This window comes from Gasterosteus aculeatus, chromosome 2 (genome assembly GCF_964276395.1).
Source record: "Gasterosteus aculeatus chromosome 2, fGasAcu3.hap1.1, whole genome shotgun sequence".
Classification (NCBI taxonomy): domain Eukaryota; kingdom Metazoa; phylum Chordata; class Actinopteri; order Perciformes; family Gasterosteidae; genus Gasterosteus; species Gasterosteus aculeatus.
This window is the reverse complement of record NC_135689.1, coordinates 20286106-20392382: the sequence shown is the minus strand read 5'-3', so window position 1 is coordinate 20392382 and position 106277 is coordinate 20286106. Positions and strand designations below refer to the sequence as shown.

Genomic DNA, 106277 nt, shown 5'->3' with positions numbered 1-106277 from the left:
CTGCAGAAGAACTGCACCAGCATCAACCTCCAACTTGAAAGGCAACATGAAATCCGGGGCCTTCAGCACAGGAGTGCAACACATTATACCTTTTAGGCTCTCAAAAGATTGTTTGCACTCATTAGACCATACAAAGGGTTTTGCTGGACTGGTTAACGAGGTCAACGGAGCTGCTACAGAGGAGAAGTTTTTGCAAAACCGTCGATAATATCCCGACATTCCAAGGAATCGACGCAGCTCTCGCCGGGTTCTTGGCTCGGGGAACGCTCTAATCGCAGCGATCTTTGCATCCGCGGGACAAACCTGTCCTCGACCAACCTGCTGACCAAGATAGAGGACAGTTCCTTTTCCAAACTCACATTTGGCAAGATTGAGCGTAAGGGATGCGTTTAGGAGACGGCCGAACACTTCTCTCAAGGTAGTCATGTGCTCACCCCACTCACTGGAATAGATGACAATATCGTCGAGATACGCTCTACAGTGTAGAACATCCCCAAGGACTGAATTTATCAGCCTTTGAAAAGTAGCAGGAGCGTTACACATACCAAATGGCATGACGGTGTACTGGAGGAAGCAGTCAGGTGTTACAAAAGCTGAAACTGCTGAAGCATGTGGGGTTAAAGGAACTTGCCAGTATCCCTTCAACATGTCAAGTTTAGTTACATATGTTGCAGGACCAATTTCATCAATGCAGTCGTCGATCAGTGGTAATGGATGTGCATCCGGGACAGTTACGGCATTTACCTTGCGAAAGTCAGTGCAGAACCGATAACTCCCATCAGACTTTGTATCCAAGAGACAAGGGGAACTCCATGGACTGGAACTTGGCACTGCAAATCCATTCTGCACAAGATAGTCAACCTCCTCTCTCATGGCCGCTCTCTTAACTGGATTTACCCGATAAGCGCGTTGTTTGATCGGCGTAGGGCTGGTTAAGACAATGTCATGCGTTATGACAGACGTTTGGGTGGGAGTGTCACGGAACAGGCACGGAAAATCACCAATAAGTGTCATAATGTCATTCCTCTGGTCAACAGGGAGATGAGACAAGTTGTGGGGCAGTTGCGACAATACCTCAGTATTAGTTAGTCTGGCCCCTATTGATGCAGCATTGCGCATCACCAACCCGTCTTCATTACCATCGACAGGAGAGCCCACCATGGAAACAGCTGCAACAGGTGACACAGTCGTTGACTCCTGGGCCTCTGATGACCCTGGGTGAACTTCTCGGAGGTGGTAGCGTTTCATCATGTTCACATGGCACACCCTATTTCTTCGCCTGCGGTCCGGGGTTTGAACCACATAATTTGTGTCACTGAGCTTCTTCTCCACTACATAAGGACCGGAGAACTTAGTGGAGAGAGCAGAACCAGATATAGGTAAAAGAATCAAAACTTTATCACCTGGCTTAAACAAATGTGTGACTGCGCGCTGGTCATATCTTCTCTTCATCCTTGCCTGGGAAGAGATCAGGGCCTCCCTAGCTAAAGAACAAGTTAGCTGGAGGCGCTCCTTGAGCTTGTGGACGTAGTCCGGAATACTTCGGACCTTCTGCTCGGGTACGACTAGTTGTTCTTTAAGAACTGTCAAAGGGCCCCTAACCTCATGTCCAAAAATTAATTCAGCAGGACTGAAACCTAGGGACTCCTGTACAGCTTCGCGGGCAGCAAACATAACTAGTGGTACACTGTCATCCCAATCCCTCTCTGATTCATGACAGTGTTTTCGCAACATGGACTTCATAGTCTGGTGAAATCTTTCCAGTGCCCCTTGGCTTTCTGGATGGTAGGGACTAGACGTCACATGTTTAATGTTTAACGTTCTGAGTGCTTGGGCAAAGGCTTTTGACATGAAGTTGGTGCCTTGATCGGTTTGAACTACTTTTGGCAGACCAAACAATGAAAAGAATTTTACCAGAGCCTTTGTGATTATTGGGGTAGTTATCCTTCGTAGTGGGATGGCCTCGGGGAACCTAGTGGAAGCACACATTACGGTTAGTAAAAACTGATTTCCAGTCTTAGTTTTTGGCAATGGCCCGACACAATCGACAATAATTCTCTCAAACGGCTCACCCATTACTGGAATAGGGCAGAGGGGAGCGGGAGGAATCACTTGGTTCGGTTTTCCAACGACTTGACACACATGACAAGTACGACAATAGTTAACGACATCAGTTTTGAGTCCTGGCCAAAAGAAATGTCTGAGGACTCTATCGTAGGTTTTGGTGATCCCCAGGTGACCTGACCATGGGTGATCATGGGCCAAGGACAGTACCTGAAAACGATGGGATGTAGGTACCACGACCTGGTAAGTCTCACTCCAATCCATCTCTTCTGAACCTCCCCTAGTCCAGCGACGCATCAACAGGCCATTATCGAGAAAGTAGGCCATTTGCTTTCTCTTAGCTTCTTCTTGGCTAAGAACAGCTGAATAACATTTCACCAGGGTGACATCTGCTCTTTGGGCTGCAATGTAATCGTCCCTGGTGGCTGGCAGTTCAACCCCCTCGCGACTTGTGAGGGTAGACCCAGTATCATCAGCAGGCTGAAACTCGCTCACAACAGCGTCAGGAACCGGTTCTGTGACCAGAAAAGTGTCAGACAAATCAATGCCATATCTCTTTGTGTGGGCTCTGGTAGTCACGCAAGCTGGAAGTGTGCCAGGATGTATCTCTGCCATGTTGTCAGACCCCAAATGCAAATCGGGGCTGTCTACCAATTCAGGGACTGGTACAACCCTGCCACCAGCTAGGTCGTTTCCCAGGATGAAGTCTACCCCTTTAATGGGCAATGCTGGCAATACAGCCACTCTAAAGAACCCATTTACCAGGTGGGACAGAAGATTAATTCTATGGAGAGGGGCTGGTATGTAGCTCATTCCAACACCTTGAATCACTACACTTGAGCGACATGAGGATATTGACGACCATGGTAAGATGCCCTCGCGAATAATAGACTGGGATGCTCCTGTGTCCCTTAGCATCCGTACTGGCCGCTGTTCTTCAGGGTTCCCAGTAAAGGAGACCAAGCCTTCAGACATAAAGGGTTTGAAACAGTCATCAGGTCCATCCTCTTCAGGTTGTGACATTCCAGCTTCTAGTGGTGACACCCCTTTAATCAGACCCATGCCTTTTGGCTTTTGTGGGCCAGGCGAGACCTGTTGTCTACGCTTCAGAGAAAAACAATCCGAAATGACATGTCCTTTCTTATGACAATAAAAGCATTCCCGATCACTACGAGGTGGAGACGGCGGTCCCTTAAACTTGTCAAATGGTGGACGGCCAATACTCTGCCCCATAGGACGTAGCGGTGCCTCTCTGTTCGAGCGGAAGGAAGACACAAACACATGCTTATGCGTGAGGACAAACTCATCGGCTAGGACTGCCGCTTTTGACACGGACGTCACCTTCTGTTCATTTAAGAATACTACCACCTTCTCTGGTAAAGTGCCCTTGAAGTCTTCTACCAGTATTAATTGTCGAAGGGACTCAAAATTATCCTTTACTTCACTGGCAGCACACCATTTATCAAACAGTACCCCTTTCTCTCTAGCAAACTCCACAAAAGTTTGTTCACTAGTCTTTTTATGGTTTCTGAACTTTTGTCGGTATGCCTCAGGCACGAGCTCATAGGCACGCAAAATTGCCTCCTTGAGCATTTCATACTTCAAACTCTCTTCTAATGAAAGAGATGACACAACCTCCTGGGCTTTACCCACCAGTTTACATTGAAGCAATATCGGCCACATGTCCTTGGGCCAGACCAGGGCAGTAGCTATTCTCTCAAAAGCGTTGAAGTAGGAGTCAACCTCAGACTCCCGAAATGTTGGCACAAGTGCGATGTTCTTGCTGACATCAAAACCTGGTTGGTTATGGCTGGTATGGGAAGATTTTGAGGTGTGTGTCGACTGTGGTCCCGCAGCAATTCTCATGGCCTCTATGTCCAGCTGACGCAGCTTGACTTCTTTTTCAGCCGCTATCTCCAGCCTGCGTACCTGTAATTGAAGATCATAGTCTGCTTTACGCACCATTTCCTTTTCCTGGGCTTCGAGCTGAAGGCGGGCTAGGCGGACCTTCAGCCTGGCATCCCCACTGGATACATGGAGCTCTGGGGAAAAAGGTTCAAAACGGGGCAAGGTTGCAGGAGGTACCTCAGGTTCAAATTTTTCACCCGAAGGAGTAGCCGGTGTACCCTTGCTTCCAACAGGGGAAGCTCCAGCACCCGCACCTGGAAAATCCTCCCCAACAGGAACGGCTAGGACCTTTAACTCTACCAATTGTTCTAATACTTTGTCTTTTATGTCCCGTTTAAGACTATACTTTCGAACGCTTATATCAAAATGGGATGCGATGGACAATAAATCATCTTTTCGGCACAAGTCAACTTTTTCAAAACTTGGATTTACAATAAAATCCTGCAAGTCAAAATTCATGGTTACCGTTGACCAAACTACAAATTAATTCTTCCCCTTTTACCGACTTTTTCTTCTTTTCTTCAAGGGAAAGATCCCGGACGAGCCCCCACTTGTGTTACGGCCCTATTGTAGACTCCAGGACAGTAAAACAACAATCAAAGACAGGCGACAGAGTCAGGGTAACAGGTGTCTTTCTAGTTTTTATTCTTACACGAAAAGATGGCTCCCAACAAGAGGGAGGGAGATGGTGGAAGATGGGACCTACAGGTTGTGCCAAACAAATGAAATGAATATAACAAAACGAGGCCTAGCTCACCACTGGCTCTTCATCCAAAACAAGTCAAACAAAATACCTTACCTGCTTCTCTAAAAAGGACTAAAGGAAAACGTTACACAGGAGGCAACAACCACTACACCTAGTGTGTCTATACAAAGGTATACCTACGTGCAAGAATGTACAGGGTACCCCAACTTACTAAGGTCCTCAACCTCCACCTTACCAAACTCCAGTTTTGCTAGCAGCCAGCTAAAGCTCACGTACAGGAAGACTGGCCACCAGCCCGCAGCACAGACCACACCCACTTCACTTCTCAGGAGTCTTCCTTTATGGACTGCCACCGGAACTGCTGATTGCTTTCCACCTGTGTTTGGAGTTGGCCAATCAGCATAATCACTGGGGGAGAGAAACCAATGAGCAGGAGGGAGATCGACAAGAACACATGCAGACCGTCCCCGTCTGGCATGTAACACTACGGTTCTATGAATCCTGGATCACCGCCAGAGGCAGTGTTTCACACTGAATATCTCCCATCTGGCGCAAGTGTGTGACAAATATTTTAGAACCCGGAACTCTGCGGAAGACGCGCCACGTGGGACGCGAAACAGAGAAGCGAATGAATCGCTTTTATCTCAACGCTGTCTTGCAAAGCTAATCGGCGTTGAGATGCTCTGCTCGTCATCACCTCCGTCCTGCTGCCAAAGCGTGAATACACTTAATGAAACTGCCAGAGACACACACACAGCTGAGACTGAACGCCTGTAAGTTAGTTGTGTATAACAGAGATACGCCTGCACTGAGCCGACACAAGAGGTTTGCGGTTCCGACAGCTCACACCGAGGAGCTTGGCTGGAGAACCACACTTACTGGTTGAGGGGTCGCCACGTCACTTCACACTAGACAGCAAAACGGCACTTGCCCTATATGCATAGGCAATGGCCTCCACATTCCAGTTGGAAAGACGCTGCTTTGGAAGAGTACAGCCCTTCTTAGGCCCACCGACAAAGAGTTGTTCCAACCGCCTTATGGGGTCTGTGATTTCCACATAAGGCCTTAGACCCCGTATTGGGCACTTTAGTCTTGCCCTCCCCTCTCCTGATGGAGGGGCTTACTTTGCCAGCTGCATAGGTTGTTGGTCTGCAAGCGTGCCAGCACCTTTGGTGCGCAATGCAGTGTCAGTCCACAAGATGACACCAAAACCATTTGAGTTCCAAGTCAAACATGTTTTACTCTCCAAGAGGGCATGCAGCTCGCTCACCTGTTTTGCTGAAGTGATGGCATGGTCTCCATAAAACCACAGGTTCTTTTCTATCAGGGGGAGGGCAGCATGGTTGGTCCATGGACCAGGACGTAAACTGGTAAAATGCTTTTATTTTAAATCTAAAACCCATAAAATAACCGCAGTTAAATTAGTTAAAAGTCTACTTCAAAATTAGAATGAGCTTGACATCAGGTAGAAAGCCGGCCACTGGGAGGGTCGTCAGGGTCCAGTTGGTTTCTCTGGTTTAGCCACTCATCTTTTCTGGGCTCTAACAACTTTCATGGACTGATCTGTGGTCATCTCTCCCGGTGCTCTCCACCGATGTTTCCTGCTTTTGCTCTGCTCCTGCCATGCTGCCTGCTCTTGCTCTGCCCCTTTCCTTTGCTTATCTTATTTAGTGTCTGTGATAATTTGTGTCCAGCTGGGAAGGAGAGGGAATCCTGCCACCTGCAATGCTGTTGGCCAAGTCCGTACTGCCCACAGTCCCAATTGGTCCTTGTAGGTTAAATGAGCTTGTGCAGGCAAAAAGAGTGACATGGCTGCTGGTCAGTGTAATAAACTGGTTGCGGGAGCCGAAGTAGGGCCCCTAAATCTGCGGGGTGTGGGTGTGCCAGTCCAGAGATCTGCTGCCTGGTCTCGTCTCTGTCACAAACCCCTCCTCGTGAGTCCTCTTTATCCAGTCATTAATTTGTGATGAGACGCAGGTGTGTAAGCCCCGGCACTGAAGCTCCTCCCACAAGCCGTCTGTCTACTGTTATCAGGTAACCACTCTGAAGACTTGTGTTTTTTGCTCATCAGTTCGCCTCACATCCCCCTGATCCTGGGCCACACCTGGCTGGTAAAGAACAACCCCACCATCGACTGGGTAACAGATAGGATCACTAATTGGAGTGCAGCATGCCATGCCAATTGTCTTATGTCTGCCTGTCCTCAGTCTGTGTGCGGCCAAGAGACCGTCGATCAACCTCCCAATCTTACACCAGTTCCTGCTATCTATCATGACCTTGGTGAGGTGTTTAATAAACAACGTGCACTCTCACTACCCCCTCATCGTCCTTATGATTGTGCCATCAAATTGATACCGGACAGCACTTATCCAAAGGGACGTCTCTACAGCATCTCTAGACTCGAGCGGGACGCTATGGAGAAATATATCAAGGATTCCCTTGATGCGGGCCTCATACGTCCCTCGTCGTCCCCCCTGGGCTCAGGCTTCTACTTTGTGGAAAAGAAGGACGGCACTCTGAGGCCCTGTATTGATTTCCACTAATGCTTCCGCAGTTTTTCAATGCCTGGTCAATGACGTACTTAGGGACATGATTGGACGTTTTGTGTTTGTTTACTTAGATGACGTTATAATATTTTCCAAAGACCCCTCTGAGCACATACAGCATGTCCGCCAAGTGCTCCAGCGGTTACTGGAGAACCGGTTATACGTGGAGGCTGAGAAGTGCGAATTTCCCTCATCCACTGTGACCTTCCTGGGGTACATCATTGCCGAGTTGCAGGTAAGGATGGACTCAACCAAGGTGGGTGCAGTCCTAGAGTGGCCGAGACCAGGCACTAGGAAGGACCTGCAGAGGTTTTTGGGCTTCGACAATTTTTACAGGAGATTTATTCGCAACTACAGCCGTGTGGCTGCTCCACTGACCACTCTTACATCCAGCGTTCGACCTTTCATCTGGACCCCCGAAGCAGAGGGAGTTTTTCAGGACCTGAAGGCCCGGTTCATGTCATCACCCATCCTCTCCCAGCCGGACCCGCCAAGACAGTTCGTGGTGGAGGTCGATGCTTCAGACGTAGGGTAGGGGGCGGTGCTGTCCCAACGTACCCCTGTGCATTTCTGTCTCGCCGTTTGTCTCCAGCGTAAGCAAACTATGATGTGGGTAATCATGAGCTTCTGGCCGTCAAGATCGCCTTGGAGGAGTGGCAACATTGGCTGGAGGACCATTTGTGGTCTGGACAGACCACAAGAACTTGGAGTATGTAAGATCGGCCAAGCGTCTCAACGCCCGCCAAGCCAGGTGGGCCCTGTTTTTTGGTAGATTCCGGTTTTCCGTTACCTACAGGCCTGGCTCCCAGAACCGTAAACCAGATGCCCTGTCTCGAATATTCACCAAGGAGGAGGGGGCCTGTGCCCAGCCAGACATGATTGTGCCCAGGACTTGTGTGGTGGGAGCTGTCTTGTGGAGAGTTGAAGAGGAGGTAAAGGCTGCTCTCCTAAACAACCCTGACCCAGGTAGCGCCCGCCGGGTCGTCTTTTCGTTTCCGACCCAGTCAGATTGACAGTACTGAAGTGGGCACATGCTTCTAAGCTGACGTGCCAAATAGACAGTGCTTTTAAGTGGTCCGTTTGCCACTCACCCACCTTCTGTTCTGACACGTGGAGCAATTCCTCTGCACAGTTCTCTCCTGTATGTCGCACCTGTTTTTTTTTAACTTCCTTTCTTCATCTTGATGTAATGGACAGCTAGCAGTCGTTTCGTTTTCGCGGTCAACTTCCAGTTTACTTCCGGTCTCAACGATTTTGTTGCATTAATCTCGGCCACATTAATTGCATAGATTAATGCGTTTATGTTGACAACGTTTAATCACGATTAATGAATTTAAAAATGTGTGATAATTAGTTTTTAATCTGTTGAAAGCCCTAATATATGAATATATATATATATATATTTATACATTTATTTATATAAAATGCATGTTAACATAACATAAAATGTGCGATCAATTAGTTTTCAATTCTAATTAAAGCCGATTAAAACAACTAATCGCACATTTTGAAATTCATTAAACGATTAAACGTTTTATTCTAAAGACAAAATCTTACAAGGAATTAGTGATCACTTCAGAAATATATTTTAGACACTGTTGGTAGCCGTCTCAGTCTCTTCCATCTAACACAAAGAGGTATCATTTCCGGGGTCACACGGTTTTATCGCATTAAACTCTTACACAATAATTGCTAGTGCCCCATTATTTTTTAATTTTTTTAATTTGAGTGCATATGACATGTGACGCATATGACGATGAGACGCTCAGCAGGATGTGTCACTGTCAGGGCTCATGTAATTTTGACAAGATGCACCACTCTTACAAGAACCAACCATAACTTCTACAATCTCTTTTCAGTGCAAACAACAATATACATATTATATGTACATATTTACATTCCTGCCAATAAAGCATATTGAATTGAACCAAACTGAAAATGTAAAAAGAACCAGGTTGTTTAATGAGCGATTGACTGAAAGAACTGAAAGATTACAGAAGCAGCATGATGTTTGAGGTGATTATTATTGGTTTGAACAAATATTACCTCTCTTGAGAGCAGAAAGTACCATGATCATGCAGTGACATGTCAGTAGTGCCCTGGGGTGTTGTGCACTCAGCTGCAGCTATGTCAAACACACTGTCACAATGAAAGCATTTACAAAGCCTAACATCCTCCCTAAATCCCATAATTATTCCAGGATACATTATGTACATGTATGGCCCTGTATGTCTGTTCACCACAGTGAAGGGATTGCACCTTCTACAATCAGCTTACAGGAGACAGATTGGTGTGATTGGCAAATAATATCAGCTTGTAAGTAGTGTGCTTAAGCTGATTCACAGACAAAAGAATAAATGTGAAATAAATTCCTGGATCACTCCTTCTCTTCGCCTTCGGCTGCTGTAATTCATAACGTTCAATCTTTTATTTACCTTCAAGGTTTAATTTTACCAAACAAGAAAGGAAAGTGAGATGTAATACATTTTTATTGTATTTTTTTATAACCAGGTCCTTTTCCTCAAGTCAGGCGTCTTTTATTCCTTATCACAGTAGTCCACTGAGTATACTGACTACTAATTACTGAGCTCTGAAGCAACCTCTGTTGTTCGGCGACCCGCTCTCACACTCTGCCCCCTCACTCTCAGCACCCCACTCTTTTTAATCTCCCCACTCCAGTATCTTTTTGAAATTAAGCTGTGAGGAAGCAGGGTGTATTACTAACCCCTCTGCTGTGACATCAGGGCCTCGATCAGCCTCTTTGTGAAAAAAAAAACCTTCAAGTCTTATGAGTCAACATGTCTGAGCTGACACGCACTCTAAAAAAACCTTTTGGCTTTAAAAAGCAATGTGACGCTGATGAACGTCTGGTTCCACAAAGCAAAAACATTAAGATAAATTACTGATAGATATTTGTTATTGCCAGATTTGATGCAAAACGGCTGGGTGAAGGCGACTATTGATCAGCAAGTGTTCATCGAGGAATATGTTGCAGAATTATTTAAAATTCGAAGAAGTAGGGTAGTCGTGGCGCAGGGGTAGAGAGGGTGCGCTGGGAACCACAAAGGTTGGTGGTTCGATTACTGGTTCCCCCATGTCCCATGTTGAAGTGTCCCTGAACAAGATCCCTAATAGATTTTTAATCTCATAGGGTCTCTCCTGGTTAAATAAATAATGTTAAGTTCACTACTACTAATAATGGGCGGCTGTGGGTGAGTGGGGAGCACGGTCGGCCTCCAATCAGAGGGGTTGTGGGTTCGATCCCAGTCCTGGCTAACCCGCATGTCGATGTGTCCTTGGGCAAGACACTTAACCCAACATTGCTCCTGTAGCTGCGACTACAGCGTATGAATGTTAGTTACTGATGGACAGGTGTCACTGTATATGGTTCTCTGTCATCAGTGTGTGAATGGGTGAATGATGTCATGTAGTGTTAAAGCGCTTTGAGTGGTCGGAAGACTAGAAAAGCGCTATACAAGTACAGTCCATTTACAGTCCAATAAACTAGATTATAACTCATTTGAAAGCCTGGTTGTGACAGAGACTTTTCTGCATCCTCCGTTCTGTGTGTAACAGAGTTAGAAATACACTTTTTCAATGTGTTGTATCTTATTTTTGGTTATTATTCAACAATCCTGTTGAGTGTGTGTGTGTGTGTGTGAATTTTATTTTGATGAGTTGAATTTGCGGAAATTGCGATTCATCTCTTCTGCGCCTTCTAGGCTTCCATAGTCCCGTTTTTCCTTCACATGTTCTCAGCGGCCATTACCGTGCGTAACATAATCCCGGTATTCAGCTGTGCTGCGTCATTATTTTAGATGTTAAAAGTATACGTTTGGTCATTGTTTAATTTGCCGCCATTTGTGTTAGCTACATCCGGTCGCCCTGACGTATACTTTCCCCTTTATAGATCATGTTTCTAGAGAGCTGATGTGCAGAGAGACCTGGGCCCTGTTCCTCATACGTGGTTCAACTAAGTCGATCAAATGACCGATTATCCAGCTCAAATTACCGAGATGATTGACATCAGGCTATCTTGGTTCCTCGAAGGCGGATTGGTGCTCAAACACTCTCGTTAGTTTGAACCAGATGTCAATCATCAAGATAATCGCGCGTACTAATCCAGCAGCTCAAATGAACCTGCGCCAGAGGAACAGGGCCCAGAAGGCAATATCTGTGTTTAAGGGTCTTCTGCAGGACCAAATAAATGCTGGAAAGACCAGTGTCGGAGTCGACTTCTTCGATGCCCTAAACACATCTGTTACATGTACTTCACAGAGACGTGGCTTTGTGGATCGATACCGGACTCCGCGCTCCAGCTGGCGGGCTTCCAGCAGCTCAGACCACGACATTTTTTGAACACGCTGGATCACTGTTACACCTAGGGTTAGAACATTCCGGGTATATTCAAAGTTGGAAACTTTGGCACTGGAATTAACAGGAATAAAAAGGACATTTTGGGGTAATGTATCTGTATTTACCGTGTCATAAGCAGACATGCATGCAAACATTTCTAATACAACTTTTAAAATAGACATATTTTACTTTATTGACATTTTGTGAAAAAAACAGGACAGCAAGGTGGCGGTAAAATAACTGTAACCAACAACATACACACACTCACTGTCTTTCGTTTAGCTTTACGCTTTCCTGTATCCATGGCGATTATGTCAATAGCTACACCTGAGCGAAGCCCCCCACCCCCACCCCCATCCTTGGCATAGCATAGCATTGGCCATTGAAATTAACGGGAGTTGTCATTCTCTCCGGTGTGTTCGAAAACTGCTGTCTTACTGTTCGAAATGTTATTCTGTCTCTTCTGCTTTTATAAGATACCATGAAATCATCTGCTTGACGGTCATTTTTGTATTAAATGTACATCTTTCAGCGTTTTCTCACATACGGTTATATCCGATTACGCCATTTTGTAAACAGCAATAATGGTTGCTGTGATTTGCGAGGCGTCAGTCAGCCAACTTTCTAACATTAGCAAAATATCTCGAGTCAGACACCTGTATTGACGAGACATCAAGGTAGTAAGACAGCTATCTTACTGTTAAGAGTTTTCAAACACAGCCAATACCTCCACTGTACAGGAGCCATGCCCATCTCCCACTCAGCTCAAAAATGATACATTGAGCTTTTCTCCAACGATGAGCTGCCTGTTTGTTAATGACTAGCAGCTTGTTTGTCTCATCAATAATATATTTACCCCAGTAATATCATCCAAACTTGTGCTTAAATGCAGTAGTGTGGCCTCAATAGCCCTGCTGTAGTGTGATAAGTTGCCCAACTCACACTTTTTGATGGTCACCGAACGCCGCGAATAATCAAGGTGATGGTGAACTTTTGTGTGGACATACATACATCCTACTCTCACTGCTGTAAAGTTAGCCTACTCTATACAAATAAACTAAAATAAAAGTATTAAAATGAACATGGCTTCAGTATCCCAAGTAATCAATATGCTAGGTAATGACAAAGACGAGATGTTTCTGGCAGACAATGTTCCCAACCAGCTGCATCCAGGGTCCATCTGAGCTAGGCATGCATAGTCTTGTTTTCAACTGCATTTAAGCTCCCCGTTATATGCTTTTGCAACAACTTTTTTTCTCAAAATTCCCGAGCCCAAATTCCTGTGGAAACTTTCTGGAAATTTACTGGAAACATTTCGCCCCTTTACAACCCTAGTTACACCACAGTAAGCAGGGCTTATCACACTGTCCCTCTCTGACCACGTCATGGTCCATCTTATTCCTGCATACAGTCAGAAACTAAAGCTCTGTGAACCTGTGGTGAGGAAATTCAAGAAGTGGACCAGTGAGGCGCTAAAGGATCTTCGGGTGTGCTTGGAGTGCACAGACTGGGATGTTTTCAGGACTGCTCCCACAGCCTGGATGAGTCACAGAGGCTGTGGCTTCTTACATTGGCTTCTGTGAGGACAGCTGTACCATCATGCACCAGGGAGTTATAACAACAACCCTGGTTTACAGCGGAACTCAGAAAACTACGACTGCAGAAGGATCAGGCATTTAGGACTGGGGACAAAGACTTATACAGAGTCAAAATATAGGTTTAGCAAGACAGTGAGAGATGCTAAACGACTGTACTCTGTGAAACTTCAACAACAGTTCTCAGCAGGCATCTGCCGTCTCTCCAGGACGTGTTTCACGGTTTGGGTTCATGTTTGGGTTTATTTCGTAGTTTCTTTCCTCTGTCCTCCCTGGGTCATGTCACTTCCTGCCTTGTTCTGTCATCCCCTGTGATTGTCTGTCGTGTCATGATTGTTTCCAGCTGTTTCCAATCACCTGCACCTCCCTTGTGTATCTAAGCCATGTGTGTATCTTGTCCCTTGTTGCGTCATTGCTAAATGTTGGTGGTCCGAAGCGCATGCCCATGTTCTTGATCTTGTCAAAGTTTTCTGACCACGTTTTTGCCGTTTGCAGTTTTAAGTTTTTAGAAGTTTTGACTATTAAAGTCCTTTTTTGTTTCCTGAAAGAACTCTGCGTCTGAGTCCTACCTTCCCTCTCCCCCTCCACGGATATCGCCCGACACCTTTCAAGGACTCAGCAGTTATTTTCCCCGACCCAGTGTCGTTTTTGCCATCCTCCGATCTCCTGGTCTTCAGGCGGGGAATCGTACTAGGAGCGGTTGATGGACCTCGAGGTCCCACACCAGGCTTCCTACGGCCTCCACGCTGGGCCGCAGCGACCCCTTGACCCAACCCCGGTTCCGGCCCCAGGATTCCAGGGCTGTCACGATTTGGGCGGGGGATAGTACTGGGAGCGGAGCCCGGTTTTTAAACTAACCCATAGCCTTATACTACTAACCCATAGCATTATATTTTATTTTATTCCTCGTGCACTGTTTTGTTGTCCATTGTCACACTGTCTGCTGTTACGCACCAACCGCCAAGTCCAATTCCTTTTATGTCTAACATATTATGGCAATAAATGTTTCCTGATTCTATATGGCAGGAGGATGAGGTCCATCGGGACTAAGACCTCCCGCCACACAAAAATGTTCTTCCCGTAAGCAGTCGTGCTCATCAACAGAGCCCGGGTCCCACACTGACTGACTCTGACATCCTTTTCCCCCGGTCACTCCCTTCACACTCCACATACACATGTTACTTCAGGAATCAGGAAACATTTATTGCCAAAATATGTCAAACATACAAGGAATTTGTCACACTTTTGCACACAGTGTGAGTGGAGCGCATGTGTTAGACCAGGTCAATCACCAGCGCAGTGGTGGTAGATCACCTGCCATTGAATATATTGATTTGTTTTGCGCTCTCAGTGTGCAGCGCTGTTGTTCTATTTGGTTACCGCTAACACTCGTAATTATTATTATTCAGGTGAACTGCCCGAGCGGGTTTGAAAAGTTGAGTGAAAAGTAGCTTGCGATGCGAAAAAGTGTGACTACGGCATTAATCCAGGGAGCTTGAAAATGACTGTGTCCCCCCTGTTGACCGTCCACGCCAACCCCCCTCCCACATATGTTTTTCAATGAGATCAAAGTGGGCAGTATCTGGCACAAACCTAGCCATGATCTAGCCCATAGCCTTCCATTTTATTTTATACCGCAAATCTCAAAATTTAACACCCCAAAAACACGACACCGCTTGGTGGTCCGAAGTGCGAACTTCCACAACAGAGTCGCTATGTCTTCCACGGCTGATGCAGAGGAAAAACAATGGCGGAAAGTGGATCTGTTTCAGGGTGATAAGCCATGCCCCCTCCCATGAATACACAATTCACAATTCCCTGAGAGTCCTGCGGCGCATTTAGGGCGTTTGATGTATTACTATTTTAGGATATCAATTTGGGTCCCGGCATTGTCATTGAGTTTTGATGGTGGGTCCTACTGCCAGACCAGTTGAGAACCACAGTGTTAAAGGACGCAATGTGGATATGCATGTCATGTGGATGCAAATGTTGTGTTGACCGATCAAATGGTCTTGAAGTTATGCATATTGATGTAGAAAGCCACATCCATGTGAAGTTCATTGGTATATGGTGAATGCCATGTGATATCAAAAATATTTTGACAACTTTAGGTGACATTGATCCAATAATGGCCAATCCAATAAGATAACATATGTGAGCCTAAAATACTTGGTTATATTCCCTTCAAGTTGTCCAATAGTTATCTGGGCAACACCGATATAGGATTTATAATAGACTCCATGTATTTTCTTTTTTGGGAAGCTAAATGATTTTTTCATACTGGCCGCTACAGAAGACCAAGTACATGTTGTGGAGAGGTCTTTTGGGGAGTTTTGATAAACACATCCCAAACCTCTCCCGTGTGACTTGTAAGCTGTGCAAAGTCACAGTCTATCTTTTCTAATTAAATGTCTTTTCATTGTTACTTTTCTGCTAATCATCATGTCTCTAGAGTATGGATATTTCATTGTTTTGTTCTTGTACAGGAAGTGATTTAGCACTGGGGTAGGTTTTCTTTGTGTTCCTTGCGTTGGCCTTATTCCCCTTTGCATTCTGATAGTAAAGTAGTGTAATTTGAGACTGCAGTTGATTTCCTGGCAAGATCAGTGGAGACCTGACCGTCTGACATACATGCATAAGCAAGCGCAGGGAATGTTAGCTATTAGCGGTGGAATAGTGTGTTATCTGTTGCAATTAAACCACTACAATAGAGGGGCAATAATAGGATTTTTGGTTTCCAACTGTGCAAGATGTCTTCAACACATGAAGGAAATTTAAAGCAACAGAAGCTTCTGCAAGGTTTATTATGGTTTATTGCACAAACACGGGTCAACGCATGGACTGGGACGATACACTGGGATGGCCCAGCCAGTGAGCAGTGCCATACATGGCTAGGTACAAGCAAACGAAGGGAACCAAGAGGCATGGTGTTGGATGGGTGGTACTAACCCAGAGGATTCACATAGGTTGTATTCACAGCAACTCCTGGTTTTGACTGCTCTTTTCCAGTTTGAATACCCACTGTTCACCCTCGTAAGGCCAGGAGCCCACAATACATTTAATATAATCAAACTGAATTATGAATCTGATAAAAATGTGTTATCTTAAGTAACAGTACACCTAACAATTAGGACTGAGACTAACACATGATTAAGGCGTTGTAAGGAGCTGAGGGGCAGAGTGGTGGAGGGGAGATATATCCGGAAGGCGGGCCACCTAAACAAGCGTCAGAAGCTCATCAAGATCAGGTGTGCCAGGAGACCCACCTGGACCTCATATCGTCAAGGGGCTACTTAAGGAAGATGAAGGGAGTAGCGAGGGGGAAGACAGTGTGTTGTGTCTAGGTTTTTGCTGACTGCTGGAACGACCAGAGTGATTTATTTTGTTTCTTTGATGGACTGATTAAAATGTCTCCAAAGACACCCTCTGCCTCTGCCTTTTGACTGCTGCGCTGCCATTTATTCACCATCCTCCATGCCATCCTGTCACAGCGTGTTGTTGAGGGTCTTAGAAGAGCAGGAGAAAAGAGACCCCTATACTCATTCATCCACACCCGTTTCATCGTTCGGTGAACTTCCACTGCTGTACCATTGAATGCATCCTTACCAACTGCATCGATTTGGTTTGGCAATTGCTCTTCCCCAGACCGAAAAACATTGCGGAGGATGGAGTCATGTTAACACTCATATTCACCGAGGCACAGGCCGAGGGGGGGGGAGTGGCAGCTATTTATGACTCCTGCCTTTTAATAAACTTTAAACCTAAGGTGGATTATAATTCATTTGAAAGCCTGGTTTTCAGTCTTTCGCAACCGACCTGGAAAATAATCTAGCCGGTTCTCTCTCTCTAGTGTACAGGGCCCCAAGTCCTTATTCAGAATTTTCTTTCGGAATTTTTAAACAAGTTTGGTCCTTAAAACGGACAAGGTAATTATTGTGGGTGATTTTAACATTCATGTGGATGTCGACAGCCTTGGTACTGCATTTCTTTCATTTTTAGATTTAATTGGTTTCTGCCAGAGTGTAAATAAACTCACTGTTTTAACCACACTCTGGACTTGGTTCTTGGGTATGGGATTGGGAGCATTTAACAATTTTTCCACAGAACCCTCACCTGTCTGATAACCTTTGAATTTCTACTATCTGAACCACCTCCTCCTGCCAAGGGTTTCTACAGTCGACGCTTATCGGATACCGCTGTAGCCTCATTTAAAGAAGCCATTCCTTCTGCTCTAAGTTCAGTGCCCTGTCTCAAGATACAAGAAGACTCCTGTGAGAACTTCGGTCCGTCCCAGATCGATAATTTTGTCGATACTGCTACAGGCTCTTTGAGAGTGGCGCTGGACACTATTGCTCCTCTGGAAAGAAGAATAGCAACAAGAAGGAAGTCTGCTCCGTGGTATAACCCTCAAACACGGAACCTAAAGCAAACTGTGCGGAAACTTGAACGATTATGGTGTTCCACCAAATCAGAAGGATCTAGGCTAGTTTGGCAAGACAGCCTTAAAACATATAAGAAGGCTCTCCGTAACGCAAGAGCATCTTATTACTCATCATTAATAGAGAAAAATAAAAACAACTCCAGGTTTCTCTTCAGCACTGTCGAGCCGTGTATTCCTTTGGATCTCACTAGTAATGACTTCATGAATTTCTTCAATGGCAAGATTCTGACTATCAAAGAGAAAACTGATGGTAATAATAATAAAACATTAGTTTTTCCTTTAGTTAGCACATCCTTATTAGATATTATGAATCTGTCTTTGTTGACAGGACATGTACCACAGTCCTTCAAGGTAGCTGTAATTAAACCTCTTAAGAAACCTACTCTTGCTCCAGAGGTGTTGGCTAACTACAGACCTACAGACCTATCTCTAATCTTTCCTTCCTCTCTAAGATCCTGAGAAATCCGTCGCAAATCAATTATGTGACTTTCTACAAAACAATGCTTTATTCGAGGATTTCAAGTCAGGATTTTGAGTACATCATAGCACAGAAACAGCACTGGTAAATTACGAATGATCTTCTCGGCAAAAGGATCTCTTTTCCTGTCTTGCTCGACCTCAGTGCCGCATTTGATACCATAGACCATTGTATCCTGTTGCAGAGATTGGTTTTAAAGGAACTGCACTCAGCTGTTCAATCCTACTTATTGGATCGATCCCAGTTTGTGCTTGTAAACGATGAATCCTCAAAGACCACCAATGTTGGCCACGGAGTCCCACAAGGTTCTATACTTGGACAGATTTTATTTACCCTTTATGGATGGAATTGCTCTGGTACCCAGCAGCACCGTCAGGAATCTGGGAGTTCTGTTCGACCAGGATATGACCTTCAACTCGCATATAAAGAAGACTTCAAGGACTGCCTTTTTTCATCTACGTAACATATCAAAAATCAGGAACTTCCAGTCTCAAAGTGATGCATGCGTTTGTCACTTCCAGACTGGACTACTGTAATTCTTTATCAGGCTGCTCTTGTAAATCTCTTAAGCCTCTCCAGTTGATTCAGAATGCTGCAGCATGTGTATTAACAAGAACTAAGAAAAGGGATCATATTACTCCTGTATTAACTTCTCTGCACTGGCTCCCTGTTAAATCAAGAATCGATTTTTCTCCTCACCTACAAGGCACTTGCTGGTGAGGCACCGTTGTATCTTAAAGAGCTTGTAACACCGTATTGCTCTACAAGGCTGCTGCGCTCCATTGATGCTGGGTTCCTTGTTGTTCCTATGGTTTTAAAAAGTAGGATGGGGGCCAGAGCCTTCAGTTATCAAGCTCCTCTTTTGTGGAACCAGCCAGACCAGCCATCTCCACAACCGATCATCTTATGTGGATTGGAAGGAGCACTGTGATGACTGTGTTGCAGAATTCCTGAACACAATTAAATACAGTGCTGAAGCCTACTCCAAAAAGATGGCTAATTGTCCTGTATTCAACACCTGTGGCCAGTTTCCAGATGGCAATAGCCACACGCTTTCGGATTGGGACACACAAACGGTAGTTTGTGTTTATTCTCCCCATGGCATGCTTGACCTGACAGCAGATGTACTCAAATGATCCTGGGGATACGCGGAAATTCTGCGTGAATTGTAACTGGGTGAAATCCGGAACAATTGTGTCCCACCAGTGGTTAGATCGTGGGTATGCCCACATTACCGGTGACCTCCGCCTTGACTTGAGCTGCAAGATTGCCTGTAAAGATAAAAAAAAATACATACGTTTCATCCATGGGCAATAGGGTATAGGTATATTTTCTATCAAGTGTACAGTGCTGTATAAATACTATAGAAATAGTTGAGCTGTAGCTGTGAAGCGTTTATTAATTCAAAGTACCACTTAAAAGACAGGGCTACTTTATGTTTTATGTCTTTATGTCTAACTTTAAGTTTTTTTTTTCAGTCTTTTTAGGTTCATGCATTGTGTTTTTCAGACAATTTACTGGTCACGTGTTTGCAGATTTTCTAGTTTTAATACTGTGAGTGGTTTTTGCCTATGACTCAGACATGCATACAAGTGTTTGTAGCCGCTTGACTGGTCGCAGGTGGTTTCAATCGCTTCACTCTCTCTGGACCAATCAGGAAGTAACTGCATGTTATATAGGCGGGGGGTTTGACATCTTATCCCCGTCACTCTTCGTTGCTGGAGGTACATTTCCGCTCTAGGTCCTCTCGCGTTCGCGGCGCAATCACGGTTGTGCAACAGTGTCTCCGTTACAAACCCAATCTTTCCTTTAACGGAATCGGGTTGAGTGCTGCTGGCTCTGTGTAGCTGTACTATCTGCACTGCAGGTGTATAGGTGCGAAGCTCCCTGACGGGGTTGTAAAATTGCTTCGCGTGCGCAGGTATCTGCACCCTGCCACGCTGCTGTTTTGTCCCGCTGACTTTGGGTTTCAACTACGTTCAACGGGTTGTAGCTACACAATCTTACTCCAGGCGTTGAACGTCTCTACGCGCCTCACAGCGCCCGGATCTGTTGCTTAAAGTGTCTGACAGGGCTGTCTGATTGCAACCCGGATGATAGTTTGCCTTTTTTTGGTTTGCCCGTGCTTGCTACTATGTGTATGGAGATTGGGGTTTATGTTTATGGGTTTATTTAATTATGATTTTGGTTTATTTATTTTTAATTAACTAATTTTTGTTGCAATTCTATTATCTGTTCATTTTGGTTATTTTGTTGGTAGGCTCTAGGCAGCCATTTAAGACACCTTTGCTGCCTAGATTTTCCTGAGATCATTTATTTTTGGTTTTCTCCCCTAGCAGGTCTCCGTAGATTGTAGTTCCTTCTGGACCCTGGTCCTGACACCTGCCGTGGCCCTGCGGACACCTGCTGCTGTCGCCATCATTATTTTATTAATCATAAACCAACATTACCCTCTCCTAAAGGCTTCTGTGGATGGTGGTTCTATCTGATGGTGGTTGCCACTGCAGTGGTCCTGCTGTGCGCCTGGCTTACTACTCACAATTACTTGAATAATTTCTCTCATAGGAATTGCATGTATTATACATTGTTCATTCTGTACACATGGCATCCATTGTAGTCTGTCCATCCCGGGAGTGGGATCCCTCCTGACGTTTTCCCTTTTTTTCCCCTCTTGGCGTTTTTCCTGTGCCGATGGTGGGTTTTGGGACAGAGGATGTCGTATGTGACTGTAAAGCCCAGTCAGGCAAATTTGTCATTTGCGATTTTGGGCTATATAAAATTAATTAAATGAATTAAACTGCTCAATGAATCACCAGTACTTCACTTCTTGCAAAGTCCGTTCACCTCAGCAGAGTTAAGGGCACCTCAGACCCCAGTCAGACAATCTGTTCGCTCTCCTTCCCTATGGGCGGCTCTACAGGAACCTCCGTTGCATGACCAACAGTCTCAGGAAGAGCTTTTCCCCCTCTGCTGTCTATTAAATACTGCACCACGCACACACTGACACATTCCTCCAGTGACTATACATATTCATAATGTTATTTTTCTAAGCACAGCGCACTTAGACTGCTTCTTTTGCACTTCTGATTAGATATAACAGCATTTCATTGTCCTAGCACTTGTACTACTACTGTGCAATGACGAATAATCTGAAGGTTAGTTTCTCTAAAAAAAAATACCAACCTTCATGAAAACCAAAATAAAGAATTTTAAAAACTAGATTTCACCAAAATAATTAAGATTAGTCTAAACTAGAAAATGCATTTCCTGCTGAAAATGCGTTGGAATGCAAAAAGCTGAAAGCTGAAATGAACTTTTTAAAATAGCTGAAAATACAGAAAGTTGAAGGGAATTTGAATACATTTGCTGAAATTACAGATATTAGAAAAGCTGAAATGAATTTGAAATTGCTGAAAATACAGAAATGGGAGAAGCTGAAAGGAATTTCAATAGATTTGCTGAAAAAGCAGAAATGAAAACAGCTGAAATAAATGTGAAATATTGCAAAACAGAAGTTGCAGGAGCTTAAATGAATTTTAAAAAGTACAGAAATAACAAAAGCTGAGATGAATAAAAAGTGGTCTAAAATTGTTTGTAGTAATATTAGTAGTAGTATTAGTTTTAGTTGTAATTGTGGTATTAGTAGTACTAGCAGTAGAAGTCGGTTTAGTATCGATAGCAGTAGAAACAGCTGTAATACTAACACTATTAGCCATAGTAGTATTTGTAATAACATTAGTAGTAGTTGTAGTATTAATAGCAGTAGAAATACTAGTAGTATGGTAGTAGAAGTATCAGTTGTAGTACTAGAAGTACGAGTAATATTCGTAGTGGGAGACAGAATGTTAGTTATTCAAACTAAAACGTTTTTAATTAATAGGCCTCATCACAAACATTACAGCATTACATTACATTTCCCTCCATGGGGCTTTTATTTTGAAATTATTGGATTGGGTGGGGTGGGGGGGTGTAGATAGAGGGAGGGAGGGTGAGAGGGTGAGGAAGGGAGGGGTGGTGAGGAAGAGATAGAGAGGGAGAGAGAGAGAGAGAGAGAGAGAGGAGGAGAAATAGACAGACAGACAGACTGGCTGATTAACAGTGAGAAGAGGTCAGGGTGGAGGGGGGAGGGAGGGCAAGTGTCTTTATCATATTAGTCTGTTGACAGAAAGCATAGCTGCGTCATGTGACTCCACTAATCAGGTCATAGGAGCAGCTGTGAGTCACAGACAGAGATCCTGCAGCGTGTGTACGAGTAACCATGGCAACGGCGCACCTATTGGATTGGGTGGGGTGGGGGGTGTAGATAGAGGGAGGGAGGGTGAGAGGGTGAGGAAGGGAATGGTGGTGAGGAAGAGATAGAGAGGGAGAGGGGAGGAGAATTAGACAGACTGACTGACAGAGTGATTAACAGTGAGTAGAGGTCAGGGTGGAGGGGGGAGGGGGGGGCGAGTGTCTTTATCATATTGGTCTGTTGACAGAAAGCATAGCTGCGTCATGTGACTCCACTAATCAGGTCACAAGGAGCAGCTGTGAGCCACAGACAGATCCTGCAGCGTGTGAGCGAGTAACCACGACAACGACGCACCTGTGCTCATTAACGAGCGGCTGCAAAAGGCAGAGACATGGCAGCAAGTTACACAGAATCCACACCTCACACAAATGACATTCAGCGCAAAACTATAACAGCTATCTAAAAAATACGGCGTTTTTATGAGACCCAAGACTCTACCGAACGCGTGGATGTGTTTTTATGTCTGTCCGGTAATGAATACGGCTCCTATGGCCGTTGACAAAACGTGTACCTTGTGGATTTTTGTGAGAAATATGTCGGCAGATTTGTATTGGAGCCTATGGGGCTTTTGGCAGAGGTTGTGTCACTCAAACACTCCTTGCGCCAAAACTAAAGAACTCTGGGATTCCATGAACGCATTAATCCAATCAGCACAACCATACCCTCATTAATCTGAAGAAATGAAGCCTCTAGAGTGTATACTTTGGCTGCAAGGACAGAAGTTCCATATTTTTTTAACCAGATTCCTGCGATGCCCCACACTCTAGCCCTCGAGGTCTCCACTCTAGCAGACGCAATACACACTCATGTAAAAGTCAGAAACGGAGCGAAGAACTAGTGAAACATAATCAGTGATTATGAAAAAAGTACAATAGATATCAAGAAGCAGTTTTTTTCATAAAATAGTTGAGACTTGTGTCAACATTTGAACGTTTAAATGGTGTCTGTAGCTGAAAGATCTGCGAAGCTGAAACATCTGAAAGTTGAAGAAGTTTAGGAGGATTTGAAAACAAACTCCATTTGAAAACCTTGTTAAAATATTAATGATTATTGATTTATATAAATTCAAGCATAAGAGGTAGAAAGCTGAAAAGTCATAGCCCTCAAGCCAGAAAGGAGCTGAACATTTTAATATTTGAACGGTTTTAATAGCTGAAAGTGTGAAGGAGTTGAAAGGTGGCGCGGAAGAAATAGAAGAAGTTGAAATAAAGATTCGAAGAACAATACTTGGAATGCATCTCAATGCATTCCAACAAATAAGTCATCCAACAATATCCAAGATGCATAACTACAATACTTCAGAAATTATCCATCGGGTAAAAGATGTCACCAATTTGTATTGGATTTAGGCGGTAACATAATTCTATTATGACTCGGTCAATAAAGCAATAGGTCTTGCATCTATCGGAAATAAGCTTATCTATATACAGAGAGGGCGCGTCCCAAGGACTTTCTCCTCCTGTCAGCCAGTTCTCCCCCAAAGTTGTAAACTTATACCATTTTGTACTGCCGTTTTCGCACCGGTATTGGAAAAAACCCAAACGACAGTCACTTCCAGCTAATTTTCTCCATTTCTTTCGCTCATATTTCATTGTTAAGCTAAACTTTTTCACACATCTGGGCTCAACTTGTATTTTTTTTTATTTTAAACTTTCTGAAGCAACTGCACAGGAATTATTCAGTATGTGCTGGTGTCTGCAATGGAACTAAATCCCCTTCATAGTCCTTGTGAGCGTGTGAAGAATGGTGTCATAGCACCCACATTCTTTGGAAGGAAGGCAATTACAGTGGGATTTTATGTACACCACATTGAGGATTACAAAAGCCTTGTATTGGGATGGTGAAACCGCGCCCTCAATTGTGACTCTCCAGCTAGGACGAGAACTCTCAACCTAGAAGATATTTAATTTTTGAAGATCACAGGCCTTTGTGATAATCATTTTCATTCCAGCAGTGGACTGTGAAAGATATCAATAGACAAGATTACAAGGGTTTGATTACTCAATTGAAAAAAAGGAAGATTAAATTTAGCGGTTACATTACATGAGATATCGAAGATAACAATGTCTATGCAAATTTTTCCTCAACCTTATCTGTAGAAATGACCCTTTCCTCATACGTTTCTTAACTTTACCACATAAAATGCTATCCTTTTACAGTAAATGTGTCAACAATAGTGTTTCTTCACTGCAGACTAGAGCAAGATGCTTCAATGTGAAGGATACACACTAATATGGGAGCTCTGAATTAATCAACAAGCAAAGGAAACAGTGACAATGCATGCTAATGCCACTATGTTTGGGTCCACGTTAAGACAATTGCTTTTGTGAGCAGGATTGTAAAGGTGTCATTATTAAAATGAAACAAATACAAAAAAAACCTGTATATATTCCATTTATTTTATATAGCAAAAAATCAAAAATTTGACAAAGGTTTTTACAATCCGTATGCATCCAATATCCTCTTTCCCGGAACCATCATAATCGGCACAGGAAGAATCTTTGTTCCGGTTGCCGAGCAACGACGACAAGGTTTAGGAAAGGAGAATACGGTGGAAGGCAAAGATTGATAAAACCTTGGTTCATATTGAACCACACTCTAACCGGGAGGGCTCTGTGAAAACTCACATTGTCCCAAACAACAACATAGATGGGATGCTCATCCTGTTGCCCTAACAGAGCATCTCTCATGTGATTGAGGAAAATGACAAGCTGGTGAGGCCCCAGGCTGGCATGATGGTGGACAACCCCATGATTGCTGATGGCAGCACATAATGTGACATTGCCACCACGCTGCCCAGGAACACCAACAATGGCCAGATGGCCAATCACATTACGGCCTCTCTCCTTCTGGTGAGATTAAACCCAGATGTATTCATGGGGTCTTTCCATTGCATCCTGTTGAAAATCACTCTGTACAAATAGATATAGTTTTGTAAGTGATACGGAAAACGTGATTTAGGCCACTACAGTAAAATCACTACTTAGTTATCAACATCAGATATATGCCAACCTGTACATACTGGAATCTTTGCTCTTTGACTCTGTCGGAGTTGCGATCAAAGGATACTCTGTATAGCGGTTTCATGCGCAGTCTGTTGGGCTTGAGGACACGATCAACAGTAGAGAGGCTGACACTGTTGATACCCTCAAAATGTACATGTTCCTCAATGATCTTCTGAATTTCACTGTTTAATGGCATTGTTCTCACGAACCATATCAACAATTAGGGTCTCTTGGTGTGGGGAAAACATACCTGTCCTCCCACCCCCATGTGACAGTCTTTCAATTCTACAAAAAGAGAACTTGGAGTTACAAAAAATATACATAGAAAACTAGGCCTACAAACCGTTAGACCAACCCTCCATTACAATACTACAGTACATTAGTAAAGTGATTTACTGAGACATATTTACTTACAGTATATATAGTATGTCATACAGTAATTGCTGTCAACATTTACATACTGTACTACAATGTCAAAAAGGTAATTACCTGTTCCCTTCTCTAAATCTTCAGATTATGGTGGACATAATCTACTAATAAATCTACTAATGTTTGGTTGTACCCTTTGTCCAGCCTCCCTCATGCTCATACCATGGACAAGAACATGGTCAATCACAGTAGCTCTGATTTCATCAGATATTAATTCAATTCAATTTATTTTGTATAGCCCATAATCGCAAATTACAAATTTGCCTCAGAGGGCTATACAGTCTGTAAACATACAACATCCTCTGTCCCGAAACCACCATCGGCACAGGAAAAACTCCCCAAAAAATGAAAAAACCCTTCCAAGAGGGAAATATTACTGTTCTTTGTCTTCGCTGACCACCTCGAACTCCTCACACAAACTATTCCTCTCAGATTTCTATCCATTGTAGGGCCTCACAAACCAGTGCTCTTAACTGGCTTGCTGTATATGTTCCCTCACATCATTAGCCACAGGTGTGATCAATTTTGAGTTGTGTTCAAGTGGTGACACCTGTGCTTTAATTGTTTGACTTGTGTCACCTGTGCTCACTATTATGCAGCACGGGTGCATCACAATGAAAATGTTGTGTCGAAACAGGTGAAAAGTGCTTATGGTTTTGCCAAAAGAGTGATTGATTCAATCTGTGGGTTCAGGCAACTGAGCATTTGGTTCAGACAATCGGGTTTAGTGTTTTAGCAATTAAGAAAAACTAATATGCATATCACACAAAAATGGCCTACTTCCGTCTGTCCGTCCCAAGAGACTATTTTTCCAGTTTACTTGTGTTACATATTCTTACTGAGTTTCAAACGTAGTGCTGGGGCTGCTACAAATATATTTGTAGAAGGCGCCATTGAGCCGAATTACTATTTTTTGAATCATTACAATTGTAACTACATCTTTGACTCTAAATGTGTGTGCCACATTTAGTTACAATTTGAGCATGTTTATTACCTCAAAAGCACCTTTGTTGCTTACTGGATACTAAATTTGACTTTACCAGTAGGTGACGCTATGTCTTTGATTCCACTATACATTAAATGCCCTTGGTTCTCAGTCAGTGGGGGCAAAAATCGCCCCCTAAATAATATGTAAATTGTCACAAAATCATACCATACCCTCTTATTCGAAGAAAGCCCTTGATTCTCACATTTTGTTACGTGTCTTTGCAAGCAATCTTTTTCAAGGATGGTTGACCTAAAAACTAAGAAAAGGAACAGACTTTGTTGTGAAAATTATAAGTGGCACTTGCCATGGTAAAGCCGCGCATTTCTCAACTTGTAAATCACATTGATTTGCAGCAAACATTCATGAGTTATGTCTCTGAAATGTATCTTTTGTTCTTTGGCGATTTTGTGTGGTATTAAAATATACATGTTTTGAAGAAATCATATTTAACCTTTTAATTTTGAAGGGTTTGGTGAATGCACTGATTAAGCTTGCAGGGTTCAGGGCCTCTGTATGTGCCTGGGGCATGTTGTTGACTCCACAGGGAGGAGGCTGACGCATGGGCATGTGGCTTTGCAGGTGTGCGCTGTGGGTAATCACCTTCCAACCTCTTCTCCCAGCCCACACCCCCATCCCCTGGACGTATCCAGCGGCCTGTTCCGAGGGCTGACTAACCTGCCGATACGTTGCGCTCAATGTTTTTCAGTACTTGCCAAGAAAGGAAACCATAAAGAAAACCCATGAAGAAAGACATAAATATCAGTGGACAAATATATTATCTTTGTACCCCTTGTAGTGGGATGTTTGAACATACATCTGGCTGAATTCTGTGGAACCTCAAATAACTGGTACAGGGATGTGCCTATTCATCTCCAAAAACATTCAGAAATAGGGCTTCAGGGCTGATTGGAAACTACAAGTAGATTTCAGGCAGAGGGGAGGGGGTGGCTGAGAGAAGGGGCAAACCACTTTCCCAGGCTTTTGACAAACCCAACAGCTGATATACCCCCACCCCCCATTCACTTCTCACACCGATGTATGTATGTATGTATGTATGTATGTACTGTATGTGTGTGCGTGCATGTAGGTACTTGTGATGTAGTGCCAATGAGGGAGAGTTGTCAGTAATGAGAAAGAGGGAGAGAATTGAAAGACGATAATGGTTTTTTCCCCTCCCATCAGTAGCAGGATGATGAGAGTAGAACAGCAGCTGTTCGCTCGCTCTTCATATCGTTTTTCCAGTGTTGAAAGTGTCTTGATTTTAATCTGCTGCAGTTTCATTTTTCAAACTGTTGCTGAAGATTGGATAGATATCTAAAAAAATATAAGTTAAGAGTGGTGCCATGTCAGCAAAATCCACGAGAAGCCCAGAATCCATGGTGGTGTTAGTAGTTCCGTCCTGATTGAAATAGTATCAGCTGGGGAAACCATTTGGCCACTAATTAAGCTTGGTGCTATAGGACATCCTAACAGTACAGTACCATCTCTTGGTGACAGACATGTTTGATGCATTTTAGAAAAAACTTGGTCTATCGGTAGTCGGTAACCACTGATCCCCTTGCCATTTTTTTCCAGAATTAAATAGCTGAGGCATCACATAGCAAGCTATCCGACCTGGATTTAAATACCAGTATTAGAACCAGTATATTGTTCAATTTATATGTTCTATAGTGACACCTAGTGGTGAATGTTAATAGCTACAGTGACTAGCGAGCAACTATTCAGAATAACAGGAAGTGAGGTACAGGAAGTGTATTGTGCCCACGAACTCTTAGAGTTAGCTTCTTAACTTTTAATCTTCATAATCCTGTGCTTAATAGTGCACCCAGTTGGCTTTATCCGTAATTTTCTACTATTTACAGTTACATAAACATGTTTATTAGATAGTTAAGTTAAAGTACAATATAGTCATAATGTTGGTTCTCTCTCAACACCATGTGGATGTGTTATGTGGTGGTTACAGCTTGGCGCCAAAGTATTGTATTTCATCGGTCATCATGTGTACTGAAATACTGATCTGGTTTATGCAAATAGCCTTCACTCTAATCATTTGTACTTACAAGTTACTTTTTGTATTGTGCACTTTTTGTATTGTGCTCTTTCAGTTTTACAAAAACATTCTGCAGTAAATCCTGGCAAATACAACAATCTGTCTGTTCCAATCTGACTCTTGGAATGAGTCACCATGAAATGCTTCAGTTCATTCATTTAAGACAAAAGATTATGCTTTTTGCACAGGTTATAAAGCGTAGCGTAGGGCGGCGAAGGGCTAAGCCCGAATCCCAATGTATTTTAGGACGCTGAAATTATAATGTCACTCATTAACTTCTCCAGTGATTGGCTAACTGCTTCTTAGACCCGCCGCTTAGGGACCGTGCCCAGCTGAGACATGCAGACAAGCGCAGGAAAAGCATATATTTTCCGCAGATAATTTAATTTACAATACACTGTATACTGATGGGAGGGGGACTGGAATTGTACTGTCAATTTCTTTATAGACAGGACCGGGGAGGAGCCTCATCATCAGTCATCTGCCACTCTGTTCCAGGTGATTGCTGAGGCAGGCGTGGTGGATGCTTGGAGGGTCAAGCACCCTCGAGTCAGGCAGTACACGTGGGTGAAGATGTTGGAAGGGAACATTAGGGCAGCCAGGCTGGACAGGGTTTACTTGTCAAGTTATGGTAACCGCCTATTAGCCTGTCACATTCACCCGGTGGGATTCACCTGGTTACTTTGGAATTTCATATCTCACCGACCATGAAATATAGCTCTTACTGGCACTTTAATGTGAAGCTGCTGCAGGGCAGGGATTTCTGTGACAAGTTTTAAGACTTTTTGGGGGAGGAAGAAGAGTGACTAAGTCACTGAGTCTGTGGTGGGATGTGGGGAAGGCCCACATTAGTGTCAGAAAAATTCTCACTCGACACCACCGTAAAATCATCAAAACAGGTTATTTAATGTTCGCAAACAGGAGACAGAGTTGACACACATACAAGTCATGCGCCAAGCTTGCTCAAAGGTTTTCATCTTTGGAGAAGGAATATATACTGCAGGTATGGAATCAAAACACAGGGATGGTTACGCACGTACAGAGGATTGTTTACCGTCAGGAGACAGAATGTCCCTCCGGAGGCCAGCGCCCCTAATCTCGGCAGACTAGATACCCTGCCAGCTGAGGGTAGTAAAAAATTGACATCATGACAAATTATTTGCAGTTTTTCCCCAACTTTTCCCTCCTGTTTATACAAAGTATAACAAAAAAACAAAAAAAAGGAAAAACTATGGTAGTTAACTTAAACAAATCTTTCTTTGTGTTTAAACATTTGATAAACAGATCGATCAAAAGTTCATAAAGGATTAAATTGTGATTCTAATATTTTTTAATCATAGTCAATCAAAGGAAAAAAATATTAATTTGTTTTAGCACGGCAGCCATTAGCATGGCTACCCTTCCCCCCTTTGAGCGACAAGTCGCTCATGTGAGAAAAAGGGCGACAAAAGGCAAATCAATCATACAAATAAAACCCCAAAAAGAAGGGAAAAGGAGAGGGGTGAAAAAAATTAAAAATACTAGCACCTGTGGCAGGAGGCATGGCAGGATTTTCTTGTTGTATTTCTTTTCCTTTGGTCTATCGGGGGAGGAAAAGAGTTTTATGACACACCTGAAACCGGCTGGTTCAGCGAACAGAGAGAGACGGAATGGAACCGTCCCCAGTCCTGGCCTAGATGGAGCACAAGCCACACAGTTGGTTAAATTAATTTGGTCCGCCGAGTAAATCATCCACCCTAGCCTTACATTCCCATCGGTGTAACCAGTCTCTATTGTTAGAGTCATGCCTCTGTGATGCCTCACATAGAAAGACCCTGAGGGGAGGGGCCTCTGTCCCTCGTTTGTTCCTCATCAGGTATGTTGAATTCTAGGGTGCAGCCGTTTCCAGTCCTCTTCCCCTTCCTGTCCCTGAGCCTTCTCTAAGTTTCTCCCACCCATATATAGAGCCAACCACCATCACAGTGATAAAAGCAAGAATCATGGTCGGATCTCTGAGACAACACAGTCCTTGTTTGTCCATCATCTAATTGTTCAAAAGTTAGAGCCCTCTAATGCCACTTAGTTTGTGACTTAAGCATACTGGAGCTACATTGTATCCAATATTTTATTTTTGTTCCATCAGTCCTGCTGACTGCGGATAATAAATGCAATGATATTTCACATTCTTCCCAAAAGTAGGAATCAGATACGTTGTAACTTTGTTGGCACACTGTTCAAAACGAAACATTCCCTTCGGTATCTCAACCCTCGGCCTACTTTCTTCTGTTAAGGTTTTTTGCCTTTGTTAAAACATTGCTTTTGCGGAAAACATTTAAATTAATTTGGAAAAGGTATGTGATTGTCAGACAATATTTCTTTTCTTTACATTGATTTAGTTCAATGAAGTCCATACTAATGTTTTCTCGTAATTTGAAAACTAGGATTTGTTTTTCACAAATCAATGCATGCCAATTTTTTTTTAGTAATTTGTACAGCTGAACGCTGCACAGCCTTTCCATCCCTCCTGTTGAGCATTTGTTAATTTAACACAACTCAAATTGGCCTATATCTATATAAGGTATTTACCTTATTCCACATTATCTCAGTTGTGTTTTTGCCAAAATGTTTTCCCTTAGGAAAGTTGATCAGGTTTTTTGTGGTTTCCTGTTGAAACATTCACCACCAATTGTGTGCTGTGTATTTAAACACGTTTTTTTGTTTTGTTTTAGTATTTTATTCTATTTAAGGCTGGCGCATGCTTCTGCGTCGTTGCGTCGACGCACTCGTTTCAATTCATGCTTATAAGAGGCTTGCGTGTGTTGCAGAGCAATTCACCGCCAGAACAATAGGTGGAGTAACGTGTTTTTGTTGAAGACGACCTAGAGAGTCATGTCTATTTATTTATCATAGACTTTATTGCCCCGTGCATCGCCACTGCTGCTTTTCATCGCGGACACATTTGTCCCGTATTTTCCTCCACAACTTTGTGCACCTCTCGACCAGCGTTTGCGGCGATCTCCCTCCGTGAATCCAACCCGCCAATGACAGCAGTCAAGCAGTCATATTTACGCATTTCTTCTGACACAAGTTCTTAAATCTGATCCGTTCTCTCGTAAACATTCTTCGTTTTAATAATGACTGTATTGGGCTATGAAAGCGGGAATGTGAGACTCCGTAAATTATGTAGTTAGCAGACCAATCGCAGCCTGGTGCGCTGCGGGAGGCTTGCGTCGCTTAGGCAAGCCTAGAAAAATGGCTTGACACACGCAAGGAGGTGTGAAAAGGCACGCAAGGGACACGCAAGGGGGTCTTGCGTCTGCGTCGCTCTGAAAACGCAGAAGCATAAACTAGGCTTTAGTTGTTGTAATACCAATTATCAATTTTTTTATAGATCTGTTGGTTGATGTCATACAATTCTCTTCAATCCGCTTGTTTGTGTAAAGGTTTCGTTTTAAATCTTTACATCCCAGCAATTATGAGCTTATTCTTCTAAATTAAAAGCCAATCACAATGGACAATCCTTATGCCCTTGTATTGAAGTAAAGTAAATAATCCAATTATATTCCCGATAAATATTTGCCCTCCAGATTCATTTCACCTAACACTGTGTGTTCTTGAATTTGCTTGAGTTACTCCAAAAGAGGAGAAATTATCTTTTTGGGCGGCCTTGTTGGCCCCCACTGTCTTCCCCCGCAGTTATACAGCATCTCCCCCACATCTGCCCACCGTTCACTGACACGTTAGTTTCTCAAAACCCTGTTGTTTCAACAAAGATTTGTTTAGTCTTCTCTCGTCTTTGTTTTAAAGAATGCAAATGAAAACTGAGCTTTTTCAGTCTGTTCTGCGGGTGGATGAGGTGAAAGATCGGGCACATGGTTACTTCGTACAAAATGAGGTACTGGTTCGGAATTGGGTGCCACATTGTGAGAGCTTTGTTGGAGATCCTGTGTATCAGATTGTCGTTCCCTCCAAATTTCGTGATTTGGTTTTACGTGTTGCTCATGATGAGTCGGGTCACATGGAGGTTGGTAAAACGCATGATCGGGTACTTTTTTTTGGCCGCGGATTAAGAAAAGTGTTGCAAGCTACATCAAAACGTGCCACACTTGTCAATTAACTGGTAAGCCAAATCAGAAAGTGAAAGTTGCTCCCCTGTATCAGATTCCTGTTGTTGTAAACCAGCCACCTGATTATTGATTGTGTAGGCCCTCTTCCTCGTTCAAGGTCGAGTGCGATGTATTTGTTAACTGTTATGTGCAGTAGCACCAGATACCCAGCAGCATATCCGTTAGGCACGCTAACAGCAAAATCAGTGGTGCGTGCTCTGGGTCAGTTCATATCCATCTTCGGCATACCTAGAACCATTCAGAGGGATCAAGGGTCGAATTTCTCCTCTCACTTGTTCACACAGGTATTTAAACTGTTGCATGTGCAGCACAACTAGTCTTCTGAGTATCATGCGCAAAGCCAAGGAGCGCTGGAACGTTTCCACCAAACTTTAAAATCAATGTTGAAGGCATATCATACCCGGGTATCTCAGGAATTGAGTGAACGGGCAGATGATCCACCTTAAGTAGAACCTGGCCTTTCAACAATCCAAACCAATCCTGTAACGGACTTTGGGCGTACGGTTTCAGGTCCAAACTTGAGGAAAAAAAGAGTTGTTGAGATCCGGCTTGAAGGACCAAATTATGTCAGAAAAATTCTCACTCGATACCGGCGTAAAATCATCAAAACAGGTTATTTAATGTTCGCAAACAGGAGACAGAGTTACAGACAGACACACATACAAGTCATGCGCCAAGCCTAATCAAAGGTTTTTATCTTTGGAGCAGGAATATATACTGCAGGTATGGCATCAAAACACAGGATTGTTTACCGGTAGGAGACAGAATGAGAGCAGCTTATTGACATCATGACACACATTATTTGCAGTTTTTCCAACAACTAGAGACTCCAGAAACACGGCAATAGATAGATGTCTTTCATCGGTCAAGAGAGGATCAACAGTGCATAAAACTTCGTAGTGACAATAATTACCCCAGTGCCGATGACGGTCAAAAGATAGTTTGTTCCCCATGCTCCAAACAATCCGCCCCGCCCCACAGGTGAACAGACACGCTAATATACACACCACACCCCCTTATGGTGTCGTAGATGCAAATGACGTCACACCACACGTGCACATACACACAATGTGGAAGGAAAGAAGAAATAATACAAAAGAATAGGTGGCTCCTGAGTGCAATCTCCATCTGGCCACCACAAGAATCTCAACAAGTCAGAGTCTTCAACTGGCACCCTGACCTGATGAAACATGGACTCAATATCGGCCATCTTTCCAAATAGGAGTTCATCCCATCTGATTTTACAGAAACATTAGACACACAAGATCCTTCTGCAGCCTTCAACACGCTCACTTTAGCCATAGACGCTGCCAGCTCCATGTCCAGGTCCAGCTCCTCCTTCCTCTTCCTCAATAGTTCCTGCTGTTCTTCCAGGGCATGTTTCTGACTCAGCATTCTTTGACGAGCCATCAGAGCAGCTGTCTCAGCCTCAGCCCTTAATCTGGCTGATGGAAGTAGTGGACATAGATTTACTTATTACTGTACTGCGTCTCTTCGACTTCACTGATACATTAGAAACACTGTCAATCGGTCTAATGTCATCTACTGCAATTTCCACAATACATGCCTCATCATTGGGAACAGATCCTAAACATGGTGTGACTACACTCTTCTGGTGTGTCTGGCACCTCAAGCAGCCATTTATTTGTCTCCTCTACAAAAGCAATTGTATGCTCTTCAATACTGACAAACCAAGCATTTTGTTTTTCTTCTTCTTCAGGTGGGAGCATAGGAACCACAACACCATGAAAATGACTTGCTTCTTTAAAGAAACGCGATACATTTTCAAGACATGACCGTATTTTTTCGGCATTATCCGCACTTTGCATTAGGCCTTTAATTTCTCTTATTGCACTTTTAATCTTTCTTATTTTTACTTGACGTTCTTCTTGGAGCTTTTACAATTTATGCTCAAACGCTTTGGGTGTAAGTGTTATTTGTCTTTTCTCAACTTGGCTGGTATCATTCAACTCCATTTTTCATTTACAAAAGAAAATCCAATAAATCACAAAAACATTTGCAAATGACACCGCAACGCAGCGCTCTTCTGTAATTTTTTTTGTAATTTTACGACAAACATCTTTTTTTGCTTGAGCCCCAGACAGTGGATTTAACTGGCCTGACAGCGTTCTACCAGTCCGTCCTCCAGGCGTGGCAGGTTCTCACCCACAAGCGGAGTGCTGAGACAACACATTACATTTCATTACAGGTCATTTAGCTGACGCTTTTATCTAAAGCGACTTACATTACACCAGGGATGTGGCTCTTTTGAAGAGCCGCTGTTTGGGGGAAGCTTCATCACGTCTCAGGTCCTGACATCACTGTCAGCATGAGGTTCCGATTGAGAGAGGCCGGCTGGGTCACCTGGTGAAGATATCCATCCCCCGCCTGGCAGAGATGACCCACGTCCGGTCCAACAGGCTGCTGTTCCGGCTGGTGGAGGAGGTCTGTGCTTCCCTGCCAGAAGCCTTCAGGCTATTTGTAGAGGACCGATCACTTGCTGACCAATGGGAAAGTGAGTGTGAATATGTTCCCCCCTCGATGTCTTCGCCACTTTACCTTATTAGTTAAGAGCCAAGTAAGCCTCCACGTTGACTGATGTCCACATGTCAGCTGTTATACTCACGGCCGCAGCTTGCTGTACTTCCATTTTCACTCGTTCTTTCTGCTCCTATTTTTTTTTTTGGCCACTTCTTTTACAGTCTGAAAAATAAACCAAAAGCAAATCAAAATATTTCTATTAAATGAATTGGATATTCTAACCGGTTGGTCCTCTGGGGGGGTCTTGGAATGACGAGCATGAGGCAGTCGGGTCCAATATAAATGTTTTTATTTATTGTTTCACACCCAAAACACAGCCGGCTGTCGCCGGTTCTCTCCTACTTAACAGGCAGAATACAAACACTGATTAATATCAGCTGAGGCCAATCGCCCGCCACCACAGATATATCAACTACTTCACTAGATATTTTCTATACAAACCTTTCTGGTTACCTATATGATGGCTCAAGGACCTGAAGCAGTTCTCTGAACCCCTCACTCTCAAAAATGCTGAGGGGTTGGCAGTCCTTCAGAATGAAATTTTGAACTATAATCCATGTTTTATTAATGCACATGACTAATTCAGCTTTATTCCGGGAGTTTTTTTGTGCTTTCTCCCCTAGCAGGTCTCCATAGATCGTAGTTCCTTCTGGACCCTGGTCCTGACACCTGCCGTGGCCCTGCTGACATCTGCTGCTGCCATCATCATCATTATTTTAAATATTAATCATATTACTGTAATCACAAACCAACATTACCCTCTCCTAAAGTCTTTGTCCTTTCCCTTCCCACAGGCTTCTGTGGATGGTGGTTCTATCTGATGGTGGTTGTCCCTGCAGTGGTCCTGCTGTGCGCCTGACTTACTACTCACAATTACTTGAATCATTTCTGTCATAGGAATTTAGTGTATTATACATTGTTCATTCTGTACACATGGCATCCATTGTAGTCTGTCCATGGATAAATGTACGTCTTTGTCTGGAATTATTGATAAATCTGTTTTTATTGCATTTCAAAAATGGGGATATGGTCTTTTTGAACGTGCAGTTAAAGGGCTTTTACTACTAATCTGTACAGTAAAAATACTTGATATACATCATCGTAGTAGTCAGAGAGGTCCTTAACAGAGGTACATTGGTCTTGGTCTTCAGCAGAGACGAATGTTACAAAGGCAACAACAGAAATAGATTATGTTTTTTTAAGATAGCTGTAGATGATCACTGCACTGAGAGTGTGTTTTTGATTATGGAAAGTTAAATTACACTTATTAATTGAGCTTTTTTTTACTCAAGTATAATGGATCTAAAAAAATCAAAATGGCCAGAAATGACTTATATAATAAATAATACATAGATAAAATAGACCTGTTTCCTTTACTGTGCCTATACCAATTATGCTGTTTGTCACCTCCAAAACAGGCCAGCAAATACTCAGTAATTACTCACTGAATACCAGTAATACTCCTCCTACCATTGGTCTTCAAAGAAAAAGCATCACAGCTGTTTGCATAACGTTAGTCATTTGTGCTTGTGGGGAGCAACTTAATTTTTTTTTGTATTCAATATATTTTAAGTACATTAAAAAATGACATGTGTAATTTAACATTGTCAACAAAATAGCATTTAATGTGCAACAACGCATATCTGTTGTGAAGTGGAGCTTCTAGTAGTAACAATTTACAACAATATAAAAAAGGTTTGATCTGTAATATTTTTGGAAAAGGTTCTTTAAAAGAACCAGAAATGGTGCTTCAAAGAACATTCTCATTATTTTAAGGTTCTTTGAGGCCCATTTGTAGGTCTTTAATGAACCGCTTAAGGAAATGGTTCTTTAAAGATCCATGATTCGAAAGGTTCTTCAGAATAGTAGTTTTGAAACCAGTACTTTTATACTTTTACTGAAGTAAAAAGGTTGAGTTGATACTTCAACAGAAGTCTTTTTAAATCCTAGTATCTATACTTGAGGAATGAATGTGAATACTTTTGACACCTCTGGTCAGACAATCATCTTAGCGGTGCATGGTCTGTAAACGTTCTGACTGGACATTATACCATAACTTGGTTAATATCTATTTAGTTTACTGACATAATTTTCTTTCATGTTGTAATAACGTACAGCGTATATAGGTCCTGTTCCTCTCAGGAAAAATGTATTCATACTGTGTATATATCATGCAGTGGATACATAAAATGGAAGTACATGTGCTAAATAAGAGAGCTAAGCGAACAGCTTTCAGCATGCTTTCTGTAGTTACAGACCATCACAAGCTTTTAGGGCAGAAGCTACTTTTAGATTCAAGATAAATTATTTACTTGTTAAATTATTTCCTGGCCCCTGCAGTGTAGGCAGGGTTGCTGATAGGGCTCTTTGTCTGTCGTGTGACCATGTAGGAGGGAGTCGAAAACCATAGTAACTCCTCCACCAACTACTTTGATAGCAATCCAGAGGTGGCTCTGCTAGGCATTAGACCGGGTAAAACACATAATACCGTATCTATCACCAAGCTTTAAAATGAGCAGTGTAGTCCAGAATCCTTACATCGGCCGAACGCCCACAACGCGGGTGAGTAACTCTTATTATGAAGGATTGATTTTGGGATGGAAGGATTGGTTTTAGATGCATATATGGAACTGTGAAATAGGGGAAGATCGAGGTGGCCCAAAAGAGTAAGCTGTTTGGTTTATTGTGCTTCTCTTTCTTGAGATACAGCTGTTCTTCTGCTAAGTCTAAGGGAAAGTAGATCGGTGATTTGTACCATATTCGTCATCAGCATGTGAAAAGAGCGATTTGAATTATTGAGTGCTTGGGGATTTTCTCATATACGTGCACTTGCAGGTTAAGACAATGAAGAGAACAGACATTCTACTTGTAATGTGCAGGTTTAAAATTTCATAAGAAATTTATGCAGCGCTTACCAATAAATAACACCAATTTTTCTGACTTCTGAAATTATGTTTTTAGAGTACTGAAAAAGGATGATTAAACCCAACTATTTCTTTCAGTTTTTCAGGGAATAGTTAATATTGGAGAAATCTTTGATTTCTTTTATAAGAACTCAATATATTGCTCCAGGATTGAGTCGCTCAAACCCTATAATAAGGAAAGGCAATTTTATTTGTATTGCACATTTCAACAACAGGGGAATTTAAAGTGCTCCACATAAGACCATAAAAGCAAACATAAAGCAAGCAGATTCATACAATTAACAATTAACGACATTGATACATTTAAACATAAGAAATTATTATTATTAGTCATTAAATGGATAAAAAAGACATTAAAAGATTTGAAATAGAATGAAATTGTGTGTAATGTGATTGAAGAATGTCTTAGAATTCTGACTTGCAGAAACGGTCAATTAAAGGCAGCAGCAAACAGAAAAGTCTTTAATCTGGATTTAAAGGAGCTGTGGGACCGTTTTGGGATCTGGTTTAAAGACAGTTCAAAGATTGGGATATGACAATTTACAAATAGGCGATTAATCATCATTTATCATTTTGAAATGCGGTCCGCAGTGGAGAGGGGGTTCACGGGCGCGGAACGTCGCGCAACCCCCCCCCCCTTGACCGGAGCATCGCGAGGATTTGACCACGACTGTGAAGGGGGGGGGGGGGGGGGGGGCACGGGCGCTGATGGTCGCGGTCAACGGGGGGTGGGGCACGGGCGCGCGGTCAAATCCTCGGCGATGGTCCGGTCAGGGGGAGGTTGCGCAACGTTTGGCGATTAGCCAGCTTGTCTTGCCGCGGCGTGAATTACCGTAAATATAAAAAGTGATATGTAGAGGGAACATTTAGATCTACATTTAACCTTTACTGTTGGTTTACTGTAAATGTTAAATCTAAATGTTAAATGTAACATTTATATTTACATTTAACATTTAGATTATTTAACATTTTTGTGTTACTGCCAAACATTATCCTTGGAAAAGTTATTGCATGAATTTACATGAATTTCTCTAAATGTTTGAAAAAGTGACATATGGATATTGTCGTGCTTTTTTGTTCATATGACAATGCTAAATGTAGCAAAACTGCACAGGATTTTAGAACGTGCAACATTTTACAAACGGCGCCCCATAGTATTGTGCTCTGAAAACGGAAATGTGAGACTTTGTAAAGGATGTAGTTAGCAGACCAATCACAGCCTTTGTCAGGGTGTTTCGACTGCAGTACCCTGAAAGACCATGTGGGGTCCTCAGTTTTCCAGTTGTTCCTGTCACATGTGTGTTGTCTTGATTGTTTTCATTGTGTTCACCTGTGCCTTATTTGCTAGCCTTTAAAAGCCACCTGAGTTTCTTTGTGTTTGCAGAGTCTTGGAAGTCGACACCTTGAGCTTAGCCACGTGAGTTGCTAAGAGAACCGTGGCCGCGGAGAAGATGCTTTACCTCTGCTAATCCTTTTTTGGTTCTTGAGATCTTTTTTGGACACCCTTAGTTACTTTGTTAATTGCCCACATTTAGTTTTTAGTTGTCTGGTATTTTTGAGTTGCTGTCAAACCTTATGGAATCCTCTTCTTCATTCAAGTAAAAAAACCTTTTTTTGATTCCCTACAACTCGTCTCTCTCTGTCTTTGCATCTGAGTCATCACTCGTAGCGCAGTGGTAGGCAATCCGCCTGCTACACGGAGACCCAGGTTCGGATCCCGACTATCCTGATAGCCTGGTGCGGTGCTAGAAAAATGGGTCGACGCACACAAGGAGGTGTGCAAGGGACACGCAAGGGGCTCTGCGTGTCCTTGCGTCGCTCTGGAAACACAGAAGCATAAATTAGGCTTAAGCAGCACTTGTGTCGGGATATATATATATATATATATATGTATGTGCATTTATTTATTACCTACTGCACATTCACCGACCAGTATCCTGCCTCTCTACCTTGGGACTGGTTAAGAGGTAGGCCTTTCTGTGTGGAGTCTGCATGTTTTTCCTGTGTCTGCATGGGTTCTCTCTGGGTACTCCGGCTTCCTCCAAAGACATGCACTGGGAATTAGGTTGATTGGGAACTCTAAATTGCCCATAAGTGTGTGAGTGTAAATGGTTGTTTGTCTCTGTGTTAGCCCTGTGGTTGGCTGGTGACCTCGTCTCTTGCCTGAAGTTGCCTGGGATAGACTCCAGCCTCCCCTGCGACCCCGTGTGCAGGATAAGCGGTTTGAAGATGAATGGATGGATTCTGGTGCTAATCAGGTGGTCTCGGGTCTAATGTCTCGTGATTTCCTGTTTTATTTTGTAAATGAACCTTCCTCTTGTTTCAGGCTGTGTGCCGGTCCAATTGTCTACATTACAGGTCATTTAGTTGACGCTTTTATCCAAAGCGACTTACATTACATTTTTAACCCATGACTACATGGACTACACTGCCCCTGATTGTTTCCACCTGTGCCCTTAACCTTTCTGTATATATTGTCTGCGTCTCCCTTTGTCAGGGACCTGTGCCAGTTCGTATTGCTATCTTTTTTTTTTTCTTTTGCCAGTGCTTGTTAATGTTGTGCTTTGTTCTGTCTTATCCTTTTTTAATATTAGAATATTCGATTTTGAACCTCTCCTCAGGAGTCGTGCATTTGGGTTCAAGGCCATTGTCCGGTGGTGACAGAACGAACTGGCCAGCATTAACCCAGCCAACTCAGACCACTTGAAGGCAGCCATTTGCTCACAAAGCACCTGCCTAAATCAGCAAGAGGATCAGTTGTCTGTCCTCCAACGTGGTGTGAAAGAGCTGGCAAGCAGCCAGGAGGATATCAAGTCCATCATGACAAATCAGATCCATTAGATGCTTGCTTATCTGACTCAAGGGCCCTCAGCCACGCCCCTCCGGCGGCTGCCGAAGCACCACCGGTTCCAGCGCCACACGTCCGGGCTCTTCACCTTGCTCAACTCGGGAAATTGAGTATGGAGAATGCAAATCCTTCATAGTGAACTGTGAAATGCATTACGAACAATTGCCGTCAGCCTTTCCCACAGAAAAGTCCAAGGTGGCGTTAATGGTCTCCCATCTCACGGGGAGACAGAGGGGGTGGGCAACTACGGAATGGTCCCGTGTGTCATCACTCGATCAGTTCAGAGGCCTTGAGGAAGGTTTTTGACCCCACAACATCAGGCACAGAAACTGCACGGGAGCTGAACAACATCAGGCAAGATATGGACTCGTTCTCAGATTATGTCATCCGCTTTCGCACACGGAATGCCACGGTATTGTATGATGCATTCATCTCAGGACTCTCTGATCCCATACTAGACATGTTGGTTCTCAATTTGCCGGAGGATCTTGACGCAGTCATCGCATTAGCTGTTAGGACAGACCATTGCTTGAAAGCACGAAGACTGGACAATTTACACGCTACAGTTCCTTGTGATCCCGCCAGAGGTTGCCCTGACTGTAGGGATTTTCCTTGCCCGTAATCGCTAGGCCTGCGGAGAACCACCTTCTCTGCGACCCAAAGGAACCCATGCAGCTGGGATGGGCCAGGTTGTCCGCGGAAGAACAACTCAGTCGCCTGCAGGAGAGGAGGCGTTTCTACTGTGGGGAACAAGGGCATTTACTGGCAGGGTGCCCAGCGAAAATGAAGATCCATCAGGTGAAGAGGGGTCCCCTGGTGAGCCGGTTCACCATATCGGGCAGGCAGAAATTTTTGCAAATTTATTAAAAAAGAAAACCTGAAATATTACATGGTCATAAGTATTCAGTAGAAGCACCCTTGTAGAAGCCAAAACGTCTTTTTATTTTGTACACTGGGGGCGCTGTTCTTGGGTCCTATCTGCGCCTATATAGTTGATTAGGTAACAATTGGTATCAGGTGTTAGACCTGGAGAGGTAAAGGGTTTTGACCGCTATCGCAAAACGAGAGAGTGGGTTCTGCTGGGAACAAACATTATAAGGCAAAATAAACCACAAGATCAACCACTCAAAGAACGTGTCGGTGGATTATTCCTGCAAGCAGGGGAACGCAGGGGTGACCAAGGCTGGAAGAAGGTCCGCGTCAGACAGACCTATCCGGGGGCAATCCAGTAGCCCAGGTAAAAGGACCGGGCTCATTTAACAACCATTTTGAGGTAGTACAGCCATGAGTCTTCTTGGGAATGATGCAACAAGTTTTTCACACCTGGATTTGGGGATCCTCTGCCATTCTTCCTTGCAGATCCCCTCCAGTTCAGTCAGGTTGGATGGTGAACGTTGGTGGACAGCCATTTTGAAGTCTCTCGAGAGATGTTCAATTGGATTTAGGTCAGGACTCTGGCTGGGCCGGTTAGGAATGGTCAGAGTTGTTCCAAAGCCACTCCTTTTGTTATCTTAGCTGTGTGCTTAGGGTCATTGTCTTGTTGGAAGGTGAACCGTCGGCCCAGTCTAAGGTCCTGAGCACTCTGGATGAGGTTTTCATCCAGGATATCTCTGTACTTGGTCGCATTCATCTTTCCTTCAATTGCAACCAGTCGTTCTGTCCCTGTACATTGCCACAATTCTGTGTCTGAGCTCCTTGAGCAGTTCCTTCGACCTCATGATTCTCATTTGCTCTGACATGCACTGTGAGCTGTAAGGTCTTAAATCGACGTGGTGTGTGCCTTTCCTAATCAAGTGCAATAACTTTAATTAAACACAGCAGGACTCTAATGAAGGAGTAGAACCATCTCAGAGGATCAGAAGAAATGAACAGCATGTGAGTTAAATATGAGTGTCACAGCAAAGGGTCTGAATACTTATGTATTCATGCATTATACTTATGTGATATTTTTTCTTTTTTTATTAAATTTGCAAACATTTCTACATTTGTTTTTTTCTGTCAAGATGGGGTGCTGAGTGTACAATAATGAGAAATAAAATGAACTCTTGATTTTAGCAAATGGCTGCGATGAAACAGGAAAAAATGTAAAGGGGTCTGAATACTTTCCATACCCACTGTTACCATAGACAAACTGTGTAGGGGGCTCTCGACCTTACAGTAGCTTGTTACAAAAACAGCTGATTAAATCCATAATTTCTGTTAAAAATGTCAAAGGTAAGACACATGATTTTTTTGCTTCCATGGCTTTGTGGGTTTTGCACTGGAAGTTCGGCATGGATTGTCTGAGCGAAATGATACTTACACTCACCTAAAGGATTATTACGAACATCTGTTCCATTTCTCATTAATGCAATTATCTAATCAACCAATCACATGGCAGTTGCTTCAATGCATTTAGGGGTGTGGTCCTGGTCAAGACAATCTCCTGAACTCCAAAGTGAATGTCAGCGTGGCATGGTTGTTGGTGCCAGACGGGCCAGTCTGAGTATTTCACAATCTGCTCAGTTACTGGGATTTTCACGCACAACCATTTCTAGGGTTTGCAAAGAATGGTGTGAAAAGGGAAAAACATCCAGTATGCGGCAGTCCTGGGGGCGAAAATGCCTTGTTGATGCTAGAGGTCAGAGGAGAATTGCTTTTGGGATCTCTATGTGGGAGATGACCAGAAACAGAGCCAGCCAATCCATGATGGCCTGGCACGTATCTGCATAGCTATGCCTGGCTGCTGGGTGCAGCCGTCTGCGCCTCCCCTGTGACAAGAACGGACCACCTACTGAATGAGGGAAAAGTTGGTTAGAGTAGAAAACTGGACGCAGAGTGTTGAGTTATAACTCTTCACAATGGGAGGAATGTAAACAATCGCAAAGCTCCAGTATTGAATATTTTACATCATTCAATCATTTTTTAAAGCATATAGTCTTTTTTTGTCGAAATTAATTCTTTTGTGTACTAGTCTCAAGTGCCTTGTTGGGTTTGGACCCGAACAGCCTCAACTTTCTACTGGATACGTACAGACTTCTTCACAGTACATATTGACAGAAATGTGTATTTTATTGACTAAAACTAGTTGTTGGGCGACTGTGGGTGAGTGGGGAGCATGGTCGTCCTCCAATCAGAGGGTTGTTGCTATCCCAGGCTCGGCTAACCCGCATGTCGATGTGTCCTTGGACAAGACACTTAACCCAACATTGCTCCTGTAGCTGCGACTACAGTGTGTGAATGTTAGTTACTGTGGATGGTTCTCCTGTCATCAGTGTGTGAATGGGTGAATGATGTCATGTAGTGTTAAAGCGCTTTGAGTGGTCAGAAGACTAGAAAAGCGCTATACAAGTACAGTCCATTTACCATATGTAGAAGCCATTCCACTACATTTGTATCGTGCATAATGAAACTGCCTTTTCTGTTGATTTATTCGTGATGATGTAATGATGACGTCAGGGGGCGTCGGCTATTTAAATGTCACCTGAGTAAGGCCAGGTGTATTTTCTATTTCGAAAGCGGAAGGGGATACTATTTTTGACCGCATTACGCATTTAATTCTCCGTTTATTTTGAGTGTGAATGAATAAAGAATATTGAAGTGACAATACGAGCAAATGCGCGTTGATTTTACCGACCGCTCCTACATTAAGTCAAAAATAAGTCCGAACGCGAGGAAGGAACGCCAGGTGGAAGTGAGCGAAGCGGTCCCGAAGTCACGTCGTCTTGGATTGATCTGGACTGCGGCCAGAATCCGATCTCACCGGTACCGTGAGTAAACGAGCGTATGCGCTGTTTTCTGAACCTGGTTACGATCAAACACCAAAACCGACAGAAGGAACCAAAGGAAACATTCGATAACAACAAATAAATCCATAAAATGCCTATAAATTACGAGATCACTTAAAGACACCGCGGATTAAACAAAGCACGGCCGCGCACACGAAAAAGTAAAATTAAATAAAGACTTAACCGAAACACTAATGAATATTGACGGCTACGCTGAAAACTGAAATAATGGCAGAAGGAACTGAACGGGGAGTCACGGAAGCCGGTATGAGTGAGACAAAATAAAGCGTTTAAATCATTGAGCGCCACACGTAGAGGAAAACTCTCCCACTGCACTCGGAAAATGAATGAAATAAAATGAATGATGAAAGAAGGGGCCGATGTTTATAATGTTAATGAAAGTGCAAATGAATTTATGAGACCGCTGGAGGAATTTAAATTGTGTCATGAATCTGATTCTGCTGCCTGAGGAAGCGAGAAGGAATGAAAGTTTGGACTGGTATGAACCAAAAATTGTTTTTCTGACTGATGTGGATCAATGGAAAAGTGCTCAGGCCGACCCACATACTCTGGTGGATGTTGGGGACAGCGTCTCACAGACTGGCTCACGACGCTCCAGAGGTTCCAATTCTTCATCTATGGCAGGGGTCGGGAACCTGTGGCTCTTTTGATGATTGCATATGGCTCGCAGATAAAACAAAATATTCTCACTTGTTTTAATCCATCTGTGGTGGAGGGGCGTGGTTAGCTCAGCTGCAGGGGGGAGAGCGGGGGAGTGGTTCAGGGGACGGTGCTGGTAGGTGAAGAGTAAGCAGGTGTGTGGAATCTGCACTAATTGCCTTCTTCAAAAGCAGTGAGCAGGATCCAGGTCGGGGGAAGGAACATGAGCCGAGCAGAGCTGAGCGGAGCACGGGAGCAGCACGCGAGGGCTGAGCGAAGCTGGACAGAACGGGCTTATTCCTGCTCACTGCCATTCCCCCTTTTTGGACAATAAAAACTGGTTACTCCCATCCGTGTGTCCGTGCGTCTGTACAGAACCCGTCGGTGGTAGCGCTAGCGCGGCTACAGTGGCGCCTGGCCAGGGATGGACGCAAACGACCACGGAGAGGGCCTGATGGAGCCGGCGGTCGCGCTCGGACGGATGCTGGGGGAGATCGCCGCGATGCAGCGCGAGCAGGCCGAGGCCAACCGGCACGTCCTGGGGGCGCTGCAGGCTGCTGCAGACCGGCAGACCCAGGTACTGGAACAATTAGCAGCCCGACCAGTCGCTTCCCCGACGGTGCCGGGTCCCTCGGCGTATGCGGGCGTGGTGGTGCACAAAATGACCCCGGAGGACGACGTGCAGTCATATCTGGAGATGTTCGAGGCGATGGCGGGGGCGTGTGGCTGGCCGGCGGACGAGTGGGCGATCCGCCTCCTGCCGCTCCTAACCGGGGAGGCGCAGACAGCGGCCCTGGGCCTGCCTCCCGGTCCCAGGCACATCTACGCCAGCGTGAGGAAGGCCATCATGGACCGACTGGGGCTCTCCCCCGAGGACCATATGAGGCGGTTCCGAGAGGCGAGGCTGGGGCCGGGGGACCGCCCGTTTGCGTTTGCCCAGCGACTCGCAGACGCGGCCAACAGGTGGCTGCAGCCGGAGGGCGCGGGAGGGGCGCCGGCGGTGGTGGAGAAGGTGGTGACAGAACAGTTCCTGGAGGGTCTTCCGCCACGGACGGCTGCCTGGGTCCGCTACCACCGGCCGGCGACGCTGGAAGCCGCCGTGACCCTCGCCGAGGACCACCTGGCGGTGCACCCCGGGGGCCGTGGGGAGGGCGGTCGGCCGACCGCATCGACGCAGCCCGTTCCCGCGCCACGACGGAGTTCCCCGCTTCCTGTTGCGGCTCGGCCCCCTCCGTCCCAGCGCGCCCTAGCCCCTCAACGGGGTACTGATCCACCCGGCCTGGCCGGCACCCTCCCTGACCTACAGAGGGCTCCTCAACCGCCAGGGCAGGAGTGTTGGAGGTGCGGGCAGCCCGGACACTACCGGCGGGAGTGCCCGCTAATGGAGGTGGGCCAAACGGTACGGGTTGCCGGGCCTCCAGCACCCTCCCCCGGTCTGGGAGCGACGTACAGCGTTCCGGTAAGGATCCAGGGGGGTATACATCAGGCGATGGTGGACTCTGGCTGCACGCAGTCCATGATCCACCAGAGACTGGTTCGACCCGGGGCATTGGTGGAGGCATCCCGGGTGAGTATTAAGTGTGTGCATGGGGATATTCACGACTACCCAGTGGTGCCGATAGAGATTAGGTTTGGGGGTAAAAAGCATAGAGTAAGGGTCGCGGTTAGCTCCCGCCTGACGCACCCCCTGATTTTGGGGACAGACTGGTCGGGGTTTCATAGGTTAGCGGGGCAGTGCGCGGGGGTGCGTTCGCGACCGGTAGGGACATGCGGGGTGTGTGCGGCGCTCGGCGGTGACGCGAGGTTGTCCGACGCTGCAGACGGGGAGGGGGAATCGGCGGGGCCTCCTATGGGGACGCCGCCGATGCCAGAGCTACGCTCCATGGAAGATTTTCCACTGGAGCAGTCTCGTGATGATACTCTACGCTTTGCCTTCGACCAAGTGATGCAAATTGATGGTCAAGTGGTGCGCCCCGACGCCGTATTATCATACCCGCACTTTTCACTGATTAGGGACAGGCTATACAGAGTGAGTCGCGACACTCAGACAGGGCAGGAAATTACGCAGTTGTTGGTACCGAAAAGCCGCCGGGAAACGGTTTTCCAGGCGGCTCACTATAACCCGATGGCGGGCCACCTGGGTAGCGACAAAACTCTGGACCGGATAGTAGCCCGATTTTACTGGCCAGGCATCTGGGCGGATGTGCGCCGCTGGTGTGCATCCTGCCCGCAGTGCCAGCTGGTGAACCAGCCGGCCATCCCGAAAGCGCCGTTGCGTCCGCTGCCGTTAATGGAGCTGCCGTTCGAACGCTTAGGTATGGACCTCATCGGGCCATTTCACCGGAGTGCACGGGGGTATCGCTTTGTGTTGGTTCTGGTGGATTACGCAACCCGATATCCCGAGGCAGTGCCGTTGCGCAGCATCTCCGCCAAGAATGTTGCGCAGGCGCTGTTTCAGGTCATCTCCCGAGTCGGAATCCCGAAAGAGATTCTGACGGACCAGGGCACCTCGTTCATGTCACGCACACTACGAGAACTGTACGAATTGTTGGGGGTTAAGTCCGTTCGGACCAGTGTGTACCATCCCCAGACTGACGGCCTGGTGGAGCGGCTGAACAAGACACTGAAATCCATGATTCGTAAGTTTATTCACGACGATGAACGTAATTGGGATAAATGGCTTGACCCTCTGTTGTTTGCAGTACGGGAGGTCCCCCAGGCCTCCACGGGATTTTCTCCCTTCGAGCTGCTGTTCGGCAGGAGACCACGGGGGGTGCTCGACCTGCTTAAGGAACACTGGGAGGAGGGTCCGAGCCCCGGTAAGAACGAGATTCAGTACGTCCTGGACCTGCGAGCCAAACTCCACACACTGGGTGAGTTGTCACGTGAGAATTTGCTCCAGGCCCAGGAACGGCAACAGCGGCTGTACAACAGAGGGGCCAAGCTGAGACAATTCACACCGGGAGAGAAAGTGCTTGTATTACTTCCTTCTTCCAGCTCAAAACTACTCGCCAAGTGGCAAGGGCCCTTTGTGGTCACACGGCGGGTAGGGGACGTCGACTACGAGGTGGTGCGATCTGACAGGGGGGGAGCCACGCAGATCTACCACCTCAACCTCCTTAAAGCATGGAGAGAGACTGAGTCCGTGTCCCTGGTGTCTGCAGTAGCGGAGAGCGAGGAGCTGGGGCCAGAGGTCCCAAAGTCCACCGATCCCACCCGTCTCCCGTCCGACGCCCGTCTCTCTGCAGCCCAGCAAGCGGACATAGCCCGGTTGCAAGATCAATTTAATGATGTGTTCTCCTCCCGGCCAGGTCGCACGGACCTCATAGTGCATCACATTGAGACGTCCCCGGGCGTGACGGTGCGGACGCGGCCCTACAGGTTACCTGAACACAAGAAGAAAATGGTTCAGCGAGAATTGGCCGCTATGCTGGAGATGGGGGTAATAGAAGAGTCCAACAGCGCCTGGTGCAGCCCCATTGTTCTTGTCACCAAGAAGGATGGCTCAATAAGGTTCTGTGTGGATTATCGCAAGGTGAATGCGGTCTCACGGTTTGACGCTTACCCGATGCCCCGGGTCGACGAACTCCTGGACCGATTGGGCACCGCGCAGTTTTTTACGACACTGGATTTGACCAAGGGCTACTGGCAGATTCCCTTGTCACCAGAGTCCAGGCAAAAGTCGGCGTTCTCCACTCCGTTTGGATTGTACCAATTCACCACGCTTCCCTTCGGGCTGTTCGGCGCCCCGGCCACCTTCCAGCGCCTCATGGACCGAGTGCTGCGTCCGCACGCTGCGTATGCTGCCGCCTACCTGGATGACGTCATCATCCACAGCACCACGTGGGCGGAGCATGTGCGGCGGGTGGGCGCGGTGCTGGAGTCCCTGAGGCAGGCTGGGCTCACCGCCAACCCGGGGAAGTGTGCAGTTGGACGGAGGGAGGTACGGTATCTGGGGTACCACTTGGGCGGCGGGCGGGTGCGCCCGCAGGTGGACAAGACCGCAGCCATTGCAGCCTGCCCACGGCCCAAGACGAAAAAAGAGGTGAGGCGGTTTTTGGGGCTGGCAGGCTACTACAGGAGGTTCATCCCGGGCTTTGCGGAGCTGACCAGCCCCTTAACTGACCTGACCCGGAAAGGTGCCTCAGATCCGGTCCAGTGGACGGAGCGGTGCCAGTGGGCGGTTGAGGGGGTGAAACGAGCCCTCTGTGGGGAACCATTGCTCCATACACCTGACTTCTCTCTCCCTTTTGTCTTGCAGACTGATGCGTCGAACAGAGGGCTGGGGGCCGTTTTGTCCCAGCAGGTGCAGGGGGTGGACCGCCCGGTCCTCTACATCAGCCGGAAGCTGTCGGAAAGAGAGGCCAGGTACAGTACGGTCGAAAAAGAGTGCCTGGCCATCCGGTGGGCGGTCGACTCCCTGCGGTATTACCTCCTGGGACGCCAGTTCACTCTCTGTTCGGACCACGCCCCGCTGCAGTGGCTCCACCGCATGAAGGATGCCAACGCCCGGATCACTCGGTGGTATCTGGCTCTACAGCCTTTTAACTTCAAGGTGATCCATAGGCCGGGGGCGCAGATGGTCGTGGCGGACTTCCTTTCCCGCCCTCAGGAGGGAGGGGGGGGGGAGTCGGTTCGGCCGGATGGCTCCCCGGCCTAAGTCGGGCGGTGGGGGTATGTGGTGGAGGGGCGTGGTTAGCTCAGCTGCAGGGGGGAGAGCGGGGGAGTGGTTCAGGGGACGGTGCTGGTAGGTGAAGAGTAAGCAGGTGTGTGGAATCTGCACTAATTGCCTTCTTCAAAAGCAGTGAGCAGGATCCAGGTCGGGGGAAGGAACATGAGCCGAGCAGAGCTGAGCGGAGCACGGGAGCAGCACGCGAGGGCTGAGCGAAGCTGGACAGAACGGGCTTATTCCTGCTCACTGCCATTCCCCCTTTTTGGACAATAAAAACTGGTTACTCCCATCCGTGTGTCCGTGCGTCTGTACAGAACCCGTCGGTGGTAGCGCTAGCGCGGCTACACCATCCATCGATTTTTCACTGCGCATGTCCTGTTCAGGGCTGCAGGAGCAATTGTCCATTATTTTAATTGGATGATACTGGCCTACGTTTGCCGTTGCTGGGTAAAACAGGTAAACGCCCCCTTTTGAATCAGTCTGAGACTGCGTCTGCTCGGTCATTAGCTCAAAGCTAACCCTTCGACGAAGGGTTCGGACCTATATGAAAAATAATCTCAAAACCACTGCCATGTAGAATGAGGTTCGGGCCGCATATGTCTGTTCCGACCCGAGTTGAGCCTGACGCTGCATGATTATTATGCACATGAGCTTTGAATCACGCGTTGTCATGAAGGTTAATTACAAACCCCAGCAGCACCGAAGAAAAAGTTTCCCAACGCAGTTGATAGTTTTTAGGTCTTTCTTAGACTGTTTTCACTAAAAAGAACCCTACCGACTCAGCTTGGCATGTTGGCACCTCACACTGTTTTGTTGCGGGCGATGCCGCAATATTCATTCGCCAAAATTCGAACACTTGGAACGCGCTTCTTGTCACATACCACACACTGCAGCGTGTGAGTATTGCTGTATTGACCATGTTTGGATCTACGTATGCATGTGAGCAGTCATTCTCACATCTTAAAAACATCAAGTCCAACCTACGATCACGTTTAACGGATGAAAGCCTCAACGCTTGCATGAAGCTTAACCTCACCAAGTACCAACCCGACATCAGCAAATCCATGCAGCACCAGAAGTCGCATTAATGGTGAGTGTTATAGCAACATTATTTAAAAGAATAAATTCAGAGGCATATTATACTGACATTTAGTTGAATTCACTTTTAAAATATATTATATGGCTCTCACTGAAATAAATTTCCACATTTTTTGCTTTCATGGCTCTCTTTGTCGAAAAGGTTCCCGACCCCTGATCTATGGTTTCAGCACGCATGAAGATAGCTGCAGACAAAGCTGCTCTGCAGGCCAGAGCTAAAGCTCTGAAAAGGAAACACGAACTGGAAAAGGAAAAGCTTGAGCCGGGGTTAAAAATGGAATCCCTGGATCTGGAAGCAGATATTGCTGCAGCTGATGCAAGGTTAAAGGCTCTAGAAGAATTCAAAAGTGATGAAGCATCAGAATCCGGAAAAGAAATGGAAGAACAAAAGAGGAGATCTAACACAAATGGAGTCTGCACGGATAGGAACCATACCGAAAAGATCCTTACAAGTAATAATGCATACTCTGAATCCAACATTGACTGGAATCTCAAAAGGACCTGAGCAACCACCAAGGGCGACAGCAAACCCTCACACACACAGAGCTGTGGTTTCTGACGGACCACGCAGAAGAGGCGAAGCCACACCCAGAAGTGAAACACCTCAGAGCATAGATCTCACAAACATTCTACAAAGACAGACAGACTTGACAGACTTGCTAGTGATACAGCAGAAAGAGTCTAAACTCCCCCAAAGAGAGGTGCCGATGTTTGACGGCAATCCTCTCACTTTCAGATCATTTATGAAGGCTTTTAAGCACAACATCGAGGATAAAACCAACAGTAATGAGGACCAACTATACTTTCTGGAACAGTATACTGTTGGACAGCCAAAGGAGCTAGTTCAAAGCTGCTTTCTCATGAACGCCACAACTGGCTATGAGGAAGCAAAGCGCCTGCTTAAATATCACTTTGGTGATGATTTCAAAGTAATTTCTGCATATATCGAAAAAGGCCTTAAACTGGAACCAAATCCGTACAGATGATGGAGAGGCACTTCATAGCTACGCCCTCTAAAAGGCTGTGGTAATTCAGTTCAGGACCTCTCATACATGTCAGAGTTGGACTCACCATCTAACATGAAAAGACTTGTTTTCAAACTCCCATTTAAACTCCGAGAGACATGGCGGTTTACTGTGTGCGACATCACGGAAGGAACACACCAGAGACCTAAATTGAAGGACCTTGTCCTCTTTCTGGAAAGGCAGGTCAGAATTATCCAAGATCCCGTCTTCGGGGATATCCAAGACCCTGCCAGAAGCACAAACAGCAGAACATTCAAAAGAGACCAACGGTATACAAGACCAAGCAGCAAGAAAAGCTTTGCTACAACTGTCATGCCCAAGACCGAAAGCCACATGAACACTAATGCACAGGAGAGGCTGGAGAGGCTAGAGGGCATCCGTAAACCCATGGACGCCTTCATCAAACCTTGTGCTTTCTGTAAAGGAGATCATGTGATGGAAACATGTGAAATAATAACAAAGATTCCCCACAAAGAGAAAGTTGAGCTACTAAAGAAAAACGGACTCTGCTTTGCCTGCTTGGTCAAAGGTCATATGAGTAAAGAATGCAAGAAACGTCTCACATGTCGATCCTGTGAGAAAAAACACCTCACTGTCTTACATATAGATAACTTTACTCCAGGAAACAATAGGCCGGTAGCTAAGTGGGATTCAGACACCAGGAGCAATTGTATGGCTAAGGTTTCTTCTGCAGCACAAATTGCTATGGTGTCATCAACAGCACAAAAGTGGGGCAGAACAACAGATTATAGATTAGCAGTGGTACCTGTAAAAATAAAGGCACACAAAGGCAGCTGTTTGATAGACGTATGCATTCCTAGATCCCGGAAGCACTGCTACCTTTGTCACAGAAAAACTGATGGAACAGCTGTCTGTCAGAGGAAAGAAAACCGAAATCTTACTCCGAACGATGGGTCATGAAAAGCCTGTGAAAACCCACGTGATAAGAGGACTGGAAGTATGCAGCCTGGAAGGCAACAGCTTCATAGAGCTTCCTGAAGTCTTCACACAAAATGCCATTCCTGTCAATCAAGAAAACATCCCTACAGAAACGGACATAAAAGGAATTCCTTACTTAAATGAGGTCCACATAAAACCCATCAAATCAGAAGTAGGCCTATTGATCGGTACAAATGTCCCACAGGCTATGGAACCACTGAGAGTGATCAATAGCCAAGGCAAGGGCCCTATGCAGTCCTTACATACCTAGGTTGGACTATAAATGGACCTCTCTGCAGCACTGCACCTATGGATGAGGACGGTCGACCACGGATAGCGTCCAATAGAATATCAGTAGCCAAGCTAGAAGAGATTCTAAGACACCAATACAACCAGGACTTTTCAGAGTCGGCCTACAATAAAAAACAAGAGCACTCATTTGAAGACAAGAAATTCTTTCATGTGATGAACAGCTCAGTCAAAAGGAAAGATGGCCACTACGAAATACGACTTCCTTTCCGTCAGGATAACATCAGTATGCCAAACAACAGGAAGATGGCGAAACAAAGAGTATTGAATCTTGGCCGTAGATTCCAGAAAGACGGATCCTTTCGTAAAGACTATAATGGCTTCATGTGTGACGTCTTGAGGAAAGGGCATGCAGAAAGAGTGCCAGAGGAACAACTCTCCCGGAAAGACGGAAGACTGTGGTATATTCCTCACCATGGTGTCTACCACAAAAGAAAAAAGACTATCCGGGTGGTGTTCGACTGCACCTCTTCATTCCAAGGAACTTCCTTAAATCGTGAGCTGTTGCCGGGTCCTGACCTTACGAACAAACTATTGGGTGTACTTCTCAGATTCCGACAGGAACCAGTGGCAGTGATGGGGGACATTGAAGGAATGTTCCATCAAGTAAGAATACCAAAGCATGATGTGGACTTCCTCAGATTCCTGTGGTGGCCAGATGGCGACACCAACCAACCGCTAGCAGAATACCGGATGACGGTGCATCTCTTCGGAGCAGTCTCATCACCGAGCTGTGCCAATTTTGCACTGAAGCGGACAGCTGATGACAACGAAGGAAAGTGTAGCACTGATGCTCTTCACACCATTCGTCAAAACTTTTATGTAGACGACTGTCTGAAATCTGTCCCAAACGAGAGCCAAGCCATCCGTCTGGTGAAAGAGCTTCGATCAGTCTGCACCACAGGTGGATTTAAACTCACCAAATGGACCAGTAACAGTCGTGCAGTCCTTGCCTCTGTTCCAGTGGAAGAGAGCAAAGGAAGTCTAGACCTCGACAAAGACAAACTGCCCATCGAAAGGGCCCTCGGCATGCGATGGGACATTAAGTCAGACACTTTCTTCTTTTCAATCACCCCAAAACAACCATCAGTAATCCGCAGAAGCATTTTATCGGTGTTGAACTCTGTATACGACTCCCTAGGGTTCATAGCGCCAAACATGCTGACAGGGAAAGGAATACTGCAGGACCTGTGCAAGCTAAATTGTGGATGGGATGAAACAATACCAACTGCTTACACAGAGAGATAGGATAGACAGGATGTTGAGGAGATAGCTTGAGTTAACCCTCGAGGACGCTGTCTTAAAATACATCCAAAATGACGCCAGAAGGTTTCAAACCTATGTAGCCAACAGAGTGTCCACTATTCGGGATCTGACACACAAATTCCAATGGCGCCACATGAAGACAGAACTCAACCCCGCAGACATGGCATCAAGAGGCATAAAAACCGAGAAGTTCATTCAAGAAGGACATTGGCTGAGTGGTCCAAATTTCCTGATGCAACCGGAAACTGATTGGCCAGTGATTCAAGTACCACCCACGCTGTATGACAGTGACCCAGAGGTCAAGAAGGTGGCCATGGCTTTCACTACAAGTAAACTGCAGAATGAAAGGCCACTGACTCGTTTTATTGAGCACTTCTCATCATGGAACAAATTGATCCGATCATCAGCCTGGATCTTAAAATTCAAAGAAACTCTGAGGCGAAAGAAAATGAGTAACACATACCCAACTGGGTCGCAGCTGTCCGTGGAGGATTTAGCCAAGGCAGAGCAATCACTTGTGTCTTATGTCCAACAACAATCCTTCAAAGATGAGGTGACCTCTCTACAAAGGGGCTTACCCATAAAGAGAAACAGTAGGATCTATAGACTAGATCCTATCCTCCAACATGGAATCCTGAGAGTCGGAGGCAGATTAAGTAAGCTGGCAATGCCAGAGGAAACCAAACATCCTGCTATTCTACCCAAGGACACCTGTCAAAGATACTCCTACACCACACCCACACCTCGATGGCTCATTGTGGAAGAAATCAACTTATCGCAAAACTCAGGACAAAATACTGGATTCTAAGAGTAAATTCTGCTGCAAGAAAGATAACAAGGGACTGTGTACTTTGCAGGAGATGGCATGGCACAGCAATGACACAAAAAATGTCCGACCTACCGCTACACTGGATTACACCTGATTTGCCGCCCTTCACCCATACAGGACTAGACTACTTCAGGCCTATAGAAGTCAAGCGCGGCCGCAGCAAAGTAAAACGGTATGGAGCCTAGTTTACGTGCCTAGCAAGCAGAGCCGTACATCTGGAGATGGCCTACTCAATGGATACAGACTCATGTATTTCTGACCTCAGCAAGATCCAGCATTCGATGCACGCTGAAGGTATCAAATGGACATTCAACCCCCCTTATGGTGCTCATCATGGAGGCGTATGGGAACGACTCATCCGGATGATAAAAAAGAACCTCTACTCCATCACAAGGGAACAGATCCTGGATGACGAGAGTCTCCAAACATGTGAAGTAGAGGCAATCATGAATGACCGGCCCATCACAGTCTTATCCCAAGATGCAAAAGATCCAGAACCTGACACCCAACCACCTGCTTCAAATGAAGCGAATGCCGACTCTTCCACCTGGACTCTTCGACAATAGTGATACCTATTCCAGACGAAGATGGAAGCAGACTCAGTATATAGTGGATCTCTTCTGGAAACGCTGGATACGAGAGTACCTCCCATTGCTACAGGAGAGACAGAAATGGAATAAGATCAAAAGGAACCTAAAGCATGGAGACATAGTGCTGATCATCGATGAAAGCTCACCACGCAACTCCTGGCCTATGGGCCGAATCACTGAAACCTTTCCCGTCAAAAGGGGACATGTACGTCATGTACATGTACCTGATGTCAAGATCAGGACAAAAAATGGCACCTTGGAAAGGCCCATCACAAAGCTGTGCCTTCTACAAAACATGCCCTGATTAGATCCTCGAATAGACTTTGCCCCCTTTCTCTGACCCTTGAGAGAACTCATTTTCCTTTTCTCAGGAATTTTTTGAACCCGTTTTGCAAAAAGGACTATCGAAACTAAATGGATATTATTTTTGGCCTTTTTTCTTAATTCTATGGACACGAGACAAAGGACTCTAAAGAATGTGCTTCATATGTTTAAATGTATGAATTGTCCTATACTGGTCAATTAGGAGCCGGAGTGTAGAAGCCATTCCACTACATTTGTATCGTGCATAATGAAACTGCCTTTTCTGTTGATTTATTCGTGATGATGTAATGATGACGTCAGGGGGCGTCGGCTATTTAAATGTCACCTGAGTAAGGCCAGGTGTGTTTTCGAGAGCGGAAGGAGATACTATTTTTGACCGCATTACGCATTGAATTCTCTGTTTATTTTGAGTGTGATTTAGGTTGTTTTTGCTGAACAATGAATAAAGAATATTGAAGTGACAATACGAGCAAATGTGCGTTGATTTTACCGACAGCTCCTACACCATATTATAGTGCAAAAAGGTTTTACAAAGCACTACCAAAAATGACTACACTTGTCATAATAAAATATACATTTTAACTTTTCGAAAACTCATTTCAATCGTTTTCATTTCTGTCCAACAACTGGCTTTATCATACTGCTGGATTTTGACACCATATTTTGTGTTGCCATTCATTTCTAGATGCCCAAGCCCGGGGGCAGTGCAGGTGTGCCACCTGGGAGCCGGGACGGCAGTGGCATATGTCGAAGCAGCAGCATCTGCAGTGGGAATAGTGGATCTGGAGGCAAGATACTGTCCCTGTCATCGATGAGTGAGAGTGTGCACAGTGGCCTGAGTTGTTTCTTGTCTGAGCAAGCCCTGGAGCATGAAGAAAAGCAACAGCGCAGTAGCCAGTTAGCAGAGTTTCAGCGACTGAGAGAGGTTCGTGCAGCTGCTCAGATAAAAAATCTGGAGGATTTTCTTAGAATGAACCATGTTTCACTAAGGGACAGCATGGCGTATTCAACTGGAATGATATACAGGTAAGACTAATATGTATTTATTAAGCGTATGCTCATGAAATGTCTTTTATGACATCTCTAACTAGATCTAACAATATATCTTCAATTGAATGTGCTTGCACAGCATCTAAAAGTGGCAACATCTAAACGTTTGTTTGATAAACCCTATTATGCAGTTTCAACTCAAACAATTGCAGCTTCTGCTATTTTGCTGCTTCCCAAGTCTCTTTTTAAACTGGTGAGACATATAAAACCGTAGTCAAGCCCTGTTCATGTATTTAAATATAAAAATGTATGTCTGTTGGTACCTGCCATTTTCTTTCATGAACATGTGGAATATGTCTGTTATGGTTTATTTTAAATAGTTCAGTAACTCTTAAAATAGAGTTGCCACCTTTAGTTCAGTAAAATAAGGGATGCTATGGCCGAGGGAGGGCTGGCGGTGCGGACGTTATGGGACGGGGGGGGGGACTATGCAATGCCCCGGTGATTCCTCTCGGTACTTTTACATCCGCTTTCGCAGCTGGACACTGGGGGTCTCGGGAGCTGCCTCTGCCATTCTTTCAAATCAACACTCCGTCAAGAGACCCGCCCTCTTCTGACTCTGATTGATTGGTGTATTTCAGGTTCACAGCCAATCAAGCCAACGATGGCAGTGAGTATTACCCAATCAGGGGCCAAATAGGACAAGTCTTCACAGAATTCGGGTGGGATTATTGCATGGGATGCTGCATTGACGACAACTCGTAAAATACCGGACAAACCCGTATTGATTCAAAACGGGACGCGCTTTTTTATTCTCAAATACGGGACGATTCCGGGTGGCAACCCTATCTTGAAAACAACTAACTATAATCCATCCTCTTCCAAAACAAATATATACCTTTTTTACCTATCACTGAAAAAAAGAAATCATCAAATCTACTTAAAGAAAGCTAGGTTTACTTACTAGTAATAATTGTTTTTTATCCAAGTTGTACTTGCAAATTATTTCCTTAGATATTAAATGTCCTTGTCAGTAATCTTTACTCCTGCTACTTTTTGCAACTGATTACAAAACCCATGTACAAATGACTGGATGTTACAGGGTTATTTAACTATCTTTTCTTTCCTTATTCTATTGAAACATTTAAAGTAATTTTTACTTGATATGTTGTCTATTTACCACTATTCAACACCACTATTAAAATAAAATAACTTTTGCATTTTTTAAAATAGGCTACTTCAATCTAATAAAATGTTCTTTACATAAGGCTAACAACTTCTTTAAACTACAGCACCTTTATTTGTCATCTTGCATACATACAACCAATATCGATATAAAAAGTGGTTGTCAGTGGTTCAAAACATCAGTGCTGCCAACAAAACATTTAGGAACATTCAACAAAAAAATTCTGACAAAGACGAGATCCTTACTATTTTATATGATCCATAAAAGTGCAAAATTGGATCAACAAACGCAAGTATCATCACTAACATGAGTGGGCTTTCAGTGTTTTTAAAAGGGGAAGTCCTTCAAAAATTTCAACAATTCAGTGGCAGACGGGTAGTTATACTAAAAGTTTGCTGTGCAGGGTGCTGACTGGGAAAGATCTTCAGCACACCAAGCTCTGATAACTCCAGTTCATTGCATACGTTAAGGCCATGAGAAGAAGCCATGCCTTTGCCGCACTTTCAGTCATTAGTTTGCATTTAAGTCACTGACTGAGGTATCAATGTTATTCTCAAAGTTACTGTACAGTAAAAATGTATGTCAAGTTAAACCTAACAGTACTAATTTCACTTTACCTTGAGGGAACTCAAGGTAAAGCGTGTGAATGATAATGTTTACTTATAAAAATGAGGATAAATAATTACAAAAAAAACACATTAATTAAGATATTTCCAAGTAAAAGCACTAAATTGATGATTTCTTGTAAAATGTACAAAAGGAATGAACGTAATAATTACAGGGCCAAAAAGTCAAGTCTTTTTTTTTCAGTGTTAAAAAAAGTGTTCTGTCGTCAACAGACCACACAGTCAACCTTTTAAAAAATATTATAGGTTTAATTGTAAGCAAGATTGATATATGCAATATGCAGCACATTATAGGGGTTTCTCTTTAATGAACTTACTTGATAATGTACAGGATTTTATGTGATTCTTTTTATCAACAGAAATCTTGGTAAATCGGGGCTGAGGGTGTCTTGTCTTGGATTAGGTGAGTTTGACATAAACATACATGCCCATAAACACAATTGTGTTTATTGGTGGAAGCAGACACCGAGCGCCCAGTCCCTCCACCTGATTCATTCAGCTGAATAAAGCCCCGCCCACTATGTAGAAAAGCTTTTTTTTTAGATCAAATGTTTTTGTTTTGCAGCCCAAAATTCTGGTTTCCTAAGCAAAACTAAAATAATTTATTCTCAGTTTATATATTTTTTACCTACAAACTCGATTTTTGTTTAAACATGAACACCCCCAAGCTCACCCATATACAGCCTAACACGAGTAGCCTTAGCCTAGTTTAGTTCGGGTGACCAGACAACTTACAGTGCGACATGCAATGGTCGTGCATGTAAACAGCATAACCTGCATGTACTGTCGGGGTTATGCAACTGCACACGCTCCGCTAAAGCCCCCCCCACTACTCTGCAGCGGCTCATATGCGCTCTACAAGCGCGTTCCTGGTTTCAAAACTCCGCCAATCACTCCTAATAGCTTGTCGAAGCATCCCAGCATCATCAACTTAATTCAAAACTTGAAGAAAATGCGTATTCTGACCAGCTGTACGCTCTCATTTAACTTCCGCTTAGTTCATGTCCAATTGTTAGGGTTTCGGAAAGCTCTCGAGGGAGGCCTCAATCCTTTGTTCTCGTCCCGGCCGGAAACGAGGACACGAATGAGTCAATTCGTTTAAATTCAAAAATCAAAAAGTATTTAATAACTAAACAACGTTATAAGGAATGCAATTACAAAGTGAAATACTAAGCGAACAGTGGAATATTTCGCAAAATAGAGAATCCTCTGAGCAAGTCTAAAGTGACTTTTCAAGGCTGCTGCAGGTCAGATTCTACCAGTCCTTTCCCCCGCCATGGTCCTTTGAAAACTCTTGAGGTGTGTCTTCCTTGGTGCATTTGAATGTCATTGGCTTCTTCTCCAAAGGGCCACCTCCTGGACTGTCCCCTTCACGTCGAGGTGTGATGCTGCAGCTGTAACCTGAAACCTCACTGTACTATCTGTCCCTCACATTCCAATGCACTCAATGTAGATACAGTTGGCTTTATGCCCCAATGAGTGAATTTAACAAAGCATACATCGTTTAAGTCTTCATCTTATAACTAGTACACTTTCATTACAACAACCCATCATTAATGATCACCGTTCATCACCCTTCATCATAAGATCTAAGACAGTTCATGTGGTCCAATTCTCAAGACATTTGCCTCAGTCGGCTGCCTTACATTAAGTTGTTCATTTATTACCTGACAGGAGAAAAAACTCCCAAAAAACCCTCTTTGGGGATAAAATTGGAAGAAATCCATAAAGAACGGCAATTGGCATCCGTCCCCAGGTTTTAACATCACATTGTAACAGAATGTTAATGTGTACAGTGTTTATATGATTTAAATGACTATGAATTGTGTTTGATTAAAATTGCATTCACTTCATCTAACATGTTAATGTAATAACTAATATCTAATAACACACAAACTATAATTCTAACACTAAACATTATTACACGTACTATAATTTCCTGACTAGGGGTGCACTTCTGGCTTAAATCCCTAACACAATACAGTCTGTTAATGTACAAATATCAGCTGTCTATTACCGAATCTTACAGACACAAATCACACTGATGGCATAAAGTTAAAGTTAAAACACTCACCGAAGCCCCATTATTAATGGACATGGCTGAAATCCGGTCATCATAGCCGACAAGCCGTAGTTGTATGGGGCTCTCGCTCCTTTTGCGCGACGCACGCTCCCGATCTTGAATCTAGAATGGATTGCTCTTCCTTGGGTTCCCGGATGTTGTGGTTTAATTTTTTGCAGTTGAATTTTTTGACATTGAAAAACATTCAGATACATGATTTCAATGCATAAATATTCAGTGCTAGAAATTCAATCACCTTTTTCTTTCAAAATCCGATGAGACAGATTTACTTCCATACAATGCGTCAGGCTTCAGAACCTGCAATGAGTTTATTATGTTAGACGTGTTTGGAGAAGCCTGTAACGGACCGTCTCATCCACCCGAGGAAACGCTGACTACCGTCGCCAGAGAACAGAGCAGAAAGGTCCGCATGGATCTCTGCTGGCCGACAGTCTGCCGAACAGCCCCGAGCTGTTAAACGGGTCTTCATCTCCACGCACATCTTTCTCTGAAGCACCGCGGCTTCAGCCTGCTAACAGTCAGCTAAACCAAGATAGCTAAGGAAGTGCACACTCACCGAAGCGTAAAATAGTCGTCACGGTCCGCAGTCGGTGCACAAGAACCACCGCTGCACCGATGTGAGCGAGCGTTCTGGGTTCGTGGATGAAGTCATCATGACACGTTAATATCCGCCATACGGGGTCGTACTTTGCCTGTTGTCTGTTGCAGTGCAGGTGCAGTGCTGTAGTGGTAAAATTAGAGGTGGGTAAACTCTGAATTTTGTAATCATACAGACCTCGACGCGATGCAAAGTAACGCAACACAAAGCTTTGCGACTCTTTAAGGCTGTCCTGGCTATATTGCATTATGTTATCAGTAAAAGTCATATACAATCAATGACAATGAATAAATCTGTTAGTAGTTTGTAGTTTATTAAATTTAAGAAAACAGTGAAGAAAAGTATGTCAACACAACACAACAAGACAATTGCAGATTAAGAACTATCTACATATGGAGTCTCCTTTTTACAGTAGTGACCAGAGGGCTTCCTTGTCTTCCACGTCAGGTCCTGCCTTGCTCAGAGGAGCCATGAACCCCAGAACACGCGTTCTGGGGTTCATGGCTCCTCTGTGCTTCTCCTCTCTCTATTCAACCTGGTGTTTCTCCTCTCCCTGTGCTCTCTGCATCATTGGGTGTCCTATCACTGCCTGAAAAAATATGTTGAATTTAAGAATTGTGGGGCTGAGAACACCAGTTAAGCAGCCTGTCAATTACACTGACAACATAAGTTAAAGGAACACTCATGTACTACCTATGTCATCATAAATAGCCTATACAGCATGTTTTTTTCACATTGAGAACTGACTTGTTTTCAAATAATCTATGTTTACACTGTATTTCGCTTACAGGCTACTCTACACCTTTCATGACTTCAGATAATTGATTAAGCATATAGGCCTATTCAGTGAAGCAACAGCTTTGCTCCCCGCTCACGTTTTCTATGCGAGAGCAGGACATGCTGACATCATGAAAGTAAAAAACTTATATATTTGACTTTGACCGCGAAATTTTTATGAAGATTCTATAGCTAAACTAAAACATTTCACTTAGCATTTCTCTTAGCTAACTGTCTTGCACATAATCTGTTGACAATTTTTCAATGAATTAGCCTAATCTGCAGCAATATGCGTGAGCATAATTACTCATTTTATTAGGCCTATTTAGATGGGACCGGGCTTGTTACCTGCATCATCTATTTGAAAGCACGTTATTAGTAGCGTTTGTCCCTGTCTTAATGTGATGTTGTGCGAACCAAAACAACGTTTAAAAACGTGAATTAATCTTCTTCAGTCTGTCTTTGTACTTGAGGCCTTTTGCGGGCATCTGTGGGAGTGGGAGCACTCGATGGTCTCTTCAAATATCGCCTGATATCCATTGCTAATTACCGGCGCTAATCCATTCTGTAGTACCCTGGATACTTCCGGTTCAAATGTCTGTCATGTTGTGATGAGTTCATCAAGGTGCGCGTTTATGCCCAGAAGTAAATATGCACTAATAAAGATGGACGCATACAGCGCCGACTAAAAGAAACTCACTGGTACGTGTTGTACTTAGACAATTAAATGTCAGTGCACACATTCCGAACAGGTAGGCAGGCAGGCTAATCCACAACGTGTATGTGTTTACATACCTCCTGGATCCTGATTGGTGTCGCTGCTGCAGCCGCAAGGCACTGATTGGATGCTCAGACCACAATACAGCGCAGATGAAAATGATTCAGACTACGGCGTTTATATGTTCAACAATAGGAAACGTAGTCTTAGCTGTTTTAAAATGACACCAAGTTTATTTCGGATTATTCCAACGGAAGAATACAAGGCGCAGGGAACTTTGAGGTGCGTAAACGCTATTTCCAAAATTCCAGAGGTGCGTAAACGTGCGTTTACCCTCCACTACAGCCCTGGTTAGGTGCATGCGAATTTAGGGGGAAAAAAGTATTGTGACTTCGTCAACCACCAACATTTTCGTTTGTCACGTCTTAGTCATGGAAAAAAGGTCGTTAACGAACATTTTTCGTCGACGAAATTAACACTGCTCCACAGTAGCAGAAGTGCTTCTGCTCGAGCTAACTGGTGGGACTGCAGCAAAACATCCTATTGAGGAGAGTGCTCCCGCTCCCCTCTCACTGTAAAGACCAGCTATTCGGTCTGTTCGCACAGTAGTAAAAGTGCTCCTGCTCGAGCTAACTGGTGGGACACCGATATTTGCAGCAAAATACCCTGGTGAAGAGTGTGACACCAGTTCTGTTTCTTCACAGGAACATGCCAGCATACCTATGGGGTTCCACTTTGGCCCTCCTCGGCCCCCAGCTAACCCCAGTAACTGCCACAGGCCGCCTAGAGGCCGGCTCGTACCCATGCAATCCTCCCATATGTTCCCCCCCGGCAACCGCTGAACCTGGAGCCCAATCGTTGCCAATAAACCTCCAAGCAGGGTGGCCAAGAAATGAGGTCTCAGGGCCAGCCTTTGGTTATTCCTTCCAGCAGCAGATTGGCTACTGGGAAGTTCATGCATCAGACCCCAGGGTAGTTTTTACCCTATCTCATCAATTCCAGGAGCACAGCGTTTTTTTTATTGTATTCGTTTAATAAACAAATTCCATGCATATACTGCACCTAAATGCAAAGGATATCGGTTGTCCAGCTGCTTTTACAGGCCTATATGTTCTCCCAAACATTATCTTCCATCCAGGGTTACCTTACGGGAAAGTCCAGTATACCAAATAAAAGGACATAATGGTGCTTTATGGACAAAATTCAACACCCCTATTCCCGGGGTACCTTTAACTCACAACTCACTTCCCCAGGGTACCTTGACTCACTTGAAGACAAAAATACACAGAATTGATAAGAGGTGGCCAGCACCATGAAAACAAAAGAACAATTTTTACTGTCAGTAAAAATACAAAACCTGGAACGAACACAATGCATATGAATAAATTTAGAACCATGGATAAACTTTAGTTAATGCACAAATAATTGTATTAGTCATAATTACCTTGATCAGGACATCACTTGTGGTGGCGGGCGTGGTTTGGCTCGGCTGCAGAGGGGACGGAAAAGGGAGTGGTTCGGGGAACGGTGCCGGGGGAGGCATAATCGGCCTCAGCTGAGATTAATCAGTGCTTGTGTTCTGCCTTTAAGTAGGAGAGCGAGGCGGGGAGGCTGGAGCCGGCTGTGTGTTATTTTATATGAAACATTAAATAAAGCACTTCAATGGATTAGACTGCTGCATGTGCGTCATTCCGAGACCCCCCCCATATGACAAACCTGTCATAATCACATTTCCCAATGTTCCCTGTAAGGGATCACAGTTAGTACTGTCCAATTTCCTGTAGGATTCCCATAAAGCATGTCGACTTCCTGGTTGACGCTCTTCGTCACCCAGCTGGTCCATTCCCACAAAACCCCTAGGTACTAAACATTTGGTTCTTAACTTCAACATGAACTTTAATTGTGCTATGTTTTTATAAATCACATTTTAGCCAAGTGAAATTTTAACTGGTTTTAATGTTTTAACCTCACGCCAAATAACTAAGCCTGTGCACTGACTCAGTACATTGACAAATAAAACTCTTAAACAAAATCCATAAAATCTCCTTTTATTTATTAATTTATTAGATTTGTGTGGCTTAAGTCCTGGCCATCACAGCACGGAACAATTCTTTCAAACTCTGATTTGGGCACCGTTCCTCGTACATGGCTAACTGAGTTAGCCGAATCATTTTCAGGATAAGATAGATCAGGCTTTTCGGTTGCACGAAGCAAGTTTGGCAAAATCACCATTGCAACACATCCAAAAACTTGAACTCGCTGTAACTTGAACTTGGTCAACTGTGCAACTGATAAGAGATTTGATGTAATGCTGTTTCATTTTTTAATGCTTAATTGTGTGTGTGTGTGTGTGTGTGTGTCACGGTGTGGGGTTATTTCCTGTCTTATTTTGTAGTTTCTGCTTTGTGTCTCCCTGGGTAACTTCACTTCCTGCCTGGTCCTGTCATCCCCTGTGATTGTCTGACTGTTTCCACCTGTGTCCAATCACCTGCACCTCCCTAGTGTATTTAAACAATGTGTGTCTCTTGTCGCGTCATTGTCTATCGTCCTGGATGTCTCTAGTTCCTGTCTGCTGTTTTTCCCCAGTTCCTGTATGCGTTTTTGCCCCTTGGCCATTTTGTGTTGGAGTTTATGACTATTAAAGTCCTTTTGCTTTTGACGTCTGTGTTTGAGTCCTGCCTTCCACCCACCCTGACAGTGTGGGTGTGTTATTGAGCAGTGCTGTGTGTTCATCTGCTTAGCAATTTGGACAGTCAAGGGAAGTCTAAACACAATTGTCTATACCTCCAGAGGGAAATATCTAGTCTTACTGTACTGCTAAATGCTCAACTATTTTCACTAGCTAGTCTGTATCTGTCTGTTTGCTGCTCAGCAGGTAGTCGTGACAAGGAATTAGACAAAAAAAAACCTTTTGCCAAACTATTTTTTACTCCAGCATCACATATTTGTATTGGTATTTACTGTAATGGTATAAAATGAGTATGAAATATTACACTGTAACTCCAGAGTATTTACGTTGTGTGTTGCAGGCTGTAGTAGGCTAATTTACTTTTACTTTTGTCCAGGCACGTGGGTCACCTTTGGAGGCCAGATAACGGATAAGGTAGGAGAGAATTACGGCGGTCTCATGTAATCTAGGCTCAAGTTTAACAGGATGTAACAATGATAGAATAGTATAACCAAGTAAAATGCATCGCCATCTTTAATATAGAGATGGCTTTACCACTTTATGACTTTCTCCCTTGGATTGATTCATATGTGATTTCAAGCAAATTATTTCACAGTAAGCATGCCCATGGAGTTTTACAACCAAGTGCAATATTGTTATTTCTAGGAAAGTCTGATTGCATTTATCTATATGGTTAAATATACATGTTGCCTTTGCCTCAAAGCAGAAGAATCAAAGAGAAAAATAAACTGAAACCTAAGGGCTAACTGACGAGGTGAAAATGAAATCCTCAAAACTTATGTTTATAAATTACATTACATGTCATTTAGCTGACGCTTTCATCCAAAGCGACTTACAATAAGTGCATTCAATCATAGGGATAAAAACTTAGAAAAGCAAGAAACAAGTGTGATTTCATCAAGTAAGCCAAGTTACAATTTGCTATAGATAAGTACCATTAAAAGTACAATTTAAGTGCCACAATTTGTTAGTCTTTTGGGCAAGGTAGAGTCTGAAGAGGTGTGTCTTTAGTTGGCAGCGGAAGATGTAAAGGCTCTCTGCAGTCCTGATGTCATCAGAGAGCTCGTTCTGCCATTTTGGAGCAAGGACAGCAAAGAGTTGTGATCTTGTTGAGTGTTCTGCTCTCAGTGAGAGAGGGACAAGCACTTTAGCAGATGCCAAGTGGAGAGTGCGGGTCGGGATGTAGGGTTTGACCATGTCCTGGATGTAGACTGGACCCGATCCATTCACAGCATGGTACGTGAGCACCAATGGTTGCGGGCACACCTTCTCCTCTACACAGCTTTGTTCTGTATAGACAAATGGGATCAAAGAGAAGAGGTACTGTGAGATTCTTCTGCTCAGATAGTTCCCACACAGCTGGTGTCATGGAACTTTCTCTGGATTAAAATTGTGATAGTTTTGGACCTTAATCTAATAAAACATTATGGCATCATTATATTTTACCATTACACATTATCAATATAACAAAAGGAAACCGTGCATCCCTGGCAAACGGCTGAAGCCTTAAAGTTGGGATAATTGAGAATAGATTGTTCATCATTTCGATGGAAGCAACTCTGCAGATGAGGGATATTGGTAGATTCATCCAACAATTAAGGTTTACGGTTGTTGGGGGTTAAACTTTAGATGGACTAAATCTAAAATCCTGGAGAAAATGTTGATTCCTGAATATGTCCCATTACCAGTGTGCAGACAAATGGAAAGGAACAGAAGTTTTACAATTCGAAGTCCTATGTTGGTTCCACCCATCTGATTACTATGATAATTGCTCCAACTGTCCAGTAATATAGCATTGACAGGTTTACGTTGCAGTTATTTGAAAGCCTTGTCCTCATCTTAGATAATGTGGCGTCATACGGCCTCCATAGCATATGATAGCATACGACAGCTAAATAGATAGATGCATACTTTATTAATCCCAGAGGCTAAATTTCTATGTAATAGCTGATATAAAATGAATTACTCTGTGCTGTTTGTTTTGATATGTGAAGTACATTTTGTAACAATGCAATTTCTATTTTCTTTCACTGGTTTAATGTGGTTCTGTGCTAATTTTCATTTTTATTTTAAACTAACTTAACAGTCTCATTTTCAAGAGAGACATTGTTAAGCAACATAAGAGTAACAGACAAGATATAACATTTCATAAAAGTGCAAAAGGTTTCAGTTGAAGAGGCAGAGTTTTTTTTTTTTTCTTTTTTACCAAAGAGTACTTTAGACTTTAGTTTTTGTGACATGTAAGTGGATAAATTAGTTGGCAGTCTTCTTAATTATCAATGATATTATATAAATGATGGATTTATGAATATAGTTATACCAGTATTGTGTTCTGCACATGGAAAACGATGGTTTTACCTTTTTCAAAAAAGATGATCAATATGAAATTTAAATGGCCTTTCATCATTTCTATAGCAGTACGATCACCATAACTCAATGATCTGTGAAAAGGTTTATTATACAGCTTTTTTTAAATAACCTAGTTCTAGTCAGAGGTCAGATTGAGAGAAAATACAATAGTTTCACTCTTTGCTAATCTTTATCATCTCAAATTTTGCTGTTGAAGGTGGCAGAGGAATTGATGACTTTGGCATATGAAAACGGGATCAATTTGTTCGACACAGCTGAAGTGTACACTGCCGGACAGTGAGTATGATTGCTTATGACTTCTTGATTTCAAGAAAAAAGGATGATTTGACATACACAAATGTATATTCTTTGATGCATACATGTTTGTCTTTGTTTGAGTATAACAAAAACATGTACACTATGATGTCACACAAGCATACGTGGGGAAAAACAACCAAATACTTGAAAAAACAAAAAGATCAATTAAATTAAGCTGGCAATACTCAAGAAAACACAAACCATAGCAAATAACTTTATATGCGTTTGGCATGGAAATTCTTTGACAATTCGAATCCAGCCCGACATTGATGTTGTTGGATGGGAATAATCAACCACAATGTGTAACCAAAAGAAATACTTCCCCCTTTGTTTGTTTCCACCTTCCCACAATGTTATTAAATCGACAGGTAAGATTAAAAATCTTTCAAAATGATTCAAAATCATGAATCCCTGCACAATGATAGTGGACTCGTTGATAATACATAGTACCACGTTATGACCTGTGACTACAAACTACTAACAAAAACATATAGTTATATAACATATATACGTTTATATAAACACACTGACTTTAATATTTCCAGAAGACCAGACTCTTATTGTTTCGTGGGTCCAGTGTTTTAACGGGTCTTCAGACCGTTGATTCAGCCGTTTTAAGCTGTGTGATGACGGTAGCTCCGTAGCGTGAAAGCTCAAGGGGATTGTTGGATCCGGTTGACCGAAAACAAATCAGGACTCAGGAAACATTTATTGGCATAATATGTCAGACATACAAGGAAGTTTGACTTGGCGGTTAGAGTCCAACAAAATAAACTGCATGTGGTGGGAGGTCTTATTCCTGATGGACCTCATCCTCCTACCAGATGGAAGGGGCACAAACGAGTTTTGTCCAGGGTGAGAGGGGTTGGCAACAATCTTTTTGGCTTGCTTCAGGGTCCTAGAAGCGAACAAGTCCTGGAGAGACGGAAGATTGCAGCCGATCACCCTCTCTGCAGAGTGGATGACACGCTGCAGCCTGCCCTTGTCCTTGGCTGTTGCTACAGCGTACCAGACGGTGATGGAGGAGCAGAGGATGGACTCGATGGCCATGTAAAAGTGCACCATTATTGTCTTTGGTTGAATTTCTTCAGCTGCCTCAGGAAGAACAACCTCTACTGAGCCTTCTTGGTGATGGAGCTGATGTTCAGCTCCCACTTGAGGTCCTAGGCGATGATGAAGCCCAGGAAACAGAAGGAATCCACCGCGGTGATGGGGGAGTCACCTAGGATGATGGGGGAGGGTGGGGCTCTGTTCTTCCTGAAATCCACAACCATCTCCACTGTCTTTAGAGTGTTGAGCTCCAGGTTGTTCTGGCTGCACCACGGCACCAGATGGTCAGACTCCTACCTGTAGGCGGGCTCATCCCCACCAGAGATCAGTCCAATGAGGGTGGTGTCATCTGCAAGCTTCAGAAACTTGATGGGCTGGTGACTGGAGGTGCAGCTGTTTGTGTACAGGGAGAAGAAAGGGGAAAGAACCCAGTCTTGGGGGGAACCGGTGCTGATGGTCCGGGAGGCTGAGACATGTTTCCCCAGCTTCAAGTGCTGCTTCCTATTGGACAGGAAGTCTGTGATCCACTTGCAGGTGGAGTCGGGCATGTACGGCAGGGAGTTTGTCCTGCAGCAGAGACGGGATGATCGTGTTGAAAGCAGAGCTAAAGTCCACAAACAGGATCCTGGCGTAGGTTCCTGGGGAGTCCAGATGCTGGAGGATGTAGTGGAGGGCCATATTGACAGCATTATCTACAGACCTGTTGGCTCTGTAGGCGAACTGCAGGGAGTCCCGGAGGGGATCGGTGAGGGTCTTCAGGTGGGACAGGACTAGCCGTTCAAAAGACTTCATGACTACAGAGGTCAGGGCGACGGGCCTGTAGTCATTGAGTCCTGTGATCCTGGGCTTCTTGGGAACAGGGATGATGGTGGAGGCCTTGAAGCCGGGGTATGTGGCATGTCTCCAAGGAGGCGTTGAAGATGTCAGTGAACACCGGATGAACCCCTGATGGGCTGGGGAAGGAAAGGGTGAGGGACTGGGGCAGGTTGGTGGAGCTGTGGGGGATGGAATCAGGACCTTGTTACGGAGGCCCTGAAGTGCAAAACACAACGGCAAATAGGAAAACACAACGAAATTAACTTACGGAAAGGGTAGGGCCTTACAGCAGATGGCAGAGGACTGTTCCAGTTCTAGGGCTGCGACTGACGATGTTTCACGAAAACACAAGTCCACAAAAGCGCATATTGAGAAAGGGCCATGGTTTTCATACACTGGGAAGGTGCAGGACTGGACACAGGTGGAAACAATCAGGAACACGGCAGACAATCACAAGGGATGACACGACAGGGCAGGAAGTGAAGCTAACCCAGGTACAATGAGAAGCAGGAAACTACTAAATAAAACAGGAAACAAACCCACACTGTGACACCTATTTTAAATTGTTGACAAAAATCGATGAAACCTCTTGTTTACGAGAGACTGATTTGTTCACAGTTGACATTGTTAATAACTTACACTATTCTTCAGCTGGATAATTTGTTGGAAAAGGGCATGGATCTAATGTTGTTAACTTACTATATAGTCAATGTTTAACATTTCATTTTCTTTCTCAGGGCCGAAGTTGTCTTGGGAAGTATCATAAAGAAGAAAGGATGGAGGTAGAGTTTTCAAATTGTTTGTTGACATTATTACTCTAACTAAACCATCATATTAAAATGTTTAGTTTGAAATTGTCGACCATACATTTTGTATTATTTTCATAGACATCTGCCAAATTTAGCATTGCTTATGGAATAACATTACATTATTATTGTTTATGCTATTAAAGCATGTCATCTAGATCCCAGAAATCCCACAGAACATTGTCAACAAGAGACCATACAAATTATTTGTATACAATCATGTCAAATGTACATAGCTTGTCAAAATAAATACTGGTATTACTAATACAGCTGCAGTTGTTAAGGTTTGTGGTGGTGTTCGGACCCCAAAGCAGACACGGAGGAGCAGGTAGTGAAAAAAGGTAACAGTTTATTGACTGTGTAGGCAGGTGCAGGGTGAAACGGCAGGGTGTAGGCTGGTTGGAGGATCCACGGAGAGGCGAGGATGACAGCCGAGCGAAGAGGCACGCGGAGGTTCAAGATCTATGGAATAATCTGTTGAGTGGGCCAGATCTTTATAGTGGGGATGATTAGGATTGAGTGCCGGTGCGCCTCGTCAGTTGCAGGGAACCAGCCACGCCCCCTAGTGCTCACAGCACCTGCAAAGGGAAAGAGAAGGGAGAGATGGAGAGACGAAAACAACAACAAACCACACAATCCTCACAGCAGTAAACACAACAATTGAAGAGCCTTGGTGCATTTGCATGTAGAATCCTTTAGTTACTTCATCATTATGCATTATTTTACAGAGTAATTTGTAGTGGCTTGCATTAAACTTTTGAAAGGATGCGGGATCATTGCAGAAAGCAATATCCATCCATCCAACGTCAAACCGCTTATCCTGCACACAGGGTCACGGGGGGGGCTGGAGTCTATCCCAGCCTACTTCGGGCGAGAGACAGGGTACACCCTGGATTGGTCGCCAGCCAATCACAGGGCTACACAGAGACATACAACCATTCACACTCACATTCACACACCTATGGGCAATTTAAAGTCCCCAATTAACATGATCTCCAGAGCATGTCTTTGGACTGTGGGAGGAAGCCAGAGAACCCGGAGAGAACCCACGCAGACACAGGGAGAACATGCAGACTCCACACAGAAAGGCCACTGGGCCACTGGAGTCAAACCCAGGACCTTCCTGCTGTGAGGCGACAGTGCTAACCACCACCGTGCGCCCAGAAACCAATATTCAATTCAATAAATTTTATTTTGTATTGTCCAAAATCACAAATTTCAAATTTGCCTCAGAGGGCTTTACAGTCTGTACACATACGACATCCTCTGTCCCGAAACCCACACATCAGCACAGCAAAAACTCCTCTAAAAATGAAAAAAGCCTTCCAAGAGGAAAAAAAGGGAAGGGAAGAAACCTTAGGGAGAACGTGAGAGGAGGGATCCCACTCCCGGAATGGACAGACTACGTACAAATTTTTATTTGGCCTAATTGTAAGAGAATGAAATCAAACACTTTGGTCCAGCTTTCAGATTGATGTGACTAAGAACACACTAAATGACTTGATTTCAGATTTCAAGAAAAAAGATACAATATGAACAAAAAAAAACACATGCAAAACACATTGCAATAATCAGGCCGTATGAACTACCAATATTAACTGTTATACTTATCAACTGAAGTTACAGCACAACACTGACAAAATTCTCAGTGCAACTAATAATTAAGTGCAGTTCGGCTTTGTGTCCCATCACCATGCCATCAGAAGTCAAGTCTTGTAAGGGCCTTGTAACCCAGCTCCTAAGCACAAACAGCCAGTCAGAGACAGTCTGTGAGGTGTGGGTCGGTAAGCGGGCTCCTGTACTTTAATTTGGTCATTTTATCTCTGAAAATGCCATCTCACAGAGGAAGTTAATCCTGTGAGTAGGCACTCACTTTCAGTGCACAGGAGAGGAAACCTCTCTCTTCCGGTCTTCCGGTCTGCCAAATGCTGTAGTGGTAAAATTAGAGGTGGCTAAACAATGAATTTTGTAATCATACAGACCTCGAGGCGATGCAACGCTATGCAATGCAACGCTATGCGAACAAAGCATTGCGACTCTTTAAGGCTGTCCGGGCTATATTGCATTATGTTGTCAGTTAGTCATTTACAATCAATGACAGTGAATAAATGTGTTTACCGGTCCGTGGGCCGCACCACAGAAAGCTTATATATATTTTTGAAAAATGTTTTATTTTGAAAATTGACCGGATTTTCTTCTAATTCTGTGCGCTCGTCCCTCTGACATATTCCCTACGCGTCACCAGGCGTTTTTCTTGTCCGTGCACGGCAGTTTCGCAGACCAGCGAACACAGAGCGCACGACTACTACCCCCCCCCCACCCCCGTCGATCGTTCCGCCACCCCCCTACCCCGTTCGAGATTCTCGACCGGTCTGCAAAATATTGTCTGACATGAAACCGGTCCATGAAGTAAAAAAGGTTGGGGACCACTGCTCTATAGGACCTTAAAGAAATGGCCTCTGGAAACAGGCCCAGGGTGTTACAGCTGAAAAGTATAATATAAGAAGAAACCATGCTTCAATTAAACACTTCCTCTGTTCTTTAACCATTAGAGAGACATCCAATGTCAACAAAACACAACAGGACAATTGCTAGATTAAGAACTGTGACGTTCATTAAGCTGAATCCCCTCTCACACTCAGCAGTGCTAACTGGAATAAGATGGTGGATATTCGTGAGTGGTGCAAGGTTTTCTGGAATGATGCTTCAGTTATCCTTGAAGTCCCTGAAGCCTTTAAGAATTTTTTCTGTCATCAACCTTGTTCAACCAACTTGTTTCACACTGGATTTCCCATATGGTTCCTGTAGGGGAACAGGCCAGTTTGCTGGATGAAGAACTTTAAAGTGGTCCAGCAATTTACTGTACTGGGCTTTGTTTTCAACTGATACACGTGTTGCCTAGATGAACCTGTAATGAACAATATGTCCTGTGAGATCTCCTCTAATGTGTCATACATTAAGGCTAAATCACATAGGAATTCCTCTTGCTCCATATTGGCTCCATTTTGGCTCTATGGACTTGTCATTTTCATCTCTTGTGACATCCACTGTAGAAGCACTTACGTGGTTATACAGGGCCTTGTAGGAATTCCATACAGCTTTCACAGTTCTGAAACTGCTGGCGGTCCATCTGACATCAAGGACCCTCCCAATCTTTTGCAGATTTACTTAAAGTTGTCAATTTACACACTGTTGTATTGTGTGTAAATTTTGTCTAAAAAAGACTTGAAATGATTGACATTATTAGTGTGCTTGACTGTGTCTCTAACAGCCAATTCCAGCCTATGGTTTAGGCAGTGCCACACATTGAGATGTGGACAGGAGTTGTAGACGTGCAGCTACCCCTGACTTGTCACAGCATGTCACTTGCTCAATCACTGGCAAACGCAATGAAATTGTCTTTGATGCAATCTTCATCCATTTCCCAAGTCTGGAGGCACTGTAGTAAACTCTTAGTTATATTCTCAGCCGACTGGCTTTCCAGCTGGGTACTTTGTTAAATAAAATACCAGGGCTGATTTCTTGCTTAGAGTTGTGGATTTATCAGTAAAAACATTAAACCTTTGGTCTTCAGTTACTATGTGGTTCAGAACTTTCTTTCTCATTTCATCAGTTGTGTGGTCTATTATATTTTTTGCAGTAAATCTGGAATGAAGAGGGATACCCATGTCAAGACACTTTTCTTGCTGAAGCACCACAAGTTCGTCGTAGTCTGTGAATGGCTTGTTCTTCTTTGCCATGAAGTATGCTGTTCGAAACAGTGAGGCTGTCTTCTGTGATTCACTCTCCACTTGTTTTTGCATGGAAACATCCATTGTTTGTTTTGTGTTCACTGTTTTCGGCTGCCTTGTAGCTCTTTGATGTTGCATGTTTGGAAAATTTGGTTCTCAAGCATGACAGCTGATATTGGTGATCACCATTGTGACTGTATGTGACTTGGGTTGCTGCCCGTTCATTTGAGACACAGACCATACAGTGCAGATGAAACTGATTCAGACTACAGCGTTTATATGTTCAACAATATGAAACGTAGTCTTGGGTGTTTTAAAACGACACCAAATTTATTTCGGATTATTCCAACGGACGCAGGCGCAGGGAACTTTGAGGTGGGTAAACGCTATGTAAATGCTATTTCCAAAATTCCAGAGGTGCGTAAACGGCGTTTACCCTCCACTACTCAGGAGCCCTGGGTGTGTCGGAAATAAAATGAATGCAACCATCACTGGCTGCAGTTAGTTAACTAGATCGGAGAGAGCGAGATTGTGGTTAAGAATGGAGAAAACTTTTTGCATTGGAAGTAAAAAAAAACCCAGAGGCGCGACATACGGAGCTGAACAGAGGAGTTCCATCGCAAATTCTGTGTCAAACAGAAGGGAGGTGAGTGGCAAACCACCACTTTTAACACGGCTAGACTAAGCTAGATGCTAGGCTACTTCAATCTCAACATCTACCCTTGTAGTTGAGAGCACAGCAAAGTGCACAAGGACAGCAGGAAGAGTCACTAGTTACATTACATTACATGTCATTTAGCGGACGCTTTTATCCAAAGCGACGTACAATAAGTGCATTCAACCATAGGGTACAAACTCAGGAGAACAAGAAACAAGAAAGTGCAATTTCCTCAAATAAGCCAATTTATAATTTGCTATAGATGAGTGACGTTACAAGTACAATTTAAGTGCTACAATTTGTTAGTCTTTAGTCGAGGTAGAGTCTGAAGCAGGGCTGTAGTGGAGGGTAAACGCACGTAAACGCCGTTTACGCACCTCTGGAATTTTGGAAAAAGCGTTTACGCACCTATAAATAGCGTTTACGCACCTCAAAGTTCCCTGCGCCTTGTATTCTTCCGTTGGAATACAGCTGAGACTACGTTTCCTATTGTTGAACATATAAACGCCGTAGTCTGAATCATGTTCATCTGCGCTGTATTACGGTCTGTGACCATCCAATCAGTGCCTTGCGGCTGCAGCAGCGACACCAATCAGGATCCAGGAGGTGTGTAAACATACACGCTGTGGATCAGCCACGGGGGGGGGGGGTTGTAGTAGTCGTTGCGGGCGGAACGACCGACGGGGGGGTAGTAGTCGCGTGCTCTGTGTTCGCTGGTCGTGCACGGTGAAAGGACAAGAAAAACGCCAGTGACGCGCGCACATAATTAGGAGAAGATCCAGTCAATTCAAAGGCTCTGCCTCCCCTGTCATCATGAGCGGGAGCAAAGCTGTTGCTTCACTGAATAGGCCTATATGCTTAATCAATTATTTTAGGTCATGAAAGGTGTAGAGTAGCCTGTAAGCGTTAGAAAACAAGTCAGTTCTCAATGTGAAAACATGCTGTAGGCTATTTATGATGACATAGGTAGTACATGAGTGTTCCTTTAACTTATGTTGTCAGTGTAATTGACAGGCTGCTTAACTGGTTAACTCTTAAATTCAACATATTTTTTCAGGCAGTGAGAGGACAGGCAATGATGCAGAGAGCACAGGGAGAGGACAAACACCAGGTCGAATAGAGAGAGAAGCACAGAGGAGCCATGAACCCCAGAACACGCATTCTGGGGTTCATGGCTCCTCTGTGCAAGGCAGGACCTGACGTGGAGGACAAGGAGGCTCTCTGGGCACTACTGTAAAAAGGAGATAGTTCTTAATCTGCAATTGTGTTGTTGTGTTGTGTTGACATACTTTTCTTTACTGTTTTCTTAAATGTAATAAACTACAAACTACTAACACATTTATTCATTGTCATTGATTGTATATGACTTTTACTGATAACATAATGCAATATAGCCAGGACAGCCTTACAGAGTCGCAACGCTTTGTGTTGCGTTGCTTCGCATCGCGTCGAGGTCTGTATGATCACAAAATTCCCCACCTCTAATTTTACCACTACAGCACTGTTCTGAAGAGGTGTGTCTTTAGTTTGCGGCCTGGTGTCTTCAGAAAGCTCGTTCCACCATTTCGGCGCAAGGACAGCAAAGAGTCGTGATCTAGTTGAGTGTTTTGCTCTCAGTGAGGGAGGAACGAGTAGTTTTGCAGATGCAGAGCGGAGAGTGCGGGTTGGGATGTAGGGTTTGACCATGTCCTGGATGTAAGCTGGACCCGATCCATTCACAGCATGGTACGTGAGCACCAATGTTTTGAACTGGATGCGGGGAGCCACCGGTAGCCAGTGAAGAGAGCGGAGGAGTGGAGTAGTGTGGGAGAATTTTGGAAGGTTGAAGACCAGTCGAGCTGCTGCATTCTGAATGAGCTGCAGAGGTCGAATGGCGGTGGCAGGGAGACCAGCCAGGAGGGAGTTGCAGTAGTCCAGGCGGGAGATGACAAGAGTCTGAATCAGTACCTGCGCTGCCTTCTGAGTGAGAAGGGGACGTATTCTCCTGATGTTGTAGAGCGTGTATCTACAGGATCGCGTTGTCGCAGTGATGTTGGGAGTCAGGGAGAGTTGGCTGTCGAGTGTGACGCCGAGGTTCTTAGCGGTCAAAGTGGGCGTTAGCACGGAGTTCCCAAAGTTGACTGTCAGGTCCTGGGTAAGCGACTCTTTTCCGGGAAAGAGAAGTAGTTCAGTCTTGTCGGGTTGATTTTCAGATGGTGGGCGGACATCCACTGAGAGATGTCAGTTAGACAGGCAGAGATCCGAGCCGCCACCTGGGTGTCCGAGTGAAGGAAGGAGAGAATTAGTTGGGTGTCATCTGCATAGCTGTGGTAAGAGAAGCCATGCAAGCGAATGACAGCGCCAAGAGAGTTGGTGTAAAGCGAGAACAGGAGGGGACCCAGCACGGAACCCTGAGGAACTCCAGTAGTAAGAGGACAAGGTTCTGACACAGATCCTCGCCAGGTTACCCGGTAGATGCGGCCGTCGAGGTAGGACGAGAGAAGGGAGAGAGCAGAGCCTGTGACACCAAGTTTCTGAAGGGAGGAAATAAGAATCTGGTGGTTGACCGTGTCAAATGCAGCAGAGAGGTCCAGAAGGATGAGGACAGAGGAGAGAGAGGCGGCTCTAGCAGTGTGGAGTTGCTCTGAGACAGCAAGGAGAGCGGCCTGTGGAGTGGCCTGCCTTGAAACCTGACTGGTGGGGATCAAGGAGGTTGTTACAGTGGAGATAAGAGGAGAGTTGATTAAAGATAGCACGTTCAAGGGTTTTGGACAAAAAGGGAAGAAGAGAGACCGGTCTGTAGTTGTTTTCTTCAGAAGGGTTGAGGGTAGGTTTCTTCAGGAGGGGGTTGACTCTTGCCTCCTTCAGAGAATTGGGAAAACAGCCAGATAACAGAGTGTTGTTGATGAGACAGGTGAGGAACGGAAGAAGGTCAGGTGCAATAGATTGTAGAAGATGTGATGGAATGGGGTCAAGAGGGCAGGTGGTCGGACGGGCAGAGGTTACTAGGGTAAGAATTTGGTTAGGAGAGAGGGCGGTGAAAGAGGAAAGTGAGGGCGAAAGAGGTGAGGTCGGTGGGACGCGAGAAGTAGGAAGTGGGTTTGAGAAGGAGGAGCGTATGTCAGCTATTTTCTTGGTGAAGTAGTTGACAAAGTCTCCCGGAAGTTGATCAGAAAAGCAACCACGAGGCCCAAAGATCCATAGCTGAGGTGGGAGAATCTGTCCACAGAACAACTATTAGCCGTGTACTCAGAAAATCTGGCCTTTATACAAGAGTGGCAAGAAGAAAGTCACTGTTTAAAGTTAACCATAAGAAATCCTGTTTGGAGTTTGCCACAAGCCATGTAGAAGACACAACAAACGTGTGAAAGAAGGTGCTTTGGTCAGCTGAGACCAAAATTGAACTTTTTGGCCTCAATGCAAAACTATGTGTGGTGGAAAGTGGCAACACTGCTTCTCACCCTGAGCACACCATCCCAACAGTAAAATATGGTGGTGGTAGCATCATGCTGTGAGGATGCTTCTCTTCAGCAGCTACATGCAAACTAGTCAGAATTGAGGTAAAGAGGGATGGGAGCCAAACACAGGGCAATCCTTGTATAAAATAGGATGAAGTGTGCAAACAACTTGACACCGGAGCGGAAGTTCGTCTTCTAGCAGTACAATGGCGCTAAACATACAGCCAGAGTATGTAACCCAAGAAGAATGGACGTACCTTTTCATCTCTAGATGTGAAAAAATGTTGAAGACACCAAAAGTCTTGTAGCTGTAATTGCAGCAAAAGGGGTTTCTACCAAGTATTGACTAAGGGGTGTGAATACTTGCATCCAAAAGATGTCTTCTTTTCCTCATTATTATTTCTGTCACAATAAAAATGTATTTTTGCAGTATTAAGTACTATTCATGTTATGTTGATCAAATGGTAAAAAGTATATTTGAATTACAGTTTATTTGAAATACAGTTTATAAAGGTAAAAAATGGGGAAAAGTTAAGGAGTAAATACTTATGCAAGGCACATCTCATGTGTGGAAAGTTATGGTGCACGTGGGGGTGAGGGGGGGCTGTGTATAGTTATTAATTTTTTGTGTTTTTGTACATTCAAGTTTAAAAGTAAAAGCAAAATGGTATTATAAAAGCAACTTATTTAACTGTCAAAATATGTATAATATATCAATATTGAATAATCTACCAGACTTACCTGTTTATGTGGAATTAGGTGTTCCTGATCATTTCTGCGTTATTTTAACGTTTAGATATTGTTTCGAATTGTCATTTTAAAATACCAGTCTAATTTCTACTTCTATTCATGATTTCAAATGCAGACGTTCCAGTTTAGTCATCACCACCAAAATCTTCTGGGGCGGAGAGTATGTACTTGTAATTTGTTTCTTTATCTTGCTTGCTTTTTAATTAATTCATTTATTGCTTGTGTGCTTCTTCCTTTATTTCTTTTTATTTTAGATTCCTTTCTTCCTTGCTTGTTTTCTATGTTTACAATTAATGCATGAAACAGGTTGCCTACTGTGTATAAGCTGAGTTATTAAAACGAGTTAACATTACATGCATTAATGTGTAAGGAACCCAAAGGCATGTTCTCATTTTACAATAAAAGTAAAAATGGAATCTGTTTTTAGAACTAGAGAGACATGTGCACCATTAACACTAGCATAACTCAGAGACAGTTAAAGATGAACAGCTGAAGTGGCAGCTGCAGCTGGTAAATGTTTTTCCCCCCAACAGCTGGGAGGATTATATTTTGACCTAAAGAATCAGGTTCCAGTCCAGTCACAATCCATTATCTCCAACTTCATTAAAATGCTTGTTCCAAGCATACAACTTTCTTGTATGCAAGAAACCATAAGGAGGGCATAAACTTCAGGTTTCTGCACTACAGTTGCTATAGATGGCAATATTAGATTATATGGGTTACTTTTCTCTTTAGGCTTAGTCGATAAAGTAAATTGTGACGATTGTTTTATAACATTTTAGCAACTGTGTGTGCAATTCCTCAAGCCACAAATGTTACTACACATTAGACATGTGTCAACCTAAATGATACAATCCTTGTCATAATAGATATAGGTTAGTCGTAAATATTTTGTGGGGTTCTGCTGAAAATCTATTTAATCAGTTTCCATCTACGGTGGATGTTAAAAATAATTTTAAATGGTCTAGATTTCAAACCTTGACCTCTGACATTCAAGATGTTGGTTTTTCAGAGCAGAAATGGAAAGAGGATTGTCACGAAAACATATAATCGAAGGTAAGATCTTTTTCTTTTCTTCAACAGAATGACAATCACAAAAGCATTTTGTCATTATAACCAAACAAAAAACTAAGCTGTTAATCACTGCATGTGTCACCATAACCATATTACACCAGAATGCTTATGTGTTTTGTTTGTATTGTGATAATATGTCATGCGTATGCAATTCTCTTCATAAAAAAGGTCTAAAGGCATCACTAGAGCGACTTCAACTGGAGTACATAGACGTGGTGTTCGCTAATCGGCCAGATCCTAACACACCTATTGAAGGTGGGTGTGCTTATCAAATACAGATGTAAGTTTGTTCTCAAATTATGTTGAGGATTGCTTAGGGATAATGGTTCTAAATATTAAAACAGAACATATTGTTAGACATAAATACCTGTTCTGATTTACCATTACACTTCTAATAAAACAAATATAAAGTCTGTTGTTGTCAGTACAGTTGGTGCGGTGCAAGTGGCCATATTGCAGTTTTGGTCCTTGGCAACTACACGGAAGATCTGAGTGCCGAGCTGTGCAAGACTTAACATTTATAGTAACATTATGGACAGGTCCACATTTCGATGGGTTCTGGTTTTGAAAAGTAGAGTAGTCCAAGTGTGGTCGCCCCAAACATGACTTTTATGAAGCTGGGAGATGTTTCATGGGTTGTAGGAAAGAAATTATTTATAATCTAGGTCAATATTTCCCAAAAGTCACCTGCATTATAAAATTGCCCCATTCTGCTACTTGCTGTGCATTCAGGGTAAGTGCTTACATTGCTAACACTGTACACACTCTGTACTCTACCTCACAAAAAGATCTCTTCTGCAAGTAATTTCTCTTAGATGTATCAGAAATGCATTGCAAAGCTGTAAACTGAAAGTAATTTCAAAAGAGTGCTCAAAATACAGCAAAAAAAATATGGAAGGCCAAAATTCATTGAACTTCATAACCTTCTAGCTATAATGTATAATTGGTAGAGAAGGAAGCTTAACTGCACAAGATTTTATTAGCTGAATTACAATACAGGAAAAGATGGAAGCTAAACAATAAACAATAATAGCTGGAGTAGTAGTAGTTGGAGTAGTATTAGAAATAGCAATAGGTATTTCAACAACAACAGCTTAATTCTGAGCTGCATGTTAAGATATAGATAATCATTGGGTGAGATAAAGGGGGTTGGGAGACAGAATCTGAGTGCTTGGCGTTCATACTAAGAGGTTATTTAATAATAGGCCTCATCACAATAAATGGGATTTAAGACAGCTGAGTGCAGTTCCTTTGATACCAATCAAATGTTCTAGTCTCTGCAACAGGATACAATGGTCTATGGTATCAAATGTGGCACTGAGGTCCAGCAAGACAAGAAAAGAGATGAGTCCTTGGTCCGATGCAAGTGGAAGATCATTCGTAATTTTCACCAGTGCTGTTTCTGTGCTATGATGCACTCGAAATCCTGACTGGAAATCCTCGAACAAAGCATTGTTTTGTAGAAAGTCACATAATTGATTTGCGACGGATTTCTCAAGGATCTTAGAGAGTAAGGGAAGATTAGAGATAGGTCTGTAGTTAGCCAACACCTCTGGAGCAAGACTAGGTTTCTTAAGAAGAGGTTTAATTACAGCTACCTTGAAGAACTCTGGTTACATGTCCTGTCAACAAAGACAGATTCATAATATCTAATAATGACGTGCTAACTAAAGGAAAAACGTCCTTAAGCAGCTTAGTCGGAATCGGATCCAAGAGACAAGTAGAAGATTTAGACTTCGAAATTAAAGAAGTCAGTTGATCAAGGTTGATGGAAGAGAAGGCATCCAAGCAGCCATCAAGGCCCACTGCTGCATCCAAGGTTCCTACATTTGAGGACAGGTCGGCACTGGTTGAAAGCAGGAGACCATCAATTTCCTCTTTGATAGTCAGAATCTTATCATTGAAGAAATTCATGAAGTCGTTACTACTGAGGTCCAAAGGAATACACGGCTCGACAGAGCTGTGACTCTCTGTCAGTCTAGCTACAGTGCTGAAGAGAAACCTGGAGTTGTTTTTATTTTTCTCTATTAATGATGAGTAATAAGATGCTCTTGCATTACGGAGAGCCTTCTTATATGTTTTAAGGCCGTCTTGCCAAACTAACCTAGATCCTTCTGATTTGGTGGAACGCCATAATTGTTCAAGTTTCCACACAGTTTGCTTTAGGTTCCGTGTTTGAGGGGTATACCAAGGAGCAAACTTCCTTCTTGTTGCTATTCTTCTTTCCAGAGGAGCAATAGCGTCCAGCGCCACTCTCAAAGAGCCTGTAGAAGCATCGACAAAATGATCGATCTGGGACGGACTGAAGTTCTCACAGGAGTCTTTTGATATCTTGAGACAGGGCACTGAACTTAGAGCAGAAGGAATAGCTTATTTAAATGAGGTTACAGCGGTATCCGATAAGTGTCGACTGTAGAAACCTTTGGCAGGAGGAGGAGATTCTGGTAGTAGAAATAGAAATGGTCAACGGTTATCAGGCAATGGTCCGACAGGAGAGGGTTCTGTGGGAAAATTGTTCAATCCCAATCCCATACACAAGAACCAAGTCCAGAGTGTGGTTAAAACAGTGAGTGGGTTTATTTACACTCTGAAAGAAAGCAATTAAATCTAACAATGAAAGAAATGCAGTACCAAGGCTGTCGTTGTGGACATCCACATGAATGTTAAAATCACCCACAATAATTACCTTGTCCGTTTTAACCCTTCAATGTCCTCACCAAGAAAAAAGTAATGAAAAAATTATTTCCTTGCATATTTTACTTCTTTGGGGCATTAATAACAACAATAAAAAAGAACAGTTGAGATGTAACTTTATGGTAAAGTACCAAATAGATATGCAAATACCAAAACAGTAGAATTAGTCAAATACAATGCTAACTTATGACAGTAATAAACAGCATAAATGTAAGATACACTTAACACTTTGGTAAAATTGGTGATATGCCATCTTGTTTTTCATCTTGCTTGTTGAATCTCATCAAACTGTGGGCAACTGCCAGGCGGAATCTTTTGAGAGGCATTGGTTTCTCATTCAAATGTAGCAAATGTATTCAAATTCCCTTCAACTTTCTCTATTTTCAGCTATTTTAAAAAATTCAGTTCAGCTTTCAGCTTTTTGCATTCCAACGCATTTTCAGGATCAGGAATCAGGAAACATTTATTGCCAAAATATGTCAAACATACAAGGAATTTGTCTTGGCGGTTGGTGCGTGGCAGTAGACAGTGTAACAAAAGACAGCAGTGCACAAGTAATAAAGTAAAATGAAATGAAATGCTAAAGCAATGGGTTAGTAGGATAAGGCTATGGGTTAGTATAAAATAAGAGAATAAAGTTAAAGTTAAAAATTAAAAATATTAAAAAAGTTACAAAATATTAAAAATATTAAAAAGTGCACTATCGAACAAGTGACAAAGTGACGAGTGACGACAAAGTGACGAGTGACAACAGGCTGCAGCCTGCCCTTGTCCTTGGCTGTGGCTGCAGCGTACCAGACGGTGATGGAGGAGCAGAGGATGGACCCGATGATGGCCGTGTAGAAGTGGACCATCATCGTCTTTGGCAGGTTGAATTTCTTCAGCTGCCTCAGGAAGAACAACCTCTGCTGAGCCTTCTTGGTGATGGAGCTGATGTTCAGCTCCCACTTGAGGTCCTGGGTGATGATGGAGACCAGGAAACGGAAGGAATCTACAATAGTGACAGGGGCGTCGCACAGGGTAATGGGGGAAGGTGGGGCTCTGTTCCTCCGGAAATCCACAACCAACTCCACTGTCTTTAGAGCGTTGAGCTCCAGGTTGTTCTGGCTGCACCACGACACCAGATGGTCAGACTCCCACCTGTAGGCGGACTCATCCCCACCAGAGATCAGTCCAATGAGGGTGGTGTCATCCGCAAACTTCAGGAGCTTGACGGACTGGTGACTGGAGGTGCAGCTGTTGGTGTACAGGGAGAAGAGCAGAGGGGAAAGAACGCAGCCTTGGGGGGAACCGGTGCTGATGGTCCGAGAGGCTGAGACACATTTCCCCAGCTGTTAGTGAACAGAAACCAACTCATTGTTTTAACCACACCCTCTGGTGTATGGTATTGGGATAGGATATTTAACAGTCTTCCCACAGAACCCTCTTTGTACTTTAGTCCAAGTGAAAATTGTGATTTTTGTTTTACACCGTGTTTTCAGTCTGCCTAACATTGTTTCAAAGTACTATGCATGTTGGTAATCAAATGGGAAAAAGTCTATTTAAGTCTATTTGATTTTCAGTTTGTTAAAGTACAAAATGGCAGAGTCCAAGGGGGTAAATAATTATGCAGGGCATTGTACTACTATAACTACTGCTAATTTTATAATTATCACTATGTACTAGTACTAGTACTAGGGGCGACATGGCACAGGGGTAGAGAGGGTGCGCTGGGAACCGCAAAGTTGGTGGTTCAAGTCCCAGCTGCCCCATGTCCCATGTCGAAGTGTCCCTGAGCAAGACCCTTAACCCCTAATTGCTCCCCAGGCAAAAATGTTGTAACCATTGGTTAAAAATGTAATGTAAGTCGCTTTGGATAAAAGTGTCAGCTAAATGACATGTAATGTACTTCTACTAATACTTCTGTTATTTCAACTACTACTACAAACACTACTAATGGTACCAATACTAACACGATTACTAGTAGTTCTATTACCACTATTATTACTGCTACTACCTCTACTACGACTACTTTCTACAATAAAAACACTAAGCCTCCAACTCTTCCACTTATATATTATGACTAGAAGGTTGTGCAGTCCATTGCTTTTCTCCTTCAAAATGTTTCATGCAGGTAATTTATTGCAATTCCCGTTCCAACATGGAAAAGCCTTTTCTCTTTTAAAGTAATATTGACAATAAAAATATTGTTAATAATAATAACACTCAGTTTTTTACATATGGGATCAGTTCCTGACTATAAAACCCCAATCTACCCTCACAAGCTTTTGCAAAATAAACTTTTCTATCCATTCCTATCTTTGATTAATGTATATATGTCAGTCTGTCTGTCTATCAACAACAGCTAAAATATGATGAACTTTGTTTGAAAACCATTCCAAAAGGTCTACACAAGGATCTAGCGATCATTCATCTCCGTTGACGGCTGCTTGCCATTCTTCACACTGAATTGAAATTGCCAAAACTGGTTGCACAATGGAGTAGTTCAACTGTTGGAGTTCATTTAGACACCCTGCGAGGATGGAATTTTAAGTATTTTCTTTTTAAACTTTAACTTCGGTTCAAACCCATACCAGAGAATATTTTTTGTTGAAAGGGTAGTGAATATCAAAACTGACTCAGAATCCATCCTTGTCCTCCCACTTTGTGTGTTTTTTTTTTGTCTTTTGTAGTCAGACATTTGCTGAAAAGTAGTTACAAAGCTAATTTGCAATTCTTTGTAGAGACGGTGAGAGCAATGACCCATGTGATCAACCAGGGGATGGCCATGTATTGGGGGACATCCAGATGGACCTCTGTGGAGATCATGGTGAGTTCACGCAAGTCAAAACAAGCCAGAGTACCTGGAACTCACGCAGACATGGGGAGAACATGCAGACTCCACACAGAAAGGCCACTGGGCAGAGTTGAACCCAGGACCTTCTTGCTGTGAGGCAACACACTGCATGAAAAGTGAGATTTTCGTCCCCGTAAACGCCCGGAAATCTCCCTAATTTCCGACAATTTCCGACAATTTGCAACCCGCGCACGTCGCGTTTGTCTGTGCCACAAATTGTCGGAAACGAACCATGACGTATGTGGAGAGCTGGCGGAGGTGCGAATGGCCCGAATTAGCATATGAATGCAGCGAAACCGCGGGTGGCCGAGCCGAGCGGGCTTGAATATCCTTACTCCTTATTGGATGAAACCACAATTTACTAACAAATAAAATCACTTGTGATTGGCAGCAAAACCCCACCTGGGCAGACCATGATGTTCATGATTGGATGAAAACACAACTTTCAATCAATGAAAATAAATCAATCTCGTGATTGGTTGGCAGATCTGTCGCTATTGGTCACCCGCCTCATTTTATTTATATATTCATATTATGCTGTATATTCATTTCATTGTTATCCTATGTAGGCTACTACACTATTATTAGGATATCAACCAGGACATCAATGAATTTATAGAGAAAATGAACATTTGCCACATGTTTATGCAAAGAAAGAGCTTTATTAACAACACACAATCAAGAACTACATACAAAGTGAGGATCTGCCCACACTTGGGTAAAGGTGGTTTAAAAAACTACAGCTCTGTAAACTGTCTGTTTGCCTCCTCGGGGTTGTAGACCGTCACTGGCGGCGTGTTTTCCGAGGCAGGTCTGTTGTGCAGGCGCCTCGTGTGTGTGTGGCGACCGTACAATCCACCCCGAGAATCCGCCAACAATGCCATCCCTTCCGTCCGACGTGAGCTCTACGGTGGCGGATTTCCAGAGTTCCACCTCGTCATCAGGCAGCACACTTTGTCTCGATTCCAGCAGCTGTAAAAACAACAATGAATCAGTACTGTGCGATGCGTACGGACACGACACATCGATCAATGCACCTGAAAAAAGTCAGCAAATAAACTCCCCGCTTTCTTCTCGCTCGACTCCGCGCTGAATCCTTCGCAGCTTCCGCCCGCAATGAGTGTTCCGGCTGGAAAACCTGAAGCTCCTGCGTACCGTCTCAAAATACGTCTCACAGGCGGCTGGAAAACAATTAAATGAGTGTGGTATGAATACAAAAAAAATCATACGCAAGTCACAGTAACATTTAACAAGGAAGGAGAAACAGTGTCACTTACACACAATGACGTCGTCTAAATCTGGACTTTTCCCGTAGCAAATATGAGGTCACCGCCTCATTATGAGGCGAGATTAGTCTGTGAAAACAAAATGTACAGTTATGATCGGTATCTATACGTATATATTTCCTTATAGCGCAGAATGAAAGAATATTCTGTAAATCTTACCCTTGCTCCGGTTCGTAGCGCCTGTAGTTCGTCTCGGAGTTGTGAAGACGGCGCACCGCTTCCTGTAAACGACACGGCAAAGAAAATACACTTTAACAAAGCTGTTTCTGCTCACTTGTAAGGCTAATAGGCTACTCTTAGCTTTCGTTTGAGGCTACGCTACTTTTAGCTTAGCTTGCAGTCATCGAACGTATTCTTACCCGATCTTGGGATTGTGCGCCCGTCTCCTCTTCTTTGAGTCAGTTCCTCTCCTCTATGGACAGAAACCTGGAGAGTCCCGAACGCTCCAGTGGAGCGAACCGCTCGTTGATATCGGCAGTTTGTTGTTGGAGTTGACGAGACGATCCACTGAGAGCATTCAGCAGTTTCTTCTCGTCTGTCTGCGGACTGGCTGAAAGTTGGTGACCGCGGAGAGGAGTTGAAGGCGAGTTGAAGGCGAGACGTCGTCCAGCCATTATTCACGAACCAGCAAAAACCAAACAAAGGAACTGGAGATACAGTTCTTCTGAATATAGTAACACACTGTTTGTATGCTCGTCTTGCAAGTACTGCTGTATCAGTCATGCCTATGACCTCACACGTGATTGGACGAGGAGTCTAAGGATCCTCCAATCACATACGAGGTTATTGTTATACGGAAGAACCAGTATTTTAGGAAGACAAATGGTTGGGACTTTGAAACCGCTGATATGCTTTATGTAAAGCAGTGTTTTGGTGTCAGCAGAACGACTTTCCCTAGAAAACTGTACAGTGGTGCCTCTTTCTCCATTCCACCAGACAATCTTGGATGAGTCTGACATACATGCAATGTTGACAATGTATCATCAGATGTACCCTTGTGTCACTGAGGTTGAATGTTTTGCCATGACATGTAAACGGGTAACATATATGAATGTAACTTACTCAATCGATAGATGCAGAGCATAAAGGTCAGCATATGTTCATTCTAAGTGGTGTGGAAACACTAACAGTTTTGAGGAACCCGTCCTTGACCCTCTAGCAGAACTACGACTAGCCATTATAAAGCAGTTTATAGTTGTTAATGTTGTGTCAAAGGGTACGGCATTTAAACATGTTCTTGCACAAGTTTCCTGGCTTCATCCCCACCCGGACAGACATTTTTATGGAAAGCCAATAGAAGTTTGGGGCTTGCAGGGAACAGACACGTCATACCCAGCATCATTTCTGCCAGTTGAGCGCAGTGCTAGAAGATGTGTGGTTAATACATCCTCTGTGCATTTAAGTAAGACCAAAGAAAAGGTCACTGTAGTCCTGCCACTATGCACTGTAGTTGAGCTCTAGGAGACTGTGATCTCTGCAGACCCCTCATGCTGATTCAAATGTTGTTTGCATGGAATGCTCATTTTACCTTGATTAAAACAATTTTTTTAAAGAAGTTATTTTGTGTATCTTTTTTACATAACATTTGCCATTGCTAATGGCGTACACAGTAATCTAGCATATTTGAATTAAATAAATCAATTCAAGCCAAAATGTAAGAGTCTATAATTAGGCTACTGAGCCTGATCTATTTGTACCAGAGATTTTCTTACCTTTTAAAAAAATGTCACCTGGGCTAAAACTCCCTCTGCAACCCTGATTTGCATTTGTATAGCTCACAGCATTTTCATTTACATGTCAAAGCCTCCCCTAGAATTAGGAGGAGGGGAGTCATGGGGGGACAACTGCCAAGGGAGGCCCACGTCAATTTCTGACAATTTACGGCAGTTTTCGGTGTTGCCCGCAAATTGCCGCAAACCTGAAATTCCACGACAATTTACAGTGCCGCATATTGCCGAAAATCCCACTTTTCATGCAGTGACAGTGCTAACCACCACACCACCATGCCGCAAATTAGGAGAAGAAGGGGGGACTGAGGTTGTGTTTGTGAAATGGCAAATGTGGTGGAAATTTGTGGAGCCTCACCCCACGCAGGCTCAACAATTTTCCCCCAACAGCAAAGATCAAAGTTTAACATGAGGGGAGAGGGGTTGAAGCAGCAGTGGTTGTATGTGGTATTATTGTCATTACTAATGGTTATTGTAGGAGCCAAATGTTTCGGTCAAATGTCTTTACTCTATATGTACACTGGGTGGCGCTGTTCTCGGGTCGTGTGCTCACCTATATAAGCGATTAGGTAATTATTAACATCAGGTGTTGGACTTCGGAAAAGGAAAGGGTTTTGACCGCTGTTGCGGTAAGAGTGAGTTGGCCCCACTGTGAACCACAGCGTATGTGTACACGGCACAAACAAATAAACTAAAATGAATAGCAAAGTGAATATTTCAGTGGATTATGCCTGCAATCAAAAGGTGAACACAAAGGTAATTGAGGCTGACAGAAGACTGACAGCGCATCAGACAGATCAATCAAGAGAAAAACAGCACCTCTGTAGCCCAAATAATAGACCAGGCACCTTTTTATATAAATATTATAGATATCTATCCCTAATCGTTGGTTGCTGTGTGCTTTGGTTGTGTGCAGTCATCTGTGAAAGAAATATCCTACATTAGCGTTGTGTGATTTAGGTCACGTACTCAGCCTAAGTAACAGAAACCGATTGGCTTTAGCCAAACCGGTCTATGATGATGTTCTGTCAGGTCTGGGTTTGTGATGAGTCCTCGTTTAAAATTGAATTGAATTGGATGGATTTCCATGGATGTGTCTTTGGATTAGGTCCATATATGTTAGATTTGTGAAGACTGGGTATCATTTATTTTGCCGATGATATAAATATGTGATTCCTCTAGGAGGCATACTCAGTGGCTCGACAGTTCAATCAGATCCCACCCATCTGTGAACAAGCAGAGTACCACATGTTCCAGAGGGAGAAGGTTGAAGTGCAACTTCCTGAACTCTTCAATAAGATTGGTAAGCAGCTGCGTTTGTGAGAAATCTCTTCTGATAATACAATGTAGAAGTTTTTTTGTCAGATGTTGAATCATCCATTCCAATGGTTGGGGAACTGTAGTGGTGGGTAATGTGATATCATTTTAATTTAGGTCATTGTTATTATTGTGGAAAGTGAAGTTTACCCCAAAACCTAATGCAAAAGGGGGCTACCGTGGGCGAGTAAAAGGAATTGTGTTTGGTCTTCCCCGCTGTCGCGACCAAACAATGGACCTGAACCCAAATCCACAACTCTACAACCAAAGTCCAAAATCAAAATTGATTAAAAACCCCAAATTAAAATCACTCTCGGAAGAGGTAAACCCTGCACTAAACAGGGCCCTGTTCCTCGTACGTGGCTAACTGAGTTAGCCGGATAATTTTCAGGATGAGATGACGTAGATCAGGCTTTTCGGTTCCCCGAAGCAGGTTTGTCTAAATCACCATAGCAACACATCGAAAAACTTTTGGCTGCTGGATTAGTTCATCACTCCCCTGGGAAAAAAAGGGCAGCTAACTTCCTCATTGATGAAGGAGCGATATAAGTTAGATTAAGGTTTTATAGGGAGAGAGTTCTCCAAGATCACAAAGACCCGTTTAGCCACGATGACATCATGTACGAGCGCTATAGATGCTGATGACAAGGAATAATTTATTCACAATATTTCCCTGAGCCGAAACGTTACGTGATAAACACCACACGCTGCAGCCGAACATCCACTGTCCCGCAGCCTGTCTCACATACTGTCCCACGGACTGTCTCCCACTGTCTCTCATACTGTCTCACACACTCACACAGTGTCAGACACACTGTCTCTCGTACTGTCCTGTCTGTACGGCGATGCAGAGAACATCTAGAAAGCCGCCGCATGTCGTGCTCTTAGTAAAGTTCTGTTGGTTTATTTGTCGCCTAATAAACTTCTGAATGTTCCATATTTCACTGCTTCAATTGATCAAATGTCTGATTATGAACAATGGATGTATAATGATTATCCCATACACATTCACACACATATAATAAAACTCCTAGTTCTATATGGTCATCTACATACTGTGATGCGTCTGGGTCCAAAACAACCACAAAGTTTAGGAGGGGAAGGGTGAACACGCCGTCAGCGTGGCTTTATTTCCAACAAAACAAACAAAACAATAGGATGAGGACGCCGTCCGCGTGCTGCCGGTCCCTCCGGCTCAAACACGTATCAAAGACCAACTTAAAACGTCCTCGGTTTCCCGTCGTTGCCTGGGACAAAAAGGGTGGTCGTTAGTCAGGGGGTGATCACAACATGACTAACAGGGTCGAACAACGTGGAGTCTCAACTTACCGCCCGATGGTGAGAGCTCTGCTCTGGATACGAGCCAGGCACACACAGAGAGGCCAGGGTGCAGCTCCTGTTATGCCGACACCCTGATTGGCAATTCAGCACAGCCGTGCTCCTGCAGGCGGGGCTGGGAGCATATCACCCTGATCAAGGATGGATCTGGGGACATACCTCCCATCGATGACCCGCCCCAAGAGCTGCACCCGGCCCCCTCTGCGTACACCAGTGCTGCAATAGAGACTCTCACCTGATCGGGGGCAGCCTAGGGTAGAGACTCCACAATACATATGATACATAAGCTGATACAGTACATATATCCTATTCATTTGTATCAATTTGATTCTTTGGGCTTGTTTTCATCTTCATACTCTGAAAGAGTTGAGATCATTATTCTCATTGGATGATGATGCATCCATGAAGCCTCCTACATGCAGGCACATTTAAAGAAATATAATCTGATTGATTAGAGTGACGAGGCACTTGAATCACCCTATACATTTTACCAACTCGCATAACGTTAACTTGTCTATGAAACTTTGTTGGGCTTGTAGCCTCGCAGAGGGGCGCTGTCAGTTTTTGCCATGATTATATGATTAATTTAATTTAATTTTGTATCACACAATATCGCAAATTTGGCTCAGAGGCCTTTACAGTCTGTAGACATGTGACATCCTCTGTCCAGAAACCCTCACATTGGTACAGGAAAAACTCCCCAAATAATGAAAATGTATTTGATGGGAAGAATAATGGGAAGAAACCTTTAGAGATACACAGGACGATCCTCCCTGGGACGGACAGACTGCGATGGACGTACAGAATGAACAACGTAAAATATGTATGATACGTTCAATTCATCCGACAGAAATTATTCAAATTAACATATTTCCTCATCATATGTGTTCATGATCATTTCCTGCTCGTCAGCAGAGAAAAAAGATGCCCTTCCTTTAAGTTTATTTGCTGTCATACTGTTGAAAAATCAGGTGATCAACTCTTTCGCCTTCCAACGTAAGACGCGCGATTATCCTGATGATTGACATCTGGTTCAAACTAACGAGACGTTTTGAGCGCCGATCCACCTTCGAGGGAGCGAGATAGCCTGATGTCAATCATCTCGGTAATTTGAGCTGGATAATCGGACGTTTGATCGACTTAGTTGAACCACGTACGAGGAACAAGGCCCAGGAAGAAAGTATCAGAATAACGAGACCTGACTAGGCAAATGGCATGGATACAACGCTGGTTCTCTGACACGAGGGACAAGACTAACAAAAATATATACACATAAGGTAAGGGCACAAATGGAAACAATCAGTGCTGAGGCAGACCAGCGGGAAAGCACACAGGGTAGGAGCAAGTTGCCTGAAACAAGACGAAAGTTTACTTAACAGTATGAAACAGACACATAAATATTCAATTGAATTTAGTCTCCAACAGTCTGCCATTACCCTGTTCACCCGGAGAAAGACTCACTGTATTTCAAAGTCCAGTGTTTATTTAGGTGCAATTCCACCATTTTGTCCATACGTCATCATTACATTCGGCTCAGGGATTGGCCAAGGCCGCGACTAAAATAAATGTGCGAATAAAGTAAAGTCTACTCGTTAGAGTAGAGTTTACTTTTACTAGTACACTGAAAACCGCTGTCATCAGGCCATTTCTCAAAAAACCCACCCAAGACCCAGAAGTCTTTGCCAACTACAGGCCCATCTCCAAGCTTCCATTCCTTTCCAAGGTGCTGGAAAAAGTAGTTGCCACACAGCTTCAGGACTATCTAAAACAAAACAACCTGTTCAAAAAATTTCAATCTGGTTTCCGCTCTGGCCACAGCACAGAAACAGCCCTGGTCAGGGTCACAAATGACCTACTGATGACTGCAGACGCTGGCTCCCCATCTCTTCTTATCCTCCTGGACTTGACTGCAGCATTCGATACTGTGGACCACAACATCCTCCTCCGCCGTCTACATTCCACTATCGGTCTTTCTGACTTCTGACGTCCATGAGTGGTTCTCATCCTACCTCACCGGGAGAACCGAGCATGTCGCCTTGGGAGAGGCTAAATCCCTGACACACAATGTCACCTGTGGTGTCCCTCAAGGCTAAGTGCTCGGCCCCACCCTGTTTGTTAACTACATGCTCCCCCTTTGCCATGTCATCAGCTGGCATGGAATTTCATGCCACTGCTATGCTGATGACACTCAACTCTACCTCAGGACAAACCCAACCCCCTCTACTGCCCTGCCATCATCCACTCTGACCACCTGCCTAGAGGAGATAAAGGCGTGGATGAAGCAAAACTTAGTCGGCTGAAGCCATCTTAGTCGGCACTCTACACCAGGTTCGGTCATCTGACATTACCAGCATCACTTTCTCTGGCCAAAATATTCCACTTTCAACATCAGCCACCAACCTAGGTGTTAAAATGGACTCCCATCTGACTTTTGAGGCTTTTGAGGGACTATTGCAATGCGCTCCTCACCGGGATCCCTGAGAAAAGCCTTCAGAAATTGCAGTACATCCAGAACAGCGCTGCTAGGATCCTGTTGAGGGTGTGCAAACATGACCACATCACCCCCATCCTCAAATCACTCCACTGGCTTCCTGTCTCACGCAAGGTTGAGTACAAGGTCTCCCTCCTTACCCACCAGTGTGGATGCAGCCCCCCCTGCCTCAAGGAACTGCCCACCCCACAGACCTCAACACGTACCCTCCGATCTGCCCAGGACAAAGCTCCGTACAATGGGAGATCGGGCTTTCTGCTCAGCTGCTCCCAGTCTGTGGAATGCTCTCCCTGACCACCTGAGGACACCACAGACTGTGGATGCTTTTAAACGTGGCCTAAAAACCCACCTTTTTAGGAGATCTTTTGAGTGAACTCGTGCCCTTCTTCTTTTCTTTTTTCAAACTCTCCATGTGTTTTTATTGTTAGCACTTACCAGTTTTATCATGTAGCACTTTGGGATTTGCTTAAACATAAAGTGCATTACAAATTAAATGTATTATTATTAGTAGTATTAAAATATTCACGCATGTGCCGTAAATTAACCAATAAAGAGCAACAAAATTAGATATCAGACATTCAAAAAATTGCCAAAATAACTAGTGGATTAAATCAGACTTGCTGTCCAGTCACTAATCTTTCTGTCACGGTTTGTTTCCTTTTTTATTTTGTAGTTTCCTGCCCCTTGTGTCCCTGGGTTAACCTTACTTCCTGCCTTGTCCTGTCATCCCCTGTGATTGTCTGATTGTTTCCACCTGTGTCCAATCACCTGCACCTCCCAGTGAATTTAAGCCCTGTGTGTCATGTGTCCTTTGTTGCGTCATTCTGTCATGAACGGGTAGGTGGAGGCAGGACTCAAACGCAGAGTTTGAAAACAAAAAAGGACTTTAATAGTCAAATTTTTAAAAAAAGGCAAAACACAGACAGGAACCAGGAACAGGCAAGACACTGAGGGTAGGACATTCAACATTCAGGGTCGAACAATCAATAACGTGACAAAGGACACATGACACACAGGGCTTAAATACACCAAGAAATGTCTGTTTAGGCTGGGGCTGATTTTAACCCAAAACAAGCAGCAGAAATGTGTGTGTTATTTGATCTATTACAAGGCCTGTTTTGGGAATGCAGGCATTGGAGCTATGGCATGGTCTCCATTGGCTTGTGGGATCCTCTCAGGGAAGTATAACAATGGGATCCCCTCTCATTCACGTGCCTCACTTAAGGTAACACTCATACTTTTCCCACTTCTCATATCATTATATTGCGCGTTATGCTGCTGAAAAAAAACTACTTTAGTCTTCCGAATACATCATACTGCAAATGTTCAGCCTTGCATATTGTTTCATTTGTTCTGAGATACTGTATCTGTCTGTGTGATTTCTGCATCATTCCCAAAAAGATTTTCAGGGAAGCAAACTGTCTTGAACCGATTCAAAGCTTCTTGAATGTCCAAAAGTAGTTCGTCTAAGAATGACAATTTATAATTAACAGTACCCCCTTGTGAGAAAGACCGTTCAATTGGAAAAAAGAAATCTTCTGTTGCATTCTGCATTAGTTAAAACGTAATAATCTCTGTTTTGCCTATAGACTTGAGCTCTGTATTGTGCTGTCTGCAACAGGGTTATCAGTGGATGAAGGACAAGGTCACGAGTGAGGAGGGGCACCGTCAGCAAGTGAAGCTGAAAGAGTTGCAGATAGTTGCTCAGAGACTAGGATGCACTCTGCCCCAACTGGCTATTGGTAAAATAAAACAGTGTTCTGCTGTATATTTGTCTTTTCATATCCTTTGATATCTCTCCATAAAAAAGAAACTACAAAACATTGGCGCCACACACATTAAAGAATTAAATAAACAACTCAACTACAATTGCAACTTGCTATGATTCCCAAGCCTTTGCGGTTGTGCAAACGACTTCACTCTGCCTCACCACAGCCATTTCTTACTGTACTGAAAATTCCCACAGCATGGTGCCTGAGAAACGAGGGAGTGAACTCTGTCCTGCTGGGAGCTACCAGAACTGACCAACTAATGGAAAATATCAGAGCAATCAAGGTCAGAAAGCGTATGTTATCTACAGGTGCTGGTCATATAATTAGAATATCAAAAAGTTTATTTATTTCACTAATTCCATTCAAACAGTGAAACTTGTCTTATGTGCGTTCATTACACACAGACTGATATATTTCAAATGTTTATTTTTTTTAATTTTGATAATAACTGACAACTAGGGAAAATCCCAAATTCAGTATCTCAGAAAATTAGAATATTACTTAAGACCAAACAAAGAGGTTATTTAGAAATCTTGGTCAACTGAAAAGTATGATCATCATCACAACACTCGATACTTGTTGAGAAGTTGGGGCTCTTTTTCCCTGAATTACTGCAGCAATGCGGCGTGGTATGGAGTCGATCAGTCTGTCGCACTGCTCAGGTGTTTATGAGAGCCCAGGTTGCTGATAGTGGCCTTCAGCTCTTCTGCATTGTTGGGTCTGGCATATTGCATCATCCTCTTCAGAATACCCCATGCATTTTCTATTCTAACCCTATGGTCAGGCGAGTTTAAGAACAGGGGTACCATGGTCCTTAAAACAGGTACTGGTTGCTTTGGCACTGTGTGCAGGTGCCAAGTCCTGTTGGAAAATGAAATCTGCATCTCCATATAGTTGGTCAGCAGCAGGAAGCATGAAGTGCTCTAAAACTTCCTGGTGTACGGCTGCGTTGACCTTGGACCTCTGAAAACACAGTGGACCAACATCAGCAGATGACATGGCACCCCAAACCATCATTGACTGTGGAAACTTTGACACTGGACCTCAAGCAACATGGATTGTGTGACTCCCCTCTCTTCCTCCAGACTCTGGGACCGTGATTTACAATGGAAATGTAAAATTTACTGTCATCAGAGAACATAACTTTGGACCACTCAGCAGCAGTCCAGTCCTTTTTGTCTTTAGCCCAGGCAAGAGGCTGTTGTTAAAGAGTGGCTTGACACAAGGAATGCGACAGCTGAAACTCACGTCTGTGCATAGTGGTTCTTGAAGCACTGACTCCAGCTGCAGTCCACTCTTTCTATATCTCCCCCACATTTTTAATGGGTTTTGTTTCACAATCCACTCCAGGGTGCGGTTATCCCTATTGCTTGTACAATTTTTTTTCTAACACGTCTTTTCCTTCGCCTCTCTATTAATGTGCTTGGACACAGAGCTCTGTGAACAGCCAGCCTCTTTTGCAATGACCTTTTGTGTCTTGTGAATTACGAATTGTACCAGAAACACTTGCTGGCCCAATGTTTGAAATGCTGATCACTGTTAAGTGTACTTAGTAGAACCAAAGACATTATTTATGAATTGTTGCCTTTACTTTTTTTTTCAACTTGTGTGAACAGAGGGTAATTTGGCCCCCTTGGTGTGTTAGTTTACATTGGTTTCTGTTGTAAATTGAGTTTTTCTGCTGTGATACTTAAGCTTTTTAACCAAAGGTGATCTCATAAATATCAGGGTAACTATTAGAGCAAACAATCTTTTCAACTTCCATTTGTATTTCTGAAAATGTCTGATTCTTAGCCACGTGCCCTCACAGTGCAACAAACTGGACACAATTCAGATGCTGTCTTGTGGAAAACATACTTTTCTTCATCCTTCATTTGATGCTCAACTAAGACCTGGCTGCGGAACGATACCGGACTCTGCACCCCAGCTGGCATGGTTCCAGATATTCGGAGCGTATTGTAACACTGCAAATCGAAGGATGGTGGATTAACTACTTTTTTTTAATTAATTTTTTTACTGTTTTGAAATACAATGGATCCCTCCCCATCTTTCACTTACTGGACTTTTGATCAAAATTGGAAGTTATAAATAATGGAAGATCCCGGAGCTAAAATGACGGGACAGAAGATAACACATTCTTTTCAAACAGAGTGGTACAACCAAAAAGATTGGCTTTATGGTTGTGCTACCCGAAACAGTCTTTTCTGCATTCTCTGCCTTTTGTTCTCAACGAGTGACACTGTCTGAACTACAACTATATATATATATATATATATATATATATATATATATATATATATATTATATTCTCCTTTTATGGAGAAATGTTATTAGCGTAATTATAAACGTAAAGGGTGTAGACATTATGAACTTTGCTCCCAAGAACTTAAGGATTTATAATGATGTAATCTGTGCAAATATATCTTTTTTTGGTGCATCAGTTTCATGATGCTTTGATGATAGTTTTACAATCCGATTTGTTCAAACTAAGTTTTTACCTTTTCATCACTTTTAAAGCTTTGCAGGAAAGAATGCCTAAAACAGACATTATGGAAGAATGCATTAGTTGAGTGTTTCTATCAAGATGTCACCTCAGCAATGTCGACAGCTTTTTGTTACTGAACTGACTACAAGAATACATTTATGAACAGGCTTACAGTATATTCTCTCTGCAGTTAAAGTAAGTAAATGGTCTTACAAATTGAATTAATCTTTTCTTTGTTTCAATTCCACAGGTTCTTCCAAAGTTATCACAGTCCATTGTGATTGAGGTGGATAACCTCTTAGGAAACAAGCCGCTGAGTAAAAAGGACCCCAGATCCTGAAAGCACCCGCTATACTGATAAATGACCAATTGTGGGCAACGTATAGTCTGACAAATAATGAAATAAATAGACCAAAAATGTAAGATTACTCTATTCACTAATTCAATGCATGGTTGACTTTCCTGTTCACGTCTGCACTTATTGCCACTTAATGCATAAGGTCTACCATATGCAAAATATTTTTCAAATACCCTAAATATCAACTTAAAGAAAACAAAATGAACTCTTGCTGAGTATTTGCTCAGCATGTAGCAGAGGGTCTAAGACCTGTTAACCTACTGAACAACTCGCGCTTTCAGCATAACAATGACTTGTATGTTGAAGCCCCAGATACCAGTTCATGCTGGTATCTGGATTTATTTATAATCACAGTCCTTTTCCAAAGACTACTTTTTGTTTTAGTCAGTTTTGCCATTTGATTTAATCTAATTAGTCTAGTGAAGGTAAATTACTAGTTAGTCTAACTAGTAATTAATGCTTGATTTGATGTGAATTTATTAAATTCCTTTTAATACTTTTTGGTGGTGGCTAGGAATTATTAGATAATAATGTAATTTGTGTTTTTCAAAATCAATATTAAAGAAGTTTAAACTGGTACGAGTCAGTTTTTTCTCTTTTCTTTCATAATGACATCAACCAAAATAATTTGTTCGATAGATTTACCTACATTCACAATGTAGGAGTTCTGGCCATGCCAAGCTCAAAGCTTAACTACATTACATTACATTACATTACATGTCATTTAGCTGACGCTTTTATCCAAAGCGACGTACAATAAGTGCATTCAACCATAGGGTACAAACTCAGGAGAACAAGAAACAAGAAAGTGCAATTTCCTCAAATAAGCGAATTTACAATTTGCTATAGATGAGTGACGTCACAAGTACAATTTAAGTGCTACAATTTGTTAGTCTTTAGTCGAGGTAGAGTCTGAAGAGGTGTGTCTTTAGTTTGCGGCGGAAGATGTGAAGGCTCTCTGCGGTCCTGATGTCTTCAGAGAGCGCATTCCACCATTTCGGCGCAAGGACAGCGAAGAGTCGAGACCTAGTCGAGTGTTTTGCTCTCAGTGAGGGAGGGACGAGTAGTTTTGCAGATGCAGAGCGGAGAGTGCGGGTTGGGATGTAGGGTTTGACCATGTCCTGGATGTAAGCTGGACCCGATCCATTCACAGCATGGTACGTGAGCACCAGTGTTTTGAACTGGATGCGGGCGGCCACCGGTAGCCAGTGAAGAGAGCGGAGGAGTGGAGTAGTGTGGGAGAATTTCGGAAGGTTGAAGACCAGTCGAGCTGCTGCATTCTGAATGAGCTGCAGAGGTCGAATGGCGGTGGCAGGGAGACCTGCCAGGAGGGAGTTGCAGTAGTCCAGGCGGGAGATGACAAGAGCCTGAATCAGTACCTGCGCTGCCTTCTGAGTGAGAAGGGGACGTATTCTCCTGATGTTGTAGAGCGTGTATCTACAGGATCGCGTTGTCGCAGTGATGTTGGGAGTCAGGGAGAGTTGGTTGTCGAGTGTGACGCCGAGGTTCTTAGCAGTCGAAGTGGGCGTTAGCACAGAGTTTCCAAAGTTGACTGTCAGGTCCTGGGTAAGCGAGTCTTTTCCGGGAAAGAGAAGTAGTTCAGTCTTGTCGGGGTTGATTTTCAGATGGTGGGCGGACATCCACTGAGAGATGTCAGTTAGACAGGCAGAGATCCGAGCCGCCACCTGGGTGTCCGAGTGAGGGAAGGAGAGAATTAGTTGGGTGTCATCGGCATAGCTGTGGTAAGAGAAGCCATGCGAGCGAATGACAGCGCCAAGAGAGTTGGTGTAAAGCGAAAACAGGAGGGGACCCAGCACGGAACCCTGAGGAACTCCAGTAGTAAGAGGACACGGTTCCGACACAGATCCTCGCCAGATTACCCGGTAGGTGCGGCCATCGAGGTAGGACGAGAGAAGGGAGAGAGCAGAGCCTGTGACACCAAGTTCTTGAAGGGAGAAAATAAGGATCTGGTGGTTGACCGTGTCAAATGCAGCAGAGAGGTCCAGAAGGATGAGGACAGAGGAGAGAGAGGCGGCTCTAGCAGTGTGGAGTTGCTCTGAGACAGCAAGGAGAGCAGTCTCTGTGGAGTGGCCTGCCTTGAAACCTGACTGGTGGGGGTCAAGGAGGTTGTTACAGTGGAGATAAGAGGAGAGTTGATTAAAGATAGCACGTTCAAGGGTTTTGGACAAGAAGGGAAGAAGAGAGACCGGTCTGTAGTTGTTTTCTTCAGAAGGGTTGAGGGTGGGTTTCTTCAGGAGAGGGTTGACTCTTGCCTCCTTCAGAGAATTGGGAAAACAGCCAGATGACAGAGCGTTGTTGATGAGAAAGGTAAGGAACGGAAGAAGGTCAGGTGCGATAGATTGTAGAAGATGTGATGGAATGGGGTCAAGAGGGCAGGTGGTCGGACGGGCAGAGGTTACTAGGGTAAGAATTTGGTTAGGAGAGAGGGCGGTGAAAGAGGAAAGTGAGGGCGAAAGAGGTGAGGTCGGTGGGACGCGAGAAGTAGGTGGTGGGTTTGAGAAGGAGGAGCGTATGTCAGCTATTTTCTTGGTGAAGTAGTTGACAAAGTCTCCCGGAAGAAGGGTGGAGGGGGGAGGAGGGGTAGGGGGTTCGAGGAGATTGGAGAAGATCGAGAAGAGTTTTTTGGGGTTAGAGAATGAGGATTCGATTTTGGACTGGTAGAAAGAGCTTTTGGCAGCAGAGATAGAGGCAGAGAACGAGGAGAGGAGAGATTGAAATTCAAGCAGGTCGTCAGGTCGTTTATATTTACGCCATCTCCTTTCCGACGCTCGCATGGTGGCTCTCATGGCACGGACCGGTTGAGACAGCCACGGAGCCGGAGGGGATTTGCCAGTCCGTCGTGTCGTAAGAGGGCAGAGAGAGTCTAGAGAGGAGGAAAGAGTTGAGAGGAGAGTCTCTGCAGCAGCGTTCGGATGCAAGAGTGAGAAGGAGTCAGTTGAAGGGAGAGCTGATAGAACAGAGGATGCCAGCGAGGAGGGAGCGAATATTGCGACGAGCCGGTATAGAGTTAGTCAATGAGGGAGGTTTGTTAGTTATAGAGAGTGGAAGGGAGTAAGAGATGAAGAAGTGATCAGACACATGAAGTGGAGTTACAGAGAGGTTAGTGGTAGAGCAGTTTCTAGTAAAGATGTAGTCAAGGTGATTGCCGGCTTTGTGAGTAGGAGGAGAGGGAGTGAGTGACAGAGCGAAGGAAGAAAGTAGGTGTACGAGGTCAGATGACTTCTCTGTCTGGATGTTGAAGTCACCCAGGAGGATGACCGGAGGCCCATTTTCGGGGAAATTAGACAGGAGAATGTCCAGTTCTTCCAAGAAATGACCTAAGGAGCCTGGCGGACGGTAGAGGACAATGATGGTTAATTGTACCGGGTGAGTGATTGTTACAGCATGGAATTCAAAGGACAATGGGGTGGCTGGTGGTAGAGGGTAGAGAGAAAAGCTCCATTTGGGTGAAATGAGTAGACCTGTGCCACCACCCCTACCAGTGGGCCTGGGAGTGTGGCTGAAGGAGAAGGCGGAGGAGAGAGCGGCTGGGGTGGATGTGTTCTCGGGTGTGATCCAGGTCTCGGTCAGAGCGAGGAAGTCGAGTGACTGCTGGATAGCAAAGCCGGAGATGAAGTCAGCCTTGCGAGTCGCTGACTGGCAGTTCCAGAGACCTCCTGTGACGAGGTGCTGGACGTGTGAGGAGCGGGTAGGATAGGAGAGAGAGGAGAGGTTACGATAGAGAGCAGATCTAGCCCGAGGCCTGTAGTATCTGCGGGAAGAGATTCGAACAGGCACGGGTGAAGGGGTCAAACACATTATTAAAAATAGCAGAAGAAGGCGCCGCATTCAGCCGCCCCGAAGACTGCCACGAAAGACTCCCTTGTCTTTGTTCTGCTCGTCTACGCGCTGCGAGGATAAGCTAACGCTTCCCACGATTTCTAGTTAAATACTCCCTCGTTAGTGGAAGTCGGCTGCGGCTGCGCTGGCCGCTCCCCCGTCGTTTAGGAGACAAAAGGTCGATTGGCCTCGACAGAAACTCCTCAAAATGCAAAGCACCAATAGCTTGACACCCTAATCAGTGAACAAACACCATGTGGTCTTTGACAAAATGAGAGTTTTAGGATACAAGTCTTATTTGCTTCAGAAAACAAGGCAAAACAGACTTAGATCAGGTCAAAACCTAGCAGAGTTAGGAGGGCACACTGGCAGTTAACTTAATAGTAGAATCTAGAACACAAACTGGCACTAAAAGACTGAAAGAGCTTGAGCAAACTAGCAACCAAGATAACTTCAAACAAAGAGAACTGGTCGTGAGACGACAAAAAACTAAAGCAAATCAGCAATCAAATTAACTTAAGACACTAGAATCAACAGCAAATTTAGCAGACTAGCTTGGTTTAAAGAAAGAGATACTTAGTCCGATTTCAGGTCGCCTGGATGTCTGGTGGCCTTGTAGAAGAGATGCAAACTAGTTACTTTTACGGTATAAAAATCAGTTTTCATTAAGGAAATACATTTAAGAATCACATTAATCAAAGCTACACAGGCACTTTGGCCTATCTAACTTTTAACAGCCAAGCATAGGGAGTAAACAATGTTATTCATTAGTCTGTCCAATTTTGATTCATTACATTTATTCAGTATAGCCCAAACTCACAAAAAAAATTCTTCTGAGGAATTTACCATCTACACACATACAACCTCCTCTGTCCCAGGACCCTCGCATCGGTACAGGAAAAACTCCCACCCGAATAAAACCTGTAACGGGGGAAAAAAGGAAGAAACCGTAGTGAGTCCAATATGTCATGTTTACAGTATGAACAACATTACATTACATGTCATTTAGCTGACGCTTTTATCCAAAGCGACTTACAATAGGTGCATTCAACCATAGGATATAAACTCAGAAGAACAAGAAACAAGAAAGTGCATTTTCCTCAAATAGGCCAATTTACAATTTGCTATAGATGAGTGGCGTTATAAGTACAATTTAAGTGCTACAATTTGTTAGTCTTTTAGTCGAGGTAGAGTCTGAAGAGGTGTGTTTTTAGTTTGCGGCGGATGTGAAGGCTCTCTGCGGTCCTGGTGTGTTCAGAGAGCTCGTTCCACCATTTCGGAGCAAGGAAAGACAAGAGTCGTGATCTAGTTGAGTGTTTTGCTCTCAGTGAGGGAGGGACGAGCAGTTTTGCAGATGCAGTGCGGAGAGTGCGGGTCGGGATGTAGGGTTTCACCATGTCCTGGATGTAAGCTGGACTCGATCCATTCACAGCATGGAAGGTGAGTACCAATGTTTTGAACTGGATGCGGGCAGCCACCGGTAGTGAGTGAAGAGAGCGGAGGAGTGGAGGACTGTGGGAGAATTTCGGAAGGTTAAAGACCAGTCGAGCTGCTGCATTCTGGATGAGCTGCAGAGGTCGAATGGCAGCAGCGGGGAGACCTGCCAGGAGAGAATCTGAATCAGTACCTGCGCTGGCTTCTGAGTGAGAAGGGGACGTATTCTCTTGATGTTGTAGAGCATGTATCTACAGGATTGTGTTGTTGCAGTGATGTTGGGAGTCAGGGAGAGTTGGCTGTGGACCCAGGACGGAACCCTGAGGAACTCCAGTAGTAAGAGGACAAGGTTCCGACACAGATCCTCGCCAGGTTACCCGGTAGGTGCGGCCGTCGAGGTAGGACAAGCGAAGGGAGTAGTTTAATTTCAACAGCCAGACAGTTTGGAATAGCAAAGATAGATTGCGAAAAGTGCCTTTGTCTGATCTTCCAAACGAAAAAATTATGGAGATCTACCTACATGACAAATGCTAAATATCTATGTATACTGAGTATACTATACATTTGCAACATATGTTGACATACTTAAAATTTGAACTATTTACTTCTTGGCTGAAGTTTCAACTATCGACAGTCAACCTTCTATTCTATTCCAATCTATTTACAAACTTTTCTGCATTATGCAGATTACTACCGCCTTTTAAGCACGTGATCGTCAGCGAGTGCTGCTGCTGCTGCAGACGCACCCGTCAGTATCTCCTCACTGATGTACACAGCAATGCCCGCAGGAACAGCATTTTTTAACTGCTCTAATGCAAAGGTTTACACAATTGTTACCTGAAAAATGTGTGGATCAAAGTCATTTTAATTTCAACAGCCAGACAGTTTGGAATAGCAAAGGTAGATCTTCCAAATGAAAAAAAAGTCTTCCTCTCACTTCGCATGGTAAAGAATATTTGGAGAAGCAGATGGACAATTAGGGAGACGAGTGGATCAGTTAAGGAGGAAGCAGGAGCAACTTGAAATAAACACTGAATTAGCAGCATCTACAGCAACGTTAGCATTGTTGAATGCCTCAAATCATGGCGGTGTTTAAACTTCATATTCGGATGGAATGGAATCATATTTCATGAAAGGAGCTGCCTGTAATCGTTATGCTGAACAACACAAACCGATACAGCTACCTCCTGGAGAGTGTTCTGGCCAACTGTTGTGAAGGGGTTTTTCTTCACCAGGGAAATGATCCAGTTGTCTTCCATGGTCTTTTGGTGTTGCTGAGCTCACCAGT

At 43.9% G+C, this 106277-nt stretch overlaps 1 protein-coding gene across 1 annotated transcript; it reads left to right on the top strand.

Moving 5' to 3' along the window:
- The first annotated feature begins 37873 nt into the window (after positions 1-37873).
- Positions 37874-100292, top strand: LOC120829249 (voltage-gated potassium channel subunit beta-2-like). The gene is made up of 15 exons (XM_078094450.1): positions 37874-38066; positions 57441-57781; positions 59917-59960; positions 66799-66836; positions 68989-69068; positions 71693-71737; positions 80453-80497; positions 81350-81393; positions 81580-81666; positions 86829-86914; positions 91137-91257; positions 96231-96325; positions 96722-96842; positions 97067-97155; positions 99608-100292. The coding sequence occupies exons 1-15, from the start codon at positions 38016-38018 to the stop codon at positions 99695-99697; spliced, it is 1377 nt and encodes a 458-aa protein (XP_077950576.1). The 5' UTR covers positions 37874-38015; the 3' UTR covers positions 99698-100292.
- The last annotated feature ends 5985 nt before the right edge of the window (positions 100293-106277 follow it).

Excerpts from the sequence above, each read along its gene's own strand:
- LOC120829249 (XM_078094450.1), top strand. The coding sequence starts at position 38,016 with ATGAGCAGTGTAGTCCAGAATCCTTACATCGGCCGAACGCCCACAACG. Across the intron at positions 91,258-96,230 it reads TGAACTCTTCAATAAGATTG|GCATTGGAGCTATGGCATGG; the intron begins GTAAGCAGCTGC and ends TTGGGAATGCAG. Across the intron at positions 97,156-99,607 it reads AAAATATCAGAGCAATCAAG|GTTCTTCCAAAGTTATCACA; the intron begins GTCAGAAAGCGT and ends TCAATTCCACAG.